The 135,535-nt window shown below is 43.6% G+C and overlaps 2 protein-coding genes across 4 annotated transcripts in view; both read left to right on the top strand.

Moving 5' to 3' along the window:
* The window catches only part of TDO2 (tryptophan 2,3-dioxygenase), a 122,670-nt gene extending 105,550 nt beyond the window's left edge, over positions 1-17,120 (top strand). For all 3 annotated transcript variants that reach the window (XM_085864022.1, XM_085864020.1, XM_085864021.1), the window contains 2 exons: positions 12,311-12,401; positions 12,769-17,120. In XM_085864022.1, coding sequence (XP_085720148.1) covers positions 12,311-12,401; positions 12,769-13,075 — 398 coding nt within the window. In that variant the 3' untranslated portion in view covers positions 13,076-17,120. The remainder of the gene's footprint in view (positions 1-12,310; positions 12,402-12,768) is intronic.
* A 43,054-nt stretch (positions 17,121-60,174) lies between these two features.
* LOC147008978 (neuromedin-U receptor 2-like) lies at positions 60,175-120,945 on the top strand. The gene is made up of 5 exons (XM_085863766.1): positions 60,175-60,657; positions 78,092-78,452; positions 93,726-93,843; positions 117,654-117,779; positions 118,061-120,945. Exons 1-5 carry the CDS (start codon positions 60,218-60,220, stop codon positions 118,336-118,338), a joined length of 1,323 nt encoding a protein of 440 aa, XP_085719892.1. The 5' UTR covers positions 60,175-60,217; the 3' UTR covers positions 118,339-120,945.
* Positions 120,946-135,535: the final 14,590 nt, after the last annotated feature.

A 135,535-nucleotide genomic window follows, 5' to 3' on the forward strand; every position in this document is an offset into this window, starting at 1 on the left:
AGAGAAGAGAGAGAAGGAGAGGGAGGAGAGAGAGAAGGAGAGGGAGAAGGAGGAAAAAGAGAAGAGAGAAGGAGGAGAGGGAGAAGAAAGAGAAGGAGGAAAAGGAGAAGAGAGAGAAGAAAGAGAAGGAGGAAAAAGAGAAGAGAGAAGGAGAGGGAGAAGGAGGAAAAAGGAGAAGAGAGAGAAGGAGGAGAGGGAGAAGAGAGAGAAGGAGAGGGAGGAGAGAGAGAAGGAGAGGGAGGAAAGAGCGAGACAAAATAAATATCAAAATATGGAAACCAGTGAGATTAAAAAAATATTGGTGGTATTACAGAAAATAACTCAACCCACCGAGGAGGAAAACAAAGAATTGACAAGTCTATTTGCAATACTTTCGACAAGACTATTGACATCGACAAGATATTCATTTTAATTCAAGTTTTTCATTTATTTTTTTCTTAAATAAATGGAGGAGAGAGTGAAGGCATTTCTAAAGATTCTTTATGTTTTAAAAATTAAGATTCAAATGTGCATGTTGGAAACTAAAAAGGTTTTTGCACTCTGCAGGAATTTTTCTCATAAATAAATGAGTTATTGTCTCAAATGTAAAAAGAAAACTAATACTAAAAATATTTCATATATTAAAAGTAAAAATAACAGGGTTATACAAAAAGGTATATGTTCAGTGTGTGGTTCAAAAAAAAATCAATTTATCTCCAAACACAAACGAGGAGATATACAAAAGTTTTTATCAGGAAGTAAATTTACAACTACTGGAATACCAGGGTATTCTTTCTGTGGTCCAGGCACAAACTTGGATAAAAGATTAGATGAGACACGATATTGATTATGGGAATACCACAACCTTGGAAGAAAAGCATGAAGCCGATAGAGAAATGTTGTATAATTTGTCTCTGATACAAAATCCAACCTTGAGAGAAAATGTTGATCGGTTCATCGTGAAGAAGATGATCAGTGCTAAATTGAAACTTGGACTTGGAAATTCAAAAAACTTATCGGCTCTAATGATGTCGTTAAGACTGAAGAGCAATTAGCTGATGAATTACATCAACCAATATTCACAAAGTTTCATAGAAGGAAGGTTTATTCCAAGGAAGTTGATTATATCTGGTCTGCTGATTTTATTGAACTCAATAATGATAAGGGGTACAAGTATGCTTTAACCATTATTTATTTGAGGAGTAGATACGCATGGGTTGTCCCTTTAATAAAACAAAACAGGTAATACTCTTATGTTAGCCTTTCAACAGATATTTAATAAAAGTATGAGAAAACCTAAAAAATTGTGGACTGATGAGGGTTGAGAGTTTTATAACAAGATATTTATGAATTTTCTAAAAAATAACAGTATTACATTATACAGTACCTTTAATGAAGGGAAGGCTGTTGTTGTTGAACGTTTTAATCATACCTTAAAAGAGAGACTATATAAAAAATTCACAGAACTCAGTTTACAACAATGGTCATCTTTTATTCAGGATATTGTGGATAAGTATAATGACACGATTCACACGTCAACGAATATGAAACCATCAGAAACATTTACAAAATTAAAATATGAAAAAGAGATTAACATCAGAAAACCTAAGTTCAAAATTGGTGATATCGTAAGAATATATAGGTGGAAATCTCATTTTGAAAAAGGTTATATTAAACGATGGACGAACGAACTTTTTAAAATTGTTCATGTAATAGATACGGTTCCTTGGACTTATAAGATATATGATTTAGAAGGGAAAGAGATTTTAGGTTCATTTTATTCACAGGAATTACAAAAGACAACACTAAGCAGATAATACCCATGGGAGCAATGGGTTGGTCCTTCACTCCCTCCTACTATACACCATTGTGGACACTTGAGGGCCAAGTCCGAGATGTATAACAGTATATAATGTATTTCAAGGGCTCGTTCTTAGATCTGTGAACCACAAACACAGAATCCTCAACTGAATAGTCAAGGCTTAGCTTTTGTTTGTTGATGTGTGTGTGAGTGTGTGAGTGTGTGTTTGTGTGTTTGTGTGTGTGTGTGTGTGTGTGTGTGTGTGTGTCCCAACCCTCACATTCAAAATCTCAACCCCAACCCCCCAACCCTCGCCCCAACACAATGTCTTTTTCAAGATGAGATTTCCACATATATATATATATATATATATATATATATATATATATATATATATATATATATATATATATATATATATATATATATATATATATATATATATATAGTCGTTTTTTTCTCTTCTTCCAATTATGTCTTTTAAGGCTTTCAGGTTTGATGATGTAGAAAGGGGGAGTAAGCCTGCACTTTCTTCCCAGAACTAACAATATATATATTTTTTATGTTTTTTTTTCTCTTCTTCCAATTCTGTCTTTTAAGGCTTTCAGGTTTGATGACGTAGAAAGGGGGAGTAAGAACTTTCTTGATAGGTTTAGATCCCAAAGAGTGGTAGCATTTCAAGTCTCCAAAATAAACCCAACTTTCCAATCTCCATGGTATAACCACATTCCTATTGAGTTTCCAAGATACGTATCACATTGTGAGTTATCAAGCCAGAACCCACATTTCAAGTCTCCAAAAATATAACCATCTATCCAAGACTCCAAGGTAGAATCACAATTTCCAGAAATATCGTGGGTTTCGGTGATAGATCTCACATAGTATAACTGTGGATCATCAAGGAAAACTCCATTTTTCCAATTTTTATGGGTTTCAGTGATAGATCTCACATAATATAACTGTGGATCATCAAGGAAATCTCCATTTTTCCAATTTTTATGGGTTTCAGTGATAGATCTCACATGGTATAACTGTGGATCATTAAGGAAATCTCCATTTTTCAAATTTTGATGGGTTTCAGTGATAGATCTCACATGGTATAACTGTGGATCATCAAGGAAATCTCCATTTTTCCAATTTTTATGGGTTTCAGTGATAGATCTCACATGGATTAACTGTGGATCATCAAGGAAATCTCCATTTTTCCAATTTTGATGGGTTTCAGTGATAGATCTCACATAGTATAACTGTGGATCATCAAGGAAATCTCCATTTTTCCCATTTTGATGGGTTTCAGTGATAGATCTCACATAGTATAACTGTGGATCATCAAGGAAAACTCCATTTTTCAAAATGTCTGAAAATTGTGAGTCTCCAAGGTAAAACTTGTATTCTGGCTCATCAAGGTATAACTTGTTCAGGGGGTATTGTCTTGATAACTCACAATGAGTACTATTGTTGCAAAACTCTTTTTCAGGACTTTGCTGGTCTCCAAGGTATAACTCTTTGGTTGGATCATCAAGGAAGAACTCGTTCTGTGGGTCTTGGTTGCTCATAAGGTCTTCAACTTACCTCAACAGATAAGAGGTTTGAATCCAGTTCATCAACTTGAAGGTTTAGTTCCATACAAGTAGTCAATCTCCATGGAACCCCAAAGTCATCCCACTCAAGGTCTCGCTCGTTCTGTGGGTCTTGGTCGCTCACAAGGTCTTCAACCAAGCCAACAATTTCGGCCAAAGTTGTGGCAAAATCGGTATTTTCAGATACAATTTCCTGTGAGAGAAAATAATAATGTATTAATTAAGTTATTTAATTATTAAATGAGTCGATGCTTAAATAAAACTGAAAATAGGGAAATAAAATCTTACCTCAATGGATAAGAGGTTTGAATCAGTTCATCAACTTGAAGGTTTAGTTCCATACAAGTTGGAGAGTTCCAGGCAAGCACACAGCACACCATTGCCAGCAAAAAAAATGTTTAAAATGGAGCCTGGGCTTGAGGCTTTTATAGGAAAAGACTGGTGGGTGTGGTTTCCTTTTGAAATTCCCTGGGCAAGCCCAGGCAAGCCTTCGTTGGGAAATTTTTCAAAACCATAACATTCCAGAATTTTCTCGTGATTTCTTTGTGAGTCAGAGATGAACTGGAAATGATGTAAGAGTAGGCGGGGCTTAGCAAAAGTGGGCGGGGCTTAGGAAAAGTGGGCGTGGCTTGCGAAAATACCTCAAAGAAGTAGGCAGGGATAAGAGAAAGTGGGCGGGGCTTAGAAAAAGTGGGTGGGGCTTAGCAAAGTGGGTGTGGCTTACGAATACCTCATGAAAAGTGGGCAGGGCTAAGAGAAAGTGGGCGGGGCTTAGGAAAAGTGGGAGTGGCCTATGAAAATACCTCAATAAAAGTGGGCGGGGCTTAGCAAAAGTGGGCGGGGCTTAGGAAAATACCTCATAAAAGTGGGTGGGGCTTAGCAAAAGTGGGCGGGGTTTAGCAAAAGTGGGCGGGGCCTAGAAAAATACCTCAAGAAAAGTTGGCGGAGCTTAGCAAAAGTAGGCGGGGCTTAGAAAAATACCTCATGAAAAGTGGGTGGGGCTTAGCAAAAGTGGGTGGGGCCTACAAAATTTTATTAAAATTGGGTGGGGCTTATGAAAAGTGGGCGTGGTTTAACAAAAAATAACCTGTGGCTCAGGAGGTGGTCAAACAAGAGCATTAAGAGAAGTTTATCATTTCGTAATGGCACAAAAGGGGTATCTTAAAAAATATAAAGATTCAAATGTTTTGCTTTTAAATATTTTAGATGGGCATTATTGTGCAAAGAAAATTAAACTATTGAAGGAATTTGAGAATGAACAAATCTTTATAGGTTCAATGAGTGAGCTAAACAATATGCATTGGTTATTTGAAAAAGAGTGTCCCAAGGCTTACATGTTTCAGATATTTCTTTAGAATTACCTTTAACAAATCACATTACTACTTTACTACTTGAACAAATCTTTATCTTATTGCATTGGTTATTTGAAAAAAAGTGTCCCTAGGTTAAAAGGGGAGACAAATAAATATACCTTAGGATAAAAAGGGGGTTTACTTTTTAGGGAAAAAAAATATGAATCGCTGAAAATCCCCCATTCATTTACATGGGGAAAAGTGAGCCAGAATCAGTATATTCACCGTACACCCATGGTTCTGGAACTGTGAACCTGAATAGCACTAAGTCCCTTGACTTTGAAAGAAGTCATGGACTTAGGGTGGCTGGTTCATGGTTTCAGCGCCCACAAGCTCATCGCTGGACTTAGTATTCCAACGCTGGTGGTGTGGCAAAGGAGATTGACCATGTCCTCATCGATGGTCGCTGGAGGAGGATCCAGAACTGCACGGTGTTCCGGAGTGCTGAGTTCCTCAATACTGACCACCAGCTTGTTGTAGCAACTTAAGTTGCACCTTAAATCCAGGAGAATGGTACCATCCCAGCCTAAGCTGGATGTTGGCAAGCTCAAGGATGAGAGGGTAGCTGAGGAGTTTGTGAACAGGCTGAGTCAAGATTTCGGGGATCTGGGTGCTTTGGGGGATCCTGAAGAGTTGTTGAGTGCTTTCAAGACCACTGTCCTTGACTTTGCCGGTAGATGTCTTAGAACTCACCGGAGGGTGAAAAAGAATTTTTTCTCTCAGGGGACACTGGATACCATTGACCAGAGTCACAGGGGCAGGCTGAATGGCATAGCTGAGCTGTTCCTGGAGCTGAGGCGGAAAACTGTACATGCGCTAAGGCTGGACAAGGAGGTCTATGTGCGAGGAATCTGTGTTGAGGGGGAAGAGCATGACCTGTGGTCAAGTGATTCTTGTCCTGCTTACAGGGGAATTCTTGAGTTCCTCTAAGCCCGTCCCTTGGTGTACTGCAGTTGGAGCAGAAGGTGGTGGGCTCTTGACAGAGGAGTCTGAAGTGAAGGCCCGCTGGGCGGTTACTTTGCGCGGCTGTACCAGGCTGATCCACTAGCTATCGAGTTAGATGTCATGGGTGTTACTATCCCGATTGCTGACCTTCCAATGATCTGTGGTCCACCTTTGTTTGTGGAAACACAGGCTGCGGTGAACCCGTTGAAATGGCGGTAAAGCTCTTGGTATCTGTGGCATCCATGCTGCACTTCTCAAGACTGGTGGAAATGCTGTACTCGTGTCGTTGCATGCAGTTCTGTGCTCTGCCTGGAACACAAGCATCATCCCAATTGACTAGAAGAGGAGCGTTGTTGTCCCTCTCTGGAAAGTGAAGGGTGCTTGCCAAGACTGCAACAACTACTGAGGGGTGACGCTGCTCTCAGCGCCGGGCAAGGTCTTTGCTCGGATTAATATTGATGGGGTTCGCCACCATCTGCTTGAGCACCAACGTCCAGAGCAGTCAGGCTTTACACTAAATTGGTCAACGATTGACCGTATCCTTGCTGTTCGGGTCCTCACCAAATGCAGACGAGAGTTTCGGCAGGGGCGGCTTGCAGCTTTTGTTGATCTCTGTCAAGCGTTTGATTCAGTGAGTTGAGATGCCCTCTGGAGGATTCTTCATCTTTGTGGGGTGCCACCAAAACTGATCAATCTGATATCTGAACTATAATCTGGTACTGACAGTGCTGGTGAGATGTGGTGATACCATCTCTGACTTATTTCCAGTTGTTATTGGAGTTTGTCATAGGTGTGTACTGGCCCCCACACTTTTCAGCACTTTTCTGCCTCTAGATCTTTACCAAAAGCTAACCAGCTTGTTTTTGTAAGCTACCCAAATAATTCACCAATTTTTGTCATCATCCTTCCATAACTTTTTGAAATATCATGCTCTTTATTATATTTGGAAGGCCTGGTGATTGCTTAATGGTTAAGGTGGCTAGGTTAAGATCCTCGGGTCTTGAGTTCAATCCTTGTCACGCTGTTGAATTAATGCCGGGTAGTGTTGACTCAGCCTATCATCCTTTCGAGGTCGGCAAAAATGAGTATCAGCTTACTGGGGTAATAACCATTCAGGGTAACCTGCGCCAGAGTGGCGACCTGTCCAGGACTCCTCCTTGCCAAGGAAACTGTCTCGAGGACAAAAGATTATAAAATTCTGTCTGGGTTTAAGTATTCACTTAAATTGAATCAATTCGTCCTTGTCACAAAGGCAACCTGTCTACAAAGTTGCATCCGAATCCTCCATAACTTTTTGAGATATCATGCTGTATATCATTTTTGGCCCGATCTCTCAATGGTGTAGAATCGCTTAAAAATTATAGTCTCTGGATCCAGATCTTCACCAAATTCTAAACAATTTATCCTTGTCACACACCCAATCTCTCTTCCAAATTTCTTCCGAATCCATCCATAGCTTTTTGTGATATCCTGCTCACAGACAGACAGATAGACAAGCCGGTAGGCGGCGATGGGTCGCCGAGCCTGGAAACTATAAGATATAGAGCAAAATGGATGTCATATAGCAGATAGGGAATCACCTTAAGATTATGCATATCAAATCTCATCCAGTTCCATCTACTGATAACTCCATCGGTATCCATTCGAATGAAAAGTACCAAAAATGTGGTTTGAAATCGGAAATCCCCAAAGTTCGAGGGGGTGCTGTGGGTGAACAAAGATCTAAATCAAAAATCTGGCTTGATCGTTTGTGCACAATGTATTCCAGACGATTAGTGTGAATTTTCATGACCATCCGACCATAACCCTAGGAGGAGTAGCATTTGGCGCGAAGGCACCTCCAGCTCTCGCATATTATCGATTTTTGCACTACCCTTTGACCCCTGACCTAAGCGAAATCGGTCAATATGTCCTGAGGCAAAGTTGTAGTACTCATTGAGTACCATGAACCTGCAAAGTTTCATTCGTATCAATGCACTCACCAGGTCACTCGGGGTATTCAATTTTCGCAAATTTTCGCGCATACCCTAATTGTAGGGGGCGCTGCGGGTAAAGTATTCCATATCACAAAAACCGGAATCTATTTGATAGAGCATCACCTGTAGATCATTTGTGTCAAATTTCATAACCCTACTTGGAATAATGGCTTTCGGAATTGATTTCGCGTGAACGGTACCGATTTTGAAGGTATTTCGGTTGTTGCTCGGGAACCAAAGCGTCCCTAGCAACCATCATAATTTCCAAAGCACTAGGTCATAAGATGTACCTACCACCTGAGTTTGGTCAAAATCCGCCCAAGTTTACTACCAATTATGCTGATGACAAACGAACAAACATCCAAACAAACAGACAAAATTACTGACAATAAGGGTCACCTATTTCGGCGACCCAATGTACAACCAGGCAGGAGTGAAAACATAATCTCTGTCCATCTTTGGTGGTGGAGGTAACAGGTCAAAAAAATTTTTTTTCGAAAAGGATTCCAAAAGAACAACCAAACAAGAGAGGAAGGAATGACAAATAAGGAATGTCACCAAAATACGACACCACAATCCTTTTATGCATTGCCATTGCCATGGTGTCAAAGGAGGAATGACATCAAAATCGTGATAACACGATACCATGATCCTATTACCGATTGCCGTCACATCATCTTTTGACATTTTCCCCTCTTACTCACACAACAAACTAAAGAGTTAACAGAGCACCTTCCCCATAGTGTTTTTAACTGAATTGAAATAAAAGAATGATTTTAAAGGTCGAGTAAATTTGAAAAATCCAGAACTTTTAGCGCTGTTGAAGCAGTCTTATACACCCACCTTGTTTAACATGTCCAAGTAATGCTAAATTGGAAGTTTTTGGAATCCATAGGAAGGCAATTTGTGTTCTACAGTGTTCAAGTATATAATTATATTGAAATAATATAAAGATTTTTAAGGTTGTATAAAAAATTAATTGCAGAAGTTTACCGCCATTGGCGCAGTGGCTATGGCACAACCCTATCTAACACATTACATTAGGTATTTGTGCCTCGTGATTGTGTGCTTTATGATGTCCTTAAAAACAGTAAGTTTCCTGTTTTGAGTAATTTAAAATTTTGACTGCCAGACAGGCAGACAGAGTAAAAAGATTATCTCACTCCTCTCTGCACATGTATGAGCGGGACAATTGCAGAGCCAAAGTACTGCTAAAAGTACAGGTTTGTTTTCCGTTTCATGTTCCTATTCGTGTTCACAATTTCACATTCAATTGAAATTAAGTTGTTCCTCGATCATAAACTTAAATTTGTGGATGGACAGATCGACTGAAAGACGGACAGACAGAAATGAACCAATTGCTTAATCCACTTTTAATTCCGCGTGAGCGAGGTGATTTAAAGACAACTAGTGCGGGCCCGTAGGTGCGTGCCCGTACGTGTGTGGCCGTACATGCAAAAAAAAATAAAAAAACTTTCAAACCGCGTTCCAGAAACAACAACCACACAGGCCATTCCTTCGCTCTCGCGTGGCCGTACGTGTGTGGCCGTACGTGCAAAAAAAAACAACTTTCAAACAACCACACAGGCCGTTCCTTCGCTCTCGTAAACGACGACTGGATTGCGGCATTGTGTTTATCTATAAATGCGCATAAAAAATCGAGAAATTATTAGAATACAGTAAGTCATCAAGTAATGCATGTCCGTATGGAATGTTCACATGCAATCCATGAATTATCGCTTGCATTGAAGTGACAACTGCTGTGATACTTACACACACAGAGCACGACGCCTTGCCTCGCGTTCAGTGTTGTCTGCCAAGCGAGCAGCTCGTGCTTTGTCCGTTTCTTCTGCACGACGTCTTGTCACGCGCGTAGCGTCACGTGTCAAGCAACCACCTTGTGCTTCGTCTGATTCCATTGTGCGTGCACGACGCGCAGTAGCGTTCCTTTGCTCTCGTAAATGACGATTGGATTGAGGCATTGTTTCAATTAGATCGGACCAACCGTATCATAAATGGCCAGAACTTGGGAAACACCTGGGAAACAGCTGAAACGGATGAAGAAGAACGATATGAAACCTTGAATCAAATCAAATCAAATCAATTGAATCAAATCAAACGATATCAAATCAAACGAGATCAAACCCCCTCTCTCATATGACGTCTCATATCAAACCCCCCCTCTCTCTCTAACCCCTCTGTAAATTGTGACGTCATATCAAACGAAGAAGAAGAATTGTGACGCCTCCTCTCTCGCCCCTCCTCTCTCCCCCTCTCTTGAATTGTGACGCCTCCTCTCTCGCCCCCCTCTCTCGCCCCTCCTCTCTCCCCCTCTCTTGAATTGTGACACCCCATCTCTCTCGCCTATCTATAATAATTATAGATAGATAATCTATATAACTGTTCTCCCCTCTCTCGCACCTCCTCTCTCCCCCTCTCTTGAATTGTGATGCCCCCTCTCTCTCGCCCCTCCTCTCTCTCGCCCCTCCTCTCTCCCCTCTCTTGACTTGTGATGCCCCCTCTCTCTCGCCTATCTATAATTATAGATAGATAATCTATATAACTCTCCTCCCCTCTCTCCCCCACCTCTCGCCCCCTCCCTCGCACCTTCTCTCTCCCCCTCTTGAATTGCGATGCCCCCCTCTCTCTCCCCTCCTCTCTTCCCTCTCTTGAATTGTGACGCCCCCTCTCTCCCTCCTCTCTCGCCTCTCCTCTCTCCCTCCTCCTCTCTCGCCCCTCTGTAAATGTATTCACAAATGTCTACCAAATGTCTACCTTTCCAACACTGAAAAAAGCAATAAAATGGCCGTAACTTGGGAACAGCTTATCCGATTAATATCAAACCTTGAAAACGCACATCCGCCCCACCTCTCCCCCCTCTCTCGCCCCCTCGCTCCCCTCTTTCCCCCTCCTCTCTCGCCCCTCTCTCTCACACCCCACTCCCGTTCCCCTCTCTCTCCCCCTCTCTTGAATTGTGACACCCCCTCTCTCTCACCCCCTTCTCTCCCGCCCCCCTCTTTGCCATCATCATTAATCTTTTGCTGGCTGTCTTGTCTAATGGCACTTTTCTGTATAAATGAAAGATTCCAGGAGTAATCTTTAAAATCCCGGTGTTTAATCTTCCTTGTGTGTCCTTTAAATTGTTGTAATCCCTGTTTGCCGTGAGCATGTGATGAGGAATATAAAGACTTAGTTTAGTTTAAAATGAAATAAACATTAATTGTGACGTCATTAATGATGTCACAGCACCGTGTCTTGTCATTGGTTTGGTAAATAAATGGCCGTAACTTGGGAACCGCTTGTCCGATTAATATCAAACCTTGAAAAGCCACATACTCAGGTTCCCAGCGTCGATTGTGATGTCATACCAAATGAAGAAGAAGAATTGTGACATCAATCGTGCAAAAATAAATAAATATTAATTGTGACGTCTTTCGTGATGTCATAGCACCGTGTCTTCTCATTGGTCGACAGATAAATGGCCGTAACTTGAGAACCGCTCGTCCGATTAATATCAAACGTTGAAATCCACGGGTCCCCAGCAATATTCCTGGCAAGTTTCAATTAGATCGGACCGTCGGTCGTCGAGAAACAGCGGTCGTCAAGAAACGGCGGTCACATACAGACAGACAGAGAGACGGACACACACACAAAGATTGATGGAATTATAGATAGATTACATCAACCTCCACTACAAATGTATAACTCTGGTTATCTCCATTTGGGTTTTGAGGAGGTTGGAAGAAGTTCTCTCAGAACTCAAAATCACCACTTCATTTTTGGGTAAGGATTATGATTCATGAACCAAACTGAACTGTGAAACTTCATTCTCATTGTCTCATTCCAAGGGCTCTTTTCAATTCCACTTTTAATTCAATTCCATGGGCCCTTTTCAAAATCTTCACTGAACCTCTGACAGCTTCCACTTGTGGCTAGTTTGTAGTGATATTCTGCAGAATGATTTTTAAATACTCAGTGAGCATTTTCTTTATCATTCCTGTCGCTCTGACTATCACGAGTACAATTTTAGCTTTCTTCAATTTCCAAGTCCTCTTGACCTCATTTTTCAGATCCTGGTATTTGGTCATTTTACTGATTTCTTACAGCAGTTAGTCCAAAGTCATTGTGAAATGAAACCTCAGTCAACAATGCTGACTTTTCCTTTTTGTGTTTGAGCACTATGTCCGGACATAGTGCTTTGATTGCAATGTCCACACTTGACGGGATCATCCTGTCATACGTGAGCATTATCTGTTCATTTTCAAGGAGCAGATTTGGTTTGTGTTTCCATGGTTGTTCTGAGACCAGGATGTTGAAATATTTCCAGATATGCCAGTGTATTACTCTACAGACGCTGTCATGTCTTTCTGTGTGCAGCTGTTCCGATATTAATTTTTTACATCCCAAAAGGAGGTACTGGTACTTTCCATTTCTACCCCAGAAAACCTAGATTTGTCGGATTGGCTCAATTTCTAAATGATTTCATGGTTAATATCAACTTAAATCAACGTTTTCCCTTTTCCATCTGTTGAAATTATCCCAATTATAAATCAGAGGGAAGAGCATCGTTTGAGCATCACTCTTCTGAATTTATGAATTATGATGGCCTGTTGTTTTACTGCTGCTAAAGTGCTTTGGTTTAGAGATCTTTGCCTGACACCGACACATGTTCTACAGATACCCATGCTTGCATGGTGCAGAGGATGATTGGATGCAAGTCTGGTACTGGCGGCTCATCGGGTTACCAGTATCTTCGTTCAACCGTGAGGTAGGACTCTGAATTAATGAGGGTTTTGAAACAGTTTCAAAGTGATCTTGGTACACCATCTATGATTGTAAATTCCCATTATGAGTATTACATCTCTTGTTGTGGGGTAACTTTTTTGAGGGTGATACATTCCACCATTTTCATTATTATGTTGCCGTAACGATGTCCGAATGTTTTAAAAGAAATCGACAGTGCCCCAAACTAAATGCATTCGAGATCTGCAAGAACATCACTTGCTTGTAGTAGAAGAAACCTCATGAATCCAATAGCGAGATTATGTATGAAGATGATTGACAGCACCATGTTTTCGCATCATGATACTATTTTTGGTTTCCCGGTTAACCATCCTTTAATTCCTGGTGTGTAGTGATCGCTACAAGGTCTTTGTCGACCTCTTCAATCTGGCGAATTTCTTGGTGCCACGAACCTGGATCCCACAGCTACCGCCCATCGTGCAGCGCTCGCTTGCAAAGGCAGATTGCTGTGACAGCTGCTATTGCAGCAGCGCCGATGAGAGTGACACTTCATTGGATTCCCTCAGCCTAAGCTGTGAAGACTCCAGACAAGCAAGATGTTTGCCTCGGGTCATCCCAGAACACGTGCACGTCAAATTAACAAATTGCTCAACAGGAGAGGGAGCAGGTCAAGAAATTGCTGTTAAAAAAGATCCATAGGTTTAGTACATTTACCTATATGTTTTGTGTAAATGCAATTACAAAATGTGCTGCTGATGAAATCCCGATGATGAATCATTTCCCTCATTCCTTCCAGATCTTTATCAGATTTGTGGAAGCATATGAGTAATGATTGCCAACTTTTATGATTACAATTTTTTGTCACTGTAGACCTTCAGGAAAGCATTAGGCTATTGCTCTTATATTGAAATCCTAACAAAGCATACCAAAATCCTCTCTCGTCCTATATCCTCTCCCCCACCCCCCACAAATTCTGCTTTAATTGTCATATAAAACACAATGGTGTGAGATGCTGGTCCAGTTTCCAAACTGCCAACATTTCGCAAATTATTTCGTTTTCTACGATTATACCGATAAAAAAGGCAAATGACAGGATTAATCGAAATTACACACAACTTATAAATAGCTTAAGGCATTGTTTTTAAAATCAGAAAAGTGTACCTCTGTGGTTGTATCATCTATAATAACTAGTACGTGCCCGTAAAAATAAATAAATTTAATAAATAAATATTCAAACCGCGAGCAACAAACAACAACCACAGAGGCCGTTTCTTCGCTCTCGCGTGCCCATACGTGCATGACCCGGAAGTTCGCATATTATTCGCAGTTACGATTATTCGCAATTTAGTTTTAATACCCAATTATTCAATTAGCGCCAACGTATTTTACCTTTTCGCAATGTCGTGGCAAGGAAAAACAAAAAGAGAAGAGAAGAGAGAGAAAAAAAATTTACTTCCTGGTTCGGAGCACACCAGCACTCTGATGTTACCGAAATGTATGCACCGTCTAATATGAAAACGATCATAACTTGGGGCATTGTGTTTATCTATAAATGCGCATAAGAAATCGAGAAATTATTAGAATACACGGTCATCACTATTCGGAAGCCCGTACGTTGTAACCCGTAATGAGGAACGCGGTTGAGCTTCCCTTCCCCATCGGCCACGCCCACGCAACAACGTGTCTTGTCATTGGTTTGGTAAATAAATGGCCATAACTTGGGAAGCACTTGTCCGATTAATATCAAACCTTGAAAAGGCACATCCTCAGGTCCCCAGCAATATATGTGGCAAGTTTCAATGAGATCGGACAGCGGTTGTCGAGAAACAGCGGTCACAGACACACACACACACACACACACACACACACACACACACACACACACACACACACACACACACACACACACACACACACACACACACACACACACCTGGAATTATAGATAGATAAATGTCAGTGTGTATGTGTCAGTGTCTCCTCAATAACTCCAAAACCATGAAACCTAGTGGCCCGAAACTTTTCATGCACACGAAGGGAACTTCAAGGGAATGCATGAATGAAAACTGTGTTTGGGTAAATTTAAACACCACTTTTGAAGATAATTAATGGCTTACCTTCATGAAAAATGAAAAACAGGTTTATCCATGGTTATCCCAGCTCTCTCTCGCAGGGTCTTAATCCGCCATTTGTTTTGGCCTGTACTCAAAATTGCCTTGGTGATTTTCCACGATAACCTCTCACAGACTAATTCAAGTATATAATCAAAATCTGTCTTCAGATTTGAGGATCGGAGTTGGTGGACTAAATAACTGTTGAAATCTGGAGTGAAATCTGAACATTTTAATGAAGCGTATTTATGTATTATTTATTTTAAGCAAGACTGTGATCCTGCCTTCACCATATTTACAATTTGCCAAAGCATTAAAGCTATCTTTTTTCTGCTGTTTGAAGAATTACATTGAGTGAAAAAAGATGAAGGAGTGTGTCTGAAGTGTTATCTTCATTGAGTGTACCGAAAAGAATTATGGTAAAACTCTCATCATCGAATGCCTGATCTTCGCTGAATCCATCACGAATCGCCTGCCAATAAAGCCAGCCGTTTCTTTTCAATCGTTTTGCTGGAGTGCTTGCTTGAGTGCTTAAGCCACTTGGCAAGCGCTCCACAATCTGCATGGCTTGGCTGCCTACTCCTCTGATCTCCCAAGGTTAATCGCACCGAAACATTTTTAGGATCACATTGTTTACCACGATACACCTTACTCGAGGTTTTGAACAGTCATTTTCTCACAATTCATAACTTATAAACACATGAGCCGCGCACGACCTGTCACAGGGAAGGGATGGAAGTCCGGCGGGAGAGGGGATGAGGTGGTAGGAGGGTTGGAGGGAGGGAGGAGGTGGAGTAGGAGGCAGGGGAGAGGTGGAGGAGGAGGAGGGAGGGGGAAGGGTGGAGGAGGAGGGAGGGGGAAGGGTGGAGGAGGAGAGGAGGAAGGGTGGGGGAAGAGGGAAGGGGGTTTGGAGTCCAGAGGGGTGTGGGAGGAGGCAGGGGAAAGGGTCGGATGAGGGAGGAGAAAGGTTGGAATGGGATTCTGGAGGGAAGGTGGGTGGAGTGGGAGGAGGGAGGGGGAAGTGATGGGAGGACGGGCCTGCCGTTGCCCGGCAATACCAGGTATCTTTGGTAGTGGTAAAATAAAACTGCCAACATGCTTGTTCATCATAAAAATTCCTTAAGAAAGGAGAATGATAAAGCAAATGGTCTGGGGGTATGATAGCTGAGACATAGGGGTTAGGTATTTCGAGCCAGATACATCTTAAGTATGTGGAGGAAGACTCCAGGTGGAACCTCCCCCACCCTTTCCCCTCCCTACGCCTACGCCTCCTCCTCCTCCTCCTCCTCCTCCTCCTCCTCCTCCTCCTCCTCTTACACCTGTTGGTTGGGGTTGTTTATTGAGAAAAATACATTTCAGAAAAAGAAAAGAATGGAGGTAAGATATTGGATAAAAGTAAGGAATGAAAATTTGTTGGGACGGTGGAGGGGGATGAGGAGAAGGAAAGCAAATAGGAAGTGAAACGATCGAAGGAAGGGAATCTTCTGCCATACACTGTAATGTGTATTATGCTTGAGAAAAGCAAATCTAAAGTGATCGGAATCTTATATATTATTTCCGAGTTTGTGATTTCGTGTCGCGCTATCTTCGACTTTGTTCTGCGCTCGAGTAACGTGATATTCGGCTTACATTATCCCAAAGACCATATGAGGTGCATGGTACAAAAAAAGTAAATAAAATGGTTCTGAAACAGTGAAATCGTATTCCACTTACTGCATTAAAGTAAAATTACTACTGATACTCTGCATCAGTTCCTTTCTCAAACACACCCACCCCAACATGTCACGCAGAGCGCGGGTTATGCTCGTATTGAAATTAAAACGGGCATACGTGCACATGTCAAAAAATGGGTGGAAGATCAATGAAGAATAAACGTTTCTTGCAATGGAGGGTATCATTATAATTGTACAAGTTTCTATTGTTGGTCAACCTGTAGATTTCATGGAATGGGTATGTTGAGAAAATATATTATATGTTGCCGTGGGCATGGATGGAGTAATTTGGCAGGAATCAAACCTGCTTTTATAACAGTATACTGTGTAGAATTGTTTGATTATGGATTATTTTTGCCACACTTCTTTATTCCTATCAGCAGATTTTGCCAAATGCTTTAATCAATCAACAAAAACCCACTGCAGCTATGAAATGAAGCTATATCGTTTTTGGCCTATAAAAGCACAAGAGCAGAAAATCTCAGAATCACATTTATTTTTGATACCAGTCTCTCATATTTTCAAATGTTCCAGTCTCATGATATAGGTCTTCAATAAAACAAAAATTGTAGTTCGTATGACAAACCCTGATAATCATTTTGGGCATCATGACCTCTTCGTAAATAGCTACAACAGCCAAAAGGGAAAGGTTGCCTTGAAAATCAGATGGACTTGAGCAACAATGACTCAGCCTGCCAACCCCACCCACTCCATTGACCAATCAAATCATCTGCAGTGTAAAAATTAACCAACAATTATTCATTTACAAACCCCATATTTGCCTTGATCAGATATTCCAATCAATTTTGGAGATATTAAAATTGCTGTTGGTGGAACATTAACGAACATTTACACATAAATACTGAATGGTTTGTCCGTGGTTGTTCGAATAAATGTTTGTTAATAAATGATATGTATTGACATTGTAGTCATCAGTCTGAGTTGCTTGGTTCAAATCCTGTGGAACTGGGTCAAGGCGGTCACACTGGCCAGCTGATTGAAACATTCAGAGCCAATATTCGGGCCTGTTTGCCGCATTACCAGACTCCAATTGACAGCCAAGCAAATCAGGCGACATGCTAATCGGTTCCATTTATTAACTTCATCAGAGATCCAAGCATGACTTGTCCGAACCCAAGCTGTGTTTTAACGGACATGTATAGCTCCTACACTAGTGATAAAAACGTTCAAAACAAGAGACCAAGTGAATTTATAAAGTACTCGATGACCCGTGAACCCGTTGGGTTCCCGTTGTGACAGCGGTTGATTAAAAAAAAAATCATTTCTAAAAATAAAAAAGATAGCTCCAGCGAACTTTACCGCTGAGGTTGTTTGCATTGATCAAACTAGAGGGGGAGCACTCTGGAGAGTGCAAAACCTCTGCCGCCAATACTGCTGGGTCACTCAAGTGAACCTTATATTTTATTCATTAAATATGATGTCAACAGTGCTAACAGAGTTATAGTTCTTTTCTCCAACTTTTTTGGGGGGGGGGGGGGTTTGGAAATCACTTAAAACATGAAGAAATGCAAAAAAAAGAAATCGAAATTTTGTTGAAAAAAAAGTTGCAAAAATTTTTTTTTCTCGAACAATTTTTTTTTGGGGGGGGGGGGTTGGAAATCACTTAAAAAATGTAGATGCAAAAAAAATTCCTTTTTTGGGGGGGGGTAACAATTTTGGGGGGGTGGGTTGGAAATCACTTAAAACATGTAGAAATGCAAAATTGAAATTCTCTAACAATTTTGTTTTGGGGGGGGGGGGGGGGTTGGAAATCACCAAAAAAAAAAAAACATGCAGAAATGCAAAAAAAAAGAAATCGAAATTTTGTTGAAAAAAAGTTGCAAATTTTTTTTTTTCTCGAACAATTTTTTTTGGGGGGGTTCCCGTTGTGACAGCGGTTGATGAAAAAAAAAATCATTTCTAAAAGTAAAAAAGATAGCTCCAGCGAACTTTACCGCTGAGGTTGTTTGCATCGATCAAACGAGAGGGGGAGCACTCGGGAGAGTGCAAAACCTCAAACAATTTTTCTCTAACAATTTTTTTTTGGGGGGGGGTTGGAAATCGCTTAAAAGATGTAGAAATGCAAAAAAAAAGTTTTCTCTAACAATTTTTTTTTGGGGGGGGGGGGGGCTTGGAAATCACTTAAAACATGTAGAAATGCAAAAAAAAGAAATCAAAATTTTGTTGAAAAAAAGTTGCAAAAAACGTTTTTTTTACTCACAATTTTTTTGGGGGGGGTTGGAAATCACTTAAAAGATGTAGAAATGCAAAAAAAAATTCTCAATTTTTTTGAGGGGGGTAACAATTTTTTGGGTGGGGGTTGGAAATCACTTAAAACATGTGGAAATGCCCAAAAAAATTTTTCTCTAACAATTTCCTTGGGGGGGGGGAAACATTTTTTTTTGGGGGGGGGGTTGGAAATCACTTAAAACATGTAGAAATGAAAAAAATTGGGGGGGGGTTGGAAATCACTTAAAACATGTAGAAATGCAAAAAATTCTCTAACAATTGTTGGGGGGGGGGCGGTTGGAAATCATTTCAAACATGAAGAAATGCAAAAAAAAAAAAATCGAAATTTTGTTGAAAAAAAGTTGGAAAAAATGTTTTTTTCTCTAAGAATTTTGTTTTGGGGGGGGGTTGGAAATCACTTAAAACATGTAGAAATGGAAAAAAATTGGGGGGGTAACAATTTTTTTTTGGGGGGGGGTTGTAAATCACTTAAAACATGGAGAAATACAAAAAAAAATTTTCTCCAACAATTGTTGGGGGGGGATGTTGGAAATCACTTAAAACATGTAGAAATGCAAGAAAAAATTGTGGGGAGGTAACAATTTTTTTTGGGGGGGGGGGGTGTTGGAAATCACAAAACATAGAAATGCAAAAAAAAAGAAATCGAAATTTTGTTGAAAAAAGTTGCAAAAAATATTTTTTTTTCTATAATTTTTTTGGGGGGGGGGACCAAGTCCAAAATTTAATGGCATGATCCTTGGACCATACCTAACCCCCCACCACGTTTCGTCGAAATTAGTCGAGGAGTTTCTCCGTAATACTGTTCACAAGCAAACAGAAAGGGGTGAAAACAGTAACCTCCATCCATCTTCGAAGAAGGCGGAGGTTAACTCGAGGGGAGCACTCGGTGGAGTGCAAAACCTCCGCCGTCAATACTGCTGGGTCACTTAAGTGAACCTGATATCCTATTCATTGTAGGTCAAAACGGATCAGACTCTACTGAACCACGATTGAATAAACTAAATTAGATCGATGCGCATGTAGAAAAAAAAAAAGCAAAATTTCTAATTTTTTTTTTCTCTAACAAATTTTTTTTGGGGGGGGTTGGAAATCACTTAAAACATGTAGAAATGCAAAAAAAATTCAAATATTTTTCAAATAAAATCGAATTTTTTTTGAAAAAAAGTTGCAAAATTTTGTTTTTTTTTTCTTTAACAATTTTTTTATTTTGCTTGGAAATCACTTAAAACATGTAGAAATGCAAAAACAAAAATTCAAATATTTTTTAAAAATGGCCGCCACAGCGGCCATATTGGACTTTGGACCAAGTCCAAAATCTAATGGCATGATCCTTGGACCATACCTAATCCCTCCACCAAGTTTCGTCAAAATCCGTCCAGGAATTTTTCCGTAATACTGTTCACAAACAAACAAACAAACAAACAGACGGGTGAAAACAGTAACCTCCGTCCATCTTCGATGGCGGAGGTTAATAATCCCGAAGAGTAGTTGACTGAATCGGGAATTGATTTTTTAATAATTTTTTTCGTTGCCTGATTTCAATGAAACTTGATATTGCGTGTCAATGCGAAAAAAAAAACGGAGAAAAGAAAGTCGAAGAAATTATTGTGCGTCATCTTCTAAACACAATTTTATTTATTAATGAACACGGAAGTATTAGATCAAAATGGCGATGTTTATTTTATGCTAAAAAAAAATTGTTCTTTGTCTATACTAAATGTTATAGATTTTTAAATAAATCATTTGAAGAAAACAAAAAAAAGATAGCTCCAGCGAACACTACCACCGAGGTGGTTTGCATTGATCAAATTCTCCCGAAGAGTACTTCATTGAATCGGGAATTGATTTTTTAATAATTTCTTTCATTGCCCGATTTTAACGAAACTTGATACTGCGCACCGCAAGCAAATTCCGAGTAAGGTGGGCCGAAAATTTTTGTGCTATCGTGTACCGTTTTGGCTGTATTTCGGGAACATACATACATATATACAAGATGAGAGTTTTAGCAAAATTGTTGTGGAACGGGGGGTCGGTGGCGATAAACAACCACAAGGTGGAGCAGTGGAGTCGTCTCCCACCAAACACCCGGAATTTAGGCCGTGACACGGATAAGTCCGAAGGTCATGGGTCCCTTAGCGAACCGTGGTCGCCAATACTTCGACGGCGTGGGGTAGGGTCAATTGCCTAATTTCAATATACCTAAGTACCCACACCCTCGACGGACCTCGGGCGGAACGGGCCGTCTACCGAGCCGAGCAGGGATTACCAAGATCCGTCGGTCCAAATGAACAATTTACCGGCCTGAACGGCGTTACTAATTCTCAAAGCCGCACCATGCTAGGCCAATGAAGGAAAGCACAGAAAACGAGCTGGTACATTTTTACAGGGGTTTATTTTACAAAGAATAATCGGAGAGGGGAACACAGAGCAGAGTTAAACCGACTAAAAGCAATGCAGGTATGTACAAGGCACTTAAACAATTCTACTTACAGGATGGTCACACACACACACACACACACACACACACACACACACACACACACACACACACACACACACACACACACACACACACACACACACACACACACACACACACACACACACACACACACACACACACAATGGACCTCGTGGGTCTATCTCGGTCAAGGCGGGCCAGGGTACCTGTCCGCTTCGTGCAGCCACACCAACTCCAAAACCACCACGGTGGGACCCGAACCCATGACCCGAAGTCCACGGCCCATGAACAAGGCCGCTCCAGCCACGACCACAACTGCCTGCAGAATGCTCGTCGACAACTTCAGACCGCACCGCAATCGCCACGATCACCGTCTGCCGAACGCTGGTCCAGACCACCACACTCCTCCTCTTGAGGAGGGAGGGGCTTCTTCTCCCCCGCCACTCACCTCCTGATTGGACGGTGGGTTGTCAGGCGACTCGTGGCGGCCTCCCGATTGGCTGGGGCGCACTTGTGGTGCTCGCCCTCCACTCATGGGCTGGAGGAAATGCTCTCTGCTCCTCCTCAGAGCGGAGCTTCGACCCGAGGCGCCGAAATGGCCCACGTCCTCAGCCAAAAACACGTGTGTAATGGCGACCGGGTCGAGTGCAGGATGACGCGCTGTTGTTGTCGTTGTTGTAGTGGATGTAGTAGTAGTAGTTGTTGTTGTTAAAAGATCTAATAAACCTGACTATACAATAATTTGTAGCGCACACATGTAATTTCCATTAGACAAAGGGGGGGGGGGTGGGATTCTAACTGAAAACACATACTTATCGAATAACTAAGCTTCGATACTGACTGTCTGTGTGCAGATGGCTTCCAAATCCGTAACAATATATCAATAGATATCTCTAGTAATAAAATTACCCCCGTGTGGGGGTGACGGTCATCTCTATAATACCACGAGTTCTCAATGTTCAGTTATGACCGAAGACTAATGCGCAGTTCTACTGCGTAGCTCGAACTGCGCAGTTTGGTTAAAGATGACTCGGCATTTTGGCGTGTGCGCACGAAATTATATTTTGAAAATAAATGCCGACGTTTAAATTTCGGGTTTTGAAACTTTTGCACCTTCGGCGGAAAATGTATAAATATACAAGGTCAGCTGCTATGCAATGACACTATTTACTAACTTTTACCATGCCCAGAAGAGAATATATAGCCTCCTGAAGGTAGGGCAGTTTTTGCAAACTTTGAAGTCACGTGACACGAAAGCGAAATTCGAAAATCCGTCCCGATCAAATTTAGATATTGTCCCATACATTCATATGCCACAATCAAATTCAAGATCGCTTGAGAAATGTAGGAGGAGATAGATTTTGAAAATCGTCATTTTCGCATTTTTTGCCAACTTTGAAGTCACATGACACGAAAACGAAAGCGAATATCGAAAATCCGGCCTGACCAAATTTAGATATTGTCCCATAGATTCATATGCTACAATCAAATTCAAGATCGCTTGAGAAATGGCGGAGGAGATAGAATTTGAAAATCGTCATTTTCGCAACTTCAAAGGCCTCATGACATTGACCTTGACCTTCGGTGACCTTGAAAGTCATACCATCGTGTACGTCTCATCGACCTCTATCAGGATCACTAATGACCAGATCTCCCGCTTCAACTTCATTGTGAACGGATGGACGGAAGGACATCAACACCCATATTATTAGGTCATGCTCGAAGAGATGACCTAAAAAGGGTGTGTGTGTGTGCGTGTGCGTGTGCGTGTATGTGTTTGCGTCTATTTTTGGTTTACAAATGATTTTCTCTCCAACCGCTTGCCTGGTTGATGCCAAACTTTTAACATAGGAGGGACTTCCCATGGAGAATATGTTGTTGCTAACAATGATGTCATAGGTCACATGGTATGGCAGCCATGTTGGATTAAAGGAAAAAATGTGGACATAATTTTCTCCAAAACCACTCAACAAAAAAATTTTGAAACTTGGCAAATGTCATCATTCTAATATCCAGACCTAAATTGGGACCTTCACGGACATATAATCAATTCGTTATTGTCACAGACCCAACCTGTTGACCAAATTTTTTCCACATCTGTCCATAACTTTTTGAGCTATCCTGCTCACAGACAAATAAACAAACAGACAAACAGGGGTGAAAACATAACCTCCATCCACCTTCAGTGGTGAAGGTGATGATCCAATGAACAGAGCAGAAAGAGAATGTGCAAAATCAGCAGAGAAGATTTTCAAGACATGCACTGATGCCATCTGGGCCCATTGGAGAATCAGAGTCAAGGTATGCCCAAAACCTCTGCATCTTCTCAGGTGAGAAAGACTATCCAGGATCAGTTTGGTACAGGAGTGTAGGGAAGGTACATGGAGTGAGGGTTGGGTACATCAGATCTGCAAGCAAACACAGAATTGAGGCGTGTAGGGAACCCTTCTCATGACCAGAGTTAGCTGTGGTGCGATTTAATGTGAGAAAAGGGATTTGGTGGGTGGTTGGGGGGTGGTTGGAAGGGAGCATACTCCAGAGATATTTTAACTCAGAAATTCCTGAGCTGAATTTAACTTTTTTCAGTGATCATGCAACGGACCAACAAAACTGCTCATTTGAATCAATTTTCCCCTGAATGTAATGTTAGTAAAGAACGAAATATCAAACAATATATATATATATATATATATATATATATATATATATATATATATATATATATATATATATATATATATATATATATATATATATAATGAACGTTCTCGTTATAGTCTCTGTATTAGTATCAAGTTGATTTTTTTAATCCATTTTTTGTTTTGTCACTTTCCATTCAATCAAAATGTTAATTATATGATTATTTTGCCTTCCCCACAGCTGAAACATTATTACAGGCTCATAATTTATATGGTAATCATCATCCTTAGTCCCTTTTAACTTCCTCTTTCAATGTCGCAGAATATTGTTCGTTAATGTAGAATGTATGCTTTATTATTTACAAGATTGAGGCTCAGAAGAGCGTATTGACAGAGGGTAAAAGGCCGACAGTTGGGTAGTGGAATCACAGTTTGATAAGACAAGCAAGAGAATGAGCTAATGACAAAAGTGAAGTAACAAAGGGAACACCTGCTTTGTTTTGTAGTTTGATAAACAGGAAATATAGAGCTTTGTTATTTTGATAAACAATAAATACAGAACTTTGTTATTTTCACAAACAGTATGAACACAACTTTTTTATTTTGACAAACTAAATAGTTATTTTGATAAACAGTAAATATAGAGCTTTGCTATTTTGCTAAACAGTAAATATAGAACTTTGCTATTTTGCTAAACAGTAAATACAGAACTTTGTTATTTTGATTAACAGTAAATACAAAACTTTGTAATGTTGAGAAATAGGAAATAGAGTTATTATTTTGGTGAACAGGAAATGCAGAACTTTGATATTTTGATAAAACAGGAAATAAAGAACTTTGTTATTTTGATAAACAGGAAATACAGAAGTTTGTTATTTCAATAAACAGTAAATACAGAACTTTGTGATTTCAATAAACAGTAAATAGAGAACTTTGTTATTTTAATAAACAGTAAATAGAGAACTTTGTTATTTTGATAAATTGGAAGTATAGAACTTTGTTTTGATGAACAGGAAACATAAAGCTTTGTTTTGATTTGACCACCTCATCTATAACTTCTTTCACAAAATGTCCAATTTGAAAATCTAAACCCATTAAAGAGTTATTCTGGTGTTTGACTTTCCTGCTATTTCACAACATACTCAATCATTAAAATTCATTAACTCCAAGAAGTCTTGTATTGGGAGAGGCAAAGTAATTAAACAAATTACAATGAGGTTTCAAGCTTGGGGTCAGGACAGTGAATGTACTGGAATGTTGGAGGCTGTCAAAATGGATGCAGCAGTATTGAAGATTTTGATCTTTATAAGCTATAGGAACTTGAGCCAGTGATTGTGTGCATCCTGTGGCTGCTGGTTGCATCATTTTCTGGGGGTGAAGCTGTGCCACTGATGCATTGCCCTCTATTACCAGTACACTGGTACCTATTTCGCAGACCACAGAGGATGACAGGTTGAGTCAACCCAACTTGGTGTTAATTCAACAGAAGACAGGGACTCAAACTTAAGACCCTAACATCTTAAGCCAGCCACCTTAACTGTAAAGCCAACACCAGGCTAAACTTGAGTTAGTCTCAGATAAATCACGATGTTACTTTTGGATTGTGGGTAAACATCCAGTTGTCTCACAAATGACTGTGCTGCCTATGCAGTGCCCCCTGCAGGTTACAGAAGGAATTTGTAATTTGTTCAGGGTGCTGGCAATGGCTCACTAACTCTTGGCAAAGGACACCATGGGATATTTAACATCCGCCAACTAATTCCAGTAGATGGGATGGTTCCTAATGATTGTGGTTTGATGGAACAATGTTCAACAACTTGGTTGAAATTTATGCAGCATAATCTTCATCTTCTCTTCTTACCAAGTGGACAAATTACCAATTGCTCTTCTTATTTTGTTCCCTGACTTGTCAACCATCACCCACCTACCCCTCTCCTCCTCAAGACCCTCCATCTTTCAGAGCAAAATACCACCGACGAGAGGAAACATTAAATGGCAACCACTAAAAATGGACGCACAAAACCACCCGACCTTCCAGATTTAATGGATTCAAATGCCATTCCAATGTTTTCCAATAATTCAGCAGATTCACTTCGACCTAATTCTAAAACTCTGTTGCGAATCAATGCGGCATCTCATAATTCCTTCAACGATTCATTTTCACTCAGCAAGTGTTTCCAAGGCATAAGTGCAGGAAGGCCTTTGTGCTAAGAATGATTATGCGAGTTGAAAAACATGGGTACAGGATGACACTGGAATGGTCACCTGAATTAAATTACAGGTGTGTATGCAAGAATCGTGGAACAAAATAATTTCAGGAAATGCTGTGGGTTGGTGGACATTCACCAAAATCATTTAAGGCATGCAGCATTTTGTGGGAAATAATTTTGCATAATGAAGACGACGATGACTAGAATGGCCACTCGGTAGAGCGCATACCTCCATTACGCAATGCTCGATCCAGAAGAACATATCGGGCCCAATACATTTTTGAAATATCATGCTCTGTATCGTTTTTGGCCCCATTTCTTAATGGTGAAGAATCACTTTAAAAATTAAAAAATTATCTTGTCTGGATCTGGATTCATATCTTCATCAACAAATTCGTCCTTATCACATACCCAACCTGTCCACAAAATTTCATCGGAATCTGTCCACAACTTTTTGAGATACTCTGCACACAAACAGACAGACAAACAGACAGACATAGAGGGGATGAAAACAACCTCCTTCACCTTCGATGACTAAAATAATAAAGACAACATTTTTGTTATTAAATATCGTGGATGATATTAATGGTTTCTCATATTGGAAGCAGCCTAAACACAAACACTCAGACTCTCTTTTGGCTGACGTCTTTATGCCCATACGGCATAAACGCACTTCATGGTAAACAAACAATGGTGACTTCACAAAGGAACAGACAATTGTGTCTCGGTGAATGCAAATCAATTTCAAGATTGAAACGACCGAGGATGACGGTCGGCTTCCTTTCTGAATGAAGCAGCAGGCTTCAGCGCATTTCACATTAGAATGTAGTTAACTGTGTACACTTGGTCGAGGCTCATGGAAGAGTGAAAGAAGACTGGAAAGGAACAAAAATGGAAAGGGGGAAAACACCAAGAGCAGAGTAGAAGTGAGAGTGAGATCAAGGGGAGGGGGAGAAGGACACATGGGGGTGAACAAGTTGCACACAAGCTTCACAAAACATAGCAACTAGAGGAAGAGGGAAGTGGGTATGAAAAAGAAAAGGAAAAAAAACAATCGACAACTAACAACGAAAGAGATGAGGTGGAGGGGGAAAAGTCAGAATAACCTGGAAAAGTGGAGTGCTTGGGAATGGTGTCAGTTGGGGTAGCAGAGATCTTGAGAATGGATGGGAGATGATCCAAGGTAGTGGTGAACAGCTGTCTTGAAATTTGAACGTGAAGACAAAAAAAACAAAACTTGTTTGTCTGCATATTCACATCGGTACTCCTCTCGCTCTTCACCATGGCACATTCTGTACAAACTCACATGATCAATTAGTATGTTGGTGTGACTAATGCATCAAAACAACTCCTGAAATGCTTTATCTCCACAGCTGCTCCATTTTACAAATCCCCTCGGTTAATCTTTATTTTAAATTTTAAGTAATACAGACAACATACGTCCCGTACTTCTGAAAATGACAATACTTGAGTTACATTAGGAAAGCTAGATACAGCTTTCTGGAGGACATTAAGAATGACCAGCAGTTGAGTGTCATAGCCAGCGATAGTTCACATCGTCACACGGAGTGCACGCTTCAATCGCATTTGGATTCAGGTTCTGTACTACATATCAACATTGTGTTAAATGATCTTTAACGCTACCATAACATCACAGGAAGCCTCCAAAGCCAGACCAGGCAACCTATGGCATTATTTCCACTTCAAAATCTGCAATTACTTCATTGTGCTTCTTGTAGTGATAGTAACTCAAACAAAACTACCACTACTTTTCACAACAAACACTCCCTTTCATATATATATATATATATATATATATATATATATATATATATATATATATATATATATATATATATATATATATATATATATATGTCTCTGAGTTGTGCTGTGCCTTCGGGTCAGTTCTGCCAACGGTTTAGATTTTTTGTTGTTGTTATCTTTGTTTCTCCTTTTCTTTCCTTTTTCGATAACCTCGCTGTCAACTTTTGTACATAATATGTAGATAGCCCCCTGATCAAAGTAGTCTGCATTCTAGCTTAATGACAGCATCACACTGCTATGAAAGAATAACACGTTCCACACTGAGCTCATGTTCATGTGAATCAAAATGGCTCATATGATCATAATTATGGCGAGTTGACAGATAGGTACCAAGCGACCTAGATCACCCAGTAATAAAGTGAATTCTCCTACTCATTAAATCATTCCTCTCACACCTCCATGGACCTGAGGCTGTTGATAAAACTGGCCGTGTGTACAAGATATCACCATGTTCTGGTACTCTGAGCTGGCTTATCCAAGCTACTGCTGGTCTAACCAATATATTTTCCCGAGTGCAGCCACTTCCAGGGCTGGACTGACCATTCGAAGATACTTGCTGAAGATACTGTTGAAGATACTGCAACATGTGTGGGGATAAGTAATAACCCCTCCTTTCGTAGTTGTAAATATCATAATACAGGGGCGGAATTTTATGATAAATTTAATATGTCACTCTGAATGTATTGATATGTAATAAAACATTGCAAAAAGTAGGGTTCCACTTATTTTAATTTTAATAATATTGAGATCCGAGAACGAGGACACCCTGTAATCGGCCGTTAGGGAGAAATTTTCAAAATCTGAATTTGTTAATCTTATGTAATAAATAAATGTCTTTTTTTGTTTGTCTGTATGTGTGCAACACCAATCACGTCAAAACTACTGGGCCAATTGCCACCAAACTTGGCACACGGACCAACCTCGACATCATGGTGAACATGGGATACTTGGGTTTGTGGAAATTGAGTTATTTTCAATTGCCAACTGCAGTTGGCATCTGTAGTCGTGGGGGTTTGGGAGAGAAGGTCGACAGATATTCTCGATGCAAATGTGTATTATGTAGCACCACCAGTGGTGGCAGAGGATATTACAAGTAAGCTGTGGAGATAACTTGCATATTTTCACTGCACACATCCCCAGAGAGTGGAAAGCCTCAAGGCCAACTTCCACTAATCAGGAGAAGGGGGTGAGAAGGAGTCTGGATGGAGGGGGTGGTCGGAGGCAGGGGTGAGAGGAAGGATGGGAAGGGGTGGGGGAGGGGGAGTGGGATGAGGGAGGGGAAGGGATGGAAGGGGGGAGGGTTTATGGGTGGGAGGAGATACCCGGAACCCCTGCTAGTATTGAATTTAATCTCGGCATGCAACATTAAATTAATGAGTGTGATTTTGAGAAACGGAATAAATGAGTGTTGTTGACATTTTGTGTACTTGCAATGACATTTTGATGTTTTCATAAAATATAATATGCACACATTGTCATATGAGCATTTATATACATTATGTGATATGTATATTATTTAACATTAATGTGACATATTCAAGTCACATGACTTGTCCAAACATTGATTACTCAAGTTCCTCCTCACTTTGATCACCATCAGATTCGTCATCAGTCCTGAAATTCTTATCGGATTTGTTTTCGCAGTGATCCTCGGCGGGCTCGCACATTCACAGTTCGGTGCAAGACATGTCATTTTTCCTGCAGGAGCATAATGAGGGAGCACACTTGCTGACTGTGCATCCACAATTACAACCTCCAGTACTACAGAAGGTGTGGTGGTAGGTCTGATGGATTTGCTGTGTATGATGAAGCATCACGTTTGCCCAAGTCAATGAGCTCTGATATTGTGGTTTCTCAAGGTGGCATGGGTGGGAGGTAGTTTCTCTGCTTCTGCTTGGCACTTCTTGAAGAGTTGCCATCTGATCATAGCAATGTCGACTATTGTAGGACGTGGGCAATATAGCCCGACGTACAAACTCCTCCAGTGCACCATATGTTCCTTCCGATGGTTGGTCCGTTTTTCCAAGCTGACCAAACGCATAAAGAACATTATACCTTGATGCATTCACAGTGTTCCAACATTTTAGTTTCCCTTTCCCAAGAAACTGCCCAGTTTTATTGGAACCAAGACATGTCACTCAATGAAGTCGACATGTCATCACCAGCTTGGTAATGCTGTATCGACAAACACCGTATTGTGCTGGTGCACCTCGTGGTGCGGAGTACAGAACATACATTATGGTCAAAGCATCACGGAATAATACTGTGCGGTTTTCTGGGAATGAGAAACTAAAATGTTGGAATAAACTGGATGGTGTTCCAATAAAACTGGATGGTTTTCTGGGAAAGCGAAACTAAAACCATGGAATAAACTGGGGGTTTTTCCCAATAAAAGGTGGTTTTCTTGGAAAGGGAACTAAAATCCTGGAATAAAATGGGTAATTTTCCAACTAAACTGGGTATTTTTCCAATAAAACTTGGTGGTTTCTGGGAAAGGGAAACTAAAATGTTGGAACAAACTGGGTGGTTTTCCAATAAAACTGGGTGTTTTTTCCAATAAAACTGTGTGGTTTTATGGGAATGGAAAACTAAAATGTTGTAATTTTTTGCCCTACACAGAGCTGTCAGTTCCCTATACACTGCCCAAATAAAGGTTATGCATTCGAAGAACGTGTTGCATGATTGGAACAAGATCGCCTGTAGGGCAGGTCCTCTGCTAATACACTTTAATTAACAAAACAGAAACTGGTGCACCTCGTGTTGCAGAGTACAGAACATACATCACAGTCCAAAGATTCATGGAATAAAATTGTGCAGTTTTCTGGGAAAGGGAAACTAAAATCTTGGAATAAACTAGGTGGTTTTCCAACAAAACTGGTTTTCTGGGAAAGGGAAACGAAAATGTTGGAATAAACGGTCGTTTTCTGATCAAACTGGGTGGTTTTCTGGGAATGGGAAAATAATATGTTGGAATAAATTGGGCAGTTTCCAATAAAACTGGGCAGTTTCCCAAGAAAGGGAAACTAAAATGTTGGAATATACTGGGTGGTTTTCCAATAAAACTGGGTGGTTTTCTGGGAATGGGAAACTAAAATGTTGGAATTTTTTGCCCTACACAGAGCTGTCAGTTCTCGAAACACGACCTAAATAAAGGTATGCATCGGAAGAACATGTTGCATGACTGGAAGAAGATCGCCTGTAGGGCAGGTACTCTGCTAATACACTTTAATTAGCAAACCAGAAACTGGTGCACCTCTTGTTGCGAAGTACAGAACATACTTACAGTCCAAAGCATCACGGAATAAAACTGTGCGGTTTTCTGGGAAAGGGAAACAAATGTTGGAATAAACTGTGTTTTTCCAATAAAACTGGGTGTTTTTCTGGGAATGGGATACTAAAATGTTGGAATAAACTGGGTGGTGGTCCAATAAAACTGGGTGGTTTTCTGGGAATGGGAAGCTAAAATGTTGGAATAAACTCGGTGTTTTTCCAATAAAATGGTGGTTTTTCTGGGAAAGGGAAACAAAAATCTTGGAATAAACTGGGTGGTGGTCCAATAAAACTGGGTGGTTTTCTGGGAATGGGAAGCTAAAATGTTGCAATAAACGGGGCAGTTTTCCAATAAAACTAGGTGGTTTTCTGGGAATGGGATACTAAAATGTTGGAATAAATGGTGTTTTTCTGGGAATGGGATGCTAAAATGTTGGAATAAACTGGGTGGTTTTCTGGGAATGGGAACTAAAATGTTGGAACACTGTTATTTTTTCCTCTCGTTCCAACTCAAGACATATCATCGACTAACATGTCTTGAATTGGAACCAGTGAATGCTCAGAAAACAAGTGAAGACTCTGTGACACCTTCTCCAACAGCATCCTATGCAGGTTTGAGAGGCACAATACTGCGTTTTTCGATACGGCATCACCGAGCTGCCTCTGCCTTCGTGTTGCCAAGATGAAAACATCGGTATCGGCCAACATAATATGTCCAGTGTGCCCTCTTCTGGATGCATGGAGTGCATGGAGGATAAGTAGTGTGTGTTTCACATCACAGAGGATAAGTAGTGTGTGACAAGTTACTGACATCACAGTGCTTTGATTCTGCTCAGTTTCTTGTAGAAACCACGAGACCTTTATCACTATTGTCAAAGTGAGCTAGGGTCTTGTTTGCTAAGTACATGGTGAGCTTGTTTTTCGTTTTGTTGTTTCCAAGGAACTTCCTAAGTGGAGCTTTTATCTGTGTGGCATCGTTGGCAGCAAAGTGATAAGAGACATCCTTGCCGTATCGATGTCTTCTCATCATCTGATTCAGTGAGAGATTGCTCTGTATATTAGTGATCGAAGACCAGTTGTATGCTATTGTTCATTGTTGCCCGTCATTCAATCGTTCAGACGAAGTGCTGCGCAAATTCCTTCCAAGTTTTCACTGACAGCATGTACAGCACTTCAACAACAAGCATTCCATCTGGGATGACAGTTTTGCTGCCTCGATATTCCACATTGCTTGCGATGGTTTCTAGATAGGGGTTGAAATGCCTTGGTTCACTGTGCTTTTGTGTGTGTGCTTCGAAGATCACCATCGGCTTAAACTTGTCCAGGCAGACCTTAAGGGAGCCGTCCGATGCAAACAGAGATCTCAGAATGCAACTCAACTCATACATGCCAACAGCTACTTGAAGATCCACATCTGGGTGTGATCTTGCAATGATGACAAGTTGAGCGAATAGTGATTGGTTCTCCTTGAGCTCAACAACATGAGTGGGGAACATGATTTTTGTTGGCTTTGAAGTGGATTTCCACGTTTGTAGATTGAGCTTCCTCATCTTTTCCCAAGGACTAATTGGACCAACTATGCGCTTTGATACAACATCCTCATAGCACTGCTTTTGAACTTCATCGCTTCTAAGAATGTCAGCTTGGACTTTCTCAGGCATTACTGTTTGTGTGACAATATTCACCAAGCAGTCGTTTTCCTGTTTGAATAGATTGCAGTCTTCGATAACATACTCCACTGCAGTTTGTCAACTTGGTGCACTGAGCGTTTTGTGATGGATGGAGAAAGCTCACGGTGTTTTTCTCATAGTTGTGTAGAGGCATTGGCTCTGTCATGCACTTGTTCAGACAATCTGTTCATCACTGGTGTGACCAAGAAGAACCTTGCCAATGCTGCTGGTTTCAGGATGATGCCACTGAGACCTCCCTTGACTTTCATCATATGGTTGACATGATCAATAGCATGGTCTACACCAATGCTGCAAAAGGGAATTACGTTCTTGTTCACACTGAAGTTGCCTTTTTGGAATTTGTTCCATATCTCTGGGTCTGAGGTCTGTCGGCTGTACATTCGAACAATGTACCCAGGGACCAACCATCCGTGCAAAATTCAGTCTGTCTGCAGCAAACTGAAGCACGAGAGCTGTGTGAGGCATACAGTTGTCAAGTGAAGCACTACACTTTGAACGACTGGCACGACACTACAGTCCACTACATGTGCGTCGAACAGAATGATGTCCCAACACCAAATCATTCTGCCTGCAAAATAGTAACACAAGTAAAATTTTATTTGTATATGTGGGAAAAATTACACACCCAGATGGGAAATCAATCCCAAGTCCTTAGGGGAATCATACCAGTGCTCTACAAGCTGAGCTATCTGGGTGACACAACAGCTGAGCATGCAATTCTCCCACATATACAATTGCCACTCTTTCCGCCGATGCTTCCGAGACACTCACTGCCAACCATTGGAGCAGCGATGGCCTGTCAATGAGAGGGCCCGAAGGGGGCTGATTCCTTGACCGCTATTATTAACCATGAGGCGTTGTAATACAATTATAGTTGAACAGGGAAACAAACATTATATGTGCATGTGGGGAAAAAATTCCCACATATATACATAATGTTTGTTTACCTGTTCAATCACAAGTAAAATTATATGGTTTACAAAAAAGTAATTCAAAGTGCACTTACAAAGTGGACTTCCAGTTCTTTGTTTGGAGCGTCGGCAGGTCTCCTTCACGGCTCTCTGCTAACGATCTCAAAGTTAAGTTTCTGGTCATTATCTGTCCCGTTTTAACTGTATTTTTTCTCACCTACATGTTAGTGTGTTCCAAGTTTGGTTTTGTTTCAAAAATTGTGCTATTTTTTGAGATTTTGTCGACCTTGTCTTACCGGGTGCTTGAGGCCTACCCTTGAGGCTTGAGGCCTACAGGTTCCCCTCGGTGTACGATCGTGTTTATTTGTTTTTTCTCACCATTACCTTAAATTTCTATCTTCACCACTTTCCTAATATCCCCCATCCCTCCGAACTAATCACTATTTCTTATCTTAAATCAAAAAAACAAACAAACAAAAAAAAAACACGACCTTTCTCCTTGCACACTCATGAGTCTCGATTCTTCTTCTTCATCTCCTCCTTCTTCCTCCTCTTCTTCTTCTTCCGCGATTTTTTTCTGCAACACTTCCATGACCTAATCTGTAGAAAACTCTCTCAAACATTAATAATAATAACAAAAACGATCTCTTATAATGCTTCCTCTTCCTCTTTCACACGTGTGGTACTCTTTACGGTATCATAATGCACTACTCTTCTGCTATTTAAACAGACTGCACCAAATTCGACCTTTCCTTCATACCTTGCCAAAAAAATCCAACTGCTACAGCGTTTCTTCTCTCCATTCTCTGAATTCGCCTTTATTGCATCCATCAAGATTTGTGTTAAATCGCATCTCTGACCCAAAACTTAAAAAAAAAACCCAGTTTGCTATGAATGTTCGCTTTCCATCAACCATTCTTTTTTCCAATTTCAGTGCCAACTCACTCCTTTCACCCCTCACTCTCAAAGCAACCATCCTACTCTTCTCCATCCAAGCCTCCCTCTCACCTCTCTCAAAAACTCCCCCCTCACCTTTCGCCCACCATTCATCCCCCTCACTCATCCTTCTCAAAGTTGCTCCCCCCTCTCATCCACAACGCTGCCTCCTCCACTGCCCTCTCACCTCACATCCCTTCACTCCACCTCCTCAAATGCCCAAGTGCCTTCTTCCCCCTCTCTTGTCCCAACTCTCCCCCAGCATCACAGAGCCTTTTCTCCTCCTCATCCGGCCCCTCCCCTAGCTATTCTGTAGTCCCCTACACTATTTCAACAACCCTGCTTACCTCCCCCTCGTCCCTTGTCCAACCCTCCCCCCCCCAGCCCCTGCACCCAAAGCCTCCTCCCCTCCCTCTTCATTAAAAGTGTGGACCTCAAATATCCAGGGCCTTTGGTCAAACCTTTCAGATCTTTCCATACAGGTTGCCACTGACAAACCAGACATAATCTGCCTAACAGAAACTTTCCTCCCCCAAGACTTGTCTGACTCCCAAGTATCTCTCCCTGGTTACTCCCTCCTCCGGTATGACAGACCTGAGCCTCGCCCTGGTGGAGGAGTTGCTCTCTTCATCAAAGACTCTATTCCTCACTCTCCATGCACTGCCTTCACTCCCCCACACCCCCAGGAATACGTCTGGCTACGGCTTCCTCTCCACTCCCACCTCATGTTTATATGTGTACTGTATCGTCCACCTAACAGTGATGACTCCATCGACACCTCACTATCCGAAAACATGGACCAACTTCTATCTTCTCAACCAAACTCTCTCTTCCTCATATGTGGCGACTTCAATTGTCATCATGCCAGTTGGCGAGGTGTGGGTACCTCTCTCACCTGTCATGGCACCTCAGCAAAAGCTTTCTAGGACTCATTGGGACTGACTCAATCAGTCAACTTCCCAACCCGGATCTCAACCAATGGTACTCCATCTCTTCTGGATCTGATTGACAAATTTCCCTGACAATATCTGCTGCTCTTCCTCTGCTCCAATCGGTTCTTCTGACCACGTCCTTGTCAAAGTGGACATCTCTCTGGCTATTATCAGAGAACCACATCACCGCCGTCAAGTCTGGCATTTCACTCAAGCCAACTGGCAGGGTCTCCAAGCAGCTATCAAAGTTATAGACTGGTCTCCTATCATTACTTTCTCCAACATCAACTCATTCCTGGGAATTCTTTCAAAGAAACTTGCTCTCCCTCATGCACAGATTTATCCCCTCTCGTCTTCAGTTGTCCTACTTTTCCTCCCGCCCTTGGTTCACTGAAGCTTGTGGCGAGGCAGTTGTCCTGAAACAACTTGCCTTTGCCTCATGGAAAGCAAACCCAACTGAGGGCAATCTCAGTTCCTTCCATAAAGCTCAGAACAAGTGTGTATCTACCCTCAGGAGAGCCAGAAAACAACATCTTTCTAATCTCAAGTCTGAACTCTAAAACCTCTCTCCCTCCTCAAAATCCTGGTGGTGTCGAATCAAATCTGTTTCTGGTGTATGTTCCCCCTCCATCGCCTCCATTACCTCAAATGGCAGCACTGCTGATACCACACGTGAAAAAGCTGAATGCCTAAACTCGGGGTTTGCAGCTAAATCTTGTGTCCAAAACCAATCACTTTCTCTACCCACCTTACCCAGTCGCACCCAACTGTCCCTGGACTCTGTGTCCTTTTCTCCTGACAAGGTGGAGAGCTTGCTGTCAAACCTCAACTCAGATTCTGCAACCGGTCCAGACGGCATCAGCCCATGTGTCTTCAAAGCCTGCTCTTCTGCTCTTGCTCACCCTCTCTCTGTTCTATTCACCCTCTCATTTGCTTAAGGTCATCTGCCATCTGCTTGGAAACCAGCAAACATCACTGCCCTGCATAAAAAAAAGGTGAAAAAAACAGATCCCTGTGACTACAGACCAATCAGGCTTCTCCCAATCATCAGCAAGGTTATGGAATCCATCATCGCTTCAGACATGAAATCCTTCCTCTTCTCCAATGGCTTGATTTCCGATCAGACCAGGTCAATTTGGTTTCGGACCAGGTCACTCGACCCTGGATATGCTGCTTCTGCTCTCCCAACAATGGATGGAGGTCCTCAATGCCAGACAGGAAATCCGAGCCGTATCCCTGGACATATCACGTGCTTTTGACACAGTCTGGCACCCTGCCCTGCTCACCAAACTCTCTTCCTATGGTATCCAAGGCCATCTCCACTCATGGCTCGCAGACTTCCTCTCCTGTCGCAGTCAACGTGTGGCCCTAAATGGAGTTCTTTCATCCCCTCTTCCTGTCCAGGCTGGAGTTCCTCAAGGTAGTATTCTGGGCCCTGTTCTTTTTTCTGGTTTTCATCAATGATCTCTCTGACTCTCTGGAAAATCCTCTTTATCTCTTTGCTGATGACTCCACCCTCTGCTGTACCATCTGTCATCCCTCAGACCGGCAAGTAGCAGCTTCTTCGCTTACTGCAGATCTGGATAAAATCACAAACTGGTCCAACATGTGGAACATGTCTTTCAATCCGGACAAATCTCACGCTCTCACGATGTCTCTTTGAAAGGACCGTTTATAACCCCCCCCATCCACTTTCTCAACAATCCTCTGGAAGAAGTCCTTTCTTTCAAGCTTCTGGGTCTCACTATCTGCCATGACCTTTCCTGGGAAAGCCACATTTCCAACCTCACCTCCAAAGCCAGTTGCCGACTGGGAATCTTCCGTCATGCAAAGTCTTTCCTTGGCCCACCTGAGCTCCTGACCACTTTCAAAGCTTTTGTCCGCAGCTTGATGGAGTATTGCTCTCCCCTCTGGGCTGGTGCTCCTGCCTCTCACCTTTCTCGGCTTCACGCTGTAGTAACCAAGGCATTTCGGATCATTGGCATCTCCCGCAATGAGGCTGAGTCTTTGGGCCTCTCACTCAATCACTGCAGGTTGGTCGGTGGTCTTTCTGTCTTCTACCGTCTCCTCTCCAGCCTCGCCCCCTGCTCTCTCTCTCTCTCTCTCTCTCTCTCTCTCTCTCTCTCTCTCTCTCTCTCTCTCTCTCTCTCTCTCTCTCTCTCTCTCTCTCTCTCTCTCTCTCTGCGATTTGTCCCCACCACATTTCCGCAGGGCGCTCAAGGTCCGCCAACAACCCCCTTCTGGTAAAACTACCAAAATCATGAATCACTGCTCACCTTCACTCTTTCATTCCTCTTTCATCCCGCCTTTGGAATAAACTCCCTCACTCTATTCATTCCCATTCTTCCCTCCAGGCCTTCAAAACAGCTGTTCACCACCAGCTCTTATTATCTCCCATCCAAATCCTCCATCTTTTCTACCCCTGATAATCCACCCAAGCCCACCTCCTTCAAATTCCCTGCTTTCCTTCCTGAAAGTCCCTGTAATGTCCATCTTCTATTCCCCATCCCATCCCTCTCCCTTCCACAGATCTCCTAATGTCTCTGTTCCCCACTGTTTTGTCCTTCTCACTCCCTCCTCTCTTGTCTCATGTCCCCCATGATGTGCATTGTGTGTTAGCTCTCACACGAGCCTCGACAAGGTATACAAAAATATGTATAAAAATAAAATCATATCAGTGGTGTGCATTCTGGTGTCATTGTTGGGTCTATATGAAATGGGAAAACAGTAAACACGATGAACTGATATTGTCAAATAATTAAACCAGGATTTGTTATGAAATCCTGATATAGTTTTATCCCCCTCATGGTGGATGCCTGTTTCTGCAGTGATATCGTCTATAAAAAGTGAATGATGCTATTGGGATAAAAATACCACTATGTGAGTTGTACTTACAACAACAAATGGTTTTATGAATTGTTAAAACATCTATGTCTGTGTTTTACATCATCATATCAACATGGAATGTTTCAATGACTTACATTACAACATACATAAACTGGAAGGGCACTCGGTAGAGTGCATATCTCCGCCCTGTAATGCCTCATCCATGAGAACATGTCTGGCCCAATACATTTTTGAGATACCGTGCTTTGTATCGTTTTTGAACGCGATCTCTCAATGGTGAAGAATCACTTCAAAAATTCTATTATTCAGATGCGCATCTTCACCAAAAATCTAACCAGTCTGTCCTTGTCACACACCGAACCTGTCCACAAAATTTCATCCAGATCCGTCCAAAACTTTTTGAGATGTCCTGCAGACAGACAAACATACAGAAAGGGGTGAAAACTTAACCTCCTTTCACCTTTGGTGACGGAGGTAAATATCCTTCAAGTTGATATGCTACATGACTATATTCCAGACATTCACAAAAACTTAACTTGTGTTCAAAGCACATTCTGGGGGCATGGCCTTCACTCCACATTACCTTCAGAGTTATGAAAAAAATGGAACCCTATTTTATTGTATTCTTCATACATTTTTGATATAATTTATCTTGCGTGGCAAAATATATCATGAGATTCCCACAGGAGTGTATATCCTGACATATTCACCTGCAATCAGCCTGTGTGTAGGTTTTTGTGATGATAGGCACACGTTGCTCCACATGCAACAACTACATGAGACTGTGGTCACATATTGTCCCAAGGATCTGGTCGGTAGCACCTCTACTTCAACTCCCATTTGATGCACCCCCTGAATCCTAAATCGGGTGAGATCGTCCCAGACAGTCGACTTTCAGCGCCGACGGGTGAGAAGGGCGTGGGGCCTGGGCCAGAATACTTCCACTCTATGCAAGAACACCAGTCTCTGATATAAAAGACGGAAGGAGCGGAGCCAGCATTGCTTGAAAGTTTGATCAGTTAGCTGTTCAGTCAATTTGGTAGTTGGGCTGCAGATCATTCAGAGTGAGAGTGAGTCACAGTCGGTGAGTCATCGCCAAAAATGCAGCCCAAATCGAGCCGAGTAACATGGGTCAAGCCCACCCCACCTGTGCTCCATTGCGTGCAGAACACACAAGCACCATATTTTGCATTGGCAAATGGGGACATGTCATACTCCACCGCATTAATTACTTTAACTATCATTTGCCCCATCTTGAAAGTCGCTTTCCATTTCTCTCTGAGGGCAAACCTGGCCATTATTTTGTTGTTGTACTGATCTGCAGCCATTGTTAAGGGGTTTACTTTCTGAATAATTTCCAAGTACTGGAATGTAAGACACATCACTTCGCTGACTTTTTTAATGTTGAAGGCTACAGGCACAGACTGAACAGTCCTCATTGAGGCCAGGCATTAAATAAAAGAACTGCAAGAATAGAAAAGTAAGAAAAGAGAGAATAGACTGAGAGTTTTTGAGGAAGTAAAAAATCTGCTTTTTGAAAAGGGGAAGGTCATAAGTGTTTGGGAAGACGTGAGAAGGTAAAGAGTTCCAGAGTTTGGCAGTGGAGGGGAAGAAACAAACATTGTAACGGCCCACCCTTGAATTGCCAACGGCCACACAATAATCACGTAATGTAGTGGCTTGTCGAGTATTCCTTAGTCTCGATAATGGTGGAGGTACACAAGCAGCAAGTTCTTGTGAGCAGAAACCAAAGTAATATCGATAGAAAAGAGAAAGACAGCCAATTGTGCGGCGTAATTTGAGCGGGGCAAGTTTTGAGGTCACATTGGTAGAGTTGACAAGTGGAATAACTTTGAAATCAATTCTGTCCAGTAAGTATGTGGAGCTGGAACCTCCCAGATGTGAGAGCAGTACTCTATACAAGGACGACTCAATCCTTTATATAGTTGGAGCAACTGTTCAGAGGAGAAGAATCTTCGACATCTGAACAGGACTCCTAATTTCTTCGAGGAAAACTTAGCTATTTGAGTAATGTGTGGATTCCACGACACATCTGATGTTGGAGTGATACCTAGTGGGTTTATTGTATCACATGGTGTAATTATGGAGCTTTCAAAGGAGATTGGAGAGTTGAGAGGAGTTTTAGATAGAGAGATGGGAAGAAATTGAGTTTTTGAAGCATTAAACTTAACTTAATTACATTTTCCTCACTGGGAGATCTTGTCCAAATCCAAATTTAAAGACGTGGCTGTGATGAAACGAGATGTACGTCGAATGAGGGAAGATGGGGCAAATGGGAAAGACATGGAGGAATGTAATGTTGAGTCATCAGCATATGAGTGCATTTGGTTATTTGTTGAAGAAAGGTCGTTGATAAAAAGAAGGAAGAGTGTTGGGGACAGAACGGAACCCTGAGGTACACCGCTGTTGATAGGGAAGGGGGTCGATGTTGAACCATCAACAATTACAGAGATAGAGCGGTCGGAGGGAAAGCTCGATATGAGAGAGCAGAGTGAAGGAGGAAAGCCGAAAGAAGGAAGCTTGGATATCAGACCCCGATGCCAAACTCTGTCAAAGGCTTTTGAGATATCAAGGCCAACAACAAAGGATTCCCCAAAGTCTCTCAAAGAAGAGGCCCAGACATTCGTCATGTAGGAAAGGATATCACCTGTAGATCTTGCCTTGTGAAAGCCGTATTGGTGGTCAGATAGAAGACTGTGAGATTCAAGATGCTTGAGAAAATTGGAATTGAGAAGATCTTCCAAGACTTTGGAAACAGTCGAGGCCAGAGCAACGGGACGGTAGTTAGAAGGGTTTGAACGATCACCCTTCTTTTAAATATGCTGTACTAAGGCATGTTTCCAGGTAAGAGGAAAAGTTTGGGTTTTTAAACAAAACCAAAACAAACGAGCAAGCACGGGTGCAAGTTCTGAAGCACCTTCCTTCAAGACACGCGGAGGAATGCCATCTTGCCCGTCGGCCTTGCTTATGTCCAGAGAGAGGAGTATTTTTTTGACTGCAGGAAAAGAGATTACAGGGAGGGACATGGGATTGGTGAGGAGAGCATCAGAGGGAGGTGGAATGTTAGTCATCCAGTGGGGAGTTAGAGGAGAAAAGAGAACCAAAAAGAGTTGCTTTATCGGTCGGAGGGACAGCGATGGTATCATCGGAATGGAAAAGCGGAGGAAAGGTTGAGCGACAGAAGTTTTTGGAGACACTGAGCTCAGGACCAGAAATATCTATCAGTGAAATAAGATGAGAAGTTGTCACATGTCTTTTGAATAAAGGAATTCTTTGCCTCATGACTAACATGTTTCCAATGATTTCTGGTGGATATGAAAGCTGAATGTGAGTCGGAGGAAGTAGATTTTTCCATGTCCAATATGCGGCATCCCTTGCAGGAATGGCTGCAGAGCAGGAATTACTGAACCAAGAATTGGTAAGAGAGATAGACTTGAAAGAGAAGGGGATATAAACCTCCATTCCTGCAACACTAACCTCAGCTAAACGTTCAGCAGAGATAGAGGTATCACCCGAGGAGAGGCAGTAGTCTTTCCAGGTGAAGTGAGAAAAAAAAGCTTTGAAAACCAGTCCAGTCAGCATTGTTGAAATGCCAATACTGGAGGTTCGTCGGAGCAGTCGGATGAGAAGAATAAAGTGATGTTCACAATATTGTGGTCAGAAGAACCAATTGGAGGTGAAATTGTGGAGTTGTCATGCAACGGATTGGAAATGAAGAATAAATCCAAAGTATTGGTAGTGTGGTCATGACGATCTGGGATGTGGTTAGGATGGGTGATAATTTGTTCCAAATCATTAAGAATGGAAAATGTAAGAGCTTCAACCCCCCCACCCCCACAACATCCGTGTGGGAAGATTTCAGCCACTCCCTGTGGTGGACATTGAAGTCTCTGAGATAGAGAAATTCTGCTTGAGGGTGTTCGGATGTAATGACCTCATGGCAAGAGTTAAGATAGTCAAAGAAAGTTATAAAGTTTGTTGAATTGGAAGAGCATTGAGTGATACAGAGAAAGATAGTGATAGTCGGGAGACAAATCTTACGTCAGGTGACATCAAAGTTTGGAGATTCGAGGTCCACAAGGTGTACAGCAGGCATGTTGATATAGGAGTAGACACAGACTCCTTCTTTGAAATGGAATCGTGAGTGAAGGTTGTAGTTCGAAATGTTATGAGAATTAACAAGAACGTCGTATTGTAATTGGCTCTCTGAGAGAAGCAAGATATTAGGAGAGGAGCTTGCCAGATGATGTTAAACAGAGGAAAGAGTTGACAAAAGACCACGGATGTTGGTAAAATGAATTGAAAAAGAGTCACGTTTGTTCAAAAGGCAAGGGTCTTGGGAAGGACTGATACCACTACTGTCTGAGCCCCCCCCCATCCCCCCCTCTCGTTGGCATCAGAGATGGGCAGATCACCGGAGATTCCTCGCACCTCATAATACCGGGAACTAGGGGCCATTAACTTTTCAGTCTTTATCATATTTATATTTTTTTGCAGGCTGTCTGAGGGAAATGAGAGGAAAGAGAAATAAAAGGGAGAGAATATAAAGTGAGGAGGGAAAATGAGTGAGAAAGAAAAGTGTATAATGTTTGTTTGCAAGAAAAAGATATTAGAGTGAGCCCGGTAGCTATAGTTTGAATGAAACAGAAAGTCAGGCAGGAAACCAGATATGGAGAGTGTCAGATGGTTCCGGGCACCACTTTAACGCTCCTGAAGGCGCTGTCACACCTTTACGATTTCGCCAGCGTATGCCGACGTATGAAAAATTTGTCTAAAACGCTGGCACACGTCGAATACGTTATGGGTAAGTTTTGTATACGTTAAGAGCATGCTGAAGCACGCTGGCATACGTTGTAGTACACCGAGCTCGACAAAAATTTTTTAACATGCTCAAAAATTTTCGACGTATGTCAGCGTATGACTCACATGTTCCGGATACGCTGGCCATAAGTTGTAGGCACGTTACACGATCGTTGACACACGTCGACACACGTTACTTGTAAGTTACTCATAAGTCGAAACACGTCGAGGTAATGTCTAGCGTACCCGAAACTTATTTCTAACCTATGAGTAACGTGCTTTGAACCTATGTGTAACATATCTCCAATGCATATTGACATATTTGACGTCTTCCGGACGAGCACAGAACTTACTAAACGTGTTTCTAACTTACAGCTACCGTGTAATGGCGTAGTGGCAGCGTTTAGGGGAATTGGTACATAAAAATGGGCTTCACAGGAGGAACCAGTCAGTGTTCCAGACTCCATGGTTTTTTTTTTATTCTTTTTTCTTCGGCATGACAGTGATGTTGACACTTCGATTTCTAGTGCAGTTATGATTTAAATCGTTGAGCGGCAGCCTATGAATAGCCTACGCCACGTGATCGTCGACGATACGCTGCCGCGCTATGCATAAGTTAGACTATCGTTGGGCATACGTTGTGAACGCCGACAACACGCTAAGCATTCGTTGGTATAAGTTATCTTTAAGTTATCGAAATGTTCTGTGTACGTTACTAATACGTTATGCATACGTCCAACTCGTTATGAATACGCCAAAAACTTTAAAGAAACACCAATAGTTCAGCGTACGCCAGCGTTTTACATACATTTTGATACGTTGCCATACGCTGGCTAAAACGTCAAGGTGTGACGGCCCCTTAAGTCAGGACGGTAGTACCACCCTGAGCAGTTGCTGTCTACAACCTACTCCATAAAAAAACCGGTCTAACCGGATGGGTGTTTTTTCAGAGACACCATCTCCTTACTGGATGGCCGCTGGCTCTCTAAATTAGCTCATCCGCTCTTTAGCAGGTGTTGTTTTTCATCCTGGCAGGGTGTCACAGTCACCCTCCCCACTGGCAAAGTGTTGTGTAGTAAAACCAGCCAACACGTAAATCCTTTGGCTCAATTCTTTAAAGGCAGCTCTCACCTCCTTCACTCCTCACAGCTCGCTGACATCACCCTCGGTGCCGCCTCGTCAGTTCCGGCTCATCTTGCATATATTAATAATCACGCAACTCCCAATACCACACAAAGCCAGTCAGGGGTGTCGGTTTAGTCGCCGACAACCCAACCATGCGGCAGGTAGCACTGGGTTGCATGTTCCCAGTGGCAGTCAAGAAACCTGACTGACCTGACAGCAAAAGGGAAGGAATGGAATGCCAATCTTAAAAAAACAAACAAACGGTTGTTGTAAATGGCAAATAATATAATAAAATTGGCGGTGTGTAGATACCGGCCAAGCAAAACACTCAGGGAGCCAGGAGGGGGACAATATTAGTGGGATATTCATCACAGCCATTTTAGATGCTGAATTCTGAATAATAACAAATAAAATGGAATATTGAACATAGCAAGAGTTTTCTGAATCTAATCGATATGAGAAACAGGATTGAATGGGACTCACCATCTTTACTATAATTCACCGTCTGTCCGTCTGTCTGTTCCCAGGTACCGCAAAAACGGCTGAACCGATCGCAACCATTTTTTGGGTGTGTAATCCTGGGACCCCTTGGAGTAAAATAGGCATAAATATAATAACATGACCCCCTGGATGGCTCCCGTAGGGAGAGGGTGCTTCTCGTTAATATAAGTGAAGAAGAAGGTGAAGGAGAAAGATTTTTTTGTTTTTCATGCAAATCAACCGCATAGCGTACCACTGCATGCATGTGTGTGCAGCACATTATATGCTGCCTCTACACACGTAGTGCACTGCCGATTGTGTATTGTTGTATCCGCTCTCGGGCAATTGTTAACGGATCGACGCAGGCATGCCTAGACTGAACTCCCTTTATATTACAGGTGTGTGTTTGTATCCAGCCACTGCGACTCCCATTGTAATTTGTGTCCTGTGTTATTTGTTGACAAATTTATTGGAAATATGCATTTTTTTTTCATGTTATGGTTCTCATTGTCATTACTATCGTTATTGCATGGTTGCTAGTAGCTCAGGGTTGCAATCTTTGGTTATAATTTTTGTTTGCTTGAAGTATTGCCAGGAAGAGCGACGGCCATTTGATTTGGGCACCAGAATGAGGTCATATCAGTGTCCCCACACACAACCCTCCCCATGGTCAATTCGGCACATCGCCGGAAATTCTGGGGTATACGCCCAGCGTATGCAGTGACCCCATGCGACTTTCCATGCATGTTCGAATAAGTCTCAAGATACGCAGTCTTGATTGCAACCTCTGCATTTAACAAGGAGAACTACTTTATTTATTCCTCTACTCACAACTGCGTTAGGATACAAAAACATTTTACCAGTAACTCCCACAAGTCTGGAATGCTCCAGACCAAACCCATGTGGGGCACTTTGTTGTGGCTTGTAAGTTGAGTTGTTAAGTAGCCACTATGTTTTTAAAAAAAAACATTTTCAGATATCCAATTTCCTGGTGTCTGCTTCTGAAGATGTAATGCTCAGTTCTCTCTTGTAATGCGATGAAGTGGGATGGTTGAACCTGTGAAGGCATCATTACAATGGCTCTGTTGTGGTTCAGAGGGTGACAAAGTAAAATCCAAGAGATGGTCTATGTGTGTAGGTTTACGATGTAATGATTCATTTAGAAGCTTTTAAGAAAGTGTCAGACAACTCAAATGAGTCATCCTGTTATTCCTCATGTGCAACCTAATGGAGGTTAAAATTGTATGAATGGAACCGTGGAAAGTGCAAATCATATTCCTTTTAACGATAGCAAGTGTGTTTTTGACACAACAATGCCCACACATTGCTGCGACTCTGCGGTGGGTGTAAAAAAACGGTTTTCCAGTTCTTACAACACAAACTGGTGAATTAAATGTTGCGCCAAATATCCATTTGAAAAATCCTACCCCCTCTCGTCCTCCTTTCCTGAAATGAAAGATGAATTCAAACAGATACTCAGCAAGTCACATATACCCTGCACCAATGTACCAACTCTATGTGCCATTGCCAGCCGGTGACTATCCAATAAATTCCAAAGCAAGGTCTGTTGGCACAAACGTGAAATAACATTGAAAGAAACCAATGACCCATTAACGGTTATGGTAAGACCGGTCAAAATTTGAGTGAACTGCACATTTCCTCCAACGGTTCAATAATTTTTGGTATCATGATGTCATTATGCCTGCCGAAATATTTGATAATTTATAGATAAGTGCATTAATAAATGAGATGACAAGTAACAGAGGTGTTCCATCCTTGTGAATCATTGGAAGGTCATATATTATTACGTGGAAGAGGGGGAGGGATCCATAGCGAGATTGTGGTAAGTATAGTTTGGTCTGTGTGTTCCGTGTAGGATATGTTGCCATGTCACGGGAATCTGTTAGAGTAAGTCATTTGTTGCACATGACACCAAGGAGGCAGCATATACAATATAAAGACAGGGTATAGATTTATGATGTGCATGCAAAACCACTTGTTTGTGGGCAGGGCTCGGTGTGGACTTCTCATTGCAGAGGCACATGGGTCACAGGTGTGTGAAAGGATAATTACGATCTCTCTGGTCATTGTGTGCCAGCCATAGTAGCACAGTGGGCTCAAGAACCCAGAATAAAAGATGTACATTAATTTTTTTTACAAGGGCCTCCCCCATGGGCAGGACCAAAGAAGATGAGATCGGGGTGCACGTTCGTGCAGAAGGAGGAGGAGGAAGAAGAGAACGTCCTGCAAGGGAGTCGAGATGAGAGAATCTGGAGAGACGACTGGAGAGTCAAGACGAGAGTCAGCAGGAGAGTCCACGAGATTGTATGAGAAAAGGCTCATGATTCCACCGGAGAGAACAGAGAGGCCCGTGCACAAGAGCTAGAACAGAGAGGCTCAAAAAAGAGAACATATGTACAATATATATATATACATATACACATATGTATATACATACATACATACAGTATATAGGCCTGTTGTTGTCTTAATGATTAGGGTGCTGGGCTTCGGATCCTAGGGTCCTGAGTTCGAATCTTGCTCAGCTATTGAATCAATACCACGTGGGGTTTACTCTGCCTGTCATCCTTCCAAGGTCAGCAAAATGAGTGCCAGCATGCTGGTATCCTGTGTCGGAGTGGCGACCTGTCCAGAATTGTGCCCAATAGCCAAGGAGACTGCTCAGGCAGCACCCCATCCCCATCTCTATACTAGGTCTGCTCGCCATAATGGCCCGCCTTCCTCCTCAAACACACAACGGGATCATGCCGAGTTATTGATTAGAGACGCGCTCTTATCTTCTCAGAAACGTACATGCTTCGCGACTCAGCCGAACAGTCAATGGCTAGTGTTTTGCTCCAGTGCGCAAACAAATTCGCCTCAGCACGTCATGTACCTCCAACACCTCTCTTCTCCCCTGAACCTTCTGACGTGACGCCCATCCACCATCCACCCTTGGGGAGTGGTTTGCTCGTCATTCCTGGAGGTGGGGTTTTTGCTTGCTTAAAATATTCACCTTGGTTGTTGTTGTTTTAAGGATACGATTCCTTTTTTATCGCCGGTCTTGTAAATGCAAAAACATAGGAAAAGGTCACGGGGGTAATCACATATTGGGAGAAATTATCCTTAAACCCTACCTAATTAACACAGCACTGCCCCCACCCCACCCCATGCGGTGACACGTAGCAACTTAAGCTGACACTTTTCCCTACTGAAAATACATCGAGATGTCTCCTGCTTGTCCACGGACCATGCTACTCTATACAATCCTCCTTTTACGATGAACTTCCTCCATCTACCCCACAAACATAACAGTATGTTGTTCATGGTGCCGAACCCAGCTCATTCTCCACTGACTTCTCCAGCTCATTCTCCAATGACTGCAATCCAAGGTTTGCCTTTCACGAGTATGAACGATCGTACAGGTCAGTTACCAATCAAACGGATCTTTGTCAGTTGGGGTCTGTGACATCTGAGTGAAATTACAGTTACAGCATCACCAGTGTAATGTTTTTGAAACTTGTATTATTTTTGAAGAAACAATGTCAAGGCTCATATAAGAGCAAACACAGAACATATAACAAGGGGAGCAGGAGACAAGAGAAACAGGAGAGGGAAGCACAAAACAGTGGGGAAGAGACATTAGATCTGTGGAAGGGAGAGGGATGGGGTGGGATACATGGGATGAACAAGATGGACACTACTACAGGGACTTTCAGGAAGGAAAGCAGGGAAGTTGAAGGAGGTGGGTTTGGGGTGGATTAAGGGGGGTAGAAAAAAAAATATCAAGATTTTGAATGGGGGACAATATAAGATGGTGGTGAACAGCTGTTTTGAAAACCTGGAGGGAGGACTGGGATTGAAGAGAGTGTGGGAGTTTGCTCCAGTGGTGGTGATTTATCAATGTTGACGTGACTGGTCGTATAATGAAAGGAGATCGTACAAAAAGGGGGAATGCGGTGTAAAATAAAATTGCATATTTTCATTGAGTGAACCACTGTGTGACTCACCGCACGAGGAAACACAGTCAAACACAGGCGAATGTGCTTTGAACTTTGTTTAAGTCGATCGATATATAGTGACTGAATATTGTAGAGCACTTGCCAAGTGGCTTAAGCATTCAATTCGGCACACCAACAAAATGGTTGATAAGGAACTGCCATCTTGGTAAGCGATCAGCGATCGTTGATCGGTAAGATAAACACCATGCACCTGTTGATGCCCGGAATGTCAAGTGCTGTCCGAATTGGACATGTGAACATTTTTAGCAGTTGTAAATAGTGCTGAAGTCAATAACGAAGTTTAAATTTTGAAATTCGGCTGACATTAAGAGATTCTAGAGGTTATGGAATGTGTGGAAATGAAATAAAGCCACAAACGCTGGCGTCTCTGAGCGTTTATAAGCATTACGATGTATCCAACGATTCGTAGGTAATAATGAGCAGGCAATCAATGATATAAGTGAGGAAAGTGTAAAAAAAAAGAAGAAGCTTTATCATTGAGAAACCATTGCAGCCTGTTCCAAATCAAGGAATTGTTGAGCAGGCCAAAATAAATTGCGGCTTCAGACTCTAGCGAGCTTCCAGACGGCTGACCAAGATGGTGTGCCGTCATCTTGGTAAGGCATATTTTGGTTTTTCGTGATGAGCACCCATAAGTTATCTTCAAAAGGAGTCCTTAAATTAAAACACCCAGTTTTCATTCACGCACTATCTTGGAGTCTCCTTAGTATGCATGGAAAGTTTGGAACTGATAGGTTTCATGGTGTTGGAGTTGTGGAGAAGACAGACGGATGGATGCACTGACATACTGACACACATTAACTATTATTATAATCAATATAATAACACATTTAGCAACATTTAGCATGTGTTGACATGGTGTGATGCCAAAACTGTGACTTTTCGTATACGTAGTAAACTAAATAAATCAACACTTGATATTATACCGCAAGCTCCTATCTGAACATGAACGATCCGATGCAAAAACGCAAGAGGTAATCAAGTGGTCAATGCACAGTGGTTGATGTCTTGCCCAAGCAAGAGGTGATGTGCCATTCATCTGTGGCATTTCCAGTGTCGTGTATTTGCAGTCGAACCTGAATCCTTGCATGCAATCCAGCGCAACAACTTGCATAGGCTCTCTAGTAGTATGTCCTTGGACCTGGACAAATTAAGATCACGATGACTCAGTTGATGAAAATTGATACCGATGCAGTACTTCAAGTCTGACTTTATGATCTGAGCAGTGTGGTACAGTGTGTGCACTGGGTCAGCATCTGTATCTCGATGTGGGCTAATGTATGTCATGCCAGTGAACGCTGTTTCACTCTCTTTCATGGAAGTTACATTGATGACCTTTTGCAGAGAAGTGCTGCCCCTAATAAATCAGCTGAGATTTGCTTCAATTTTGCTGCTGGTGGAAAACAACACTCTTCTTGAAATGGTTTCAGTTTTAGTCGTTCACTGAAATTAAGCCTCAGTTTCAGTCACTGACACGGATAGCTCTTGACCATAGTGGCAGCATGGTCCCTCAGAATAGAACACCTTTGTCTTCCTTGAATGTTGTGTGCTTGAGATTTGCTTTACTTGTGTACCAAACCCTGCATAGGTTGTGGTATTTGGCCTCAGAAGCTATAAGGTAAATGCTGCCAAGCTTGATAAGCATTTCATCTCCCCTAGCATTTGTTGCTTCCTCGATTGATATACAGGCATAAAATGTTGAAATGGTACACATCACCTTGCTTTTCTTGTAGGACTTGAGTTGGCAAGAGACAGATACCAATCAATAACAGATGCTGAGCTTCGCAATCCTATGGCAGAAGCACTCGCATGAACTTCTTTGCAGCAGCTGACCACAACCTGCTTTCCATAATTTGAGATTATGTGAGCTGGTGTAAGATTTGTAGCATGCACGGTGCCAAACGATGTCCATAGTGTGCAATGTTTCAAGAAAAATTCTGAAGATGTTGGCAAGCTACATCATTTCGGTATTTTGCAGGAGACAAATTTTGCAATTCCTTCATCTCTGGCTTTCCTCAGACCTGCTCCTGTGCTTGTTTGGCAACTTAAACATTTCCCCCCATTATATTGTTTTCATGCGTTTTGGTGGTAGAAGGGTAAGCAATTCATTGGCACTGCTGTCACTGTCTATATCTAAGTTCAATGCTTTTCATTCAGACATCTGTAAAATACAAAATGTGTCGAATTAAATGTCAACATAAATGCTTGCATGTCTGAATGTTGATATCTTAATAATATTTTTCTTGAAGTTACATGGTTTTTGTGGTTTAGGGGTAGGGGGAAAGGCAACACCAATATATTTCTTTAAATGCCATAAAATTCAATACTATTTGTTTTCTTAAAACTTAGATATATGTCGGTTAGCAGCTCTGATTACATCGTTAAACTTGTAGTTCATTTATGTGTGTTACTGTCAAAATATATTTTAAAAATAAAATAAAACTGAGATGTTTTAAATGTAATTTTGTGTTTATTGTTAACTTTACATACCATAGCTCATCCAAATTTTAACCGGTTGAGCTTCTATCATAGCAACATGCTAATACAATTAGTAATGGCTAATAATGAATCTGGCCTCTGTGAGTTGAAAAGAAAAAGAAATCGTGATTAATTTTTTTTTTTAAATATTTCTGCCTTGGCAGAAGCTGCCAAGGTCGACGCAGACTGCCACGGAGACCGTACGTTGGTGCATGGTGGGCGTAGGGGAACCGTGCGTCGACTCTGCATTGCCCGCAGGTAGTCCACACAGACCGCAAGGCCACCGTACGGCGACCGTGGAAATAGTGCGGCCGCCGTAATTTTTTGGGGGTTGGGAAAATTCATTTTTCATTGAGAAGAGCTTACGGCAGCCGCACGAATAACGCAAGCCCACCGTACGCCCTACGTACGGTCGACGTGGAACACATCTACGTCATAGCTTGGCTTGTCGAATTGCGACGGTGAACGTAGAAATGAAAAAAAGTTACAACTCCGCGCTATAATTCCACGGCACCCCTACGGCCTGTAAAATATAGCCAAACGGCGTAGGGCCTCCCTGAGGCCACCTCAGTTTCTCTGTGGCCGCCGCACGTTTCTGTCAATTCAGAGGGCGTACGGCCGCCGTATCCTCACCGTAGAGCAAATGTGAACGAGGCCTAAGAAAATAAGAGGTCAAGACGTCATCGTTGACAATAGCTGGGTAGTCCCTTTCAACCCGTTTGTCTCTCCAATACTCTGCTCCCATAAATGTAGAAATCGTCAATTCCGTCTCCAGTGTAAAGTACATCTACAAATATGTAACAAAAGGAAGTGATCGCGTGACTATCAGATTGGCCAATGGACAGGAGAAGGACATAACCAATGATGAAATTGAACGTTTTGTGGATGCTCGGTACATCAGTGCATCTGAAGCCTACTGGAGACTGTACGAGTTTCCCATTCAACAAATGCAACCATCCGTACAAAAACTACCTATACATCTGGACAATGAACAGACCGTGCTATTCCAGCCTGGTGAAGTAAACACACTTCTATCCAATGGCCCGCCAAAGACCAAGTTGACAGAGTTTTTCAAACTAAATCGAAATAGTGAACAAAACATCACATATCCAAACGTTTTCAATTACTTTCCATGGTCCGGAAATACTTGGAAGAGGCGGGCTCATGTGACGAGACTGAACCGTGATGAAGAGTCTGAGATGAATGATCATCAAAAGGTTTACTCGGACACGGTTGGTCGCATTGCGGTTATCAACCTCTCTTCCAAACAGAGCGAGTTGTTCTATTTGCGGATGTTATTACACATAGTTGCTCGACCCACATCTTATGAAGACCTTCGTACTCACAACGGTGTAGTTTATCCGACCTATCAACTTGCCTGCCTTGCCTTGGGGTTATTAGATGATGAGTCAGAAGTCGACAAGGCAATGGAGGAAGCTGCCTCTGTACGGTTCGGTTTAATTCTTCGCGAGGTGTTCGCTAATATACTCATCTTTGTCCGACCATCAAATCCAAATTAATTTTGGAATAAACACAAGCTTCTTCTCATGGAAGACCTTCTTCATAAATATGGTGTAAATGAACCAACAGAGCCTATGATCTACACAACACTGTTGATGATACAGATTATTTTAGTTCGGCATGGATTAGGTATTGAAAAAGACTTCCACATTCAACAGCCTGATCCAGTAATAGCGGAGCAATTGGAACCACTCCAAGTTGTGAGTGAGGAAACCAACTATGATGTTCAGGAACAAAACGACAATGTCTCTGCCAACATGCCGTTACTGAATAACGAACAACGAATCATCTTCAGCGCTGTTATGGACTCTGCGGATTCTAAGCAGGGTCGGATATTCAGTGTAGATGCCCCAGGTGGTACTGGGAAAACCTTCTTGCTGACGTTACTCTGAGCTCGAGTCAGATCTGAAGGTAAGGTTGCTCTCGCCACGGCGATGAGCGGAATAGCGGCGACACTGCTCCCTAATGGCCGTACTCTTCATTCGTGGTGTAAGGTGCCATTATCAATCAAAGGAAATTCCGTATGTAGCATCACTAAAAGGGACAGTACTGGTATACTCATTCAGAAATGTCATCTCTTAGTTATTGATGAGGTTTCTATGTATCATCGAAGCGGCTGACAGAACATTCCGAGATGTCCGAGAAGTCGATACGCCATTCGGCGGTATAACTATTATCTTCTCTGGAGACTGGCGGCAGATACTTCCAGTGATCAGACGCGGCGGACGGGCACACACTATTCGAGCCCCGATTAAACAATCTGTGCTTTGGAAACACGTCCATGTTTGTCATTTGACGGTCAATATGCGAATTCTAAACGCCGGCTTCAACAATGAATTCGCGAATACTCTCTTTCAGATTGGCGAGGGTCGACTACCTATCCTCTCACATGTCGGCGAATTCAAAGTGCAAATCGAGGAGAAGTACTTCCCACAAAATATAAAATCTCTCATCGATTTCATTTTCGACGACCTCGCTCATCGCTATCGAGATCCGACATGGCTGTGTAGCAGGACTATACTGTGCCCAACCAATGATGCCGTCACAGAAATAAATACAATCATACTCAGTGAATTTCCAGGCGAGGAAAAAATGTATTTGAGTAGTGACAAAATCATTGATGTTGAGAACGCACATCAATATCCATGTGAGTTTCTGAACTCTATCTCTGCATCTGGAATGCCGCCTTATGAATTACGGTTGAAAATTGTGGCACCAATTATGTTACTGCGGAACTTTGATCTAAAAAAACGGACATTGTGATGGAAGCCGATATATCGTACAGAACCTACTTCCAGCATCATAGATGCACGACTATCTACCGGACCCCATACTGGGAATAGACTCTTCAACCCCGGGATACCAATAGTGCCATCAGAGGACTTATTTCCATTCCGAATGCAAAGAAAACAATTTCCTGTCCATCTGTGTTTTAGTATAACCGCGAATAAGGCCCAGGGACAAACATTGAAAGAAGTTGGACTATATTTGAAAAGTTACTTTTTCAGCCATGGCCAGCTCTATGTCGCCATGAGTGGAGTGGGAAATAGTGGCCATATCAAAATTCATGCAAATCCTAGGGCATCAGGAAATACTCTTATTAACAATGTGGTATACCCTGAAGTCTTATGAATGATCAATCCAAAGAATAAATAAAACAACAATTGGAGGCAACACAAAATTGTTTACATTGTGAATTTTTTGTGCTTTTCATTTCATGTGTCATAATGAAGCCTGGTGTTGGCTTAGTGGTTAGGATGGTGGCTTGGGATCCCAGGGTCCTGAGTTCAAGCCCCGTTGGCTGCTGAATTAACACCAGGGGGTTGACTCAGCCTGTCATCCTTCTGAGGTCGGCGAAATGAGTACCAGTGTACTGGTCGCGGTGTATGCCCCGGTTAGAATAGGTGTACCATATCCCTGTGTGTCGTAAGAGGCGACCAGGGTTGGCGTCAGGAAGGGCATCCGGCCATAAAACATTGCCTGAAGAAAAAGCCAAACCCCTGCACAGCAGGGAAAAATGGCTGTAAAAACGGTCATTTTATTATTTCATGTGTCATAATGACCATGCGCACCCTAACATAATGACCTGTCCCCATTACGTGCACATTTATCACCTCTGCCCCGACCCCTCCCCCTCCCCCCACACACCATAAACGTCCTGCACCCCTCGCTGCTCACTCACTATTGGGTGCCGATGGTCCTGCGGGGTGGAGCGATCCCACTGTGGACCCCTCCACCCCCCACAGCTCAGAATAAAACCATGGTGATCGCAATGCTCGTTTTGCTTTGCCACTTGTACTTGTTCCTGACAACCGAGCAAATTCAAAAAAAAGACACAAAAATGACAGATTACAAAAATGGGGTCAAAAGGGTTCATAATTTTATAAACAGCCGGAGGGATTGGTCGACGTAATCGAACTCTTACAGAAGCTATGCACATCTCATATCACTTTATATTAGACATTCAAAACTACAATAAGCATCTTTAACCCACGAGGGATCTTTTCCGCACCAATATAAAAATCATAAGGCCCAATCAACTGTTTCACCGGTAATGACAAGAAACAACCAATCAGCTCTTACCTAACCAATTGTGCCAGTTGCGGTGGATCGGATTAGGCATACACGTATTGTCAGGTCAGGTCAGATGATATCTGGACTTGCTACAGGTACCATGTAAACCTGCACTAACCTGTTCCATGGACGGGTTGTCGGCGTCTAAACCGTCTCCCCCACCAAGTTTCTTGGTGAGGAGGGTGTATGATATGGACACCCCGGAGAATGAAGAACAAAACCTGTCAAAGGGCGGAGGAGCTCCTTGTGAGGCAACGGCCATCCATACCTAGTGCGCAACTGTGTCTGCGGACGTCCTCCTGCAGTTGGGTTACTTCGTATAAGGAGATTGGTGGCAAGATTTGCACTCCGACACTTCAGGTGGGTGCCTGGAATGTTCTATCAGTAAGAGAGGATGACCACTTTTCTCAGTTATCATATGTGTTCAAGCATTTGGACAGTGGGATTGCAGCACTCTCTGAGGTTCGGAGACCGGCGAGATCGTGGCGGGTGGTTACACCTACTATTGGTCTGGTCACCCTGATGGTTACAATGCCCAAGGAGTTTCTGTAGCTGTGTCCAATGAGCTGACTCCAATGATAATTGAGGTAACACCGGTCAACAAGCGTATTATGAGAAGAAGGATATGATATGATATGAGAAGAACGTCACTCCTTGGGTGTCATTTCCCTGGTCTCTGTTTATGCTCTGAATGAAGTGAGTGACCTCAACATGAAGGATGCATTCTTTGCCACGCTCGAGTCTGTAGTTCATCAGTGCCCCAGACAAGATACACTTCTCGTCTTGGGGGATTTCAATGCATTGACTAGAACTAATGGGAATGGTTATGAGACGTGTGTTGGTCCCCGTGGGTCTGGAACTGTGAACCTGAATAACATTAAGTTTCTTGATTTTGCAAGAAGTCATGGACTTAGGGTAGCCGGTTCATGATTTCACCACAAGCAAGCTCATCGTTGGACGAGGTATTCCAATGCTGGCGGTGTGGCAAAGGAGATTGAGTATGTGCTCGTTAATGGTCACTGGAGGATGATCCAGAACTGCAGGGTCCACTGGAGTGCTCAGTTCCTCAATACTGACCACAGGCTTGTTGTAGCAACTCTTAAGTTGCACCTTAAATCCAGGAGAATGGTACCATCCCAGCCTCGGCTGTATGTTGGCAAGCTCAAGGATGAGAGGGCAGCTGAGGAGTTTGCGAACAGGCCGAGTGGAGATTTAGGGAGTCTGGGTGCTTTGTGGGATCCTGAAGAGTTGTGGAGTGCCTTCAAGACCACCGTCCTTGATGTTGCCGGTGGATGTTTGGAACTCACCGCAGGGCGAAGAAGAATTTTGTCTCTCAAGGGACACTGGATACCATTGACCAGAGTCGCAGGGCCAGGCTGAATGGCAGAGCTGAGCTGTTCAGGGAGCTGAGGCGTAAAACTGTACGTGTACTAAGGGTGGACAAGGAGACCTATGTGCGAGGAATCTGTGAGGGGGTAGAGCATCACCTGTGGACAGGTGATTCTCATCCCGCTTACATGGGGATTCACGCATTGCATTCCTCCAAGCCCTTTCCTCAGTGTACTGCAGTTAGAGCAGAGGGTGGTAGACTCTTGACAGAGGAGTCTGAAGTGAAGGCCCGCTGGGCCAGTTATTTTCAGCGGTTGTACCAGGCTGATCCCCCAGCTGTCGAGTTGGATGTCAGGTGTGTTACAATCACTGTTTCTGACCCTCCAATCAACTGTGGTCCACTTTTGTTTGTGGAAACACAGGCTGCGGTGAACCCGTTGAAATGGGGTAAAGCTCCACGGACCTGTGGCATCCATTCTGGACTTCTCAAGGCTGGTGGAAATGCTGCACTCGTGTCGTTGCATGCAGTTCTGTGCTCTGCCTGGAACACAGGTATCATCCCAACTGAATGGAAGAGGAGCCTCGTTGTCGCTCTCTGGAAAGAGAAGGGTGATCAGCAAGGCTGCAAAAACTACCGAGTGGTGACGCTGCTCTCAGTGCCAGACAAGGTCTTTGCTCGGAAAATTTTTGATAGGGTTCGCCACCATCTGCTTGAGCACCAGCATCCAGAGCAGTCAGGCTTTACACCAAAGAGGTCAACGATTGACCGTATCCTTGCTCTTCGGGTTCTCACCGAACGCAGACGAGAGTTTCGGCAGGAGCTGCTTGCAGCTTATGTTGATCTCTGTAAAGCATTTGATTCAGTGAATCGGGATGCCCTCTGGAGGATTGTTGGTCTTCGTGGGGTGCCACCAAAACTGATCGATCTGATGTCTGAACTCTACTCTGATACAGAGTGCTGTGAGATGTGGTGGTACCATCTCAGACTTATTTCCAGTTGTTGCTGGAGTTCATCAGGGGTGTGTCCTGGCCCCCACACTTTTCAGCACTTGTATGGACTGGATTCTGGGGAGGATGTCAGAGAGATCAAGCTGCGGTGCTTTGTTTGGGAATCTCAAGATCTCTGACCTTGATTTCGCAGATGATGCAGTTATTTTTGCAGAGACTTTAGATATCCTTTTGGGGGCCCTCAAGGTGCTGAATGAGGAGTTGGAGCCGCTGGGATTATGGGTTTCCTGGGTCAAAACCAAGTTCCAGGCTTTCAATGACATCTTGGATGCTGCTATCCTGCCTGTACATGTTTGTGGTGAGGATGTTGAGGTCACGGAGAGATTCACTTCCCTTGGCAGTGATATCCATGTCTCTGCTGGCTGTGAGTCAGAGGTCTACAGACTCTGGGTCGGGCCTGGGGAGTCATGGATTCAGTGGATCATGGGGTGTGGTGCTGCTGGTACCTGTGCGGGAGGATGAATGTTCGAATCTTCAGGTTCTTGGTGCTTACAGTCTTGCTGTATGGATGTGAGACTTGGACTCTGAGATGGAGACTCATTTCCTTTGGTACCAGGTCTCTTCGGAGAATACTTGGCAATAGCTGGTCGGACTTTGTGACCAACGAACGGTTTCTGAGCGAGACTCAATTGAGATTTGTTACCCGCATAGTCCGTGAGCATCAGCTATGGCTATACGGACATGTGGCTCGTTTTCCTGATGCTGATCCTGCTCACCAGATTCTCTCAGCGAGGGAGTCTCGTGAGTGGAGGAGACCAATGGGCCGACCACGTGCCACGTTGTTGCAGCAGGTTGATCAGCATCTCAAGGAGATGGGGATGGACCAGGCATCTACCCTGGGGGATGGCCAGACGGAGGCCCCTGGAGTATCTTCGGAAAGTGGACGCAGTGATGCACTACTCTGGTGCATGCTCCTATAGCTGACCTGACCTGACCTGAACTGTGGTACATGTGTGTTTGTTGGTTTATTCCTGAAACGTTTCTAAACCCCTGGGCAAAATTCCGTGAAATTTACTGTACCGCATTATTCTCACATGCCGAAGGTCAATGTCTGAAATAAAAACTTTCAATTCTCAATTACATTGATGTGAAAACATGAAATAATGGCTCTTTCGGCAATTGAGCATCACGCGTTATCTGCAGACTACCTTAGATAGAAGAGGGACGGCGCTTAGATGTGCCTGCGACTTTGAAGGCCGATGGTCTGTCAGCAATGAAACCTTTTGCATTCAAATATTTATTTTCTGTCTGCACAATGGAAATTAATATCCAAAGGGTGTTCAGTCTTCACGGGCATACCCAGAGTCGAGTGAGTGGTTGCACGATCCCGTGCAATCTCAAATATGAGGGAATGAGCCATTTTGTCCATCATTGCTAGGTCACACTCCCGAGTAAACATTTGGAGGTTTGTCCAGGTAAAATCCCAAGTTAATCTTTGGAGTTTGGTACAGGTAAAAAAGAAGAAACAAAAAAACCCCCCTTAATTTCTGGGATCAGACGTTTTTTCCTTCTGGGTGTTTCTTCCCTTTGTCCATTTTTCCTCTAAGTTTCCCTCTGTTGTGTCCCTCGACCCCAGTTGGTGTGTTTTCCTCCTTTCTACTGTGATCATGTGTTTATAACGTTAATCTTAGCTAACAACCATCTTTTTGATGCTTTACTAAAGCTTAAATAACCCGATCTTGACCGGGTGACCCAACTTGTTTGGAGTGCAGAAGCTGCAGCTCGAAAAGCAAGCCACACACACACACACACACACACACACACACACACACACACACACACACACACACACACACACACACACACACACACACACACACACACACACACACACACACACACACACACACACACACACACACACACACCAAGCTGTGTAACCTGTTAGAAAAGCAGAACACTTGCCTCCCACAGTTTAGGTTTGGAATAAAAGAAAAGGTCATGTTGAAGTTCATCCCAGGATCCACATCTGCGCCACCATGGTATGGTCAGATCTGTGTAGTTGGGGGTCCAGGCACATGATTGCTCACAGCTTGGTTTTAACCCACAGAGAGGGGATATTGGTGACTAATGTCACCACAATGTTCTGTACTTGTAAATATTGCATTGAAAATCAAGAAGGGCGTTGCTTTCCGTACACGGCGTTCACGTCCTCATTGTACTATTTGCTTGCAATCGAAGAACACGTCTGAATTTAAGGAAGTCAATCACAGCACATATTGATCGGATGTCTGGTGCCCAGTGGTGATCGGCGATCCCGGTTTGCTCCAGCTCTCACCCAACTAAGACTGTGAAGAACGGCGAGTCTGTGTTGCCATATGTCCATAGTGCCATTTGTGGATAACCTGGCTGTCAAAGTCTAATAAGTGTGAGGTGTAACCCAAAGGCCGGACCCACATGACCATGGCCACCACATATAACAGAGCAGGAAGGCGTTTGGAAAGCGTGACTCCAGGATCCTGGCATTGTCCACCTCTGGTCCACGAAGCACGAGACGTGGTATTACGTGATCCGCCAATTCTTCAAGTTCACAATGTCTATCAGTCGCTGCGTGTGGTGCTGGCTACACGACAAACCTTATAAATAACATGTATTCACTCCAGCTTACTTCATTCGGCCTCCTCCCACCTCAACAAGAACGCGCACGGGTGCAAGCGGCTCGCATTGCAAATGGGGATGAGTGAGAATGAAAGCGAGTGACGGAAAAAGAAAAACAGAGTGGGAGGCAAAGACAGACAGAGACGTCAAGGTGAAGAGATCTTGTATAAACCAGGGGCATCAGCGAGCAATGGACAACACATCGCAGCGAGCGAACATCTCAGGACGTTGGATCCGAGATGAGTCGCTGGAGGAATACCTGGCACGGAGTTTCGGGCACAGGACGAGCGTCTTTTTCACCCCCATCTGCATCGTCTATGCCCTGATCTTCACACTGGGCACGGGTGGTAACGTGCTCACGTGCATGGTGATCGCACGCAAACGGAGCCTCAATCATCCCATCAACTTCTACCTGTTCAGCCTGGCAGTGTCCGACCTGATGCTGCTCGTGCTCGGAATGCCGCTCGAAGTTTACGAGATGTGGTCGAACTATCCATTCCTCTTCGGTCGCCTGGGCTGCTACATCAGGCAAGAGCTGGGCGATATGAACAAATCATTGCGGCTTCATCAGAACACATTATAATCATTAATTTCTCTTTTAAAAAAAGACACCTTCGATTTTCGAAGAGATACGACGGATGTCTCGTGAGAATGTCCTCAGTTTTTGGGAGAACGACCGATAAAGGTGTCGATGATGCTATGGAGCGATTAGTTAAGTTTATATCTACATTTTAATGGGTTAATATTATGGATACTGTCTTCTCCAAGTGATGCTCCGAATGAATCAGCTATCTATTCACGTATGACAAAATGGTACAATTATGCCCCTAACTCCTTTCCCTTTGTCAACCTTTCATTTGGCTCCCTAATCCCTCCCCATACCTCAGTTCCCCCCCTCACCCTCCTTTCACTCTTGTACTCTGTGAATCCATCAGACGTTACATACCACACGGGGTGGGGGAAGAGCAGGGTACAGAGTGGTTGTTGGCCTGGTGATAGTGTTATGGGGGTGGGATGAGGATGGGGGAGGTTGTCTCATAAGGAATGGTGCATTTATTCTGGGGGGAGGGGGAGGGAAGTGTCGGGCGGGGGGCAGGTTCTTTGGCCCAGCTTTACAGAGTGTTGTGCGAGGAGGTGAGAGGTCCAAAATCATTGAATAATTATGATGGCTTCTGCCCCCTTTTCTCAATATAATTTTAATTGTTGCTACCCCTACTCATGCACCACCCTTAAATAATCATGTTCACAAAGGACAAGTTATAATGCAATACTTGCCCCAAATCTCCTTGTCCTGCATGTGATACTCGATTTGCACACACTACTTATTACACGAGCCTGAGATCATCATCTACAGTATATGCCATGACTTAACATCATTGAGGCTCCATGCCAGCACTTCCATTGGCCAAAAGACCAGGGTGGGAGGGGCACATGCACACCCACAATTATATGTGGGGGGTCTGCACAAGATCGAAAGTCCACCAGCTGCTAAGGAGTTAAGGGGCATGCCCCGCTTCCCAAGAGAATTTTGCAATGAAGAATGTCAAGAAAAAAGTTTTTTTTTTTTAATCTGGTGTTTGTGCTGGGTTGGAATCACATGCATTTCAGGGCAGACGAACAAACAAAATGCTTGAAATACTGTAAAACACAAAAATTCAACAATTCGTCAGTGATCTCACTTATTACACCGTGCATACAAAGTAAATATAGTGGGGTTCAGAAAACAATCCCGTCGTTTAGCACTACTTTGGCTCTGAATCCGTCGTGATCGCACGTGCGCAGAGAGGAGTGATCAGATAATATGTTGACTCTGTCTTTCTGTCTGGGAGTGAAACAAAAATCGCAAATCATGTCAGACAGGAAACCGACTGGTTTTAAGGACGTCATAAAGGACACAAGCAATAGGCACAAATTACTCACGTGACCTGTTCGATTCGGCACTTCCCAAAACCTCAATTTCGGCAGTACTTGGACAAAATACGACGCCATTCGATGGCATCATGACCAATCAAATTTGCCGCTCGCGGACCCCGCCCATGTCATCGTTTCTCAAGACTGTGTGGGGTAAGGTGTTCTATGAACTCTCTCGTTTACAATGACAGCTTTCAATCAACGTAACGCTTCAACTTGCACAACCAACTGTTTTCAAGGTATTTCCTGAAACTGCTTTAAACCAACAACTCTCCATGAATGTGTCACAGATGGCAAAAGGTATCAAATGACACATGACCTGTTAGCTAGTAAACAGGTTTGTATTTAATACGGAATAAAAAAAGGTGACTCAGAAAAAAGTACACATTTAGACATGGTGGGTACAATTCAGTTATAAAAGTACACATTTAAGACAATTATGGCAATAGCAACTTAACTAATAATGTTCACTGGTAAAGATAACATGCAATATGGCATGTATGAGCCATCTGATAATGCTGCAGTATGACGCTAGTGTAACATTCCATCCATCGGGACTATACTCTGTGCAGAGCGTTGGTGCTGCCAAAGCAGTCTCCTTGGTTATTGGGTACAATCCTGGACGGGTCGCCACTCCGACACAGAGTGTAACATTACAATGTGAGAAAGACATTTATGGGAGATGATACACAGGAAGTGAGCATCGAAAACATCAACGCAGTTTACTCAAGGACATCACAACAATCACATTCCAACATTATCCAGCAAATTACTAGATGCAGGCAGGTTGTTCGCCGAAACATCTCATCCCACAATACGGCATATCTTGCATTAAAAACAATTTAGTGAACGAATCAAGATGATATCCACTATGTCGTGTACAGCTATGTACCACATCAGGTTACACCGGACACACACCTGTTGCAAGTCAAGTCAATAGTTAGCTTTCAGCAAACCAGTCTTCAATCGTGTCATCAATCAACATTGTGACTCACACACTTTTTGTGAAGGACACCGTGGGATCTTTAACATCCACAAATTAAGTCCGGCAGATTGGAATCCTGTTTAATGTCCATCCGAGGGATGGCACATACATTGATGAATCACCTTGCAGGTGAAACACCAGGATGACAGTTTATAGCGGGTTGAGGATTCAAACCCAGGCGAAACAGCTTAGAGGCGAGTGGCGCCTTCAGTCTCGGCTGTCCTGTCAGCCCATAACAATAATAGATCAAAGCAAATGTAATAATGAGAAAGTATCGGAAAATGCAAAGTCCGTCCGCTTTGAAGTCGGACGTCTTCTTATTCTTCTTCAGGACACTAAACATGACAAAAAAGCAAAGAAAAAAAAACATCCAAAAATTGACAATTTTAGGCGACCTTGACCTCAAAAGCAATAGGTCTCAGTGACCCAATATGGAAACCCTGCTCAAATTTCAACTCCATCAGATGGAAATTCGTGATTTTGTGACCTTGACCTTTTGACTATCGGTGTCGTCCACCAGACGGCAGCCTCCTTGGGTTAACCTGAGGCAGTCTCTTTGGGTGGATGCCTGGAATGTCCTATCCTGAAGAGGATGATCACCTGTTTATTATCATCTGAGCTCAAGCGTTTGAATCTGGTGAGCAGGAGCCGCATCAGGAAAACGAGCCACATGTCCACACATGCGCAGTTGATGTTCACAGACTATACAGGTAACAAATCTCATTTGAGTCTCTCTCAGCAAACGCTCATTAGACACAAAGTCCGACCAGCGATGGCCAAGGATTCTCTGAAGAGACCTGGTACCAAAGGAATTAAGTCTCCGTCTCAGATCCCTGGTCAGAGTCCAAGTCTCACATCCGTCAAGCAAGACTGGAAGCACCAAGGACCTGAAAACTCGGACTTTCGTCTTCCTGCATAGGTACCGGCAGCGCCACACCCCATGATGCCGTGAATCCTTGACTCCCAGGCCCGACCCAGACGTCGGTTGACCCTCTGACTCACAGCCAGCAGAGACATGAATATCACTGCCAAGGTAAGTGAATCTCTCCATGAACTCAACATCCTCACAACAAGCAGGTACAGACAGGACAACAGCATCCGAGATGTCATTTAAAGCCTGGACCTTAGTTTTGATAAAGGAAACCCGTAAGCACAGCTGGTCGGACTCCTCAGTCAGCACCTTGAGGCCCCTCTAAAGGATATCCAGAGTATCGGCAAAGATGACTGCATCATCTGCGAATTCAAGGTCAGAGATATTGCAATTCCCAAACAATGCACCGCAGCTTGATTTCTCCGACATCCTCCACAGAATCCAGTTCGGTGAGGACCCGAAGGGCAAGGAAACGGTCAATCGTTGCCCTCATTGGTGTAAAGCCTGACTGATCTGGGAGCTGGTACTCAAGCAGTTGGTGGCGAAACCTATCAAGAATTATCCAAGCAAAGAATTATCCAGACATTATCTGCCTAACAGAAGCTTTCCTCTCCCAAGACGTGTATGACTCCCAAGTATCTCTCCCTGGCTACTCCCTCTTACGGTATGACAGACCTGAGCCTCGTCCTGGTGGAGGTGTTGCTCTCTTCATCAAAGACTCTATTCCTCACTCTCCATGCACTGCTCTCACTCCCCCACACCCCCAGGAATACCTCTGGCTTCGGCTTCCCCTCCACTCCCACCTCATGTTTATATGTGTACTGTACCGTCCACCGAACAGTGATGACTCCATCTACACCTATCTATCTGAAAACATGGACCATCTTCTATCTTCTCATCCAAACTCTCTCTTCCTCTTATGTGGTGACTTCAATTGTCATCACGCCAGTTGGCTAGGTGTGGGTACCTCTCTCACCTGCCATGGCACCTCAGCAAAAGCTTTCTGCGACTCATTGGGACTGACTCAATCGGTCAACTTCCCGACCCGGATCTCAACCAATGGTACTCCATCTCTTCTGGATCTGATTTTGACAAATTTCCCTGACAATATCTGCTGCTCTTCCTTCGCTCCAATTGGTTCTTCTGACCACGTCCTTGTCAAAGTGGACATCTCTCTGGCTGTTATCAGAGAACCACCTCACCGCCGTCGAGTCTGGCATTTCACTCAAACCGACTGGCAGGGTCTCCGAGCAGCCATCAAACTGACAGACTGGTCTCCTATCACTACTTTCTCAAACATCAACTCATCCTGGGAATTCTTTCAAAGAATCTTGCTCTCCCTCATGCACAGATTTATCCCCTCTCGTGTTCAGTTGTCTTACCCTTCCTCCCGCCCTTGGTTTACTGAAGCTTGTGGCGAGGCAGTTGTCCTGAAACAACTTGCCTTTGCCTCATGGAAAGCAAACCCAACTGAGGGCAATCTCAGTTCTTTCCACAAAGCTCGGAACAAGTGTGTATCTACCCTCAGGGGAGCCAGAAAACAACATCTTTCTCATCTCAAGTCTGAACTCTCAAACCTCTCTCCCTCCTCAAAATCCTGGTGGCGTTTAATCAAATCTGTTTCTGGTGTATGTTCCCCCTCCATCCCCTCCCTTACCTCAAATGGCCGCACTGCTGATTCCACACGTGATAAAGCTGAATGTCTAAACTCGGTGTTTGCAGCTAAATCTTGTGTCCTAAACCCATCACTATCTCTAACCACTTTACCCAGTCGCACCCAACTGTCCCTGGACTCTGTATCCTTTTCTCCTGACAAGGTGGAGAGCTTGCTTTCAAACCTCGAGTCAGATTCTGCAACCGGTCCAGATGGCATCAGCCCACGTGTCCTCAAAGCCTGCTCTTCTGCTCTTGCTCACCCTCTCTCTGTTCTATTCACCCTCTCATTTGCCCAAGGTCATCTGCCATCTGCTTGGAAATCTGCTAACATCACTGCCCTGCATAAAAAAGGTGCAAAAACAGATCCCTATAACTACAGACCAATCAGCCTTCTCCCAATCATCAGCAAGGTGATGGAATCCATCATCGCCTCAGATATGAAATCCTTCCTCTTCTCCAATGGCTTGATTTCCAATCATCAATTTGGTTTAGAACCAGGTCACTCTACCCTGGATATGCTGCTTCTGCTCTCCCATCAATGGATGGAGGTCCTCAATGCCAGACAGGAAATCCGAGCCGTATCCCTGGACATATCACGTGCTTTTGACACAGTCTGGCACCCTGCCCTACTCACGAAACTCTCTTCCCATGGTATTCAAGGCCATCTCCACTCATGGCTCGCAGACTTCCTCTCCTGTCGCAGTCAACGTGTGGCCCTAAATGGAGTTCTTTCATCCCCTCTTCCTGTGCAGGCTGGAGTTCCTCAAGGTAGCGTTCTGGGCCCTGTTCTTTTTCTGGTTTTCATCAATGATCTCTCGGACTCTTTGGAAAATCCTCTATTTCTCTTTTCTGATGACTCCACCCTCTGCCGTACCATCTGTCATCCCTCAGACCGGCAAGCAGCAGCTTCTTCGCTCACTGCAGATCTGGATAAAATCACAAACTGGTCCAACACGTGGAACATGTCTTTCAATCCAGACAAATCTCACACTCTCACTATGTCTCTTCGAAAGGACCGTTTGCAAAACCCCCCCATCCACTTTCTCAACAATCCTCTCGAAGAAGTCTTTTCTTTCAAGCTTCTAGGTCTCACTATCTGCCATGACCTTTCCTGGGAAAGTCACATTTCCAACCTCGCCTCAAAAGCCAGTCGCCGACTGGGAATCCTCCGTCGTGCTAAGTCCTTCCTCGGCCCTCTTGAGCTCCTGACCACTTACAAAGCTTTTGTCTGTAGCCTGATGGAGTACTGCTCTCCCCTCTGGGCTGGTGCTCCTGCCTCCCACCTTTCTCGGCTTCACGCTGTCGAAACCAGGGCATTTAAGATCATCGGCATCTCCCGCAATGAAGCTGAGTCTTTGGGCCTCTCACTCAATCACCGCAGGTTGGTCGGTGGTCTTTCTGTCTTCTACCGACTCCTCTCCAGCCTTGCCCCCCTGCTCTCTCTGCGATTTGTCCCCACCACATTTCCACAGGGCGCTCAAGGTCCGCCAACAACCCCCTTCTGGTAAAACTACCAAAATCACGAATCACTGCTCATCTTCACTCTTTCATTCCTCTTTTTCCCCGCCTTTGGAATAAACTTCCTCACTCTATTCTTTCCCATTCTTCCCTCCAGGCTTTCAAAACAGCTGTTCACCACCACCTCTTATCTTCCCCCATCCAAATCCTCGATCTTTTCTACCCCCGATAATCCACCCAAGCCCACTTCCTTCATTTCTCCTGCTTTCCTTCCTGAAAGTCCCTGAAATGTCCATCTTCTCTTCGCCATGTTCCCCGTCCCATCCCCATCCCTCTCCCTTCCACAGTTCACCTAATGTGTCTGTTCCCCTCTGTTTTGTCCCTTCCACTCCCGCCCCTCTTGTCTCATGCCTCCTTGCTGTGAGTTGTGTGTTAGCTCTCATACGAGCCTCGACCAAGGTATACAAAAAAAAAAGAAAAAAAAAAAAGACCGTGCCCAGCACTGAGAGCTGCGTCACCCCTCAGTAGTTGTTGCAGTCCTGCTGATCACCCTTCCCTTTCCAGAGAGGGACAACAAGGCCCCTCTTCCAGTCAGTTGTGATGATGCCTGTGTTCCGGGCAGAGCAGAGAACCATGTGCAACGACATGAGTACAACATTTCCACCAGCCTTGAGAAGTTCAGCATCGATGCCACAGATCCCAGGAGCTTTAGCCCATTTCAACCAGTTCACTGCAGCCTGTGTTTCCACAAATGAAGGTGGATCACAGTTGCTTGGATGGTCAGAAATAGGGAAAGTAACACCCCTGACATCCAATTCAACAGCTGGTGGATCAGCCTGGTACAGCCTCTCAAAGTAACTGGCCCAGTGGTCCTTCACTTCGGACTCATCTGTCAAGAGCCCAGCACCCTCCGCTCTAACTGCAGTACACCGAGGGACAGGCTTGGAGGAATGAAATGTGTGAATTCACCTGTAAGGTCAGGTCAGGTATGGGAGCATGTGCCAGAACAGCGCGTCGCTGCGTCCACTTTCCGCCGGTACTCCAGGGGCCTCCGTCTGGCCATCCCCCAGGCAGATGCCAGGCCCATCCCCATCTCCTTGAAATGATGGTCAACTTGTTGCAACCATGAGGCACGTGGTCGGCCCACTGGCCTCCTCCACTCATGAGACTCCCTCGCTGAGAGAATCTGGTGAGCAGGATCAGAGTCAGGAAAACGAGCCACATGTCCATACAGCCGCAACTGACGCTCACGGACTATGCAGGTAACAAATCTCATCCGAGTCTCTCTCAGCAACTGCTCGTTGGACACAAAATCCGACCAGCGATAGCCAAGGATTCTGCGAAGAGACCTGGTACCAAAGGAATTAAGTCTCCGTCTCAGATCCTTGGTCAGAGTCCAAGTCTTGCACCCATAGAGCAAGACTGGAAGTATCAAGGACCGGAAGACTCAGACTTACGTCCTCCCGCACAGGTACCGGCAGCGCCACACCCCATGATCCAGTGAATCCATGACTCCCCAGGCCCGACCCAGACGTCTATTGACCTCTGACTCATAGCCAGCAGAGACATGAATATCACTGCAAAGGTAAGTGAATCTCTCCACGACCTCAACATCCTCACCACAAACAGACACAGACAGGACAGCGGCATCCAAGATGTCACTGAAAGCCTGGATCTTAGTTTTGACCCAAGAAACCCGTAATCCCAACGGCTCTGACTCCTCATTCAGCACCTCGAGGGCCCCCAAGAGGATGTCTTAAGTCTCCGCAAAGATGACTGCATCATCTGCAAAATCAAGGTCCGAGATCTTGACATTCCCAAATGATGCACCGCAACTTGATCTCTCCGACATCCTCCCTAAAATCCAGTCCATACAAGTGCTGAAAAGTGTGGGGGCAAGTACACATCCCTGACGAACTCCAGTAACAACTGGAAATAAGTCAGAGATGGTACCACCACACTTCACAGCACTCTCAGTACCAGAGTAGAGTTCAGACATCAGATCGATCAGTTTCGGTGGCACCCCACGAAGACCAAGAATCCTCCAGAGGACATCCCGATTCACTGAATCGAACGCTTTACAGAGATCAACATAGGCTGCAAGCAGCCCCTGCCGAAACTCTCGTCTGCGTTCGGTGAGGACACGAAGTGCAAGGATACGGTCAATCGTTGACCTCTTTGGTGTAAAGCCTGACTGCTCTGGACGCTGGTGCTCAAGCAGATGGTGGCGAACCATATCAAGTATTATCCGAGCAAAGACCTTGCAAAGACCGAAGAGCAAAGAGCAAAGACCGAGCAAAGACCGGCACTGAGAGCAGCGTCACCCCTCGGTAGTTGTTGCAGTCTTGGCGATCACCCTTCCCTTTCCAGAGAGGGACAACAAGGCCCCTCTTCCGGTCAGTTGGGATGATGCCCATGTTCCAGGCAGAGCACAAAACTGCATGCAATTACACGAGTGCAGCATTTCCACCAGCCTTGAGAAGTTCGGCATGGATGCCACAGATCCCTGGAGCTTTGCCCCGTTTCAACTGGTTCACCGCAGCCCGTGTTTCCACAAGCGAAGGTGGACCACAGTTGATTCCAGGGTCAGCAACAGGGATTGTAACACCCTTGCCGTCCAACTCGACAGTTGGGGGATCAGCCTGGTACAACCGCTCAAAGTAACCGGCCCAGCGGGCCTTCACTTCAGACTCCTCTGTCAAGAGCCTACCACTCTCTGCTCGAACTGTAGTGCTCCGAGGGATGGGCTTGGATGAACGTAATGCGCGAATTCCACTGTAAGTGGGACGAGAATCACCTGTCCACAGGTGATGCTCTACCCCCTCACAGATTCCTCGCACATAGGCCTCCTTGTCCACCCTCAGTGCACGTACAGTTTTACGCCTCAGCTCCCTGAACAGCTCAGCTCTGCCATTCAGCCTGGCTCTGTGACTCTGGTCAATGGTATCCAGTGTCCCTTGAGAGACAAAATTCTTCTTTGCCCTGCGGTGAGCTCCAAGGCATCCACCGGCAACATCAAGGACGGTGGTCTTGAAGGTGCTCCACAACTCTTCAGGACCCCCCAAAGCACCCAGACCCCCCAAGTGTCCACTCAGCCTGTTCGCAAACTCCTCAGCGACTCTCTCATCCCTGAGCTTGGCAACATCCAGCCTCGGCTGGGATGGTACCATTCTCCAGGATTTAAGGTGCAGCTTTCGAGTTGCTACAACAAGCCTGTGGTCAGTATTGAGGAACTGAGCACTCCGGTAGACCCTGCAGTTCTGGATCATCCTCCAACGACCGTCAATGAGGACATAGTCAATCTCCTTTGCCACACCGCCAGCGTTGGAATACCAAGTCCAGCGATGAGCTTGTGGGTGCTGAAACCATGAACCAGCCACCCTAAGTCCATGACTTCTTGCAAAGTCAAGGAACTTAGTGCCATTCTGGTTCATAGTTCCTGCCCCATGGGGACCAACACACACCTCATAACCATCCCTATCAGTTCCAGTCGATGCATTGAAATCCCCCAAGACTAGAAGTGTATCTCGTCTGGGGCACTGATCAACCACAGACTCGAGTGTGGCGTAGAATGCATCCTTCACGGTGAGATCACTCTCCTCAATCGGAGCATAAACAGAGACCAGGGAAATGACACCTAAGGAGTGACGAATCCTTAATCTCATAATACGCTCGTTGACTGGTGTTACCTCAATTATCATTGGGGTCAGCTTATTGGACACAGCTACAGCAACTCCTTGGGTATGGTAACCATCAGAGCGACCAGACCAATAGTAGGTGTAACCACCCACCATTATCTCGCCGCAATCCGGTCTCCGAACCTCAGAGAGAGCTGCAATCCCGATGTCCAAACGATTGAGCTCAGATGATAACAGAGACAGGTGATCATCCTCTCTTAGGGATAGGACATTCCAGACACCCACCCGAAGGGATCGCCTCAGGTTAACCCAAGGAGACCGCCGTCTGGTGGACGACACCTCAGCACCACTCCGACACACTCTCCCGCAATCTGACCCAGGGATGTTGCCCCATGGTTTCCCACCTGTAAGTTGGACGAGAATCACTTGGACCGCAGGTGATGCTCTACCCCTTCACAGATTCCTCGTACAACGGCCTCCATGTCCACCGTCAGTGCACATACAGTTTTACGACTTAACTCCATAAACAGCTCTGCTCTGCCATTCAGCCTGGCCCTGCAACTCTGGTCAATGGTATCCAGTCGTCCTTCAGACACAAAAAAGTCCTTCTTCACACTCCCATGAGTTCCAAGACATCCAGCAGCAACATCAGGGATGATGGTCTTCAAGGCACTGCACAACTCTTCAGGATTCTGCAAAGCATGCAGACGTCCCAAAATCCCCACTCAGCCTGTTCGCAAACTCCTCAGCTACCCTCTCATCCTTGAGCTTGACAACATCCAGCTTAGGCTGGGATTGCAACATTCTCCAGGATTTAGTCTGCAACTTCAGAGTTGCTACCACAAGCCTGTCGTCCATGTTGAGGAATTGAGCACTCCGATAGACTCTGCAGTTCTGGATCATCCTAAAGCAACCATCAACAAGCACATGGCCAATCTCCTTTGCCACACCGCCAGGTTTGGAATACCAAGTCCAGCGATGAGCCTGTGGTTGCTGAAACCATGAACCAGCCACCCCAAGTCGATGACTTCTTGTAATGTCAAGGAACTTAGTGCTATTTTGTTTCACAGTTCCAGACCCATGGGGACCAACACATGTCTCATAACCATCCCTACCAGTTCCAGTCGATGCATCAAATTGTTAATTTATATTGCATTAAGACATTATACACACCGTTCATCACCCCAAGACCCAAAAACCCGACAACCCACTAACTTCACCATCACCTCCACCACACATGAACTACTCACTTTCCTCCATCATCACCACCTCAACTACACCATGCACTCTCCCACACAGACGCTGCTCTGGCTTGGAAGCTTGGGAGAGGTTTCACAGGACACAATGGCAGGCGCCTCCATTCTCCGGACTTTATCAAAACTTCAGGACAACAGTCATTATTGGCCATTCGCGTCCTGTGGCGAAATATTCACTCAGTTTGGTCCTACAAGCAATTACTAGCTCCCAGCGTTCACCCCTGTGCCTGTAATTTGCCCTGTCCTGAGCCCCCACCCATGTTAATCAAGGAGGGTCCATCATGCCGCAGTTGAGTGACCAACTGGGCAGGAATGCCAAAATGAATATAATCACTGCTCACCTTCACTCTTTCATTCCTCTTTTTTCCCCACCTCTGGAACAAACTCCCACACTCTCTTAAGTCCCGCTCCTCCCTCCAGGTCTTCAAAACAGCTGTTTATCACCATCTCATATCTTCCCCCCATCCAAAACCTTGATCTTTTCTACCCCCGTTAATCCATCCCAAACCAACCTCCGTCAAGTTCCCTATTTTCTTTCCTTCTCTTCTTTCCTTGTTTACTTCGCTCTCCCACGTCTCTTGTCAACTGCCTTGTTATATGTTGTGTGCTAGTTCTTACACGAGCCTCGACATGGTATACAAAAAAAAATATCGTCGTGGAGGTCTGGTGTGGGTGGATGCACCAATTGGCAGACGAGATTACTCCAAGAGGCCGTTTTGATCCACCTTTAGCCCCTGCCCTCGCTTAGGCAGAATTATATTATAAAAAGGGCAGAATAGCCGCTGTTTGGTGTTATGCATTGGTTCCCGACTTTGGTTCTGCGTCGGTGTAGGCTCCGGTGCTTGTCCTGTGCTTGCTCCGTGTGGTTTCGCAGGAGAACGATCGGGGCTCAAACAGTGGTGCTCACACTGGTGGGTCTGACCTGGGAAGCTGGAGTGTTGGGAAGATGGAGCAATCACAGTAATTCAGGCCAAAGCCAAACCGTACATACACGCTCTTTAGATTCTCACACAGTTGGCTATTTGTCTCATCCATTCTTTTCTTTGACGACATATCATTCGACTTGAACGCAGGAGCTCGCAGAGGCCTTTGCTGCCACCAAGTGCCTTTTTAATGGCACCACCACTGATACACACTTCCACAGTTTCCTCTTGCACCACATGCACTGCAAGCACTCACCGCACCTCTACGATCAAGCGCCTTTAGACACCATCAGTATTCTTCCTTCTGACCCCTCGCTTTTGCATTCGGGTCGCGGAGGCACGACTGCCCCGCCCGGTGATCAAAGAGGTCGATAAACCTCATCCTTTCTCTCCTCTTTCTATTCTTGTCTTCTCCTTCCACAGTTGGTCTGATTGGGTCTCAGCTCATATCATCATCTATTCTCTTCGGGCCAAGTGGCCCACAAGGCTGCAGTGCGTACTCTCCAGTGTGCCCTGTTTCTGGCTATCGGCCTGGCTTCCTCCCATGATCTCCATCCTATCGATTTTCCTTCTTTTTCCACTGTTCTCCGGGTTGCTCTTGGACGTCCCACTTTCCTTCTTCCTTTGGGCTTCCATCGCAATGCTGTCAAGCAGCGGTTACCATATCATCTTTCATTCTTAGCACGTGTCCAATCCATTTCAATCTCCTGGTCTTCACTTCGTTACTTTAGTTCTTTTGAGTATTTCTTCATTTGATACGATGTATGGCCATCTATGATACGAATATAAATATGTCAAGTTTCTGATTGTCCCCTCGGTATATTTTCCAAGCCTCACATCCATATAATAGCACTGATATGAGAAGTGAGTTAAACAGTCTTAACTTAATTTGGTTTTCAATGTATAAATGCTTGAGTTTCATGAAGGATACCAGAGCTTTACAAACTCTCTTCCTATCTTCTTCCCCTCCTCCTTGTTTGTTGATGATGGCCCCGAAATAACTGCACTTATCATATCAACTTCATTTAGATGCTGGATCTCCAATTTGAATTCTGTTCTTGCCTTTAGTATTTATCCTCAAAACCTATGTTTAATTCTTCTTGTTAATTTTGAGTTCGGTTTTTGATGCAAATCGAATCATTTTTGCTACCTTTGTTTGCATATCTTGGTAGCTGGATGACAAAAGGACAATGTCGTCAGCAAAGTCCAAGTCCTCAAGTTTGGTTGTAACCCTCCACATAATCCCTGTGTTGTTGCCATCTGTTGTCTTCCTCATTATCTCGATTACTACAAGCAAGAATATAAAACCAGACAAAACATCTCCTTGCTTCACTCCTGTATTTACCATAAACCACCGATTCCTCTCCAATTTCACCTTTCTTTGGTATTTTGACAATTAACTCATGCTTCCACACTTTAGGTACTTCGTCTTTGTCCCAAATTGCTCTGACCAAGTTGTCAAGCCATTCCACTGTGGTGTGTATGCCCGCTTTCAATAAGTCCGCTGTAATTTCATCTTTTCCTCCAGATTTACTGTTCTGCATCTTCTTTATTGCTGTTCTAATTTCTATTTTTTATATACAACTTATGCTGATTTCTTCTAAAACAGGATCACACTTCTGTTGTGGGATCGTCAGATATTTGTCTATTTAAGATTTCTTCAAAATATTGTCTCCATCTTTCTTTCTTGGCTGTTTCTTCTGTTAGTAGAAGAAGTCCTTTCGTTCCAGCTTTTGGATCTCACGATCTGCCACGATCTTTCCTCGGAAAGCCACATTTCCAACTGGGCCTCCAAAGCCAGTCACTGATTGGGAATCCTCCGTCGTGCAAAGTCCTTCCTTGGCCCACCTGAACTCCTGACGACAAACAAAGCTTTCATCTGCAGCCTTAGGGAGTACTGCTCTACCCTCTAAACTGGTGCTCCTGCCTCTCACCTTTCTCAGTGTCACGCTATGGAAACCAAAGCATTTAGGGTTATTGGTATCTTCCGAGATGAGGCTGAGTCTTTGGGTCTCTCACTCTCTCACTGCAGACTTGTCGGTGGTCTTTCTGTCTTCTACCATCTCCTCTCCGGTCTCACCCCCCCCACCCTCCCCGCTCCATCTGCGATATGTCCCCACCATATTTCCGCAGGGCGCTCAAGGTCTACCAACAACCCCCTTCTGGTAAAACTACCAAAATCACGAATCACTGCTCACCTTCACTCTTTCATTCCTCTTTTTTTCCCGTCTTTGGAATAAACTCCCTCACTCTATTCAATCCCACTCTTCCCTCCAGGTCTTCAAAACAGCCGGTCACCACCACCTCTTATCTTCCCCCATCCAAATCCTCGATCTTTTCTACCCCCGTTAATGCACCCCAAACCCATCCCCTTCAAATTCCCTGCTTTCCTTTTCCTGAGATTTATAAATCCCACATTTTTCATCCGATTGACTTGAAATTTGAAGAGGATTTCGATTTCAGGTCACTGAATTAAATCAGCCAATTATTTTTGAGTTCAACATCGACCAAAAGGTCAACATAGGCCGAATTTCTAAAATTGTCAAATTTCATCCGGTTGACTTGAAATTTGAAGAGGAGTTGCACATTTGGTCATTGAATTCAACCATCAATTATTTTTGAGGTCAAATTTGTTTTATGGATTCTGAAAGTATCGTGCTCTGCATGATGTCTTCGTCTTGTTTGTTTGTCTGTGTGCAGGATATCTCAAAAAGTTGTGGACAGGGATTTGGATAAAATTTGTGGGCAGGTTAGGTGTGTGACAAGGACGAACTGATTAGATTTTGGTGAAGATCCGAATCCCGATCTGGAGGAGAATTATTTAATCCTTAAAGTGATTCTTCACCATTCATAGGGACAAAAATGATATATAGCACGATCTCTCAAAAAGTTGCGCACGGATTCATACGAAACTTGGCGGACATGTTGGGGATGTAACAAGGAAGAATTGATTCAATTCTGGTGAAGATCTGAACCTGAATCTGGATACGAGAATTATTTGATTTTTAAAGTGGTTATTCACCATTGAGAGAGAGCCTGGTGTTGGCTTCGTGGTTTGGGTGGTGGCTTGCAATTAGCATCCTGAGTTCGAGCCCTGTTTGCCACTGAATTAATACCAGGGGGTTGACTCAGCCTCTCATCCTTCTGAGGTCGGTGAAATGAGCACCAGTATACTCTAATAGGGGCACTGCGTCAGTGGCATAGCTGTGCCCCTAACCAATGATGCAACCAGCAGCCAAAAAGGCAGCACACGATGGGAACCATTGAGAGAAACGGCTAAAAACGATATAGAACGTTTGATTCACATTACAATAAGTGTCTAACCACATCCCCTGTGTTCCCACTGTCAGTATATTGGACTTGCCCTTCTGGCACTTTGCTCTTCCTTGTGCCTTGACGTTGTATTTTTATTTATTCATCATTGAAATTCATCCAAAACAAGGCTGAGAGTCACCAAATGTGAAGGGCTACTGATAAAAAGAAGAGGAAAAACTGTCAAAAACCTTCACTGAATCCTGACATAAGGAAACCTCTTCACAGGACCACTGCGCAGGAGTGGGTAACTAGACCAGGTGGAAACATAAATTTTCCTTCCCATATTGGGTGTGTTTTAGGAGACCCCGTCTCCGTACTGGATGGCCGTTGGTTCCTGAAGGAAGCTCATCAACCCTTTGTCAGGTGTTGTTTGTAGTACCGGCAGGGAATCACAGTCACCCTCCCCACTAGCAAAGCCAGTGAGGGGTGTCGGTTTAGTCGCCGATAACCCGACCACGTGGCAGGTCGCACTGGGTTACATGTTACCAGTGGCAGTCCCAAAGGACTGACTGGAGAGTATTTTGTTCCAATCACCACATGACCTTGACCTTCAACATTTAGGGAGTGAAGATAAAAGAAAAAGTGTGCCCATTTACAATCTAAAATTAATAAACAGATAAACTAGAGAGTGCATAGAACACCTTACTCCACCGATGTTTAAGTTTATAACTCAATTGAAATAAACATGATGATTTTAAAGGTCGCATAAAAATATTCCAGAAGTTTAGCGCCATTGATGCAGTGTCTTATACACCACTTTATTTGATATGTCCGAGTAGTGCTTAACGGAAGGGATTTGGAAGTGACAAAAAGGTGATTTCTATTCTACGGTGTTCAAATGTATAATTTTTTTGAAATTGAATAAAGAATTTAAAGGTCCGATTAAAACAAGGACAAATGTGTCCAAGAGCCGCGTCATAAAGGTTTTGTCTTCACCAGAAGGAGAAGAACAACGCGCAGCTCTCTTCGAGCCAGCGTTCGCAACGCGACGTGGCTAAAAAAAAACAAATGGCGTTCAGTACATCTGAAAGTTTGAAATAGTCATGTTCAAAACGACTACTTAATTACCTTTCCACGAGTCACATCCAATTTGTGGAGCATCTTGTCCCACATCACTCAACTTTTAAAAAAAAAGTTTCATTTCATTATACACTTGCTTTAAATACATGTGACGTAAAAGCAATGTAGAAAACTGATAATTATCGACCTGCGCTTAGTTAGTGTATAGTCTTCGCATCGTTTCAATGAAATCTCCATTCGCCTAATCTTGGGGCAGTATTGCCAACGCAGTTGCCTGGTGTGTTGACAATACTGATCTCACCCGTGGAGTTTGATATAAGCCTGTATCAGCAACACATCTGAGGGAACATTATAACTTGGCCGAGGACTGAAAAACAGGTTTCCTATTTTCACAATGCAATGCTCATGTACAAGCACTACCAAAAGGGACAGCCGGCTTAATAGCTCCTGCGATTGGCACGATACATGCTACAAATTGAACGAACTGCTACCAATTCCCAACCTATCTCGTCGAAACTGCTGTGAAAACACATTACAAATTCACAAGAACCTGCCCACCTCTATTCCCATATCTCTGTATTGTCTTTTCTGTGGAACAGACTCCCTTTGTCTCACTCCACTCCCTCTAATCCATCAAAAGTGCAGCTCCTTGCCACCTTAAATGCTTTCTTCCATACACACCACATCTCTTCTACCCTCGCTGACCCCACCCCCACCCCCACCCAAACCACTCCAGCTTGGTTTTTTCTTTCTTTCACTCACCCATCCACTCATGTGTGATGTATTTGGCTCTCTCCTCATCTTTTATCTGCAAACCTGTGACCCTGTTGCCACCTGTCATTTATCACCCCATGAGCCTAGATTTCTGTATACAATTTTTTTTGTTAAAAAACCAGAAGTTAAGGTAACTTTTTCAATCTTTATTACAGTACCTCACTGTTTGAAACAGTGTGCCTGGCATCCATTCTGAACGTGAATGCGCTCAGCTTTGAACGTTACATCGCTGTGATGCAGCCACTACGGGCTCGTTCACACGGCACACGGGGACGCGCTCTACGAGTCATCGCGGCACTCTGGCTGATGGCAGCCCTACTTTCACTGCCCGTAACGGCCACACATGGGTTGCATGTCAGCAACTTCCCCAATGGCTCGAAAATCGAAGAATCGGCGGTGTGCACCGTGGTGATTCCGCTCTGGATTTACAAAAGCATTGTGAAGGCCACAGCTCTTCTGTTCTATGTGCTCCCCATGTTCATGCTGACTATTCTGTACTGTCAGATGGGGTTTAAGGTATATATAAATATATATATAGATACACACAGTGCACCTCCACCATATCTTCCATGTGTTAAATGTATGCCCGCATCACAACTGATCGCCCATCAAACTGTCTATCTTCCTTCAACACCTTTTTATCAAACTCCAACAACTTCGTATAAAAGACATCCTTTAACTTAATTCCCTTTCTGCCAAAACACACACACACACACACACACACACACACACACACACACACACACACACACACACACACACACACACACACACACACACACACACACACACACACACACACACACACACACTTTTGTACCTGGATTGTCCAGACACGACGCTGTTCCACAAGTTCTTACTTCTTACAAGTAATTATCACTTGGATGGTTACTTTCTAGGAAAATGTACAATTGGGTGTCCCATTGTTTAGAGAAATTAATCAAAGCAAGGAGTGATCATGGAACCTATATTAAGGGTAGATTATCACCATGTGACACACATGCATGCCATACAACACATGTAGGTAAGACATCTTACTAAAATATGTAATTTGGTGTGTCTGTCTGTCTGTCTGACTTTTTTGACTGTGATACATTCGGTCATTACTTATCCAATCTCAACCAAACTTAACAGAAGGATTAAGGGTCACACGATGGAGGATGTAGCGATTTAACTCCACCCCCCCACAATCCCCAAGGGGGGGTGCGCTTTGCAGAAACTCAGTGTGAGGTGTACATGGTGCTTCAAAAAATGTTAATGTATGTGGGATTATCGTTACATTTATATGGGATCGATGGTCAATCTCGAGAGTGGACCGCAGTTGAAATGCTCTTTGTTGGGTAGTCGATGTCGTCGAAAAAAATTTTTTTCAAAAAAAAATTTTGTTTGAAATTTGTTCTTCCCTTATTATCAGTATTTCCGTCGATATGTTTGTCTGTCTGTCTGTCTGTCTGTCCCTCTGTTCGATCCAGTGCTCCGTTAATTCAATGGCGATTTCGATGAAACTTGGTTGGCAGGTTCATACCATGACCTAGTTGCATGCAAATGAGAACCGTTGCTATGGACACCACCGTTGCCTAGCAACGGGACTTTGACATTTTTGAAAAATCATAAAAAAATTTAGTTTTTCGAAAATCAAAAATCGGGCCACGAGCGACTGTGGGCAGTACATTCAGCCATATTGTCAAAAATTTCCAGCCGGATTCTATGAAAACTGTCGGAGAAGATAGACTTTGAATGAACCCTGGTCGAAAACAATAAAAAAACGAAGTTCGTTATATCTCAGAGACTGAGTCAGATATACATGAAACTGGTATGGAAGGTTCATGGTATGTCCTAGTTATGTGTGAGAAAGAACCGTTGCTATGGGCCCCTCCGTTGCCTAGCAACGGCCAAAAAACCTCTAAATGTGGGCGTATTTTAACGAAAAAAACAATCTGCAGCATTAACCCTTGAAGCTAGAATCATGAATTTTATTATGCTTAATCCTCAGGTCATTCCCCATTGAACGGGCCCATCGTGTCAGGTTCTATTGGGTAGGCGACTACCCATGTCCACCTACCGGCTTGTATTTGGTATGAACCACCGTGGGTGACTGAAAGACGTCCGTCCATGCAGCAACCTTTCCTCTTTGCTCCGAAGTCAATCGTGTTGCCATTTCAGTCAACTGCAAAGAAAGAAAACAAAAAATCTCAGAATTGTTCACATTTTGTTGAAGCATCCTGTAAAATAGGTTATCATGGCGTTTCATGGGGCACACCTTCCAGGCATAGAAAATTATGATAATCACACACGTTTCAGTTAATTCTGTCTAACGGACAATTACATTTTTAAACAGTCGCGACTAAACTGGAAGAAGTTTGGAGGAAACTCTACATGATTACGGCATTCTCGACTTATCGCGTTCCAATCAGATGAATGGATCTCATCACTGTCTCGACTTGCTAGGCCTCAAGGTAAGCGGCAATAATCTTTCACTAACAAAGCTGCTTACATGAGTCTTTACGCATGAATAATGAAACCCAATGCCTGTTCAACTGTTCAAGCCATGATCAAATTATATGTGGACTGCATGTTGATAGTTTATAACGGATTAACCTATCTTTGGGCCTCATGTGTGATTTCTCCCTGCCATGGTTTAAAGTGTGATATTGCCAGACACCCTTATGGCCCAATTGTGATCTTTATTTGATCGACGCTCATGGACTATGCAGGTAACAAATGTTATTTGAGTCTCTCTCAGCAACCGCTCGTTGGACACAAAGTCCGACCAGCGACAGCCAAGGATTCTCCGAAGAGACCTGGTACCAAAGGAATTAAGTCTCTGTCTCAGATCCCTGGTCAGAGTCCAGGTCTCACATCCATAGAGCAAGACTGAAAGCACCAAGGACCAGAAGACTCAGACTTACGTCCTCCCGCACAGGTACCGGCAGCACCACACCCCATTATCTAGTGAATCCATGACTCCCCAGGCCCGACCCAGACGTCTGTTGACCTCTGGCTCACAGCCAGCAGAAACATGAATATCACTGGCAAGGTAAGTGAATCGCTCTGTGACCTCAACATCCTCACCACAAACAGGTACAGACAGGACAGCAGGATCCAAGATGTCATTGAAAGCCTGAATCTTAGTTTTGACCAAGGAAACCAGTAATCCCAGCGGCTCCGACTCCTCATTCAGCACCTCAAGGGCCCCCAAAAGGATATCCAGAGTTTCCGCAAAGATGACTGCATCATCTTTGAAATCAAGGTCAGAGATCGTGACATTCCCAAAGGATTCACCGCAACTGGATCTCTCCGACATCCTCCCCAGAATCCCATCCCAGCAAGTGCTGAAAAGTATGGGAGCCAGTACACACCCCTGATGAACTCCAGTAATAACTGGAAATAAGTCAGAGATGGTACCACCACATCTCACAGCACTCTCAGTACCACAGTATCATTCAGACTTCAGATTGATCAGTTTTGGTCACACCCCACTAAGACCAAGAATCCACCAGAGGGCATCCCGATTCACTGAATCAAACACTTTACAGAGATCAACATCGGCTGCAGGCAGCCCCTGCAAAAACTCTCGCCTGCGATCGGTGAGGACCCGAAGAGCATTGATACGATCAATCTTTGACCTCTTTGGTGTAAAGCCTGACTGCTCTGGTCACTGGTGCTCAAGCAGATGGCAGTGAACCCGATCAAGAATTATCCGAGCAAAGACCTTGTCCGGCACTAAGAGCAGTGTCACCCCTCAGTAGTTGTTGCAGTCTTGACGGTCACCCTTCCCTTTCCAAAGAGGGACAAGGCCCCTCGTCCAGTCAGTTGGGATGATGCCTGTATTCCAGGTAGAGCACAGAACTGCATGCAATGACATGAGTGCAGCATTTCCACCAGCCTTGATAAGTTCAGCATGGATGCCACAGATCCCAGGAGCTTCACCCCATTTCAACCGGTTCACCACAGCCTGTGTTTCCACAAACGAAGGTGGAACACAGTTGATTGGAGGGTCAGCAACAGGGATTGTAAAACACCTGATGTCCAACTCAACAGCTGGTGGATCAGCCTGGTACAGCCCCTCAAAGTAACCGGCCAAGCGGGCCTTCACTTCATACTCCTCTGTCAAGAGTCCACCACCCTCTGCTCTAACTGCAGTATACCGATGGACGGTCTTGGATGAATGCAATGCGTGAATTCCCCTGTAAGCAGGATGAGAATCACTTGATCAAAGATCAATCACAGAGAGAGAATCAAAATTCTTCTTCGCCCTCCGGTGAGTTCCAAGACATCTCCTGGCAACATCAAGGATGGTGGTCTTGAAGGCACTCCACAACTCTTCAGGATCCCCTAAAGCACCCAGACCCCCCAAATCTCCACTCAGCCTGTTCACAAACTCCTCAGCTACCCTCTCATCCTTGAGCTTGCCAACATCCAGCCTAGGCTGGGATGGTACCATTCTCCTCGATTGAAGCTGAAACTTAAGAGTTTCTAAAACAAGCCGGTAGTCAGTATTGAGGGACTGAGTACTCTGGTTGACCCTGTAGTCCTGGATCATCCTTCAGCAACCATCAATGAGCACATGGTCAATCTCCTTTGCCACACCGCCAACGTTGGAATACCAAGTCCAGCGATGAGCTTGTGGGCGCTGAAACCATGAACCAGCCACCCTAAGTCCATGACTTCTTGCAAAGTCAAGGAACTTAGTGCTATTCTGGTTCACAGTTCAAGACCCATGGGGACCAACACATGTCTCATAACCATCCCTATCAGATGATGAGAGACAGGTGATCATTATCTCTTAGGAATAGGCATCATCTGCGAAATCAAGGTCAGAGATCTTGACATTCCCAAACGATTCACCGCAGCTTGAGCTCTCCGACATCCTCCCCAGAATCCCGTCCATACAAGTGCTGTAAAACCTGAAAAACATCGATGCATTGAAATCCCCCAAGACTAGAAGAGTATCTTTTTGCATTTGCATTATCCTTGTTTTTTTATTCACAGAATTTGGAGCCCATCATGAGTGTCAAAAAAGAGGGTATGATGATTCATATATTCAATATGGATTCACATCCATCATCATCAATGGAGAAGAAAGGCCTCAATGTGTTATCTGTCGCAAAGCTTTGTCAAATTATTCTATGAAACCAACAAAGTTGAATGAACATTTGCAGAATGTTCATCCTCAACACAAGGACAAGGATAAAAGCTTTTTTGAACATCATGGGAATGCTCTCAAAAAGATGAAGCTGGATTCAACAGGGGTATTCCAACAAATGAACCAAAAGGTTATTGAAGCTTCTTATGTCATAGCACTGGAGATAGCAAAGCAGAAAAAAACCCCACAAGTAATTGGGGAAACTTTGATCAAACCTTGCACTCTCAAAATGGTGGAAATTGTGTTGGGAAATGGCTTGGAGAAAAAACTTGCAGCAGTTTCACTATCAAACAGTACTGTTCAAAGGAGGATCAGTGACATGGCCATTGACATCAAGGATCAAGTTGTGCAGGAGATCAAGTCTGCAGCATTTGGCGTATTTTCAATTCAACTTGATGAAATGACTGATGTGGCATCGTGTTCCCAGTTGCTGGTGTTTGCAACATGTGTTCACTCAGGTTCATTTAAAGAAGAGTTTCTCTTTTGTTCTCCTCTTGAAACAACTACCAAGGCCTCAGATATTTTGGAAAAGGTTTCAACTTTCTTTGAAGCAGAAAATCTTTTGTGGGATAATGTGTGGGTGCTGTACAAATGGAGCACCAGCTATGTTGGGGACAAAATCTGGATTTCAAGTTTGTGTGAAAAAGCGAGCTCCAAAAGTGAAAGGCATTCATTGTATGATCCATCGTCAGGCACTGGCCTCAAAAACACTTCCAGCTCCACGAGGGAAGGTTTTGGATCAAACAATTAAAATTGTGAATTTTGTCAAAGGAGGAGCTCTCAACTCATGACTTTTCAAGCAGTAATGTATTGGCATGGATGCAGGCCATCATTTGCGTCTTTTCCACACAAATGTTCCATGTCTTTCAAGAGGAAATGTAACTGAGCGAGTAGTATTTGAGCTTGGAGATGAGCTCAAATTATTTTTTGAAGATCAGGGTAAGATGGAATTTTTTGCCTGGCTGGATGATGAGGAATGGATCATGCACCTTGCCTATTTGGTTGACATTTTTGAGCAGCTGAATAAACTGAATCTTCAGATGCAAGGAAAGAATACATACATCATAAAATTCATGGATTCCTTGAAAGCTTTCATGAGCAAGCTGGAAAATTGGAAGAGAAAGGTCAAGATCAAAAATGTTGCAATGTTTGAGAAACTGTCATCAATTCTTGTTGCTGGTGGTGAAGACCAAGTGATTCCAGACCCAGGTCGAAAAACCAGTTAAAACCAGTACACATTTTCAACTGGTCTCTATTGGTTCTAATTGGTCTTTAACTGGTCTCTATTGGTTTCAACTGGTACCAGTTAAATTCAGTCAGAATTCCAATTTCCCAGTTGAAAAAACCAGTAGCTCATATTTGTACCAGTTAAAGTCTTACTGGTTCCAGTTGATACCAGTTGCAATGTACTGGTCCCAGTTGATACCAGTTGCAATGTACTGGTCTCCCAGTTGACACCAGTTACAATGTACTGGTCCCAGTTGATACCAGTTAGTTAAATACAATTGTATTTCAACTGGTAATATATCACTCTATTCCAATTTCCATATTAAAACCAGTAAGAAACCAACTGGCTTTACTGGTACCAGTTGGCTACTGGTTTTCAACTGGTACCAGTTGACCAGTAAGCTACTGGTCTTTACTGGTTTTTTGACCTGGGGAATTTGCAAAAATGAAATTTTGCAGCATTTGACCCCACTGGATAATGAATTCAGCCAATATTTTCCTGAACTCAGTGATGAGTTGGATTTAGTGCGAAATCCACTTAAATTGTCAATTGAAAAAGTTCCTGATGATTGTCAAGATGAATTTCTGGAGCTGAAGACTGATTCGGGAGCAAGAGACATGTTCGTTGAGAAATCAATCACAGAATTTTGGTCCTTGATGTGCGATTCCTACCCAAAAGTGGCAGAAAGAGCTATCCATGCATTGCTTCCATTTGTGGTGACACATCTTTGTGAGTCAGGCTTTTCAACTCTGTTGCAAATGAAAACGAAGCAACGAAGTACATTGGAGGTTGAAAATGACCTGTGTTGTGCCCTTTCAAGTACTCCTCCATGTATCGAAGAATTGGCAAAGAAAACAACAATTACAGGTTTCTCATTGACTGTAATCTTCATCAAAATAAAATGAATTACAATACCCTGGCATTATATTGAACTTTTTGTTTATTTAAGTATGCTTCAGTAACTTTAGTCTGTTAAGTAATTAGTTATGAATATAAAAAAAACTGCTTTTATTTAAGTTTTAAAATCAATCAACATTTTCTATTGCTATTAAATATGTAAAACTCCACTATGAAAATAATCCAAGTGAATGTATATGTACTAATGCAGACAAAATAAGAGATTTTCAATATTATATGCATATTATTTGGAATGCACCTTTGGAGTCAGAGAATTTTGGAAAGGGGGGAATGACATTCTGACATATGGTGAAAAGGGTGCATGGGGGAAAAAAGGTTGAGAACCACTGGTTTAGACCTTTAATAAATGACACCGATATCAAAATAATAGGGTTGCCAGATGTCCGATAAGTATCGTATTTGTCTGATATTTTAACCTCTTGTACGATCGATCATTGCAAATGCACGATAATTCTGGCAATTCCAAAAAATAAAGTACTAGACCTTCAATTTTCAGTTTAAACTTCGTAACATTTTTATTCGAGCACAAATAAAGAGAAAAAAATCGATTATTTTAAACACGATTTACTCATTAAAAAGCGACCGAAACGTCAAAATACGGTCACAACCTGTTTCCTCGACAAAAATTAACCTAAAAATGTATTTTAAATTATTCATTTATCTTTTGAAACAAGACTTTCAAATATGCCTCTGACAATCCGGAGTTGATATCTGCGTTAACTTTACAACTTTATTTTTGTGACATTTCAGCTCGAGCTCAACCGTCCACAATGTGATGTCACAGAATGATGGATGTCATCATGTAACATGGCATTTATCTCCTCTTTCCAAAAATATATTAAAACAATTTTCCCCTTTAACATTTGATACTGGCAAATACAACCCCGTCGGTTTGCTGACGGGAATGTTGAGAGGGAGTGGAGGGAGGGAGGGGAGAGAGAGTGGAGGGAGAGAGAGAGAGTGGTGGGAGAGAGAGTGGTGGGAGAGAGAGTGGTGGGAGAGAGAGTGGTGGGAGAGAGAGTGGTGGGAGGGAGAGAGAGAGAATGGTGGGAGAGAGAGTGGAGGGAGGGAAAAGAGAGTGGTGGGAGCGAGAGGGAGAGTAGAGGGAGGGAGAGGGAGAGGGAGAGAGTGGAGGGAGGGGAGAGAGAGTGGAGGGAGGGGAGAGAGAGAGAGTGGAGGGAGGGGAGAGAGAGTGGAGGGAGGGGAGAGAGAGTGGAGGGAGGGGAGAGAGAGTGGAGGGAGGGGAGAAAGAGAGTGGAGGGAGGGAGAAAGAGAGTGGAGGGAGGGAGAAAGAGAGTGGAGGGAGGGACAAAGAGAGTGGAGGGAGGGAGAAAGAGAGTGGAGGGAGGGAGAAAGAGAGTGGAGAGAGTGGAGGGAGGAAGGGGAGAGAGAGAGTAGAGGGAGGGGAGAGAGAGTGCAGGGAGAGAGAGAGAGTGGAGGGAGAGAGAGAGAGTGGAGGGAGAGAGAGAGTGGAGGGAGAGAGAGAGAGTGGAGGGAGAGAGAGAGAGAGTGGAGGGAGAGAGAGAGAGAGTGGAGGGAGAGAGAGAGTGGAGGGAGAGAGAGAGTGGAGGGAGAGAGAGAGTGGAGGGAGAGAGAGAGAGTGGAGGGAGAGAGAGAGAGGAGGGAGAGAGAGAGAGTGGAGGGAGAGAGAGAGAGTGGAGGGAGAGAGAGAGAGTGGAGGGAGAGAGAGAGTGGAGGGAGAGAGAGAGTGGAGGGAGAGAGAGAGTGGAGGGAGAGAGAGTGGAGGGAGAGAGAGAGAGAGAGTGGAGGGAGAGAGAGAGCGAGAGAGTGGAGGGAGAGAGAGAGAGAATGGAGGGAGAGAGAGAGTGGAGGGAGAGAGAGAGTGGAGGGAGAGAGAGAGAGTGGAGGGAGAGAGAGAGTGGAGGGAGAGGGAGAGAGAGTGGAGGGAGAGAGAGAGAGAGTGGAGGGAGGGAGGGAGAGAGAGTGGAGGGAGGGAGAGAGAGTGGAGGGAGGGAGGGAGAGAGAGTGGAGGGAGAGAGTGAGAGAGAGTGGAGGGAGAGGGAGAGAGAGAGAGAGAGAGAGAGAGAGAGAGAGAGAGAGAGAGAGAGAGAGAGAGAGAGAGAGAGAGAGAGAGAGAGAGAGAGAGAGAGAGAGAGAGAGAGAGAGAGAGAGAGAGAGAGAGAGAGAGAGAGAGAGAGAGAGAGAGAGAGAGAGAGAGAGAGAGAGAGAGAGAGAGAGAGAGAGAGAGAGAGAGAGAGAGAGAGAGAGAGAGAGAGAGAGAGAGAGAGGACGGAGGGAGGGAGAGAGAGTGGAGGGAGGGAGGGAGGGAGAGAGTGGAGGGAGAGAGTGAGAGAGAGTGGAGGGAGAGAGTGAGAGAGAGTGGAGGGAGAGAGAGAGTGGAGGGAGAGAGAGAGAGAGAGTGGAGAGAGAGAGAGAGAGAGAGAGAGTGGAGGGAGAGAGAGAGAGAGAGTGGAGGGAGAGAGAGAGAGTGGAGGGAGAGAGAGAGTGGAGGGAGAGAGAGAGAGAGTGGAGGGAGAGAGAGAGAGTGGAGGGAGAGAGAGAGAGTGGAGGGAGAGAGAGTGGAGGGAGAGAGAGAGAGTGGAGGGAGAGAGAGAGAGAGAGAGAGAGAGAGAGAGAGAGAGAGAGAGAGAGAGAGAGAGAGAGAGAGAGAGAGAATGGAGGGAGAGAGAGAGAGAGAGAGTGGAGAGAGAGAGAGTGGAGGGAGAGAGAGAGAGTGGAGGGAGAGAGAGAGTGGAGGGAGAGAGAGAGTGGAGGGAGAGAGAGAGAGAGAGAGAGTGGAGGGAGGGAGGGAGAGAGTGGAGGGAGGGAGAGAGAGTGGAGGGAGGGAGGGAGAGAGAGTGGAGGGAGAGAGTGAGAGAGAGTGGAGGGAGAGGGAGAGAGAGAGAGAGAGAGAGAGAGAGAGAGAGAGAGAGAGAGAGAGAGAGAGAGAGAGAGAGAGAGAGAGAGAGAGAGAGAGAGAGAGAGAGAGAGAGAGAGAGAGAGAGAGAGAGAGAGAGAGAGAGAGAGAGAGAGAGAGAGAGAGAGAGAGAGAGAGACGGAGGGAGGGAGAGAGAGAGTGGAGGGAGGGAGGGAGAGAGAGAGTGGAGGGAGAGAGAGAGAGAGAGAGTGGAGGGAGAGAGAGAGAGAGTGGAGGGAGAGGGAGAGAGAGTGGAGGGAGAGAGAGAGTGGAAGGAGGGAGGGGAGAGAGAGTGGAGGGAGGGAGGGGAGAGAGCGTGAAGGGATGGGGGGAGAGCATGTAGAGGGAGGCGGGAGAGAGTGTGGGGGGAGGGAGAGAGAGAGTGGGGAGGGAAGGAGGTGAGAAGACAAAGGGAATGGAGGGGAGCGGAGAGGACAGAAGGAACGGAGGAGGAGGGAGAGGACAGAGGGAATGGAGGGAAGGGAGAGGACAGAGGGAAGGGAGGGGAGGGGAGAGGACAGAGGGAAGGGTGGAGGGGAGAGGACGGAGAGAAGGAAGAGGAGGGGAGAAGACAGAGGGAAGGGAAAGGACGGAGAGAAGGAAGGGGAGGGGAGAGGATGCTGGAATGGAAGGGAGGGGAAAGGATGGAGGGAATGGAGGGGAGGGGAACGGAGGGAGGGGAAAGGATGGAGGGAGGGGAGAGGAGGGGAGAGGACGGAGGGAAAGGAGGGGAGAGGACGGAGGGAAAGGAGAGGACGGAGGGAAGGGAGAGGACGGAGGGAAGGGAGAGGACGGAGGGAAGGGAGAGGACGGAGGGTAGGGAGGGGAGAGGCCGGAGGGAAGGGAGGGGACAGGAAGAAGGGAAGGGAGAAGAGAGGACAGAGGGAAGGGAGAGGAGGGGACAGAGGGAAGGGAGAGGAGAGGACAGAGGGAAGGGAGAGGAGAGGACAGAGGGAAGGGAAGCTCAGAAGGGAGGGGGATGTACGGAGAGCGACGCCTTCCCACTGACCCCCTTACTGAAATAAAGGTGGATACTTTAAACCTGCATTGGGAGGACGCCATTCCACATTATGAAATGTGCATTTGTAGACACTAATCAAGGACACACACACACACACACCTGTTCCTAAGAATTCTATCACACACAGAAAAAAGAAACAAACACACAAAGACAAAAAGAAGGGCACTCGGTAAAGTGCATACCTCCACCCCGCAATGCCTGATCCATGAGAACAAATCGGGCCCAATACATTTGTGAAATAGCATGCTATACATCGTTTTTGATCCGATCTCTCAATGGTGAAGAATCACTTAGAAAATCAAATAGTTCTCGTATCCAGATTCGGATTCAGATCTTCACCAAAATCGAATTAATACAAACACAAACACATACTGTACACACACACACACACACACACACACACTCACACACACACACACACACACACACACACACACACACACACACACACACACACACACACACACACACACACACACACACACACACACACACACACACACACACACACACACACACACACACACACACACACACACACTTATGAGTGCAGACTATCATGGATCGGCTCACTACACTCACCTCTCCGCATGTTGTTGCAGAAATTGACGTCACAGATGTGCTGTGTTATCATGATTTACACCAATCATAATACAAACATTCATTTTCGACAAATATATTTGTAATATTAGTGGTATTATATTTATTTGAAATTTATTTGTGATACAAAAAGGTCAAAGTGGTCTAAATGATCAAGGGTCTAAGCTGTCTAATCTGTCTGTAGGTTGTAAGGGGTCTAAATGGTGTTGGGGTCTTTTGGATCCTAGGGGTATTTTTGGTCCTCTGGGTCCGGCATCTTTTGGGTCCTTGGGGACATTTGGGTCTTCATGGTCTTTTGGGTCTTTCGTGACTTTTGGGGTCTTTTTTGTATACACTGTTGAAGCTCGTATGAGAGCTAACAACGCATAACATACAAGGGGAGCAGGGGACAAGAGGGGCGGGAGAGGGAAGGAAAAAAACAGTATGGAACAGAGACATGAGGAGATCTGTGGAAGGGAGAGGGTACACAGGATAAACAAGATGGACATGACAGGGACTTTCAGGTCCTTACACGACAGGGACTTTCAGGAAGGAAAGCAGGGTATTTGAAGGAGGTGGATTTGCAGGGGTAGAAAAGATCATGGATTTGGATGGGGGAAGATAAGAGTTGGTGGTGAACAGCTGTTTTGAAGACCTGGAGGGAGGAGTGGGATTGAAGAGTGTGTGGGAGTTTGTTCCAAAGGTGGGGAAAAAGAGGAATAAAAGAGTGAAGGTGAGCAGTGATTCTTGATTTTGGTAGTTTCACCAGAAAGGGGTTGCTGGCAGTCCTTGATCGCCCTACGGAAATATGGGGGGGGGACAAAATATCGCAGACAAAAGCAAGGGGTTGGGGGGGGGGCGAGGCCGGAGAGGAGATGGTAGAAGACAGAAAGACCACCGACCTGCCTGTGGTAAGACAGTGAAAGACCCAAAGACTCAGTTTCATCACGCGTCACACCAATGAGCCGACATGCCTTGGTTTCCACAGCGTGAAGCCGAGAAAGGTGAGAGGTAGGAGCATCAGCCCAGAGGGGAGAGCAGTACTCCATCGAGCTGCAGACAAAAGCTTTGTATGTGGTCAGGAGCTCAGGTGTGCCAAACAAGGCCTTTATGCAATGGAGGATGTCAGTAACCAGCTTTGGAAGCCAACTTGGAACTATGACTTTCCCAGAAAAGATCATGACAGATAGTGAGACCCAAAAGCTTGAGTGAAAGGACTTCTTCAAGAGGATAGTTGAGAAAGAAAGATTTTGAGGGGGGTGGGGGGGGGTTCCAGATGGTCCTTTTGGAGAGACATAGTGAAGTGAGAGTGTGAGATTTATCAGGATTGAAAGACATGTTCCACGTGTTGGACCAGTTTGTGATTTTATCCAGATCTGCAGAGAGTGAAGAAGCTGCTGCGTGCCGATCTGAGGGATGACAGATGGTACAGCGGAGGGTGGAGTCATCAGCAAAGAGATAAAGAGAATTTTCCAGAGTCAGATAGATCATTGATAAAAACCAGAAAAAGAACAGGGCCCAGAACACTGCCTTGAGGAACTCCAGCCTGGACAGGAAGAGGGTATGAGAGAACTCCATTAAGGGCCACATGTTGGCTGTGATAGGAGAGGAAGTCTGCGAGCTTTGAGTGGAGATGTTCTTGGATACCAGAGGAAGAGAGTTTGATGAGCGGGGTAGGTTGCCAGACAATATCAAAAGCATGTGATATGTCTTGGGAGATGGCTCTGATTTCATGTCTGGCATTGAAGATCTCCATCCATTGTTGGGAGAGCAGAAGCAGCATATCCAGGGTGGAGTGACCTGGTCTTAATCCAAATTGATGATGGGAAATCAAGCCATTGGAGAAGAGGAAGGATTTAATGTCTGAAGCGATGATGGATTCCATAACCTTACTGATGATTGAGAGAAGGCTGATTGGTCTGTAGTTGCAGGGATCCTTTTTATGGAGGGCAGTAATGTCTGCTGATTTCCAAGCAGATGGCAGATGACCTTGAGCAAATGAGAGGGTGAACAGAACAGAGAGAAGGTGAGCAAGAGCAGCAGAGCGGGTTTTTAGGACACGTGGGCTGATGCCGTCTGGACCGGTTGCAGAAACAGAGTCGAAGTTTGACAGCAAACTTTTTACTTTGTCAGGAGAAAAGGACACAGAGTCCAGGAACAGTTTGGTGCGACTAGGTAAGGTGGCTACAGAAAGTGATTGGCTTGGGACACAAGATTTAGAAGCAAACACGGAGTTTCGGCATTCAGCCTTTTCACGTGCAGTGTCATCTGTGTGGCCATTTGAGGTAAGGGAGGGGATGGAAGGGAACGTACACCAGAAACAGACTTGCGTAGACAACACCAGAATTTGGAGGAGGGAGACAGGAAGGGAGACAGGTCTTTTTGGTTCTTTGGGGTTTTTGGGGTCCTTGGTGACTTTTGGGTCTTGAGGGTCTTTTGTGTTGTCAAAGACTTTTGTTTCTTCAGGGTCTTTTGGGTCCTCCGTGATTTTGGGTCTTCAGGGTCAACAGTGACTTTTGGTTCTTCGGGGTCTTTTGGGTCCTCAGGGACTTTTGGGTCATCCGAGTCATCAGGATATTTTGGGTCTTCTGGGTCCTCAGGGATTTTTGGGTTATCTGTGTCTTTTGGATCCTCGGGGTCATTTCGGTCTTAAGGGGTCTTTGGGATCTTTGGGAATTAACATTCAAACGGGACATGTTTAATCTGCATTTCGGCTTCATGGCTTCACGGCTTCACCCCCTCACTGATTCACTCACCACTTCACCGCCTCACTGTGCTTTACGTTTTTAACTCCTTATATAGATTAGCAGTGACCCTATTTCCATGGCGCTGTTGGAAGGAAATTAGTTTCCAATAGAATGGAATATTTTGGGAGTTTTCCAGGAATGTCCTTTGGCAGCATAATGGCAGGGACCCAAGAAATTCCACTTAATGTAAAATGTGACTTCAAGTCCTCACTCCCTCATCCCAACAACAAGTCCTCATCCCAAGTCCTCAACCTCCCCCACCCAACCCAAAGGTTTCAATAACCCTCCTGCCATCTACCCTCCAAACCTTCAACCCACCTTTCCCAACTCTGTCCCTTCTCCGTCCCCCCCCCACCCCACCACAACTCTCTGTCCTCCACTCCCATTTTATTCTTCAAGTCCTCAACCCCACCCTCGCCCCACTCCTCGGGAAAAACCTTGGTAAGGGAATTCAAATTGTTTTTTTGGTTATGATTTTCCTTTGACAGCAGAATAATGACTAACTGTTAAGACTGATAAGGTTTCTCAGTGAAGTAAATTGACAGAAAGGTAATTATACATAAGCAGAACTGCCTGAATAGTTTGTGGTTATGTTGTTTTTTTTTTACTTCTGGCAGATGTGCAAACCAACGACTCTGGGCATCTACACCACATGCACAATAAACATGAATGCAACCTTAAATTACATGAATATCGATATTTGTAAACCTCTGCATGCACTGTCTGGACCCAAAAGCTCTTAAATGGGTATCATTCAGCATTGTACGTGCTGTGGTTACGACGCTTACCCCGCTCAGACACAATCAGATAAGTTGCAATTATATATCGACATAATAGAAGAAGATAGATTATAATTATTAAAGAAGATTACATGGTTCTGGAGACATTAATTAAAAGAAACAGAATGCAATGTGGATATGAGACCTCTTCTTCCTGCATCATTTTTTCTTGAATGACGGTTTTCTTGGTTTAAACATAAAAACTTTAGAAAACACAAGAACTGAAAAGTTCTCCGTTTTGTCAGTGTCGACAATTTTATTTGAGATTAAGCAATATTGTTGTTCTGGAGCACATTTAAATTTTCATTCTCTGTTCTATGCAATCACATCATGTTCCACCATCCACAATCTTGTCGTTGAAATTATGTACACGGAACATCTTTCAAAAACGACTTTCATTTTAGTCTTTCTCAACATATCCTCAATGTAATGCTTTCAGATTCATGATTGGGAATAAAATAAGTACCAATCTATATGATGTACCTTTTGACAGCTCAGAAGAGCGAATGTACAGAAGCTACAGCTGAAGACTCAAATGCAGGGGTTACAGGAACCTTTCAGTGCGGTGCGTTCAAAGCATTCTCCTCGCCACTCTGTGTCCAAGATGCTCGGTACGTGGTCATATTGCCTGACGATATGCTCTAGAATTGGTAGGCTTCTAACATTTTCATCACCAAACTATAGATATGAGGGGAGTTATAGCGAAAGTAAAATTCCTGCTCATAGTTGTGAATTCAATAACATCCTTTACCTGAGTAATGTTCCTGCAGAAATGCCTCTTGTGGTGCCAATATGTACGAGAAAAAAAGAAGAAATTGGCTAATGGTTAGAGTGTCCAACTATGGGGAATGCGACAGATTGCTCGTTTCCATTCGTGGAAGTTATAAACTGCATTATGTTTATACGAGAGCGAACATCTTGATACCAGGTGATCACACTTTCCAACAGTTTCGGAGTGAATGCACATGTCATGGACGACCATCAGGGAAATGAGTGAGTGATATTGCTGGAACTTTAAATTTGTATTGGGAGCTTGGAAAGAAAATAGATCTGCAATTTGCACCAACACTTGCGTTTCGAAGAAATGTGTAAAAATGAAAAAAAAAAAAAAAACAACTTTCCCGAGAAATACCCTTGTAGAATATAGACTATAGAGCCTACTCCATTACTGATGATGAATATTGTCACTACCCTCACAGTACATACTGTATTATTGATGATATATGTGTCACTACCCTCACAGTACAAACTGTATTATTGATGGTGCATATGTCACTACCCTCATAGTACATACTGTATTATTGATGGTGCATATGTCACTACCCTCATAGTACATACTGTATTATTGATGATATATATCACTACCCTCATAGTACATACTCTATTATTGATGATATAATATATGTGTCACTACCCTCATAGTACATACTGTATTATTGATGATATATGTGTCACTACCCTCATAGTACATACTCTATTAATGATGATATAATATATGTCACTACCCTCACAGTACAAACTGTATTATTGATGGTGCATATGTCACTACCCTCATAGTACATACTCTATTAATGATGATATAATATATGTCACTACCCTCACAGTACAAACTGTATTATTGATGGTGCATATGTCACTACCCTCATAGTACATACTGTATTATTGATGATATATGTGTCACTACCCTCACAGTACAAACTGTATTATTGATGGTGCATATGTCACTACCCTCATAGTACATACTGTATTATTGATGATATATGTGTCATTACCCTCATAGTACATACTCTATTATTGATGATATAATATCTGTGTCACTACCCTCATAGTACATACTGTATTATTGATGGTATATGTCACTACCCTCATAGTACATACTATATTATTGATGTTGTATATGTCACTACCCTCATAGTATATATTGTATTATTTATGGTGTATATTACACTACCCTCGCAGTATATATTGTATTATTTATGGTGTATATGTCACTCCCTTCATAGTATATACTGTATTATTGATGGTGTACATGTCACTACCCTCACAGTATATACTATATTATTGATGGTGCATATGTCACTCCCTCCATCGTACATACTGTACTGTATTATTGATGCTGTATATATATATATATATATATATATATATATATATATATATATATATATATATATATATATATATATATAGTCACTCCCTTCATCGTATATGCTATATTATTGATGGTGGACATGTCACTACCTTCATAGTACATACTGTATTATTGATGGTGTACATGTCACTCCCTTCATAGTATATACTGTATTATTAATGGTGTATATGTCACTCCCTTCATAGTATATACTGTATTATTGATGGTGTACATGTCACTCCCTTCATATTACATACTATATTATTGATGGTGTACATGTCACTACCTTCATAGTATATACTATATTATTGATGGTGTACATGTCACTCCCTTCATATTACATATTATATTATTGATGGTGTACATGTCACTCCCTTCATATTACATATTATATTATTGATGGTGTATATGCGATCACTACCTTCATAGTATATACTCCATTATTACCCCATGCTCGTGAAGTGAAAAGTGGGATTAAGCAACTGGTTCACTTTGTCTATCTGTCTGTCTGTTTGTTTGTCCACAAATGTTCGTTAATGATTGAGGAACTACTTCATTTCAATTGAATGTTTTATTTTGAACATGAATCAGAAAACAAACCTGTAGTTTAGTAGCACTTTGGCTCTGAATTTGTCCCGATTGTGCCTGCGCAGAGAGGAGTGATCAGAAAATATTTTTATTCTGTCTGCCTGGCTGGCAGTGAAACAAAATTGAAAATCATTTGAAACAGGAAAATTAGTTTTTAAGGACGTCATTAAGGACACAAACAGCAGGCACAAATATCTAATGTAACTTGTTGGACAAGGTGGTGTAAAAGACTCCGCATCAATAGCAGTAAACTTCAGAATTTTTTTTCTACAACCTTAAAAATCTATATTTCATTTCAATTAAATTATATATCTGAACAATGTAGACGACAAATCGCCTTATTGGCACTTTCAAACCTCTCATTTAGCAGTACTACATCATTTTGACCACTCAAATTTGCCTTTCGCAGACCCCACCCATGTCCTCTCCCCCCCCCCCCCAATACTGCATGGAGTAAGGTGCCCTATGAACTCTCCAGTTGATGGTGTGTGTACATGTCACTACCCTCATAGTACTCATATATATTCTATCACTGATGGTGTATAGGTCACGACCTTCGTGGTATATATTGTGGCAGTGCTGAGAAGCGAGCCCCACAACATATGGCAGTTCCCGAGTTATTTATTTCATTATTACTTGTTTCAGATCGAGCCCTTCCCTTCTATCTAATGGCTTACAGAAGGAATATGCGTTGTGAGGGATTAGTTAGGTTTTTCCCCCATTTCCTTCTCTGCATACGAACGCCTCAAATGACCGAGCACACACTGTTCGCAGCCTAATTTGCATGAGTGCCAAAACTTGTTTGAATATTCACGCCACAACCAAACTGCCATCTTCACCACCAAAGCATTCTTCAGCACAATTCTCCCAGAATGCCAGTGATAACCACCCTGCCTGCTTCAAATTACACACCACACTTTATTTCCATTCAAACAGCACCATTCAAGCTTGCCTTTCCAGCATTCTTCCATTATCCACATCATCTCAACCAACAACGATGCTTCGACTCCACAACCACATCAACCACATTCGCTCACCATGATCCAGCGCCTTCCTGCACCTCGGGACCATCATCTCGCCTTGTCCACAGCCACCTTTGGCTCACGATTCTTCATGATCTTCCAACAGCGGGGATCGCCCTGCTCTCCAGCAAGCCATCTGCACCTTTTCCGGGCATTCAAGAGACAAATGGAGCCCAATGCATGTCAGCCCCATGTTAAGTCGGGAGCTGACATGTGTGGTGCATTCAGGATGACTGGAGGTGAATCCAGCATAGCAACTTCGCGGGGAGGATGACGTCACCTCAGAATGCATTCAGACCAATGAACATGCTGCGCTTTGAGGAAGGAGGGCAGTGCATCACCCATGCTCCCTGAGACCACTCCCACAAAAGGTGGGAATTCACCTTTGATCCTCCAAAACCCCACCCCCTTCACCCGTGTCCTTAATTATCAGCGTTGGTTGTGGGGACAGTGGAGTTCTTCTGCTGTTAAGTTCTGTGCGAGTTCTGAGAGTGCCTCTGTGAGTGAGTCCTCTGGAGCACGAGCTGGTAGTGGTTGGAACATAATGTAACGGAATGGATCGCTGAGAAAATGGACCGAGTGCCAAGCAGTACAAGCACAGTATTGAGGGAGAGGTAAAATCACCAATAACAAATGATAAGTAGTTCTCATTCTTACACGTTCTTTCTCCTTTTTCCGACTTGTCTACCGTGGACACACAAGAACTATCAGTGAGGGCAAAGCCTGAATAAACCGCTCTTTTAAGAGTGACCACTGACTTGCATCCTGTTTTTCTCACTCTATGCACCGACACGGCATCTCACTTGCATCTCCTCAACATGCACCCAGACACCCCCCACCTTTGCCTACCCTGGACTTTGGACTAGCACATGCCCACATGTACATGTTGGGTAAGCCAGAGGTCAGCTTTTCTCTCATCTCTCTCTCACTTATCTACCCTTTCACAGAACGATCCTGATGGCACCTGTTATGGTAGTTGAAGTAAGAGTGTTTAAGCTCGAAAGAATCAATGTTAATTCTGCTCTTTGTTTCTTTCTTGCATGAATGTGTCACTGTAAATCTTTGCCGCACCACACAAATACTGTATGTCCCTGCTGTATGAATACCCTTGTGAATAAACCCGTCTTCACTGTGCCACATGCTTTTTCTCACGTTCCTTGATAAATTAACCCAATGTCAATTCGGTACAACCTGCTCGTGGCATCCTCTCCTCCATTGGTCCAGCACAGTCTGCAGTATTATTAGATGGGAAGTTTTACGCCATGTGATTTGCTCTCGTTTGCCAGCAAACACTCACTGTGTCGCTCAGTTGTAATCCGAATGTGTGCTGAGGGCATGAAACTTGGTTAATCTTGTCAGCTCCCAGGTAAATGGTGTTAGATGGATAACCCTCTTAGATTTGATGAAGTTAATTGGCGGTCATGACTGCTTAGCAACCCACCAGGCTGCAGAGTTTTCCATAGCACATCGGCCTACAGGGCTGGGCATTCGGAAGGAAACCGAGTGCTTCCCCTCGTGACGAACCTCGAACTCCGAGTCTGTAACAATACTCTTCTTGTAATAAGCGTCCACAACCATCCTTGATCAAGTTGTGGAACGTTGGATCCACAACTTGAAGCCCTCACTTTTTCACTTTTATTAGGGGGCCAAGCCATCCTGGCTCGTACCCTTTTGATTTTATTAAGATTATTATTACCCTCATCAGAGGAGAGGGTATTTGCAGTTGGGTCCGTTTGTCTATTTGTTTGTCTGCATAGAATGTGAGTATTTGTATTACTATTGAAATGAAATGATAATAATGTGGTAGTGATAACAATAATGATACATTACGAGAATAATAATGGAACATAATGATAATAATAATGATACATGGTAAAAATATTAATAATAATAATACATGGTAGTAATAACAATAATAATACAGAAAAATCACAATGACACATAATGATCATAATAATGACAATATTAAAAATGATAATAATAATGATAACAATAATGGTACATAATGATACATCATGACAATAATAATGATAACGATATTGATACATAATGAAAATGATAATAATGATATATAATGATAATGACAATAATAATGAATATACTGAAAATGATAGTGATAATGTTATCACTGATATGTTATGTTATCAATGAATGTTATCAATGAAAATGATAGTGATAATGATAGACCTTTGTCAGGTCAGGTTCGATCTGTGACCTGCTACAGGTACCATGTAAACCTGTACTAACCTGTTCCATGGTCGGGTTGTCGGCGACTAAACCGTCTCCCCCACCAGGTTTTCTGGTGAGGAGGGTGTTTGGATATGGACACCCAGCAGGATTAAAAACAAAACCTGTCAAAGGGCGGAGGAGCTCCTTGTGAGCCAACGGCCATCCATATCTAGTGCCCAACTGTGTCTGCGGACGTCCTCCTGCAGTTGGGTTACTTCTTATTAGGAGGTTGGTGGCAGGATTTGCACTCCAGCCACCGTAAAACGCTTCATTCCGCAAAACGCAAAAACGCAAAAAAATCTGAAAACCCACTCCGTGGGAGTACCTCCTGTGCAGCTTCCCTTCGCAGGGCAGCTCACCGGATGATGGGATTGGGGCAAAGCCTTCGGGACCCCCAATCTTTGATAGGAGGGAAACCACGGGGTAACATCCCTGGGTCAGATTGCGGGAGAGTGTGTCGGAGTGGTGCTGAGGTGTCGTCCACCAGACGGCGGTCTCCTTGGGTTAACCTGAGGCGGTCCCTTCGGGTGGGTGCCTGGAATGTCCTATCCCTAAGAGAGGATGATCACCTGTCTCTGTTATCATCTGAGCTCAAGCGTTTGGACATCGGGATTGCAGCTCTCTCTGAGGTTCGGAGACCGGATTGCGGCGAGATAATGGTGGGTGGTTACACCTACTATTGGTCTGGTCGCTCTGATGGTTACCATACCCAAGGAGTTGCTGTAGCTGTGTCCAATAAGCTGACCCCAATGATAATTGAGGTAACACCGGTCAACGAGCGTATTATGAGATTAAGGATTCGTCACTCCTTAGGTGTCATTTCCCTGGTCTCTATTTATGCTCCGACTGAGGCGAGCGATCTTACCGTGAAGGATGCATTCTACGCCACACTCGAGTCTGTGGTTGATCAGTGCCCCAGACGAGATACACTTCTAGTCTTGGGGGATTTCAATGCATCGACTGGAACTGATAGGGATGGTTATGAGGTGTGTGTTGGTCCCCATGGGTCAGGAACTATGAACCAGAATAGCACTAAGTTCCTTGACTTTGCAAGAAGTCATGGACTTAGGGTGGCTGGTTCATGGTTTCAGCGCCCGCAAGCTCATCGCTGGACTTGGTATTCCAACGCTGGCGGTGTGGCAAAGGAGATTGACCATGTCCTCATTGACGGTCGTTGGAGGATGATCCAGAACTGCAGGGTCTACCGGAGTGCTCAGTTCCTCAATACTGACCACAGGCTTGTTGTAGCAACTCTAAAGCTGCACCTTAAATCCTGGAGAATGGTACCATCCCAGCCTCGGCTGGATGTTGCCAAGCTCAGGGATGAGAGAGTAGCTGAGGAGTTTGCGAACAGGCTGAGTGGACACTTGGGGGGTCTGGGTGCTTTGGGGTCCTGAAGAGTTGTGGAGCACCTTCAAGACCACCGTCCTTGATGTTGCCGGTGGATGCCTTGGAGTTCACCGCAGGGCAAAGAAGAATTTTGTCTCTCAAGGGACACTGGATACCATTGACCAGAGTCGCAGGGCCAGGCTGAATGGCAGAGCTGAGCTGTTTAGGGAGCTGAGGCGTAAAACTGTACGTGCACTGAGGGTGGACAAGGAGGGCTATGTGCGAGGAATCTGTGAGGGGTAGAGCATCACCTGTGGACAGGTGATTCTCGTCCCGCTTACAGGGGAATTCGCGCATTACGTTCATCCAAGCCCATCCCTCGGAGCACTGCAGTTCGAGCAGAGAGTGGTAGGCTCTTGACAGAGGAGTCTGAAGTGAAGGCCCGCTGGGCCGGTTACTTTGAGCGGTTGTACCAGGCTGATCCCCCAACTGTCGAGTTGGACGTCAAGGGTGTTACAATCCCTGTTGCTGACCCTCGAATCAACTGTGGTCCACCATCGCTTGTGGAAACACGGGCTGCGGTGAACCAGTTGAAACGGGGCAAAGCTCCAGGGATCTGTGGCATCCATGCTGAACTTCTCAAGGCTGGTGGAAATGCTGCACTCGCGTCGTTGCATGCAGTTTTGTGCTCTGCCTGGAACACAGGCATCATCCCAACTGACTGGAAGAGGGGCCTTGTTGTCCCTCTCTGGAAAGGGAAGGGTGATCGCCAAGACTGCAACAACTACCGAGGGGTGACGCTGCTCTCAGTGCCGGGCAAGGTCTTTGCTCGGATAATTCTTGATAGGGTTCGCCACCATCTGCTTGAGCACCAGCGTCCAGAGCAGTCAGGCTTTACACCAAAGAGGTCAACGATTGACCGTATCCTTGCTCTTCGTGTCCTCACTGAACGCAGACGAGAGTTTCGGCAGGGGCTGCTTGCAGCCTATGTTGATCTCTGTAAAGCGTTCGATTCAGTGAATCGGGATGTCCTCTGGAGGATTCTTGGTCTTCGTGGGGTGCCACCGAAACTGATCGATCTGATGTCTGAACTCTACTCTGGTACTGAGAGTGCTGTGAAGTGTGGTGGTACCGCCTCTGACTTATTTCCAGTTGTTACTGGAGTTCGTCAGGGATGTGTACTTGCCCCCACACTTTTCAGCACTTGTATGGACTGGATTTTTGGGAGGATGTCGGAGAGATCAAGTTGCGGTGCATCGTTTGGCAATGTCAAGATCTCGGACCTTGATTTTGCAGATGATGCAGTCATCTTTGCGGAGACTTTAGACATCCTCTTGGGGGCCCTCGAGGTGCTGAATGAGGAGTCGGAGCCGTTGGGATTACGGATTTCTTGGGTCAAAACAAAGATCCAGGCTTTCGGTGACATCTTGGATGCTGCTGTCCTGTCTGTGTCTGTTTGTGGTGAGGATGTTGAGGTCGTGGATAGATTCACTTACCTTGGCAGTGATATTCATGTCTCCGCAGGTTGTGAGCCGGAGGTCAATAGACGTCTGGGTCGGGCCTGGGGAGTCATGGATTCACTGGATCATGGGGTGTGGCGCTGCCGGTACCTGTGCGGGAGGACGAAAGTCCGAGTCTTCAGGTCCTTGGTACTTCCAGTCTTGCTCTATGGGTGCGAGACTTGGACTTTGACCAAGGATCTGAGACTTAATTCCTTTGGTACCAGGTCTCTTCGGAGAATCCTTAGCTATCGCTGGTCGGATTTTGTGTCCAACGAGCGGTTGCTGAGAGAGACTCGGATGAGATTTGTTACCTGCATAGTCCGTGAGCGTCAGCTGCGGCTGTATGGACATGTGGCTCGTTTTCCTGACGCTGATCCTGCTCACCAGATTCTCTCAGCGAGGGAGTCTCATGAGTGGAGGAGGCCAGTGGGCCGACCACGTGCCTCATGGTTGCAGCAGGTTGACCATCATCTCAAGGAGATGGGGATGGGCCTGGCATCTGCCTGGGGGATGGCCAGACGGAGGCCCCTGGAGTACCGGCGGAAAGTGGACGCAGCGACGCGCTGTTCTGGCACATGCTCCCATACCTGACCTGACCTGATAGTGATAATACCAATGATGATGATAATGATCATCTATATATAATGGAGCAAGTAAGTATATATACACAGTCGGGTGTGAAAGAATGAGTCCCCATAAATCTCAAATCACGATTTCAAACACATATTTGTCATAATATTGAAGATATAAATATATATTCCTAAAATTATTACAGTTATTATTGACTGACATTTTGTCAACAGAATAAATGAAGGGCGATACATTTGAGAGAAAGATAAAATGTATGTGAGCAGTATGACTATGATATGGAGTGCATTACAACACTGTTGGGAAAAGATTGACCCAAACATAATCAATAAACTAAAAATTAAAGAAATCCCAAATGGAGTAGAAGCAGTTTTGAAGGCAAAAGGGAGCCACACTGATTATTATTGAGTAAACATCAATACAGATTTGATTTTTCCTATAAGTGTGGTTTTTCCTTAAGAGTTTATGGAAATTCCTTGAAGGTGATTTTGGTTTTGTTATCACATCTCAATAAATAAATTTGCGACTGGATTTTAAATCCCAGTCTTACTTTTGCACTCCACTGTATGTTCAGCCACGAACCCATGTGACTATATGTCATTACATACTGTTTGAACATCAGTTGCACCCTGACTACATCTATTAATGACATACTATTAGAACTTACCTTTTAAATATTTAGACCCTTTTGACTGCTGAGACCCCTTTGACATTTAAAGATACTTTAAGACCCTTTAGATGCTGTTAGACATTCACATTATTTAGACCCCTTAAATCCCTACATACCTTGAGATCCTACAGACTGTTAAGACCCTTAAGACCTGACAGAGACCCCATTAGACACTTTAGAACCCTAAGACCCTTAATACCCTTTTAGACCATATAGAACCCTTAGAACCCAAAGACACTATAGACATAGACCCAAACCTTAGAACCAAAACAAACTATAGACAAGACACTGAGACCCTATAGACTTTGTTAGACCCCTTTGACCACTAAGACCCCAAAGACCCATACACCTTTGGACCCTGTTAGAACCATTAGATCCCTAAGACCCTACAGACCCCGTTAGACCCTAAAATCCCATTATATCCCTTTTACCCATAGTACACTGAAACTTGTGGTGAGGAAGCTGCTCCAAAAACCTTGCCTTCTCTTCCTAGGATATATAAGGTGACTAAAGGCAATCTCATTGCATTCCCAAAAGGCCACAAGTGTGTGTCCACATTCAGGAGAGCCAGAAAACAACATCTGTCCAAACTCAAGAATGAACTTTCAAACTTGTCTCCCTCCTCCAAAACCTGGTGGCACCTTGTTAAGTCTGTCTTTGGTGTATGCTCCCCTTCCATCGCTTCCCTCTCTTCAAATGGCACCACAACCGATTGCTCGTGAGAAGGCTGAATACCTCAATTCTGTGTTTGCTTCCAAATCTTGTGTCTCTAACCCCTCACTCTTGGTACTGATTCATCCCTGTCATACCCAACTGTGCTTGGACCCTGTCTTTTGCACCTGAGAAGGTGGAGAAGACTCTTTCAACCCTCGACTCGGACTCTGCTACTGGACTGCAAGACATCAGCTCACGTGTCCTTAAAACCTGCTCTGCTGCTCTTGCACATCCTCTGTCTGCCCTTTTCATCCTATCATTTGCCTTCGGTCATTTTCCATTTGCTTGGAAATCAGCCAACATCACTGCATGACATCAAAAAGGTACAAAAACTGATCCCCATAACCACAACCCATCAGATTACTTGCAATCATCAGCAAGGTCATGGAACACATCATCACAGTTGATATAAAATCCATCCTTTTCTCCAACAACCTCATCTCAGATCACGAAGTTGGTTTCAGAGGAGGTCACTCCACCTTGGACATGCTGCTTCTACTCACCCAACAATGGATGGAAGCCCTCAATGTCAGAGAAGAGATCTGGAACGTCTCTCTGGACATGCCCAGTGCTTTTGATACAGTCCGGCATCCTGCCTTACTCTTTGATATAGTCTGGCATCAAAACAAACTGTTTTTCTTTTCTTCTTTTTTTATGTTGAAGGCTCCAGTCATAGACTGAATAGTCCTCATCGAGGCCAGGCCTAAAATATAAGAACTGCTTTGATAGAAAAGTAAGGAAAGAGAGAATAGACTAAGAGTTTTTGAGGAAGTAAAAAAATATGCTTTTTGAAAAGGGGAAGGTCATAAGTGTTTAGGAAGACGTGAGAAGGTAAAGCATTCCAGAGCTTGGCAGTGGAAGGGAAGAAACAAACATCGTAACGGTCCACCCTTGAATTGCCAATGGCCACACAATAATCACGTGATGTAGTGGCTTGTCGAGTATTCCTTGGTCTCGCTAATGGTGGAGGGACACAAACAGCAAGTTCTTGCGAGCAGAAACCAAAGTAATATCTGTAGAAAAGAGAAAGACAGCCAATTATGCGGCGTAATTTGAGCGGGTCAAGTTTTGAGGTCACATTGGTAGAGTTGACAAGTGGAATAACTTTAAATTCAATTCTGTCCAGTAAGTATGTGGAGCTGGAACCTCCCCAGATGTGAGAGCAGTACTTGATACAAGGACGAATCAATCCTTTATATAGTTGGAGCAACTGTTCAGGACTCCTTATTTCTGAACCTTATTTCATCAACATCTGAACAGGACTCCTTATTTCTTCGAGGCAGACTTAGCTATTTGAGTATTGTGTGGGTTCCAGGATGAATTTGATGTTAGAGTGATACCTAGTGGGTTTATTGTATCACATCGTGTAATTGTAGAGCTTTCAAAGGAGATGAGAGATCGAGATTGAGATAGAGATAAAGATAGGAAGAAATTGAGTTTTTGAAGCATTCAACTTTATTTGATTACATTTGCTTCACTGGGAGATCTTGCCCAAATCCGAATTTAAAGAGGTGGCTGTGATGAAACCAGATGTAGATCGAGTGAGGGAAGATGGGGCAGATGGGAAAGACATGGAGGAATGTAATGTTGAGTCATCAGCATACGAGTGCATTTGGTTATTTGTGGAAGAAAGGTCGTTGATAAAAAGAAGGAAGAGTGTTGGGGACAGAACGGAACCCTGAGGTACACCGCTGTTGATAGGGAAGAGAGATGTTGAACCATCAACAATTACAGAGATAGAGTGGTCGGAGAGAAAGCTCGATATGAGAGAGAGAGAGCAGAGTGAAGGAGGAAAGCCGAAAGAGGGAAGCTTGGATATCAGACCCCGATGCCAAACTCTGTCAAAGGCTTTTGAGATATCAAGGCCAACAACAAAGGATTCCCCAAAGTCTCTCAAAGAAGAGGCCCAGACATTCATGTAAGAAAGGATATCACCTGCAGATATTGCCTTGTGAAAGCCATATTGGTGGTCAGATAGAAGTCTGTGAGATTCAAGATGCTTGAGAAAATGGGAATTGAGAAAACATTCAAAGACTTTGGAAACAAAAAAAAAAATCAGAGCAACAGGACGGTAGTTAGAGGGGTTTGAACGATCACCCTCCTTTATTAGGTCATCTCTTCGAGCATGACATAATAATACGAGTGTCGATGTCCTTCCGTCCGTCCGTTCACAATGAAGTTGAAGTGAGAGATCTGGTCATTAGTGATCCTGATAGAGGTCGATGAGACGTACACGATGGTATAACTTTCAAGGTCACCGAAGGTCAAGGTCAAGGTCACAAGGCCTTTGAAGTTGCAAAAATGACGATTTTCAAATTCTATCTCCTCCGCCATTTCTCAAGCGATCTTGAATTTGATTGTAGCAAATGAATCTATGGGACAATATCTAAATTTGATCAGGCCGTATTTTCAATATTCGCTTTCGTGTCACGTGACTTCAAAGTTGGCAAAAAATGTGAAAATGACGATTTTCAAAATCTATCTCCTCCTACATTTCTCAAGCGATCTTGAATTTGATTGTGGCATATGAATGTATGGGACAATATCCAAATTTGGTCAGGACGGATTTTCGAATTTCGCTTTCATTTTCGCGTCACGTGACTTCAGTGTTTGCAAAAACTGCCCTACCTTCAGGAGGCTATATATTCTCTACTGGGCATGGTAAAAGTTAGTGAATGGTATCATTGCCTAGTAGCTGACCTTGTATATTTATACATTTTCCGCCGAAAGTGCAAAAGTTTCAAAACCCTAAATGTAAACGTCGGCATTTCGTTTCAAAATATAATTTCGTGCGCGCACGCCAAAATGCCGAGTCATCTTGAACCAAACTGCGCAGTTCGAGCTGCGCAGTCGTCTTCGGTCATAACTGAACATTGAGAACTTGTGGTATTATTTCTCGCAGAGATGATCGTCACTCCCGCACGGGGGTGATTTTTTTAAAATAGGCTGTACTAAGGCATGTTTCCAGGTAAGAGGAAAAGTTTGGGTTTTTAAACAAAAGCGAAATAAACGAGCAAGCATGGGTGCAAGTTCTGAAGCACATTCCTACAAGATACGGGGAGGAATGCCATCTTGCCCATAGGCCTTGCTTGTGTCCAGAGAGAGGAGTATTTTTTTGACTGCATGAAAAGAGATTATAGGGAGGGACATGGGATTGGTGAGGGGAGCATCAGAGGGAGGTGGAATGTTAGTCATCCAGTGGGGAGGTAGAGGAGAAAAGAGAACCAAAAAGAGTTGCTTTATCAGTCAGAGAGACAGCGATGGTATCATCGGAACAGAAAAGGAAAGCAAATGTAGAGCGACAGAAGTTGTTGGAGATACTTTTAGCGAAGGACCAGAAAGATCTATTCATGGAAGAAGATGAGAGGTTGTCACATTTCTTTTGAATAAAGGAATGCTTCGCCTCATGAATAACATGTTTGCAATGATTTCTGGTGGATATGAAAGCTGAATGTGAGTCGAAGGAAGTAGACTTTTTCCATGTCCAATATGCGGCATCCCTTGCAGAAATGGCTGCAGAGCAGGAATTATTGAACCAAGAATTGGTAAGAGAGATAGACTTGAAAGAGAAGGGGATATAAACCTCCATTCCTGCAACAATAACCTAAGCGATACATTCAGCAGAGATAGAGGCAACAACAGAGGAGAGGCTGTAGTCTTTTCAGGGGAAGTCAGAAAAGAAGTTTCGTAAACCAGTCCAGTCACTATTATTGAAATGTCAATACTGAGAATTATTGGAGCAGTCGGATGAGAAGTGGTGGTAACTAAGGTGATGTTCACAAGATTGTGGTCACAAAAAACAATTGGAGGTGAAATTGTGTAGTTGTCATGCAACGGATTGGAGGTGAAGAATAAATCCAAAGTATTGGTAGTGTGGTCATGACGATCTGGGATGTGGTTAGGGTGGGTGATAATTTGTTCCAAATCATTAAGAATGAAAAATGTAAGAGCTTCAGCTCCCCTAACGTCCATGTGGGAAGATTTCAGCCACTCCCTGTGGTGGACATTGAAGTCTCCGAGATAGCGAAATTCTGCTTGAGGGTGTTCGGACGTCATGGCCTCATGGCAAGAGTTAAGATAGTCAAAGAAAGTTACGAAGTTTGTAGAATTGGGAGAGCAATAAGTGAAAGAGAAAGATAGTGATGATCGGGAGTCAAATCTTAAGCCAGATGACATCAAAGTTTGGAGATTTGAGGTCCACAAAGACCAAGGAATACAGCAGGCATGTTGATGTTGGAGTGAACACAGACTCCTCCTCTGAAGTGGAATCGTGAGTGAAGGTTGTTGTTCAAAATGTTAAAATAATTAACAAGAATATCACGTGATAATTGGTACTCTGAGAGAAGCAATATATTCGGAGACGAGCTTGCTCGACGATGTTCAACAGAGGAAAGATTAAAAGAAAGGCCACGAATATTGGTGAAATGAAATGAAAAAGAGTCACTTGTTTTACTCTGCCTATGGCATCCAAGGTCAACTCCACACATGGCTCACTGACTTCGTCCACTCATAGCGAACGCGTGGCTCTCAACGGACTCCTTTCATCTCCATCCAGTCAAGGCTGGAGTGTCCCAAAGCAGTGTTCTGGGCCCAGTTCCATTCCTCATCTCCATAAATGATCTCTCTGACTCTCGAAAATCCTCTTTATCTATCTGCTGATGACTCCACCGTCTGACATGACATCCCACATCCTTCAGACAGGCAGGCTACAGCCTCCTCCCTCTCCTCAGACCTTGACAAAATCAAAAGCTGGTCAAACACTTGGAATGTCTTTCAATCCCGACAAATCTCACACTCTCTCCATCTCTCTCCGAAAGGACCATCTGGCAACCCCTCTCCCCCAATATACTTTCTTAACAATCCCCTTGAGGAAGGCGAGTCATTCAAACTCCTGGGTCTCACTATCAGCCATGATCTCCTTTGGGGAAACCACAATTCAAAGTTGGTCCCCAAAGCTGCCACTGACTGGGCATCCTCTGACATAAAAAATTCTTTCCTTGGCACACCTGAACTATCCAGCCACAAGGGTTTCATCCGCAGCTCGATTGAGTACTGCTCTCTCCCCTCTGGGTTGGCTCCCCTGCCTTACATCTTGCTCAGCTTGATGCTGTGTAAAACAAGGCCTTCAAGATTATTGGAAACTCCCGTGATGATGCCAAGTCTATGGGTGCATCACTTCACCATCAAAGACAGCACAGTGGTCTTTATAGTCTTCTACCACTTCCTTCCTGGTCTTGCATCCTCTGCTCTTTCCATGCTTTGTCCCCTCCATGTTTCGACAGGGCACACATGGTCCACCATCAACCAATTTCTGGTGATACTCCCAAAAGCCAGAATCACCACTCATTTGTTGGGTGGTCGCGAGGACTTACCCTTATTCTCAGGTTTCCCGTCTGTCTGTTTGTATGTAATGGACAGCTCTGGAGGCCAGAGGAGTCAACCGATTTTGATGAAATTTGACTGGTAGGTTCATACCAGGATCAAGTTGTATGCTCTTTTGAGCACCGTTGCTATGGACGCCACCATTGCCAAGCAACGGGACTTTGAAATATTTGAAAAAAATCAGAAAATTTTTTTTTTTAGAAAATCAAAAATCAGCTTCAGCGCTTTTATATGCACTATAATCAACCTTTTTGTCAAAAAATTTCAGCCCGATCCATCAAAAACTGTTTGACTAGTATGCAATTATATTACTATATGCTTTCACCCCAACGTTCGCGTTGGGATTCCCTCACGTAGGGTTCGGGAATCGAACACAAATGATGAATGGACAGTTGCTCATCACGTTCCTATATGGAACAACGAACGGCAAAAATGCCATCTGATGTGTTCTCATCTACATATTTCAAATTCGCCTTTGTCTAGCGACCACCCATGTCGCCTACCGATTGTTATTATTTTTCCTGCCTGTAGAACCAACTTCTACTTTCTCTTCAATCTCATTCTTCCCTCCAGGTCTTTAAGACAGCTTTTCACCACCATCTCAGATAACTCACAATGCAAAAACATGATATTTTATACCCTCGTTAACCCCCTCCCATCACGCCACCCCAAACCTCCCTCCTTCCAAACTTCCTCTTTTCCCTCCTGAGAGTTTCCTTCTGTATCCATGTTCTCCATCCCATGCATCCTCTCCTGCCCCCCATTCCTCCCCACACACATTGTTTGGCCAAGTCTGCCTCTATTTTGGCCTTTTCATCCCCTTCTTACCTGTTCGTTTTGTCCTGTTGCATCGTGATCCGTTCAGTGTACAGTACTAATACTATCTCTTCCATGAGCCTCAACTATGTAAACAACAACAAAAAAAAGACTGTTTTGACACTTCAGACAACTTTAGACCCCTTCACTCTTTGACCTTTTGGATCTCTTTTTAGACCTTAAGACCTTTACACCCCTTAAGTCCCTTAATTCCATTTAAACCTCTTAGATCTTGACACCCTTTAGACCCCTTACACCCTTCAGACCCTTACAACATCTTAGACATCTTTACTCCCCTAAAGACTGCTTGAACCCTTGATCATTTGTCCAGGATATCAGTTTATCTAGCCCGAATGCAACTACTACCAATACCGTGTGAAGGCACCGTGGGATAATCAAGGTTAACGAGATAATACTATCACATTAACGTGCATCCAAGGGATGGCCTGCTTTGCGATGCCTGTTAAGTACCAATTCATGTTTGTAGTCAATTTGAGGATCAGACCAAGTTTAGAGAGCCGAGACAAGTGTGCTGCCTTTAAGCCAACTGTCAAGACAAAATCAAATCGCTCTGAATTACAAAAAATTCATTTGTTTGGCTGAAGATGACGTTATTAAAGCGCTTTGTAGCCTGCGATTTAAATTGTACAAAAAATTATGTTGAAATAATTTTTTGTACAATTTAAATCGCAGGCTACAAAGCGCTTTAATAACGTCATCTTCAGCCAAACAAATGAATTTCACGTAAACTCACTCAAGAATGTCCGGAATTCATTTTTGCTTGGGGGTCGAAACTTTTGTTTTGATTCGCCATTTCAACTTCAATCTCGTGAAAGGGCCCATTTAAAGCAATAATATGATCTTGTACAAATAAATTCTGGAAAAAAAGAGACATTAACCCTTTGGCATGCAAGCATTCTCACCTTTTACGTCTTTTGACGACATCAATCACTCACAATGATTTCCAAAATAGCAATTTGTTTTCGTAAAAAAAAAAAAAATATATATATATATATATATATAAATCAGATCATTCTGTCACCAAAAATGCACAGATTCAACAAATTGCCTTCATGAAAGGGCAGCTGCAACATTACAACAGCGACTTTAAGGAGGAGAATTGCCTTTTGCCTTCTCAGGGCACGGCACCAAAATGGCATGGAAATAGCGCATTGGAAGTGACAAAGAAATATTTTTTATGATTCTTTGTGACGTCATCGATTTTGACGTTTCTTCGTGTTATGTTGTTTTTGATTAGGGTTAGGGTTAGAAAATCCTCATGTACACCTGCATATTGACGTGTAATGGCTTTGGACTCCACGAGAAGAAGACAACAATAAGATTAATGTCAGCCCTTGGAATGCTCGACTTTTAAAAGAAAGCTTCTGGTTGCGCCAATCATCAAATTATCTTCGCTGGATTCTCAAGGTAATTAAGACAATGGTAATGGTCATTAGGTTTATCGTGCCCTTGCCATATCTAAATCTCAGGACTCTTACTTACTGCAGGTGGTACTAACGATTCAGCTATAAACCCAAGCAGAGAATTTGGCTTGGGTACCAACACAAAATATCATATTATTTTCGACAGAGCTTAAGCTGTTGCGTGTCGGTTGCGTATCTAAATTCTCTACTTGCTGCGTCTTTAGAGTCTATAACCTGGGTGTGGATAGCTCTCTTTACGTCCCCATGCAAGCCACCGCGTGCTCTGAGAAGCAGCACCATCTGCCGGCACTGCGTCCGAAATACGGTTATAACTCAATCCGACCTCATTGCACATCAACGCCAGATGAGATGACTCGATGGTCAGTAGGCTACCTGCAATAGGTTAGAGCTCTCCAGCAACGTCAACAACAACAAAAATTAAATAAAAAAAATCAGGAAAAAGGATGAGTTTGTAAGAGTACCAATGTATCACATATGGGGAATATGTGTTCAGGATTGCGTCATGCACATCTATTCTGTGTTGTGAGGTCATGTGTTTGGGTAATCCAGATGACACACCTGTGACCAATAGGTACCAACAGCTGTGCTCAGGATGTGCTTCAACCGATATGGAGAAATGTTAAAATGGTCGGTCATGGCCCAGATTTGTGTCTCTCAAACCCGTGCTTCAAGACGAAAAGCTCAGGTAAGTGAAGCAAACTGCATTGTTGAAGAATCAGGGTAGGGGGAGGTCGACGTTTGATTTTCGGTTAAAGCTAATCTCATTAGACACAGAAGTCGTCGTGGCAAGGAAAGCACATTGTTATAATGGGTGAGGCCTCGTGTGTCATGGGGTCGGAGATTTTGTGTCATGGAATTCTGACATGCAGTACGTTTGACATCCCGGCAAGTATCATGTGCCATCATATATTGGAATTGGATGGAGCATATACACATACACGTTGCAATTGTATTTGATGTGGTACGTGAGCAAAAGACTGCACAAAGTCCCGCAATCAGCCGTTGCAGCTGTCTGTGATCGAGTGATGGCAAGAGTGTGAGGTCGTTCCAGTAAGAATCAAAGTTTCAGTACTGGGCTCAGAAATGCATGGCATCTAATCGATGTGATGTGATGTGAAAAAGACCTAAAAGTAAAACTGAACTGGGAATTTGGAGGTGCAGCAAGGTATTGAGGGGTTGAAGCAGGAATTCACTGAGTTCCTTGGGCAACTGTCCAGAAAATTCCCATGTTGTACATAAATATATATATGTATGGTCGTAGGAGAATGGAGCCGGTGTACTTCTGGAGAGCACAGTGATATAGACGAGTTTTAAATGATGTCAGGATTGAAATGAAATGGGAAGGCTGAGAATATTTTTTTAAAAAAATTTGGTTTTGTATACAGTACATAGACGAGGCTCGTAGAAGAGCTCGTACACTTAATTGATCAAGACGCAGCAGGATACAAAAGGAACAGTAGAGGGGGGGGTGGGGTTGGGGGTGGGGGAGCACCAACAGCAGAGTTGAAGGCCAAGATAGAGGGAGACTTGAACAAACAAAAGGTGTGGGTAAGAATTGGGGATGTGGGTAGGAGAGGATGCATGGGGTGGACAATATGAATACAGAAGAAAACTCCAAGGAGGGAAACTGGAAGAAGAGATCATGGTTTTGAATTTGGGAAGATCTGAGATGGTGGTGAACAGCTGCCTTGAAGACCTGGATGGAAGAATGAGATTTAAGAGGATGTGGAAGTTGGTTCCACAGGTAGGAAAAAAAGAGGAACAAATGAGTGGAGGTGAGCAGCGATTATGGATTTAGATCGTTTCCCCAGAAGGGGATTGATGGTGGATGTGTGAGCCCTGCAGGAACCTGGGGTGGGTGGAGAGGGACAAAGTACGGAAAGAGTAGAGGGTGCAAGACCAGAAAGGAGCGGTAGAAGACAGAGAGACCACCGACCTGTCTACGAAGAGTGAAGTGATAAGCTCATAGACTCAGCTTCAGCACGGGAGATTCCAATAATCTTGAAGGCTTTAGTATCCATGACGTCAAGCTGAGATAGATGTGAGGTGGGGAAGCCAGCCCAGAGGGGAGAGCAGTACTCCATCAAGCTGTAGATGAAGGCCTTCTCGGTGAATAAGAGTTCAGGTGTGCCAAGGAAGGACTTTGTATGAAGGAGTATGCCCAGTTGGCAGCTGGTTTGGAGGCCAACCTTGAAATGTGATTTTCCCAAGAAAGATCATGGCTAATCATGAGATCCAGGAGTTTGAAAGACTGAACTTCAAGAGAATTGTTAAGGAAGTAGATGGGGGTGGGGGAGGTGGTTGCCAGACAGTCATTTCGCAGAGAGATAATGAGAGTGAGATTTGTCAGGATTAAAAGACATATTCCAAGTGTTTGACCAGTTTGTGATTTTGTCAAGGTCTGAAGGGAGGAGAGAGGGAAGAGCAAAGGTCATCAGCAACTAAAAAGGGGATTTCCAGGGAGTTATGGAGATCATTGATGAATATCAGAAACAGGACTGGGCCCAGAACACTGTTTTGGGGCAATCCAACCTTAACAGGGAGAGGAGATGAAAAGATTCCACTGACAGCCACATGTTGGCTGCAAGGGTAAAGCCCAGAAGCCATGTGTGGAGTTGGCCTTGGATGCCATAATCAGAGAGTACGGAGGGCAATGTGGAATACTACATTATCAAAAGCACGAGATATGTCTAGAGAGACGGCCCTGATCTCATGTCTAACATTGAGGTGCCTCCATCCATTGTTGAGAGAGAGTAGAAGCTGCATGTCCAAGGTGGAGTGACCTGGTCTGAATCCAAATTTATATCTGCAATGAGGTTGTTGGAGAAAAGGAAAGATTTCATATCAACTGAGATGATGGATTCCATGACCTTGTTGATGATTGGAAGTAAACTAATAGGTGTGTAAAAGTCATGTTATAGTTTGGAGTCATGTGATGTGCAAAATGCAGTAAAGCTCATCCGGACAGGAGTAATGTGGGGATCACACGAAGCTGCAAGTGGGGACTGCTTTAAATCAGCAGGCTAAGCATATTCAAGAGATACAGGTGGTGGAGGCTCGTACAAAGGTGTCTCATGCTGTTGCTATTGAGTGTTTGCTGTATTTAGAGTTGAATCTGTTTTGGAGAAGGTGTGCCAATGCAGGGTCAAAATGGCATACCCATTGTGATGATTTTTTTTTACTTTCCTGGTACTCAGGCTGTTTTTCAAGAAAAGTAGCCAATTCAGTGTGTTCGATCAGGCTTGTTTATCCATTGCATTCCATTTATTGTGACTGCCTTCATTCACGATACCCATCAGATTAAAATAAAAAAGTAGAGGTACATTCAAAGTGCACTACCCTCATGCTAAATAAATAACAAATCCTCCAGCAGGCGACATTGTTGGCACAGCTTTGGCGCCCGGGGATGCCGCCGTACAGCCATGGAGATGGAATTGGGAGGGAGTGGTGGACAATAATTGATCGATTAATTTATAAATTGCATCATTAACATCAATAAATAATAATCGTAAATATAAATTAATTTCTTCATCAATTGGCTAAGAGCATCCCAAAACCACCACCGTTTCTTCCAAATCTGTGACTTTCTGAAAATTGCATTTCAATAAAATAGACATTATCAAAGCTTTTTGACTTGCATCCCTCAGGATAAAACTGCAAGCAGATAAAGAGGAACCAACAGACTCCCGTTTATAAAGTTACAATGTCATGTCCACAACGTTGATTGGTTGAGAGGAAAAAAAAAAGGACGGGATTACCTGATTGGTGGAACCATGGAGCATCTTGAATAATGAGTAGGCGGAAATTAATCACCAAACTACAGGTGGAAACATAATGCTAATATGCTGAGGGCTATTTGCGGGGGGGGGGGGGGTCGTGGTTTTCATGATGGCTCAACCTTGACTGTGGTTGAGTTGTCACACAGGCAAGCCATCATTGTCAAAATAGAACATCAGGTCAACCAATCCGATTCTTTGTTTACAGAAATAATTTGTCCGAACTTTACTCGTATATCTATTTTGACCATGATGGCTTGACTGTGTGACAACTCGACCACAGTCAAGGTTGAACCATCATGAAAATCACGACCCCCCCTCCCCCAAACTTGCCCTCAACTAATTAGCATTACATCTCCACCTAATCATTATTCATGATGGTTCATTTCCGCCAACTCATTATTCATGATGCTCTATGGCTCCACCAATCAGGTGATCAATCATTTCTTTCTCTCAACCAATCGACGTTGAGGACATCACATTGTAACTTTATAAACGAGAGTTTGGTGTTTCTTCTTCATCTGCTTGCGGATTTATCCTGAGGAGTGCAAGTCGAGAAGCTTTGATAATGTCTATTTTATTGAAATGCATATTTTAAAATTTTGTTGCACTAATCGCATTTTTTGTTGAAAATTAAGTAATTCATTGAAAAATGAATAACTAATCGATTCAATGATTAATCAATAAATAAATAAATTACAGCCAAATTACTTGTTCACTATTATGTCCAAATATCAGCTTCCCAGCTCAAAAGGTGCCTCGTGGTGGGTCGGTGCCTGAATGATGCATTTTGAGAATTAAGATAACACCCCCCCCATCCCCCCCAGATGAGAAAGAAAATAAATAAGTAATTAATAAATCGATAATAATTCAGTAATTAATCAATTCATTGATTCATGTGAAAAAAAAAACAACAACATTGTTTTTGCCAAGGCACATCTTGACTTTTACCCCCAAATTTCAGCTTCCTAGCTCAAAGGATGTCTGAGATATCGCCGAGACAAACAAACAAGCTTAAATGAGCTAAGATCCTCGTCCTCTTAATGATGACGTCATAAAAACGAATATGACGTCATTGTGATGTATCAGGTTTGCGATAAATAATTATCTGTGCTAATGCCCGGCTTAATTCCCGCAAACAAAATTCAAACAGCTTGCCTAGTTTTGGAGATAATGGTACAGGCGATTTCCATTCGCGGCGATATTATGACGTCAACTTTTTTCTAGGAAGAATTTCCAAAATCGGAGATGGTTACTGCCTGCGCGTGGGCTTTTTGCATATACATGGCAAGTTTCACGAAGATCCGATGAAAACTCTGGGTTGTGAAACAAAAAGTGTCAAAGAATAGGAATGACGTCATAAAAATTGAAATGATGTCATAGTGATGTATCATATGTGCAACACTGACATCAACAAGATGGAGAGATTCATCTCTGCTAATGCCCTGTTCGATTCCTGCAAACAGAATTCGAAAAGCTTGCCAAGTTTCGGAGATAATTTTTTAGCTGATTTCCATTAGCGGAGATATTTTGACGTCATAACTTTTTTTTTTCTAGGAGGAATTTTCAAAATCGGAGATGGTTAGTGTCTGCGCAGGGAATTTTTACATATATACGCCAAGTTTCAGGAAGTTTCGATGAAAACTGTAGGCTGTGAAACAAAAAAGTCCACAAGAAGAAGATGAAGAGCAACAACGCGAGTAAGAATTAGAGATCCTCCACGAGGATCTAGAAATCAAGAAAACAAACAGAGTGAAAACCGAGTACTCCCTTCCTTCGACGCCCGGTGATGACGTCATGTATCACCTGGATATGGAATTGGGAAGGAGCGCTGTACAAAAGATCAGAGAACATTAAAATTAATTGCAATTATGTAGAGTGCTGGACTGCATCAAATACTCGAGATATGATCCTGATCTCGAATCTGAGATTCAGGGTGTCCACCCATTGTTGGGATGGCAGCAGCAATGTGGAGAGTCCAGGGTGAAGTAACCGGTCGGAAACTAAATCAATGAATGGTCTTAGATCAGGTTGTTGGACAAAAGGAAGGATTTGATGTCAACTGTGATGATGGATGCCATGTCTTTGCTTTGAATTGTAAATGCAGCTAATGTGCCTGTAGTTAAGAGGATCTGATTCTTGCACCCTTATATGTAACTCGCAGGAAGGATTTAACCGATCTTCTAAAATGATCAACAATGCCTTGACAGACCTTTTCGATTCCCACAGCTGTCCTCGTGCTCGTCTTTGGCCTTTGCTGGGCTCCGTTCCACATCGACAGACTTTTCTACAGCTTCGTCAACACGTGGACAGAGTCTCTGGCACTCAACTACAATATTCTTCATGTGGTCTCCGGTGAGTGAGTGTTGCACCCCTGCACCAGTGTCTCATAGCGAGGTGCATTTATCGATAAAACGTTTGGAAAAAAGTGACAGAGGAAAAACCCCTTTGATTGGGGTTACCTTAAGGACATAAATGCTACTGGACTGTGCACGTCTTGGTAGTCAAGTGGAGATGTTGTCCCATGTGATGCAATATAGCCTTATCGGTGCGCCACACAATCATTTTTCATCTCCAACACCTTTTCAGAGGACAGTTCATTTCAATGCCACACAACCTATCTTCTTTCTTCACAGGTGTCTTCTTCTATTTGAGCTCAGCGGTTAATCCGATCATCTACAACGCCTTCTCGACGCGTTTCCGTGCAGCCTTCCACGAGCTCATTTGTCGCCACGAGTGTACGCGGGCTTCCCAGTTCTCCAGATCCTCAGTATACTTGCTCACTGCTTTCCCCGTAAAATATATTACGACAAGTCACAGCCTTAGTACCACTGACACATCAAGCAATGCACATTCCTCCGTCCTCGAAAGGCAGGCGCGGTCCGTTACCTCCCGAGACGTGGCCACCAAATGAAGAGAAGCCGGCGCACTTCTGAACTATGAACATGAATCAAATAAATCAGTCAAACACAAAACCATTTGGTTAAAGTTCCAAAGTACGCCATGATGCAAAATTGGGAGTCAAGGGAGAGGAAGGTGCAGCAGAGGGGGGTAAAGAATAAATAGATCTGGTTACACAATAAATAGATCATCCAACGTGTTCAAACGTATTGCGGACAATTCAGGTTTGAACATCTCGGTTGCCATTTTTGTCTCTCGAGTTTGTCAGATGTACAGTTTGAATATTGCAATAACTGCACTCAAAACCCAAATCGCAAGATAAACCTGGAAAAGTGGGAAACAAATTCAACTCGATATACGTGTACTTGCCACATTGTGTACTTGAAGTTTGGAACACATTGTACACTCGACAATCCTCCATGATAGGTTAGCCGATAACATTTTTCCCATTGATGTATTTTAAACGAAAGCAAGATGAAAGGCCATCTGTAAGACAAGCAAGGGTAGTTTTAGGCAGAACACCGGCACTACGACTGCAGAGAAACGCTTCATTACACGGTGTGCTTACTTTAGAACGTTTAGAACTTTAGAACGTTTAGGCGTCAGTGGTTCTTGAAGTTATTCAGTGAAATACTCTCATCACTAAATGGTGTATTCAGGAAAGAAGGAAGGAAGGAAGGAAGGCAGGCAGGCAGCCATGCTGATGAAATTCCACACCTCATCTCAGAAATTAATAGTGGTCGGTAAATGTTTTAGATTTCGCTATATCATGTTAAATAGTACGGTCGTGTGATTGTTACCATGTGCAATCGTATGCTAAGATGTTGATGTGAGGGTTTGTACTACTATTGTTATGTATTTCTACCATGTGATGCAAGTGAGTGGTCTAATAAAGTAGGTTTCTTATCTATCTCTGTGTGTATCTGTGTCTCTGTGTCTCTGTGTCTCTGTGTCCCTCTCTCTACAAGAGCAAGATTCATGGAAAAGCAAGGTTAAGTTAACAGCGGGGTAGCAAGGAAACACTTTGGCACAACTGGCAAGGGGATAACAAAAAAGGAAAGGAAGAGAGGGAAGGGGAGGAAACACTGACATCAACAAGACGGTTGGGTTACGAAGGGTTAACCGTTCTGAGGACCACAAGCATCTTGAAGGTAATTTTCAGATCGAAGTCAAATTTTATTATTAGTTTGGCAAGCTTTCAATCTTTTAAATTGAAATTCAAGAGTATAGATGATGAAAAAAAACCAACTTTTTCTCATTTAAAAAACAAATAATGGAAATGACGCAAACTCTTACCCAATGTTAACTGCAATGTTTGCCAATGTTACAAATATAAGTAATCTAAAATTGCAGAGAAAATATCAGATACACCACCTTAAAGTTTAGGGACATACTGTATGCGTTTGCTTGGTCCTTAAAGGGTTAATGGGGGTAATAAAGATCATGGCTCAGGATTGGGATTGGGGATGACACGAGGTTGCTAGGCATTGTCTGTTGGAAGTCCTCGAGGGAAGAGTGAGACAGAACAGCCTCTGGAAGCACAGTCACACAAACAGGAGAAGCGAGGATTAAAAGAGTTGAGATGTGCAGTCAGCCAGGATTTTGGAAGTTTCACTGGTGGTCTGTTTTCTACCGGAGGGGGTAATCCTGGTGTTGGCTTAGCGGTTAGGGTGGTGGCTTTGCGTCCTAGGATCCTGAGTTCGAGCCCTAGGATCCTGAGTTCGAGCCCTGTTGGCCACTGAATTAACACCAGGGGGTTGACTCAGCCTGTCATCCTTCCGAGATCTGCTAAATGAGCACCAGTATACTAGTAATAGGGGCACCGCATCAGCGGCATAGCCGCGCCCCTAACCAATGATGCAACCAGCAGCCAAAAAGGCAGCACACGATGGGAATCAGAGGGGGGTTACTGGAAAAATGCATGCATCCTGGAGTTGCAGGGGAGGGTCAAAGGTCAGAGAGAGTGGAGGAAGCAATGTTGGAGAATCGACCAGAAAAAAAAAACAGAGACCACCGACCTGCCTGTGATATCAAAGCAACAGACCTTGTGGTTTTGGCCTGGTCATGGGAGATTCCATTATTGTTGAGAGCTTTAGATTCCACAGAAACCAGGAGACACAGATGTGAGAATTGGGTGCCAGCCCATAGGTGAGAATAGTACATTGTTGAGCTATGGATAAAGGCCTTGACGACTGTGAATAGCTCTGATGTCCAAGGAACGACTTGTATCAATGGAGGATCTTGGATAACACCCTGTGGCTGGTTTTGGAGGCCAGTTTTGCGATGTGGTTGGCCCCGGAAAGGTCATGGCTGATTGTGAGTTTTTTGAAATTCAAGATACTGAACCTCTCCCATTGGCTGACCATGGAGATAGACATGCGATTTAGTTTGATGATCCTTCCGCAGCAACCAAATCCTCGATCTTTTCTACTCCCGTTAATCCACCCCAAACCCACCTCCTTCAAATTCCCTGCTTCCCTTCCTGAAGGTCCCTGTCGTGTCCATCCTCCTGTTTACCCCGTGTAAGCTGCCCCATCCCTCTTGTCTCCTGCTCCCCTTGTTAGTTCTTATATGAGCCTTGACATTACATATAAAATAATTTTTTTTTAAAAGGTCAACAACGAAGGTGGTGTTTCTAAAATCTCCACTTTTCATCCCATTGAATTGAAATTTTAAGAGGATTTGCACATCAGGACCAGGTCATTGAATTCAATGAACAAGTATTTTTGAGGTCAATGTTGGCCAAAAAATCAACATTCGGCCAAATTTCAGAAATTGTCAATTTTTATGTGATTGACATGAAATTTGAAGAGGATTTGCATATTTGGTCATTGAATTCAATCATCAATTATTTTTAAGGTGAAATTTATTTTATGGATTTCGCAGGTATTGTGCTCTATGCACAACACCTTTCTTGTTGTTTTTTTTATTGTTCTGTGACATCACTGGCGACAACCTCAATGACTGATAATGATAATGGTCAGCTAACAGCATGACCTAACCATCTCCGTGGTTAGCGAAAGCTCATGGAATATTGAGGGCTTGGAAACAGAGAGACAGAGAGACAGAGAATGATAACGGACTCCGAAACAACCCGCGTGATTCCATCTCCGTGATAACATCATCCGGACGCTTATGTACAACCCGACAATGAGATGTATTTTGTGGAGATGCATTTATGGAAACGTTTCGATGTAGAGCATGTAGTAACTTGTGGATCGAGTTCCTTCATATTGACCATTTGGCTCGTGGAGTAAGTCAATGTTGTTTTTAATCATTTGGATATGGTATTTCTGAAAGAATACAATCCTGGACCTACTGCTGAAAAGGCTGTTCGGGCCATCACATCTTTGTCGTATCCATATCACTTGATTACCGGAAATTCACTTGCACTTCACTACCTCCACCACTGAAGGTTTGGTAGGTGACAAGAACAAGCCGATTCAATTTCGGTGAATATCCGGCCGATCAGTGGGATACAAAACATACAACTCTTCAACCTGGCGAAGGTTTGTGCATGGATGATACCGAGTGCCGTTCTCGTCACCCTCGCTGAAGGAGAGGGTTTGGCATTTCAGTCCATTTGTTACTTGCAAAATCAAATATTTTTCTCGTATATTAGTCGCCGACAGGTCACAATTTTAAACCGATCTTCACGAAACTTCACCACATGGTAGAGTTTGTCATAAGGAAGTAGCCTATTGTTTTTGAGGTCAAAAGGTCAACAACTTCGATGGGATTTGTAAAATCCTCAATTTTCATCCAATTGACTTAAAATTTGAAGAGGATTTATATTCCCGGTCACTGAATTCAACCAACCAATTATTTTTGAGGTCAACATCGAACAAAAGGTCAACATAGGTCAGAAGTCAATAACTAAGGCGGTATTTCTGAAATCCTCAATTTTCATCTCATTGACTTGAAATTTGAAGAGGATTTTCATTATCAGGTTACTGAATTCAACCACCAAATATTTTTGAGGTCAACATCGGCCAAAAGGACAACATCGGCCGTATTTCTAAAATTGTCAGTTTTCATCCGATTGACTTGAAGTTTGAAGAGGAGTTGCACATTTGGTCAATTAATTCAACCACCAATTATTTTTGAGGTGAAATTCGTTTTATGGATTTTGCAAGTATCGTGCTCTGCACGACGTCTTCTCGTTATAGCGTGGCGACATCGCGATGTTATATAATTGGCTATTCTGTCCTGTGTCTGTCACATTTATGGCCGCGTACGTCCCTTTGATCTGAGGGCTACAAATAAAAATTTGTCCAACGTCACAACTCTTCCCATCATGCATGCTAATTCACCGTGTCTACATTTAAATGTTATAACTGCAAAATTGTTTCATCATTCTTAACCTAGACTTTTACTGCCCCCAGCCGCACGATAGAGGTATTCGCTTCTTGTTTGTTTTTTATTTGGCGAAAAATTTTTTCGCCAAGAATGTTGGTCTGTCACGTTTGTCTGTCTGTCTGTCTGTTTGTCACATGATGCTTGGCCACAGTTTTCAAACAATCGTTCTGAAATTTTTTGTGCGTGTAGTTGACCGGCGAAGGACAGCAATGCTCAATTTTTGTGAAGATCTGAATCCAGATCCGTATCTGAGAATTTTCAGGTGATTCTTCACCATTGAGACATCGGGCCAAAAATGATACATAGCACAATAGCTCAAAAGGTTATGGATGGATTCACATAAAACTTCGTGGACAGGTTGGGTGCGTGACAAGGACGAATCAAATCAATTTTGGTGAAGATCCGGATCTGGATATGGATAAGAGAATTATTTAATTTCAAAGTGATTCTTCACCATTGAGAGATCGGGTCAAAAACGACATAGTTACTGTATAGCAGGATATTTCAAAAATGTATGGGGTCCGATATGTTCTCGTGGATCAGGCATTATGTGGCGGAGGTATGCGCTCTACCGAGTGCCCTTCTAGTTAATCTTGTTTCTCTCGATTTCAAATCAAGACATTATTAGAAATATCCTCATTATTCGACATACATATCTCAGGAAACGAAATTATCCTTGACAAAAGGTTCGTTTTAAAATTAAGTTGAACCCAGCTAAGGAGCAAATTCAGGGCCAGACCTATCAGAGGAAAGTGTGCTCCCGATTGATCGAGCTCTGCTGCCATTCCCTGGTCTACAACACACGACATTCCAAGGAAATTTCCCATCCAAGTACTAATTGGACTCCATTCTGCCCAGCTTTATGGATTTTGGGTGAAGATGATATTATGATACCGTTACCTTATTTTCAATATATTTAAGTGTCAACATTCTCTGAGAACCTCAAACAATTCCAATTGTTTTTTTATTATTATTTGCAAGCAGACACAATTATTGAAGACATATAAACGTTTGGAGAGCCGGAATGTTGAAACAGAATTTGTTCTGACTCAGGTCCCCCAAAATGGCAATTTTTTCCATTGCACTCAGATCGAGCCACGTCATGATCCGGGGGAATTTGTAAACTAATTTGTGCAGGCTTGTGTGCCTAATGGCCTCTTGCATTGCAGTTCCTTGTAACTTTATAAATAGACAAGTTGGTATCTTTGTTAGTTGTGGGATGTAACTGAGCATATCCTGTGTTAATTAAGCCACAGTGAGATTAGCCCAAACTGTGCCACGCCTGGAATAGAAACCTCAAGGCAATTCCTGCTAAGGTGATAATTCTGGTCTTCCGAAGATCTGTGGAAGTGTCTTCCAGAATAGATACCACGGATTAACACGATTAACACGGTAAGCGTCTTGTATTTGTCATTGATTTGCTGACATCATCAAACCCAATCTCTGGGAACTTTCTCACTTTTTGAATTCACAAATCTAGTGTTCTGGAAGTGCATGGCAATATATGAACAAAGAGTAATGTACTGACATCAGGGTGTCGGGGTTCAACGGTAGGATAGGGAGCATCTGCAAGGATAGCCTCGACCTAGAGGTATGCCCACTCGTGTCTGAGCTGTCCAGCCTGGGTTTGAATCCCACCCAGGTTTAAACTGTTATCCTGGTGTGTCACAGGCAGGGCGATTCACCAATGTGTACGCCGTCCGTCCGGTGGATGTTAAACTGTGTTCCATCTGCCTTATGAGTTTTTGGACGATAAATATCTCAGAAAGCCTTTCGTGAATAAGGGGAGTTATCGCCGGCGATATGGATAAATTCCAAATTCCTGCACCTTGAGTCGAGTATCCTGTTCCTGCATCAGAGTGGTGACCCGTCCAGGGTTGTGACCCTTGCCAGAGACTGTTTTGGCAGAATAGAGCATGGTAAATTAATGATGATGAAAGAATACGGGGGCAACCTACTGCCCATGATTGTGTATCATACCATTGTCATCATAGGCTTTCAGTTCTACTTGCAGCCCAGAGTGGGAAGTCATACTCCAACTGTACTGTTTACAACTGCCTTGTTCAAAATAAGGAGCTATTGAGGGTTTGGGAATGACTCGAAGCAAAGGCAAGCCACACTGGATTTGAATTGTTTTGGACATTAGAATGTTTAAAAACACACACACACACACACACACACACACACACACACACACACACACACACACACACACACACACACACACACACACACACACGCACACACACTTTTTTGCACAGTGCCCCATCATTGCACAGAGCATAACCGCTCATGTTGGAGTGCTCGACCTCCTACACCTGTGGTTTTTCCTTCAGGGAACCTGCACGTTTGCATTTCACCATCTCAGGGAACTCTGACCTTTGGCGCTTATTAAGACCTTCCCACGTGGACCCATCATATTAGGAATAACCATGGGCATGTCCATCGTTATGGTAAATTCGAAATTCTCGTCACACGAGCGATTTCAGATGAAAATTACAAATCCCATACACCGATGGTCAGGTGTAGATTCACTTGCAGGCAGTCGCTTGAAGACCCCGATGGTTGGCTTTGCATTCAGTGAGTGTTGCATGACCCAAACGTCTGCGATAGCTGCTGTAAATTCTACAAGTTCCCGTGGCTTTTGCAGCAAATAGGATACTCAAAATAAATGCTTTATGGTAACCTTTCCACAATGGGATTGTGAAATAGAACACCATCGACGCGTCAAACGTTACGTGAGTGGTTTCATAAAGTAGGCGCACAGGAATTTTGATGAGAAAGGTTGAAAGACCAAGACATTTTTATTTGCAGTTCCATTAGAACCACGGCCTATGTTGCCGACAGCTGAACGTCCATTTGAACATTGCATGCAAACGTTGCACAACTTGAAAAAAACGTTTTTGGAGACTAGCTGGAGAAGGGGTTGCTAAATTTGTCCTCTGGTTGTGTTTGAGGAAATCAATTGTCGGTCAGACTATGTAAACATACTGATAGTTCAAAAATCATTATCAAAGTCCATCAAATGGTAGAGACAAATTTCCACCCTTGTGCCCATCGTCCTCTTCCACATCTGTTCTCTCCGAATCAGCCTAGTTAAGAGCGACACGGTTGAGTATGCCTCGGTTTAGGGAGATTTTCATCGGCATGAGATCTGCTCGGATAGTGGTGCCCAAGTAAGACGTTTGATGTCTTTGCCATGCTCTGCAAACTGACCTTTCGTGATATTTCTCGGTTGTGGATGATCAGTATGTGCGGAAGCAGTTATAACTCGGGGTTGCCTAAATTCTATATCCCTGCACAATTGGCAGCACAGCCACTCCTCGTGATGACGATGCAACCCACGGTTTCAATTGGTGATCAAATAACTATCCTTAAAAAACGAGGGAATGTTGAAAAGTAATGCCTCCTCCTTTTTTTTTTTTTCCTCCAAACCATGCAAAGATATTTGAATGAAACAATGACACATATTAATAAAATTGTTATTCAACCATGGTGCATATTCATTTCTCAACATAATCAGCAACGCGGGGCACACATTTCTGCCAATGTCGAAGTAGTTTTGTGATGCCATCACGATAGAAGTGTGCATCCTGCTGACTTAACTGGTGATTCCCAGTGGCCTTGACATCATCGTCGGAAGAAATACGTTCTCCACTAAGGTGTTCGTTAAGTTTAGGTAAGAGATGGATATCTGATGGAGTCAAGCCAGGGCCGTACGGCGGGTGCCGTAAGGCCGTGAAACCGAGGCGACCAATCGCTTCAGTTGTCGTGCGCTCATATGAGGCTGTGCATGATCATGCTTGAGGAGAACCATCTACCTGTCGGGAAGAACCCTCCAAGTCCATTCCTTCAGTTTCTTTGGAGTTTCAATGTTGCACTCAGATTTAATGGTGGTACCCTTTGGCACGAATTTCAATTAGACTATCCCTTTCACATCCCCCAAAAAGGTTATTGGCTCCATTTTTGGTCTTCCACAATGCTGTTTGTCTTGCAGGCCATTATTTTTCCCAGTGTCACTGCCTTCAGTAATGCCCAACCCAATGACGGACAGTACTCGCATCAATAAAATTATCACCACGCACAACTTTCATTCGCCGATGAACATTGATTGGAGGCACGTTCTATGCTGTTGGATACTCAATAATTGCATGCTGCTTTAATCTCACTGACAATGTCCTGCTGCCTTCTGTCATCTTGACTAAATAGCACAGACGTGTCGTGTCAGAATCATGAAACTACGCACCCAGTGGCAGGAAGAACTAATGTGTGAACTTTTTTTTTCTCATTGAGCAAGACAAGGCTTTCTTTCATTCAAATATCTTAACCCGTTTTTGAGAAAAAGAATAGGAGGCATTACTTTTCAACATGCCCTAGTTATTAACTTCAACAGAAGTCTTGCAGCGATCACACCCTCCCCACTTTCACCTTTCTCAGCCTTCACGATTCCAATTGAAACCTATTCATAAATGTTATTACTGTGCAGTGAACATCCATTAGCAGTGGGAATGCTTCTCTCTGAAAGACTCACAATGTTTTTGATTAATGATTCTCAAGATTCGAACAGAGAGATGACATTAAGCACGACCCAAAGCCTGCTATTCATCTGTAAAGCGAAGCAGGGGGGAGTTTAATGACCTGTTGTTTGGAATTGCAAAGAGCTTTGACGGCAGAACACGAGGCCGTGACTGCTTGTCCTTTCTGGGACAATGTGTTCTGGGAATGGGTGCTTGTGCAATGGAGGCCGCTGGAATAGCACCCATGCTGCTTAATTTCTGACAAGGACCATTGCCGAGGTTTACTTAATACATTGTGTTCGTTTTTTGGAATTATTTCAGAAACAGTCCTCGCCGTTTTTTTTTTTTTTTTGCCGAACAGACTATGTTGCTTCATCAACACTTTCGACAAAGGAACTTCCTATTGTGTGGCCGTCACGGTGAAAAAGCCGAGGACGAGCAATCTGTGCCGAGGAACACGACTTGAAATACATCGATAGGTTTATTATCCAACATGAAAAGGAGTTTTTTTTTTTTTCATCGATGCTTGCCAAAATAAATTTACGCATGGCTTTCGGAAAGGTTTGAGGAATGAGATACGCACGATAGTCCAAGACGGGCCAATGCTACTTCTTTTTAAACGTTCCAGATGATTAATACACATAATGAGATGAAAACAAAACAAAACATGGATCGATGCCTTTTGATCGAACAATTAAAAGCAATTTTCCGTGTTTTCATCACAAAAAAAAAAAATAGAGGCATCATTGATAAGAGTTGCACGTCATGGTATCTCAAGGTACTGACTTGCAGGTATGTTGTGGAGATGACCTGTGCGCATGGACTGTGTTCACCGGATAATAACAAAAAAAATAAATAAATACATTCCCGACACGATTATATTGTCACAGTCATTGATCAATTGCATAGCTAGTGTGATCTGATTGAAAAAGGAAGAGTAAGAAGACGATAGGAAATTGATGATGGAAAAGCAATGAGAATTGCCCCCGATTTCACCGGTCCGTTGTACAATCCCAGGGCTGAGCTGAATGCATGGTTCGAGTGAAAATGGACAGGAAATCAAACATCTCACTCTGGGATTTGTGTGTACCCTGCAGCTGCTCATGGATGATCACAATCTCCATGCCAGGAATTCTCATGGTACTCTAAACATGATCTATATGTGACACAGCTGAAAACCTGTGGCTTGTACGGATATAGCCAGCAGCAAGTGAAATGGCATCAAACACCGAAACATGTTTTTTTCCCCACCTCGGTTTATTTTCTCTGCTGGCGTTCTCGTAAATTTCTGATGACGCTCCTGCAAGAGGCCTTCGTTCCTGATATGGTAAAATTCACAGCTCACTCCTGACTGTCCTGAAGGTACAGGCGACCAAGTAGTCGATGTGAGGGGAATGACAGGCATTGCATTCAAACGAAATTTCTTCAACAGGGACCCATATGCAATTGCTTGAAAGGTTTCATCATTTGCTCTTAAGCGTCTTCGGTAAATCATACGGTGTCCGTTACGGCTGTTGGTGAAAGACGATTATCCCCCAAAGTCTGGCCTACCATCAGGAAAACCTTTAATCTGGCCTGATGTTTTGCTTTAATAGCCAGGCTGTTCGCAAACTCAATCTAATTCCAGTTGTCCAACTAAATGAAGAACCCTCTCAGTGGTCACGACATCAATTTAGGAAAGAGACCTCCTCGGCACATGAAGGAAAGGGATCAATTTCAAGGGCAATGCTCTCGAGTTCAACTATCAAAACTGTATTGGGATCCATTTCTCACCTGCTTTTCATTACCGAGTCAATGGATTCGCTCTGAAGCGAAACAGCTCCAAGCCCAGATAAGCTGTGGATGCTCAAAGTGCCATCTTGGGGATGATTCTGGCTAGTTCGGGTAGTTAGCTCTGAACCACGTGATCAGACTGTCAAATAGAACGTTTTTTTTATCACAGGGGCAATTATCATGCGGTCCATTAAAACAATCCTCTATAGCCCATGACAACAGACCTATCTGAAGTTAATCCTTTGACCCCTTCCTGTGGCAATGATAAATAAAGACGTCAAAGCTGCCACGCTCATAACAACAATGATGAACAATGCAGACAACGAAAAGGCAATCACAGAAGCAGACCCGCGCTAATTACAGAAAATCAGGAAAAACAATTGCTGTAGGAGGAAGAGGTGATGACATGGAATAATGCCTTTGTTGCTCATTTCCTGGAGGGTTACATCATGTAGTAAAAAACAAAAAGGCAATTTCGGTGAGGAGTCAAAATAATTATCTGGAAACTAAAACTACTCATTTCTATTGTTAGGACTGGCAGAATCATTATCATTTTCTACATTTAAGAATGTACATTTGACATTCAGAAGGACAATAGCGTGAATTGACTGAGATACTAGGAGGTGGGCATGCACATTTGGAGAGAATCCTGGCATGGGCACGAAGCTTCAGGAATATAGGCTGAACTGATCTACCCTGTTGTGCTCCAAATATTAGCTTCCACATGGTTCAAAAGGAAGAGAACCCGTTGAACTTGTACCATTCTCAATGTTCCACTGGTGCAAGTGGATATGTATGACTGACTGTGAGTTTGTGATGCACATCCGATTTTGGAATGAGACGACGTTGACACCTGGAACGTCTTCAAACCTTCGATTAAAAAAAAAACAAGTACACCTGGAATAAACTGTTGACTCTCACCAAGTCGCAAGGGTCATCTGAAGTTTTGTCCATTTTACTTTACAAGGTTATATTAATTGCTGTAACGGTAAGTTCTGACTCATTCTGTTGTAACCTAAGGGACACACACACACACACACACACACACACACACACACACACACACACACACACACACACACACACACACACACACACACACACACACACACACACACACACACACACACACACACACACACACACACACACACACACACACGCGTCTGAAGACGGCGATGGTTCACGAGCGGTATTTGATGATGAAGATTGTTTCAGAAGTCAAGGATGAGACAATGTGATAATGTTTGACCAAGTTATAAAAATGATCAACATGATGTGGTACGAGTGACAGGTTATTATCTGCAAAATGTCGAAAACCCAGTTTCGGTCAACAACTTAAAAAATTTGACCTTTGCATAACCTTTAAAGGTCACAAAACAATGTTGTGGACATTAAAATAAGGAAACAGGATACATGCTATAGCTTATTGGAGTTAGTTCGTCGAAGAAGGTCAAAAACCCGGTTCGATTCCCACAACTTTGAAAATTTGACCTTTGTGGCCTTTAAAGGTCAAAGGTAAAGGGATTATGACCTTTGGTGCAAAACTTCCTCTGGAACATTCCAGGAACAATATAACGTCATATAGGCTCTATGGCATTTCGCACTCCTCGGATTATCCATATTTTGATGAAATCAGCGTAAAAACAAACTTGAAGGGGGCGCCACGGGTAAGGTGTTCGAGATGGAGCAAAATGGTTTCAAGACTTTCGGTGGGGAATGACCTCAAAATTATGCATAAAAAAATATTGTCATCCTCGCTCTCAAAGTTTGGGCGGTCATATGATTTTTATGTCAAAATTGGAAATTTTCTAAGTTCGTGACCTTGTGACGAAAATGAAAAATCGAGCTCCGTGGGGCTATGAAGGTGCCACTGGGCTAACCAAATACTGAAAACCCTGCCAGATTTGACAAACCCCTCGGAGAAGATGGATTTTTATGTCAAAATCGCAATTTTCTAAGTTCGTGACCTTGGGACGAAAATGAAAAATTGAGCTCCATGGGGCTATGCAGGTGCCATTGCGCTAACCAAATACCGAAACCCCTGCCAGATTCGACAAACCCCCGAGGAGAAGATGCAAATTGAAATCGGCTACCCCCTAAAAACAGAATTCGCAATTTTCTAAGTTCGTGACCTTGTGACGAAAATGAAAAAAAAAATCGAGCTCTGTGTGGCTATGCAGGTGCCATTGGGCTAACCAAATACCGAAACCCCTGCCAGATTCGACAAACCCCTCAGAGAAGAAATTTTTTATGTCAAAATTCGCAATTTTATAAGTTCGTGACCTTGTGACCTTGACCTTGGGATGAAAATGGGGAAAAAAAAATCGACCTCCGTGGGGCTATGCAGGTGCCATTGGGCTAACCAAATACCGAAACCCGTCAGATTCGACAACCCCCCCCCCCCCAGGAGAAGATGCAAATTGAAATCGGCTACCCCCTAAAAACACGTTTTTTGGTGTGGCTCCGCCCATAATGGGCGCACCATGCCCATTTTCAGGAAAACACAACGAGATCATGATATAAACCTACCACCAAAATTTTGTCAGGATCGGATCAAAACCCACGGAGCTATGCTCCTGACAGACAGACAACAATAACGAATATAGTGGTCACTTATTTTTTTCGTGAAAATATTTTTTCGTGAACCAATTTGATGAGAGATTACAATACCGTATTGATCTCTTATTCGAAAGTAATCACTCAACTCATTCCCATAACTTGTTGCATTAAAATACTTTCCATGCCACAACTGATAAACCAACAAGCATTAATTCAGTCATAATCACCAACTGATCGCAAAATAAAAATCGCAAAAGTTATCCCAATAAAAAGACGACTCCTCTTCCATTTGTAAAGGCCCGGTCACACCTTGACGTTTTAGCCAACGTATGCCGATTTTTGAATTTTTTTTCTAAAACGCTGGCACACGTTGAACACGTTATGGGTAAGTTTTGATAACATTGAGAGCACGCTGAAAAACACTGCCATACGTCGTTGTACGTTGGCTTTAAACGTTGTACTTTTTGGTTGTCCTCAAATTTTTTCATGCATGACATTTCACGACGTATGCCGGCGTATGACTCACACGTTCCGCTACGCTGGCCACAAGTTGTATGCACGGTCTGTGATCGTTGACAGACGTCAACACATGCTACTTGTAAGTTAATCATAAGTTGAGACACGCCGAGGTAATGTTTAGCGTACCCGAAACTTATTTCTAACCTATGATTAACGTGTTGTTGGCACGTTACGCGATCGTTGCCACACATCGACAGACGTTACTTTTAAGTTACTCATAGGCTGAAAGACGTCGGTATAATGGATCGTCCTTGCGTCAGCATCCACGGCCACGGCCAGGACACTTATTTGCAGCATTCTTCAAACTTTTCTTCGGCATGACGAGGATGTTCACACTTCGATGTCTAGCTTGGCTATGATTCCAATTGTCCATCGGCAGCGTCTATTTAAAATAGTCTAGTTTGAGCGTTTTAACACGTTCAGAAGAAACGCTTCAAATTTCCAAACCCCAGCGTCAAAAAACAAAGGCGAGTGACAGCAATTTAAATCGTTCATTGTAAACAATGAAAATAGCTGAGTGGTACCGTTTAAAAGTCGTTGAGTGTAAAAAAATCCAATTGTTGAGCGCAAGCGTCTACTTTCAATAGTGGAGATGCAGCCATTTAAATCGTTGAGTTTATCATTTAAATCGTTAAATCGTGAAACGCAAGGACGATCCATCATAACCCACACCCTCCCCCTCACACTCACCTACTACTTCCAACATGAACAAACTACTACTAATACTAATACTAATACTAATACTGATACTGATACTGTTACTGCTGACATGGACATCGACTCAAAAAGGACTCGAAAACACTGTTGGGTTCCCCTTTTATGAGCAGCATTTTTATATACCAATTCCCAAAACCGCTGGGAACACGTCTTTATATGGCAGTTGTAAGCTAGAAACACGTTAATTTTTTTTTTTTGTCGACCGGAAGACGTCATTGGAATACGTCAACATAGGTCGATGTGTGTTGGGACTACGTAAAGAATTGGTTCAAAGCACGTCAAACATAAGTTAGAAATAAGTTTCGCGTAAAAAAGACATTACCGCGACGTGTTTTGACTTATGAGTAGCTTATAAGTAGCCTTTGTGGACGTGTGTAAGCGTCCACATATCGTGTGTAAAACTTATCCCCATCGCACACGGAACGTGTGTCATACGCCGAGTACGTCGTAAAATTTTGAACATGTTTAAAATTTCTTGACATACTCTACTTACTACGACGTATGATAGCGTACTTTAGCGTTGTACTCACGTATACCAAACTTACTCATACCGTATTTGACGTGCCCCAACGTTTTAGACACATTTTTCTTAGGTCGGCATACGCTGGCAAGATCGCCAAGGTGTGACCGCGATGTTGTCACTTCCATTTCTACGGCAGTTATGATTCGAATCGTTGTGCGGCAGCCTTTTCATAACCTACGCCACGTCATCGTCGGCGATGCGTGCAGCGCGCTATGCATAAGTTCGACTATCGTTGGGCATCGGTTGTGAAGGCTGACAACAGGTTCAGCATTCGTTGGTATAAGTTATCTATAACACAACGAAACGTTCTGTGTCCATTACTAATATGTTATGCATACGACCAACTCGTTATGAATACGTCCGAATCTTAAAAAAAAAAACATCAAAAGTTCAACGTCAGCCAGCGTTTTACATACATTTTAATACGTTGCCATCGCTGGCTAAAACGTCAAGGTGTGACCGGGCCTTAACTGGCGACAAATGTCAATTTTACCTCGTGTATTCCAAATATTATTTAAAAAATTGTTTAAAATGGGTTATATTGTATTCTTGCTCAAAATTATTTACTAAATTTAGATCAATATGGGTTGAGAAAGTGAAATCCACAGATTTCTGACTGGCACAATTAAATGACAGAGTTATGAGTGCCTTCGCAGATAATAGACGCGTCATTGGTGTTTTTATGGATCTTCGCAAGGATTTTGATACTCTTGATCACACTATCCTTTTATGGAAATTACAATCTTATGGAGTCAGAGGGATTACTCTTAATTGGCTTTAAATTATCTGTTAAATAGAAAGCAATACACATGGTATGTTTACACTGATTCTGAAACGTTCCTTATGAAATGTGGAGTTCCAACAAGGCTCAATATTCAGACCGCTTCTGATTTTAATTTATGTAAATAATATCTCAAATACATCCACTCTATTACAATATACTCTTTTTGCAGATGATACCAAAGTCTTTTGTTCCCACTCAAATTTTTCCACTCTTATCAGAATCCAAAATACTGAATTACCAAAACTTTCTCTCTGGTTTAGATGTAACAACTCGTCTCGGAAACTAAATAAGACAAATGTTATTCATTTTAAGAATTACAGACGGCTAAATAATATACAATATCCCAATATAAAAATCGATGGTATGTCACTTGAAAGAAAAACAAGTACAACGTTTCTGGGAATAATAAAAAATTAATATTTGACCTGGAATGACTGACCACACTCAATATAAATTTGCTTCGATCTCAAGCAGTATCGGTACACTCTGTTAATTGAATTATTATTTACTTCATTTAAAAGTATTATTAATATTGTATAATTATATAATACTAGCAAATACAACCCAACACTTCATTGAAGGGAATATTAAGAGGGAGGGGGGAGAGAGAGGAGGGAGGAGGGAGGAGTGCGAGGAGGGAGGAGGGAAGGGTGCGAGGAGAAGGGTGTGGTGTGAGGAGGGGGGTGGGGTCCCTCCTCCCACCCCTTTTCCTCCCTCATCCCATCCCATACCACCCCCTCCCTCCAGACTCCCACTCCACCCCTTCCTTTCCCTCCACCCGCACCTTCCTCTGCCTCCTTCCACCACACCACCCCCTGAACTCCTACCCCTTCCCTGCAACAGGTGGTAGCCCATGTGTTTAAAAGCTATTAACAGGGTGACTCGGCATTGCTCAGAGGGGAAAAAAAAACTTGAGAAGGTGGGGTAGGAGAGTTGGGGGGCCACGAGGGGGAGGTAGAAGAATTACTGGGGTGGGAGGGGTAGGAGAGTTTGAAGGCTGGGGGGGGGAGTGGGGTAAGAGAATTGGAGTGCCGGGCAGGGGGTAAGAGGGTCGGAGGGCCGGGAGAGGGGGTGTTGGAGAGTTGGAAGGATGGGGACGAAGGAGAATTGGAGGGCTGGGGGTGAAGGAGAGTTAGAGGGCCGTGGGGGTAGGAGAGTCTGAGGGCCAGGGGATAGTGGAGTTGGAGAGCTAAGGGGGAAGTTTAAAAGGATTGGAGGGCCTGGGGGAGGGGTAGAGGATTGGAGGGCCTGGAGGGAGGGATCGAGGATTGGAGGGCCTGGGAGGGAGGGATAGAGGATTGGAGGGTCTGGGGGTGAGGGATAGAGGATTGGAGGGTCTGGGGGAGGGATAGAGGATTGGAGGGCCTGGGGGAGGGATAGAGGATTGGAGGGCCTGGGGGGAGGGATAGAGGATTGGAGGGCCTGGGAGGGAGGGATAGAGGATTGGAGGACCTGG

Source organism: Eptatretus burgeri, chromosome 18, assembly GCF_056783735.1.
Source record: "Eptatretus burgeri isolate ZD-2024b chromosome 18, Ebu_testis_v1, whole genome shotgun sequence".
Taxonomy (NCBI): Eukaryota; Metazoa; Chordata; class Myxini; order Myxiniformes; family Myxinidae; genus Eptatretus; species Eptatretus burgeri.

Coding starts and splice junctions, on each gene's coding strand:
- LOC147008978 (XM_085863766.1), top strand. CDS start 60,218: ATGAAAGCGAGTGACGGAAAAAGAAAAACAGAGTGGGAGGCAAAGACA. Junction 93,844..117,653: donor CTCTGTGTCCAAGATGCTCG/GTACGTGGTCAT, acceptor CGATTCCCACAG/CTGTCCTCGTGCTCGTCTTT. Junction 117,780..118,060: donor TATTCTTCATGTGGTCTCCG/GTGAGTGAGTGT, acceptor CTTTCTTCACAG/GTGTCTTCTTCTATTTGAGC.